Source organism: Bos mutus, chromosome 8 (assembly GCF_027580195.1).
Source record: "Bos mutus isolate GX-2022 chromosome 8, NWIPB_WYAK_1.1, whole genome shotgun sequence".
In the NCBI taxonomy this organism is placed as follows: Eukaryota; Metazoa; Chordata; class Mammalia; order Artiodactyla; family Bovidae; genus Bos; species Bos mutus.
Window position 1 is genome coordinate 36498664 of NC_091624.1, and position 144179 is coordinate 36642842.

The 144179-nt window shown below is 41.7% G+C and overlaps 1 protein-coding gene across 2 annotated transcripts; it reads left to right on the plus strand.

Moving 5' to 3' along the window:
* Positions 1 to 5185: 5185 nt before the first annotated feature.
* Positions 5186 to 93762, plus strand: RASEF (RAS and EF-hand domain containing). Of its 2 annotated transcripts, XM_070375424.1 has the most exons (17): positions 5186 to 5747; positions 39396 to 39542; positions 42531 to 42621; positions 47583 to 47678; positions 52982 to 53059; positions 55152 to 55267; positions 58252 to 58320; positions 61275 to 61359; positions 62454 to 62542; positions 72820 to 73054; positions 73378 to 73515; positions 73632 to 73779; positions 75421 to 75502; positions 76955 to 77069; positions 80662 to 80781; positions 84430 to 84506; positions 90236 to 93759. In XM_070375424.1, exons 1-17 carry the CDS (start codon positions 5317 to 5319, stop codon positions 90339 to 90341), a joined length of 2223 nt encoding a protein of 740 aa, XP_070231525.1. In that variant the 5' UTR covers positions 5186 to 5316; the 3' UTR covers positions 90342 to 93759. The 2 variants fall into 2 exon arrangements, with proteins under 2 accessions (XP_070231525.1, XP_070231526.1); XM_070375425.1 differs by lacking the exon at positions 58252 to 58320 and having other exon boundaries at positions 90236 to 93762.
* The last annotated feature ends 50417 nt before the right edge of the window (positions 93763 to 144179 follow it).

Consider the following 144179-nt stretch of genomic DNA (forward strand, 5'->3'; position numbering starts at 1 on the left):
TGAGAATGATTTCTCAACAAACAGACTATAAAGTCTAGAAATAAACTCCAATATGTACAGGAATTTAGTATATGCTAAAGGTGGTATTTAAATCCATGAATAACAGTGTAGAAATAAACTAGGTAGAAAGTCAGAAAACAATAAAGTTGAACCTACAATTCACATCTGACACAAAATAAATTCCAGATGAACCCATTTTAATATGAAAAATAAAACTGTGAAAAAGACTAAAAAAGTAAGCATTTCTGTGGCCTGAGCTGACGTAATATATGCTCAGCAGTGTCCTTATAAGTGACAGGTCACAATGAAATTGTAGAAACTCTGGTAGGAAAAGCAGGATCCAACCCTTCCCCTCAGGCTGAGATATGGTTTGATTTGGCAGAAGAGAAAAAAACTAAAAGATGTTTGATATTTTCATTTTGTCATGACAATGAGAAGCTATTAAGTTAATCATATGATCAAGTGTGGCATATCTAGGGGACAGTAGGAGCCCTGATGGAGATTAAAGGGAAAGATGTTTGGATATGTAAGGGGCCAGACTGTAGCGGATTTGGGATGCCCAGATGAAGAGATTACTTTGGATTCTCTTTTTATTGGGAGAACCCCTCTAGGGGTTGATGAGCTAGGGTACAGGCTTTCTCAACCTCAGGACTACTGATATTTTCGACCAGATTATTTTTTTGTTAACGGTGGCTGAGCCTGTACACCCTAGGATGTTTAGCAGCATCCCTGGCCCCTACCTACTAGATACTAGCAGGATCTCCCACTTTTTGAAGTGTGACAACCAAAAATATCTCCAAATATTGCCAAATGTTTCCTGGAGAACAAAATGATCACTAATTCAGAACCACTGAGCTCCAGAATGACAGAATAACTGGCATTTTAGAAGGACTGTCCAGCTGTGTTTGTATTGGGTTGGCCAAAAAGGTCATTTGAATTTTTCCATAATATCTTACAAAAACCTGAACAAACTTTTTGGTCAACCCAATAGAATGAAGAGAGAGACCAGCAGGACAGGAGCCTGAGAGAATGTATCAGAGGCTGGGCATGGTATATTGTTACAGTAAGGGCCCCAAATAAAGTATATCTTCCTGTACCCATGACCTTGTATAATTTCCTCCTCTACTGACTTAGGGCTTGGCCATGTGACTAGTTTTGATCGATGGAATATCAACAAACATGATACAAGCTGAGGCTTGAAAAGCGTGCATTGGGACTTAACCCTCTTGAGACACTGCCACCATGTGACAAAGCTGGTGCCAGCCTCCTGAAGACGTATGTCCAGCTAACAGCCAGCACCAACTTCAGACATATGAATGAGGCACTCTAAGACCATGCAGCCATGATAAACCTACCATGATTACATGATTCTAGGCAGGCCAGCAGAAAAACCACCTACACTGGAGCCCTGCTCAAGTTGAGGGCAATGAAATTATGAACAAATAAAATGGCTGATATTTTAAATCACTAGATGTTTGCTGTGCTGTTATGTAGTGAGAGATAATTGTTACAGTAGGTCTGGAATAGATTTGAATCAGTGGAAATGAGATGACATACACAGACATTTGTAATAATCCATGTTTCTTAATGACTTTTCAACGAAGGGGTTAACTGGAAAGACAGAGCAGGACAAACAATACAGGAATTCAGAATTGAGTGCAAAGATCAGAGTGAGTTAAGGAAGGAAGTTGCATGAGCAGTCTTTAAAAAATACTTCTGCCTAAGCAGTAAAAAATATCATTAACTTATTTATTTTGAAAAATACAGATATTTATTCATTGTTAACAAAATAATGATAATATTTCAAACATTCAACTTAGGTATATTTATAAAGCTTTAAAGGCATTACCAAGCTAGCCATTTCTTAATAGGGAAAAAAAATATCAACCTTTAGAATAAGCAAGAAAGCACATAAACTCAAAATCAGTAACAATCTATATTGAACTAATAATAAAACTCATTTCAGTGTACTACCACCTACTTGTATAGAACTATATTCACTTAGTAATTAGATTGCTAAGGCCAGGGCTTCTAATATAATGCCTCTCAGGTGGCACTAGTGGTTAAGAATCTGCCTGCCAATGCAGGAGACTTAAGAGATGTAGGTTCTATCCCTGGGTCAGAAAGATCCCCTGGAGGAGGGCATGGCCACCCACTCCAGTATTCTTGCCTGGAGAATCCCATGGACAGAGGAGCCTGGCAGGCTACATTCTATAGGGTCGCAAAGAGTTGGACATGACTGAAGAAACACATGCACACGTAATTTACCAGTTAAATTTATAGATGGTAATTACAGCTTGACAGATGTTGTGAGTTGACTTTATCTATTGTACTATTCAAGAAGAAACAGTTCCTCAGATGCTTAGCACTTAGCTTTCTGTTTAAGAACATCTGCTTAAGGAAGTGTGTCCGTCAAATCTTCTATTTGTATTATATTGAAAACAATCAACGTGATAGGAATAAAGAGAATCCAGAATGAAAAGAAAAAAATTAAAAGGAAGAGGAACCAGAGATCAAATTGCCAACATCCACTGGATCATCGAGAAAGCAAGAGAATCCAGAAAAACATCTACTTCTGCTTTACTGACTAAGCCAAAGCCTTTGACTGTGTGGATCACAACAAACTGTGGAAAATTCTTCAAAGGATAGGAATACCAGACCACCTGACCTGCCTCCTGAGAAATCTGTATGCAGGTCAAGAAGCAACAGTTAGAACCGGACATGAAATAACACTGGTTCCAAACTGGGAAAGGAGTACATTAAGGCTGTATATTGTCACCCTGCTTATTTAACTTACATGCAGAGTACATCATGAGAAATGCTGGGTTGGATGAAGCACAAGCTGAAATCAAGACTGCCTGGAGAAATATCAATGACCTCAGATATGCAGATGACACCACCCTTATGGCAGAAAGTGAAGAACTAAAGAGCCTCTCGATGAAAGTGAAAGAGGAGAGTGAAAAAGTTGGCTTAAAGCTCAACATTCAGAAAACTAAGATCATGGCATCCGGTCCCATCACTTCATGGCAAATAGATGGGGAAACAGTGGAAATACTGACAGACTTTATTTTTCTGGGCTCCAAAATCACTGCATTTGGTGACTGCAACCATGAAATTGACGCTTACTCCTTGGAAGAAAAGTTATGACCAACCTAGACAGCATATTAAAAAGCAGAGACATTACTTTGCCAACAAAGGTCTGTCTAGTCAAAGCTATGGTGTTTCCAGTAGCTCTCACATCCATGTATGGATGTGAGAGTTGGACTGTGAAGAAAGCTGAGCACCAAAGAATTGATGCTTTTGAACTGTGGTGTTGGAGAAGACTCTTATGTTTTGTTTTGTTTTGTTTTGAGAAGACTCTTGAGAGTCCCTTGGACTGCAAGGAAATCCAACCAGTCCACCCTAAAGGACACCAGTCCTGAATATTCATTGGAAGGACTGATGTTGAAGCTGAAACTCCAATATTTTGGCCACCTGATTCGAAGAACTGACTCATTGAAAAAGGCCCTGATGCTGGGAAAGATTGAAGGCAGGAGGAGAAGGGGACGACAGAGGATGAGATGGCTATGGCATCACTGACTCAATGGACACGAGTTTGAGTAAACTCCAGGAATTAGTGATGGACAGGGAAGCCTGGCATCCTGCAGTCCATGGGGTTACAAAGAGTTGGACATGACTGAGTGACTGAACTGAACTGAGAATGAAAAGAAATGAAATACAGAGTCATAACTAAAAGAAGTGAAAATAAGTAAAAGAACGTCTTAAGAGTGGAGGGACATTATATGAATAAAGTAAAAATTATCCAAATGCATTTTCACAGGCTGTGAGAATCATCAAAGTACACATACACGTAAGTCATATGACAAAGTGAGGGTCTCTCAGAAATAAGACAAGATTTTTTTTTAAGGATAAAAATAGATGAATTTTAAAGATCTGATAACCGGGAAGCATGCATGCATGCATGCTAAGTCGCTTCAGTCGTGTCGGACTCTGTGCGACCCCATAGACGGCAGCCCACCAGGCTCCTCTGTCCCTGGGATTCTCTAGGCAAGAATACTGGAGTGGGTTGCCATTTCCTTCTCCACAACCAGGAAGCAGCCAATATCAAAGACACAATGGCACTGTTGAAATAAATGTTTAAGATCAAAGGATAAAATACAACTGCCTAATTTCCATAAGATTTGTTTAAAGAAAAAAAAAAAGCTATCAATACCTCAGTCCTTGTTTAAATATTGCTGCCTGAAAGATTTTGGTTATTAATTTTCTCTCAGGTTGAGGAGACAAGGACTGAGAAAAATTACTTGGATTTGAGGATCTGGAAGATCTATGTGATTCCTAATGTGCATTAACTAGTTGGACCTCGACGTTGGACCGACATGCATTAAAGAAAGGCCATGGGACTTCCCTGGTGGCCCCGTGGTTGAGAATCTGCCTGCCAAGTCAGGGAACACGGGTTCCATGCCTGGTCCAGGAAGATCCCACATGCCCAGGGCAACTAAGCCCCCATCCTAGAGCCCGTTCTCCGAAGAAGAGAAGCCAGGGCAATGAGAAACCCCCATCTCCTGGCAAGTATAGAAAGCCAGCACACAGCAACGAAGACCCAATGCAGTCAAAAATAAATGTTTTTTAAAAAGAAAGCCCGTAATATCAGAAAACGGGGTCTTCTGGTAAATCTCACACTTTGGTTTGGGATATACAGATGTTTACGGATTTTCCAGAATCAGAAAATAATAAGACACACATAATGTTAACTAATTTGCAACCCTACCCCTAACCTTCCTTTCCTCTTTCTATCCAGTAGTTAGCTCCTCATACCAGCGCTCGATTTACCCGAGCAAACACTGTTTACACCAAGGGCCTGGCAACGCTACTGCCTCCCCACAGTTCCAACCGGGTCCCCCAACTCCAGAAGCCCCAAACCCAGGCTCCAGAGCCCTACACGCGAAAGCGTGGGAACTGGAGCCAGTCGCTCCTCCTCCTGGCGGGGCGGAGCCGGACGCCTCCGGGCCAGAGCGTGCGGCCGCGCAGGGCTGTCAGTCGCGGCAGGCGCTGCTGAGCCGGCCGAGGGTGGCCAGAGGCGCGTTCGCAGGGCTCTGGGACTGCCAGAGCCGGCACAGGTCGGCGCGCGAAGCCGCGTCGGAGCGCACAGTACCGACCCACTCAGGCGCTTCGCCCCGCCCCGACGTCCGCGCCAGTGGCCTAACCTGCCCGACTCGCCGAACTTGCCTCAGCTCCCAGCGGCAGCAGGTGGCCCCGGACTCCCCGCCGTCGCCGCAGTCGTGGTGGGCCACGCGCCCCGGAGCCCTCGCGAGCGGGATGGAGGCGGACGGGGACCTGGAGGAGCTAGCCCGGCTACGCTCCGTCTTCGCCGCCTGCGACGCGAACCGCTCCGGGCGCCTGGAGCGTGAGGAGTTCCGCGCGTTGTGCGCGGAGTTGCGCGTGCGGCCGGCCGACGCCGAGGCCGTGTTCCAGCGGCTTGACGCCGACCGCGACGGCGCCATCACCTTCCAGGAGTTCGCGCGCGGCTTTCGCGGGGCCCGCCGCGGGGGTCCGCGCCGGGGCTGGGGGCCGCGAGAGCCCGCGCCCGCCGCGGCCCAGGTGCGGTCCGACTCCGGGTCTGGCGAGGAGGACGAGGGCGACGAGGACGCGGCAGCGGCTCTGGCCGCTCCCTGGGACCCGGCGAGCTCCGGCCAGGCTTGGCAGGACTTCCAGGCGAGACTCGGGGACGAGGTCAAGTTCATCCCCAGGTACGAGTGTGGTTTGGAGGGCGGGAGGTGGTGGTGTTGTTTCCTGTCCTTCCCGGGACCCTGCCATCTCTCCCCCTTACCTTCGGAGTGTGCAGACCCCGTGGATCCTGTTTCTCCCTTGTCTCCATTTATTGATTCACTTGAACTTTTCCCAGATGAGACCCTTTAAGGAACGAGAATCCTCTCAGCTGCAAAGGGCACTTTGTGAGTTACACAGGCCAGAGTGAAACCCGCAGCGCCCGGAGATTCTTCCAGGACACTGGTTTAGGAGTGCTCCCCAAACCTCGGCGACTTGATTATATCCTCTCCTACTCCTGGCCTCCAGGCTGCACTCGCAGCGGCAGCCCCGAGCGGTGACCCGGGCCGCTAGCCAATTTGGCATTCTCTATAGTAGTTTTTGGTATTTTCTCCTACTACGTAGAAAACAAAACCTTGCTGTGCATTTATTTTGCGGCATACAAATATTCATCACTGCTACGTGCTGAGCATTTTACAAGGTTGTTTAATATTCAGAGCAACTTTGGGGGTGGACTTTCTTATCTTTGATTGATGGAGCAATTTCGACCTAAAGACGTTAAGGGACTTGTCCAGTTGCTGAAAGAGCAGTATTTGATCCCAGATGTTGTGAACTGAAAAACTCTCACTTTTTATACCACAGAATAAAATGATAAAAATCACACAATAAACTACTCTTGTGGCTCTGACAGAAATAGCATAGGATCAAGTTACTTTTCAGGCAAAAGGGGGATGCCTGCAGGTTCAGGACTTGGTGGGAAAGATACTCAGGTTTTATTGAGATTAATTTGCATCTGTCTCTGCTTCTAGTCATTGTATGTCTTGAGCCATTCGCACATCTTCCTCGGGCGCCACAAACATCTTAATGCTATGTTTTTCTGCTCTCTGGAATTGTATGGGTCTCTGGCTGTCGTTGTTGGGAATATCTGAAAGGCATCATTTGGTTGGCAGTTCACATATCTGAGACAGAAGACTGAGAAAAGGAAATAGCTCTGGAAGGCAGCAGTGACCTGGCTCACCCATTCACAGCTTACACCTACAGGGCTAGGAGTTCTCACTTCCTCCACCGCCCAGCTTCTTCTCCCTCCAGTTTGAAAAGTTCAGGGAGTACTGGGCATGGAAAGTGACTCACTGCAGTATAAGAGGAATTGTGTAGAGAAAGTGGGTGTGATACCCATCTTTCCTATTATGTACAAATGAGTGAAAATGCAGTGTCTCCATCAGGGAAGTTTGAAAAAAAAAAAACACTTTGGAAAAAAAAAAAAATATATATATATATATACACTTTGAATCAGCTTCCATCTGTAACTTGGTTTGGGTCCAGCTAGGTAAAAAAGGTAACAATATTAAGAATAAGAAAAGGTACACCCGCACCATATTTTATACACACACGCACACACAAAACTACTTTTCAAAGTTGTCAAGTCTCAGCAGCAGATATTTGACTCAGCCTCTAAATGATCAAAATAATCTTGTTAAGATCAGCGTGCAACCTGGCCTTAATATTATTGATGGCATTATTCTTATCACTGTGCCTTTCCAATTCTTGAGAACCTATTAAATTTAATGGCACCAGTGTCACCTGATAGACTTGTGTCCTAAGCCCCACCCTTGCCTTCTGAGAGATTAACAAATACAATATTTGCCTTCCTGTACTTGTTGAAGAACTAAACTGAGTCGCTTCATCTGATTGTTTCTATGGCAGCCATTAGCTGTTTGGGTAAATTGGGTTCCTTCTATTCCACTTCCTCATATAGCTGTTCACCTTCTCTTTCTCCCATTCAAACTTGATAAAAATCTGTTGTTATTGACAATGCCGTTGTCATTATTTTAATTCTGCAAACATTATTGAGTGCCTCCTTTGTGCCAACCACTGTCCTAGGTACTGTCCTAGGTCCCTGGAGACAAAGAGCAGGAGACCGTGGTTCATGCCCTCAAGAAGTTCATAGTGTGAGTAAAATATTTCTCAAAAATTTCCTTAGAGGGATGTAAAAGCAGAAAAATTATTTGCAGTAAACTCCACGTATTGTGGGCTTCCCTGGTGGCTCAGTGGTTAAGAATCTGTCCACAGTGTAGGAGTTGCACAAGACTGGGGTTGGATCCCTGGGTTGGGAATATCCCCTGGAGGAGGGCATGGCAACCATTCAAATATTATTGCCTAGAGAATCCCATGGACAGAGGAGCCTGGCGGGCTACAGTCCAAAGCGTTACAAAGAGTCAGACATGACTGAAGCGACTTAGCATGCCATGAATTGTGGGCATAGCCCAACAGACTGCCAGCAAGCAGGAACTTTCTTTGAAGTTTTGAATTTTTATCTCAAAAAAATAAGGCATGTATTTGTTCATTTTACTGTATAATATCTTGCGAGTTGGTTTAACATAATATTATTTTAATATTTATATTAAATTTTATATTTAAAATATATTTAATATATATTATATATTAAATATATTTATATTTGATATATATATTATATATATTTATTTTATATATTTTTATATATTATATATTATATATTATATATATTATTATATTTATATATAATATATTTTATATATATTTTAAATATAAAATAAATATAAATATAAATATATTTATATTTAATATAATTTATTTAATATATATATTTATGTTTAATATATATAAATATATAAATATAAATATAAAATTTAATATAAATTTATATATAAAATATATATTATATATATAATAATATATATTTAATAATATATAATATATATTTATATATTTATATTAAATTTTATATTTAAAATATAAAATATTATATTTTCTTCCAGAGAAAAACTGTCTCTCTGGGAAGGTGTGCCATTTCACCTGGTGCCTTAATTTCTCACCTGGTGCCTTAATTTCCCACCTGGCACTCCACCTTCCTGCGGATAGCACCCTGTCCCATGCCTGTCTTTGGGGACTATTCATGTACAATTTGAGGAGAACAGATATCAGATATAGGAATGTTTGGTTCCTATAGAGGCAAAACTGGGAGTGATTGGTTTGGTTCCTATAGAGGCAAAACTGGTGGTGGTGATTTCCATTTCAAAGATCATTCAAGCTCTTAGATGAAAATGTTAAGCAAATTTGGGTTAAACTCCTCAGTCATTGATAATTGTGTTATTAGAGAAAAATAATTTGTACTGTGAAAGAATAAAAATAGTCTCTGAGATATGTGTTAATACCCTCATAAGTTGGTTTTCCCTTAGAAAACTGAGGGAGTCTTTGCCTTCAAGCCTGGGGAGGGAAGCATCCCAAGTAGCCGCATGACCTGCTCACCTGAGGTGGACATGTGTAAATGGTCCAGAGGGTCAGAATGGGCCATTGCCACTTCTTGGTAAGCTGGAACAAGGTCAGCCGGCAGGTGAAACCAGAATGGGCAAGGCAGTATAGTTATGTAAGAGAATTCCAGAAGGAAGGTTGCATCAGGCCAAGAAAAATTCATGAAGTGGGGAGAGAATGTCTGGGGAGAAACAGAGACCAGACTTGTAACCACCTAGTGGAGCCCATTTCTGGGGCCCCAGGCATTACCTTGGTGAAAGAAAGGTTTTTACACAGTGGGTACTCAGTAAATATTTGTTCAGTGTTCTTTGATTCCTTGCTTCATATCCTGAGAATGCAGTTAGTTCGTGCTGTATGCATTCTCTTCATTTCTTTTGTTGGTTCCCTCCCTTTGTTTGCAAGTTCCTGATGAGAGCTCATGTGTCCTGAGATTAGCAAGGAGAGAAGGATACAAGGTGTGTGTGTGTGTATGCATGCATTGACCATTTGACCGAGGAGGGGGCATGGCAGGAATTCATCTCTCTTGTCTAGTCAGAGCCAGAACTTTTCAGAGTGTTCTCAGTCCCATCTGTAGAAATTCTGAGTTTCATTTATGGACTGATTAACTTTAATAATTTAGAACCCCACATTCTCATAAACAGAAGCACAAGGGTCCAGCCGGCACCAAAACCATAATGGACTTGTGAACGGGCATGAGTTTTGCCACGGTATTTAGAGCAGACCCAGAGTGGGTGCCTCTGGTGTAATAAGGGTTCGCACAGCTGATGACCTGCCAGACAGGGTTAGGGTAGGATTTGTTCAGGCACCAAAATTAGACCCACGTGGTCAGTTGTTTCACATGGTCTGTGCCCTTTCTGTGTGCAGTGTTGAAGAAGTCTTTTGTTGAATGGCTTAGAAACAAATTTAATTGAGAAGAACCAGAACTACCCACATGTGAACTGTCATGTGGATCATCAAAACAGTTTGCTTCAGCATGTCTGTATAACTATGAGGATGACAGCTAAAATGGAGTGGAAATACAACGGCTGACACCAATCCCACTTAACTTGTAGGACGAAGCTACAGTAGGCAGAGGCATAGTTTCCTTTACATTTCCCTTTCTTGGGGTCCACTTTGGGCTCTGATCATCTTCATTTGTAACAGTGCAGTTGCTTCCTAAGCCCACTTCACCACTTCAAGATGTGGTGCTTGGAAAGATGGAAAAGGGAGAGGAGAGAGGGATGCACAGAGAGAGGTAAACACAGGGAGAGGGCTGGAGACCCAGCATGAGGAAGGCAGGGTGAGAGGAGGCAGAAGACCAGCAGGCAGATGGAGAGACACTGATGATTGATTAGGTAGTGCCTCAGTTTCCCCTCTCTGCCCACTCAGTGTGGTTCTGGCCCTGAGCCAGCTTGAGGTGCCAGAGTTAAATTAGCTCTTCTCTGCTTGAGCACTAGCTCTTAAAAGTATCTTCCATATGTGAGCATCTGGTGCTTTGGATGGTGTTTGTAGTGTTTAAAGATAAACATATTTGTCACTCATGTGACCAGTCATGTCCGGTGTTCATCCAGAAATAAAGATTTGCTCTAACCTTGAGGTACCAGAGTGGGTTGGACCTCAGTCCTGGAAGACGTTCAGAGATGTGTTTGACTGTGTGTGATACTTACCTTTGGCACTAACTTTGGGGCCTATCAGTGCTAGCCACAAGCTTTCCAGAGATTTTCTGACTTTTCTTAATTCAGACCTGGGAGTTGTGTGTGTGTGTGTGTGTGTGTGTGTGTGTGTGTGTGTATAGTGTTGTTGCTGTTTAGACACTAAGTCATATCTGATTCTTTTGAGACCCCATGGTCTGTAGCCCTGCCAGGCTCCTCTGTCCATGGGGTTTCCCAGATGAGAATACTGGGGTGAGTTTTCGTTTCCTTCTCCAGGGATCTTCCCAACTCAGGGATCAAACTGGCATCTCCTGCATTGACAGGCAGATTCTTTGCCTCTGAGCCACCTGGGAAGCCCACGTGTGTGTATGTGTGTGTGTGTATAATACATACATTTTATATATTTTTATGTGTCTGTATATCTCTATATAGATTATATATGTCTTTATTTCTAACTGTTGCTTGTCTGTTGCTTTTTGTTTTTTCTTTTCACAATTATCTGTGTCATTACCCTACTGCTGAGTGGGAGAAACCTGTCTGTTAAGACTACAGCCCTTTCTTGAACCTTCCAAACCTTCCTCCTGGGCCCGGCAGGCATCTCTGTGTGGCTTACCTTTTATGAGCTCTGCTTGCTGGTGGTGGCCCCTTCTGGTTCTGATATTGGAATTTCATCTCAGGGTAGTTTCTTTTTGGCCTCTTGGCCCCAGAAAGGTATTCTGGCCTTCCCAGCCTTAGAGGACTCCCGGCTTTGGCCATATGGACAGGGGGCTGCTCTGAACCTCAGATCTCACGGACTGTTCAAAACACTGCTGTCAGGTTTTGAGGAGAGATTGTTTGCTCTGCCCTTATGGTGTAGGTACCAAGTAAAATGCCTAAGACAGGATGCCATTGGAAGGCTGCTCTCCAAGAACTACAGACTCTTCTCTAGCCTGTCTTTTAGCCTGAATTTTTCATTTACTCCTCTCCTAAATCATTGTTGAAATTCAGTCGTGCTACTCCTATCACTTTGAGCATGTAAAACCTGTTTCTGGATTTCTTACCAGGTTATATGATTTGATTTTATTTGTAAAACAGAAGTAGCCAAATTTGGCTAATCTTCCTGGAATGGAAGCGTAGAGGCTGATGGCAGAGCCTTTAGAAGATGGTGAGGTTAGGGTGCCAAGGTGATTCAGATGTCTGCATTTTTCTTCTAAGAGAATATACAGAAAATACTTTCTTGCTTCCCATATAGCTTGTTAAAGCTTAGTTGTACCTGACTGCAGTCTATTGTTGGGGGGAAGAAATGGGAAGAGACGATTTATCATGGGTATTCGGGCTGCTCCTATCTAACTGTTAGTCTCGTATCAGGTTATAAAATGGAAAGTAAACACTGTTTCCCAGAGGAAAGTTGTAATGATGGAATGATATGTATGACTTCTTTGATATTAGTTTCTCAAAAAAAAACAGTTTCATTGGTTCAACTGGTAAATATGTGGGGTCTTCCAAATTATAATTGCTTCTGTCAGAGTAATTATAAAAAGAGAAAGGTGAATTTTAACTCTTGAGGCCTTCATCTATATGCCTTATAAAAGCAAGACATATAGATGCAGTAGCTCAGGCATGTTTCTTTCATTCTTTCTCTAGTTCCCCCAGTATTCATATGCCTGCCAGTGTCCCAGGCACTAGAGAGACTCCCTTACAGACCTGACCCTGACCTTCAAGGAGCTTATCACCTTTTTGAATACCTAGGAGTTTCTGACACCCAAAGGAGCTGAGATGCAGTATAATATATGCAGAAAAATGCCTCTGGGCACATCTCCAAAATGTAGAAATTTCATGGCAAGATAGTTCCTCAAATTGGGGGCCCTTTGGGTCTTTACATGTGTGCTTGGGAATCTTAGAAGACTAAACAGTTTTGTTTTCATTTTATGTTATCATTATCTGATAATATAAAACAAATTAATTTGAGCAGATTTGGGATCACCTAGATGACTGTGCCGTGACAGATTTGACTGACTGAGAACCTGCCCGTGTGGTGTTTAAGGTTGTGTGGCGTCCACAGCACGCTGTTCTTGTCATGGGCTGGTGAGGAAGGCACAGCTGTGGGCCTAGTGTAGAGACATGTCCATGTAAATTGAAAGTGACCAGCAACACAGAGTGTTGGGTTGTCTGTGTTCTCAGTTGAAAAGTGATTGGGGAACAGGGTTTTAATCCTGTGAGTGTGGCTGGAGAGTGCAGCACACAGGCTTCCAAGGATCATGGTGCTATTGGCTTTGGGGCTGTAGTTTCAGTAGCGGAGTGTCCCTTGTCGGATTAAATAAATGTTTCTCATTCTCACTCCCTTGATTCTCCAAACATGTGTTGGTCACATAAATGCTTGGGAGCTGTAAGTATAAGGAGTTTATATCTGGTTTATGTTTGTTCATAGTTAAGTAACATGATATAAATAATGTTTATGTCACCTTTTCTTTAGTAAGGACTACATGTTTATCAAGTGGGAGAAATACTGTTTCAAAAGGACTTGAAATCCTTAAGAACTATATAAGATGGAAAACATTAGCTTCCCTGGTTTTCATTGCATATCAATCTTGTCTGTCATTTAAATTGAAGATATAATATGAACCAGCAACCCCACTGCTGGGCATACACACTGAGGAAACCAGAATTGAAAGAGACGTGTGTACCCCAGTGTTCATTGCAGCACTGTTTACACTAGCCAGGACATGGAAGCAACCTAGATGTCCATCAGCAGATGAATGGATAAGAAAGCTGTGGTACCTATACACAACGGAATATTACTCAGCCATTAGACAGAATGCACTTGAATCAGTTCTAATAAGGTGGATGAAACTGGAACCTATTATACAGAGTGAAGTAAGCCAGAAAGAAAAACACCAATACAGTATACTAACACATATATATGGAATTTAGAAAGATGGCAACGATGACACTATATGCGAGACAGCAAAAGAGACACAGATGTGTAGAACAGACTTTTGGACTCTGTGGGAGAAGGTGAGGGTGGGATGATTTGAGAGAATAGCACTGAAATATGTATATTATCATATATGAAACAGATCGCCAGGTCAGGTTCGATGCATGAGACAGCGTGCTCAGGGCTGGTGCACTGGGATGACCCTGAGGGATGGGATGGGGAGGGAGTTGGGAGGGGGGTTCAGGATGGGGAACACATGTACACCCATGGCTGATTCATGTCAATGTATGGCAAAAACCACTACAGTGTTGTAAAGTAATTAGCCTCCAATTAAAATTAATTAATTAATTTAAAAAATAATAAATGGAAGGCATAATATCAATATTGTGGAAGAAGTTCAACTTAAATTGCTCTCAGTCTTAAGGACCATTTTTGTTATTTGCCCAAAGAAGAAACTCTTCTTGCCTTTTTCCTATGTCATTCATTCACTGTTTCATTTAAAATACTTTTGTAATCTATGTGTGCCTGGGACTGCACTAGAAACTGGGTGCTTTAAAATTATATCCAGTCAAAAAATCAAAGTTTCTTGGCCATTTGCTCTCTCTCCAGAGGTGATGGCACCAGGGAAGATAATGAAGAGGGAAAATCACAAAGTCTGGGTCCAGCTCTCAGTGGGAGTCAGGAAACAAGCAGATGAACTAAATTCAGGGAGTGTATTCTTCTCTTTAGTAGAGCAGTTATCTTGCATGTTAGTGTTACAGTTCCAACAAGAGACACTCTAGGCTCTGATCAGATTATCCCCTCAGTCCCGCTGTGGACTGTGACTAATGTAATGGACTGGGAGCTCACAGACACCGAGGCCTCCGGGATTAGGCAGCTAACATTGACCCGGTGGAAGGAGTTGGAGCCCAGTACCCACCTCTGCATCATCTACTAGTATAGACACACGTGCTGCCATGCAGGAGGTAGGCCTGGTGTTATCACTGATGCCAACTTAGAAAGGATGGTAAGGTATCCAGATTTTATGTAGGAATTTCCAGTTTTGTGTTCTCTGTGAAGGACAGAGCACAAAAGTGGGAAAGATACTTTTCCCAGTTTGCAGCCCCTGTTTCCTGCCTGAGAACGTGCAGTGGTAAGTTCAAGTGTCAGATGTGATCTTTGCTTTGAAGGTCGTGTTGATGTGAACATGTGGTTCCATGGCACTGTAGCTTAGAACCTTAACCATGCTGCTTCTGCCCCGTCCAAGTTTGTGGGATAGTATTTTGACCCAAAGGTAGTCTGTCTTGACTCTCTTTTTTGCTCTTGCATGTTCTTGTACTTTCCCAAGTTACCAAGTTCAAGCCCATCAGATGTTACTGTACAGTATTTTCTATCTCCCGGTTACGCTGCTCTGGTAAGTGCGTCCCTGGGGGAGGAGGGCTGAGCTCTGAAAGCACCGAGATGTCCAAAACACCTTTTACCCTGATGTCTTTCCTTCTCATCATTTGAAACTGAACGTATTTGTCACGGATTTAAGACATGGGAAAAAATCAATTGGCATGGAATAAAAATAAGGGAATTTAGTGATAAGAGGTTATATTTTCTGGTAACATAATGGTATATCCTTTCATTATTGGAATATTTTGTCCTGCAGTCAAAAAAGATTTTTGTGAGGATGAAAAGATGCTCATCACTAATCATCAGAGAAATGCAGATCAAAACTGCAATAGATCATGTTGATGTTTGGTATAAACCAACACAGTGCTGTAAAGCAATTACCCATCAATTAAAAATAAATAAGTTTTTTTTAATTGCAATGGAAATTGCCACTTATTGGCTGTTATCAAAAAAACAATTATAAGTGCTACTGAGAATATAGAGAAATCGCAACCCTTGTATATTGTTGGTGGGAATGTAAATTGGTGCAGCCACTATGGAAAATGGTATGAAGGTTACTCAGAAAAGTACAAATGGAACTTCCGTATGATCCAGCAATCTCATTTCTGCGTGTATATCCAAAAAAATTGAAATCAGGATCTTGAAGAGATATCCGCACTCCTGTGATCATTGCAGCATTAGTAACAATAGCCAGCAGGTGCAAACAGCTCACATGCCCATTGACAGATGAATGAATAAAGAAAATGTGCTATATACTTCAATGGACTATTACTCAGCTATACAAAAAGCAGGAATTTCTGCAGTATGTGACAACCCAGATGGACCTGAGCACATTATGCTGAGTGAAGTAAGCCAGTCACAGAAGGACAAATAATGTACAGTTCCACTTATATGAAGTGTCTAAAGTAAACAACTTTTAGAAAGTCGAATGGTGATTGCCAGGGGCCCAGGGATTAGGAAATGAAGAGCTGCTGTTCAGTGGGTTATGGAACTTCAGTCGTTCAACGTGGAAAAGGCTCTGCGTGAAAATAGGCATGTAGGCAACAACACTGTACACCTCAAAGTTTGTGAAGGACGTAGATTTATGTTATATGCTTCTTAACCACAAGAAAAGCAAACATGTAGAGTGTAAAACTTCTTTTTTTTACAGAGGTAAAAGATCTGGATAGCTACAAAGGCTCTATGTCTCATATCTACTTGGATCAGTCCCGAATATAGGCTCCCTCAAGGGTTGTCCCTTAAATGTACTCACACCTGTCATGTTTAGGTAACCGAGCAGAAATATTTGTGATAATGACACATTCTGGGTGCTCCTTCCCACCACACATACTGAAAACAACCACTCTCTTCAGTTTTAGTTTTGGGGGACATTTTATGGGAATGTTCAGCCATGATACCCCCTCGTGAGCATTACAATTATGGAGCATGCTCAAGTGGCCACTTTGTTACAATGGTACCTCTGACCTAGAGTGTGTTTTTTTTTTTTAATGTCTGGTTCGAAAACAAACAAGCACAAATCAGTTCTTTATTCTGAATCCAGATGCAGTGGTGGAAGTCTCACCTGCTGTAAGCCTCCTGTGACTGCCTGGTCCCCACATGGAGGAGTGGTGGGAGGTTGTGGCAGGTGCTGGCCTGTTGCCCATCTTCTTGGGCATGATGGCTGCAGTTTTATCTCCAGGTGCGACCTCATAATTCTTGCTCCTGTAGAACAGAGTGACAGTCTGCCCTGGCTGAGGTGGAAGAATTCTTGAGGAGTCAACCAACATTTGCTTAGAAAATCCATGTTTTTATGATGCAGCAATCCCACTGCTGGGTATACACACCAAGGAAACCAAAATTGAAAGAGACACATGTACCCCAGTGTTCGTCTCAGTACTGTTTACAATAGCTAGGACATGGAAGCAACCTACTGTCCATCAGCAGACAAATAGATAAGAAAGCTGTGGTACATATACACAATGGAATATTACTCAGATATTAAAAAGAATGCATTTGAATCAGTTCTAATGAAGTAGATGAAACTGGATCCTATTATACAGAGTGAAGTAAGTCAGAAAGAAAAACACCAATACAGTATATTAATGAATATATATGGAATTTAGAAAGATGGTAACAACGACCCTATATGCGAGACAGCAAAAGAGACCCAGGTATAAAGAACAGAGTTTTGGACTCTGTGAGGGAAGGGGAGGGTGGGATGATTTGATAGAATTGCATTGAAACATGTATGTTATCATATGTGAAATAGATGACCAGTCCAAATTCGATGCATGAAACAGGGCACTCAAAGCCGGTGCACTGGGATGGCCCAGAAGAATAGGATGGGGAAGGAGGTGGGAGAGGGGTTCAGGATGGGGGACACATGTACATGTGAGGCTGATTCATGTCAATGTATGGCAAAAATCACCACAATATTGTAAAGTAATTAGCCTCCAATTAAAATAAATAAATTAATTTAAAAAAAAAAACTACAGATTCCTGGATATCCTCTCAGACTTGACAATATAAATATCTAAAGACAAAAAAAAAGAAAATCTATGTTTTAAGACATTTGTATGCCATGTTTGTAATGGACTCGCCATAAACTAGTGTTCATGTTTATGATCCAAATATGTTTTCTTTTCCTCCTTGACAATCTGTTGGCATGGCATGTAATTCAGTCTGGCAGATATAGTTAGGTTGGGGATGTTAATGAATGAAGTATGGTCATACGTTTCTGCTCTAACACAGTATCTGTATTTCAGAAGAACCTAATGTTCTGCAAGCACACAAAGGATGTATGAGGGAGAAAACAGGGATGGGGCCAATCTCTCTGTATCTATACAGATTTGCATCCATAAAACTAAAAAAAAATAATAGCAAAATTTTTAAAAAGTCACATTAGATGCCTAATAGAAACATGCAACAGTCCAGAATATCAGTACAGAAAAACTGTTACTGTTATAAACAATGAAAGTATAGCATTTTGCAGCCTATTTTTTAAGGTGAAGGTAGCTTCATGGATGGAGGTATATGAGTTGTGGTTGCTGAGTTACGGGGACAAGACAAAATGCACAAAGACAAAGCATGTGGATAGTTTGTGCCAAGAAGAGCCCAGGGAGTGGGCATTGTGTCTAGCACCATGTCCACTTGCAGCCAGCTGCCTTCAGCTGCAGTAATGGGCTTGCATTGGGTGGCTGTTACCTGGGCGCAGAGCATTGACATGCTGGAAAATGCAACTTCCAGTTCTGCATCAGATCAGATCAGATCAGTCGCTCAGTCGTGTCCGACTCTTTGCAACCCCATGAATTGCAGCATGCCAGGCCTCCCTGTCCATCACCAGCTCCCGGAGTTCACTGAGACTCACGTCCATCGAGTCAGTGATGCCATCCAGCCATCTCATCCTCTGTCGTCCCCTTCTCCTCCTGCCCCCAATCCCTCCCAGCATCAGAGTCTTTTCCAATGAGTCAGCTCTTCTCATGAGGTGGCCAAAGTACTGGAGTTTCAGCTTTAGCATCATTCCTTCCAAAGAAATCCCAGGGCTGATCTCCTTCAGAATGGACTGGTTGGATCTCCTTGCAGTCCAAGGGACTCTCAAGAGTCTTCTCCAACACCACAGTTCAAAAGCATCAATTCTTCGGCGCTCAGCCTTCTTCACAGTCCAACTCTCACATCCATACATGACCACAGGAAAAACCATAGCCTTGACTAGATGAACCTTTGTTGGCAAAGTAATGTCTCTGCTTTTGAATATGCTATCTAGGTTGGTCATAACTTTCCTTCCAAGGAGTAAGCGTCTTTTAATCATTCACCTACTAATGTAGGGGAAAGCTAATTGATGCTGTAGGAACACGCACTGTGTCTGAGCAGTCCTAGTCATGAATACAAATTCATGGGAGACTAAAGCAAGGCACCAAGCCAAAAATGAGGGTTAGATTGATTCTGTGTGCATGAGTCCAGAGGTTTTACATTGGTCTAAAAGGATACAACTGAGCAACTGAACTGAACTAAAAAGGATAATGCATTGCCTGTCTGCTGAAAGATTACAGTGAATAAGCTGTCTTCAGGCGAATAGAAATCCGTCCACAAAAGTCCACAGATCTGTTAGATAGGCTGTTACAATCCTAATGAACCCTGATGAGAATTATTATAATATTATGTTGTAGGTGAGCATTTGGACCATTAAAAAGTGACCTATTCTGTTGAGTAATATTTAAAATTAAGGTTCTTATTCCACAACTGAATAATAATTCAGTTCTTATTGAATCCAATGTTGATTCAACTGTTTTAAGCAGTGCTAACATATATTCACTGTGAAGCTGGTGCATTTGTTTATGTGATTAACCTCAGTGAAAGTACAGTGATATAAGCCACTGTGTTAGTAGGCTTCACCAAAGGAATAGAGCCAATAAGATGTAGTGGCTAGGAAACAGTATGGGGAGTGTGGAAGGAGCAAGAGGGGCAGGGTTGGATTTATTTTGAGGAATTGGCTCATACCATTGTGGAGGCTGGCAGGTCTATAATCTGCAAGGTAGACCAGAAGACTGGAGACCTAGAGAAGATGTGATACAACAGTTTGAGCCCCAAAGCAGTGGGTTGGCAGAATCACCTCATCCTTGGGGGTACTCAGTCTTCATTTAAAGGTCTTCAACTCTTTAGATGAAGCCTGCCCACATTCTGGAGGGTAATCTGCTGTACTCAAAGTCTTAACAGATTGAAATGTTAGTCTCATGTACAAAACACCTTCATGAAGCAATTATCCTTCAATTAAAAATCAATTTAATTTAAAAAGGACCTTCATAGCAACATCCAGACATGTATAACCAGGTATTTAAGCACTGCAGCCTAGCCAAGTTGCCACATAAAATTAACCATCACAGCTGCTAAAAAAAACTTCTCCAGATACTCTGTTTATGGGATTCCCTGTTTTATGGGAATCACCTCTGGAGAGATCAGAGAGCATTTTTTATTGCTTCCAACTTATAAAATGTGCACTAGAAAATTTTCAAATATTTGTTTAAATCTGAAAAAAAATCCCACATACATTATATTCCCCTTGTACTGTTTCCAAATGCCTAAACACTTCCAATTTTCTGGGGCAGCTTTAAAATTTATTAACATTCTTCTATCTGCCAAGGAAAGGCTTTGCCTCCTTGTGTTCATGGCTCTGAGATGACCCCCTGGGAGACGAGGGCTTATTCACCCTGGTGTCTACCCCTCCATGCTCACCCTCCAATCTCACTCATTAAAATGTCCGTAACCACACTGAGCCCCTCATGGAAGACACATCTTGAATTTAAGCAGCCTCAGTCATCTAGCAAGTCACACCAGCACTTACCATTGCTACAATTCCTCAGGCAAATGAACTGCCTGCTCCCCTCCTTTATTCCCTCCCCTCCTCCCTCCCTTCTGCACAAGCTGTGGGAAAAGCACTGTACTCAGAAGTCCAAAGATGATGTTTGAATGAGAAACAGTACAAAACTCCATAGGGTAGGAACAGTTCTTACTTTACTGTCCCCAGCTACCAGTTCTTGACTCTGAGTTGGTAGCTTAATAACAGGGGTGCAAGCCAAGAGGCATAGGGAAGCCCAGAATGTTCCACCGGATCTAGGTCCTAAAATTCAGCCATAAGAAAGCGATGAGCTCCATGCTCAGATTCCCAGGACCAGGCATTCCGCTCCCAGGAGCTCAGCAGACACTGGTTTTTAAATCATGTCTTTTCTCTGCAGCTTGAGGCCTCAGACCAGGGGCACTGGCCACCCCTGGGAGCTTCTCTAGCAATGCAGACACTAGGCCCCACCACAGACTTACTGAAGCATCTGTGCTTTAACAAGGTCCCTGGGTGATTTGTATGTCTTAAACTCTGATAAAGAAATGAGAAGTTAGTGTGTGGGATGTGGTTGAGAATTCCTGTTAAAAAGGTAAAGGGGCTTCCCTGGTGATCCAGTGATTAAGAATCCACTTTCAATACAGGGGACATCAGTTTGATACCTTGTCTGGGAGGATCCCAGATGCCATGGGGCAACTAAGCCCATGTGCCACAACTACTGAGCCTGTGCTTTAGTGTCCGTTAGATGCAACTCCTGAAACCTGCGTGCCCTAGAGCCTGTGCTCCACAACAACAGAAGCCACTACAATGAGAAACCCATGCGTCACAACTAGAGAGTGGCACCCGCTCTCTGCAACTTGAGGAAGCCTGCGTGCAGCAGTGAAAACCCAGCACAACCCCAGAAAAGTAAAAATGATGAAAAACAACAACAACAACAACATAGAAAAGCCCCAGAAAGAGAATGTGGAACTGAGGTAGAAAAGATAAACATCACCTGCTTCAAAATTTTTGCCTTGGGTTGCCTCTGAACTTGAAATCTGAATTGTGACATGTTGGTGATTGAATTCCCCATGAAGGTAAGAAATTTATACTTCCATCAAGTCTGTTGTGTGTTATTTTGGCAATGTGTTCTTCAGAGACAAATAAACCTACAGAAAAGTGCATGGAGCTTGGTGTACAGCTTGCTGACTCCACATGGACAGCATCCAGATCAAGAAACAGCATGTTGTAACAACAGCGTGCATCAGTTTTATGTATACATACATCCCCTCCCTCCAGAAATTGCACCGTTGCAATTGCACAATTGCACCGTTGTAGTGCAATTATACTCCAATTAAAAATTAATAATAATGTTTAAAAAGAACTTAAAAAAGAAACAGCATGTTACCTAGAAGCCTCTGTGCTCCCTTCCAATCACTACAGTCCCTCCCTGACCTCCAGGCCTGATCTCCTATGTCTTTTTCCTTTTACATGGTCTGGCTTCTCACACTCAACATTGTGCTTGTAGCTCCGTCATTCCCACTGCTGTAGAGTATTCATTGTGTGAAGATACAACTTATTTATCCACTTCACAGTGCGTGGCCATTTGAGTCATTTCTACTTTGTGGCTATTACATATCGTGCTGCAATGGGCCATCTGGCACACATCTTTTGGTCAACACATGGGCTCACACAATGCCTTGCTTTCTGTTTTCCTTTTTTAAAAAGATTTATTTTTTAATTTTTGGCTGTGGTGAGTCTTCGCTACGGCATGCGGGCCTTCTCTAGTAGCAGAGAGTGGGGTCTACTCCGCAGTTGTGGTGCGGTGGCTTCTCTTGTGGAGCACAGGCTCTAGGGCACGTGGGCTCTGTGGTTGCGGCTCCTGGGCTCTAGAGCAACAGGCTGAGTAGCTGTGGTGCATGAGTTGAGTTGCTCCGTGGCAAGTGGGATCTTCCCAGACCAGGGATCAAGCTGGTGTCCCTTGAGGATTCTTCACCACTGGATCACCAGGGAAACCCCACCCAATGCCTTGCTTTCAATAACTGTTTACAAAATAATTTCAGCTTTCCTTGCTAACTCAGGGTCATCGTTATGGAGTCGAGTTTCATCCTGGACTTTGGTGTAGTGTGTCCCCAGCGTTTGTGGGGATGGCAGTCCAGCTTGGCTCTTTGAGTTCCTGTGTGCATTTTCTGTGCACTTACTATTGTCAGTCCCTCCTTCCTTCCGTCCTTCCTGGGCACCTTAGTATGCTGAAGATGCAGAAAAGCAAAATGATCAGATATACTAGAATTGTGTTTTAAAACCCCCTTTTGAATGCAGGTTATTCCTGTGCCAAGGCGAAGTGGCTCATAGGCTGCTGTTCACAGTTTCTTGATTTTCAGTCTTCTTTTGAATTCTTTATGGTGCCAGGTACCTGAGTTTCCGATAGCTGGAATGCTGCCCTTGTTTAAAATTATTATTATTTGTAGTGTTGTTCCTCTTCCATTTTTATTTATATTTTAACTCCTTGCCCCCTTGTATTCATTCTGAAAGTTCCCCAAGGTAGACACTGCAATTCTAAATTGTCTTTGTAGAAGTTATACCATCTAGAAAAGTAAGCACAAAACGTGCATTTATATTATTATGAATACATGTGAGAGCTGAGATGAATCCACAGGAGTCTGAAAAGATGTGAGCTTGCTCCTGGATCTTGGGCCCCTAGCCCGAAGGTTTGTTATTCAAATTATTTTTAATGTTTTTTTTTTTTTGAGTGTTGGGGAAATGCTACAAAAACTATACATGGAGGTAAACAGATACTACTGCTGTGTGGGTTCCTCTTGGCCACTTGTGGATTATCGCAATAACCTTTTTACAGCTCCTACTGTTATTTAGTGATACTAAATACAGTATCACTTGTATTTAAAGCAGTCATTCAGCATTTATTTCCATTTTATTTTGTAGCTATTAGGCTATTTGTACTGCTGAGAAGGGATGTTGCCCACCTTGTTGAGAGAGGGTAGCTCATACCTCAGGAACAAGACCTGGAAAACAGGAAAGGATAAAAGTTTGGTGTGAAAAATGTAAACTGAAATAAATGTAAATGCACAGCTGACTGAAATTGCTTTTTCATGATCTAATGAACCAGTGAATTAAGATGATGACTCAGTAAAGACTGGTTTTTCTTTGAATGGCTCTCCTGAGTGGTTGAGGTTAGATTACATCAGGAGATAGGATTTGAGAATCTGCAGATCATTTGCTCTTTTCATGGGTTGTGGCTCTGGGAGCACAAAAGTAGACTCTTTTCTGCACAACCGATCCTGGTATAGTGTAAGAAAGTCACACTTCAACAGGATTTTTGGCTACCATTTTTTTAAATCACATTTCAGAAAATCACCCTATAGTTCTTCAGAAAACCAAAGGAAAAGTAATTAAACTTTCCTGCAGTTTGCTAGGGAAGGAATGAAAGGCAAAGTTCCTCCTCTTATCTCAGGAAACTTCCACCTTGTGGAGAATACACCCCAGGCATTGTTGAATGAGACCAAGAACCTCTCAAAGGGTTTTAACTGTTGGAATGTTGAAATTGAAGATGTCAGCATTTTATGTTAAGGTTTTTAATGTGGACAATTTTTAGAGTCTGTTGAATTTGTTGCATTACTTCTGTTTTATGTTTTGGATTTTTGGCTGCGAGGCATGTGAGATCTTAGCTCCCCAACCAGGGATTGAACCTCTACCCCCTGCATTGAAAGAGGGAGTCTTAACCACTGGACCACCAGGGAAGTCCCAACAACATTTTATTTTAAAGGGGAAGTGTGTTCAAGAAGATTTGTAAGAAAATCTCTACAACTAATTTTGTTTCAGTTTAATATTCCTTGGTCCACCTCTGCACAGAGAGACTGAAAGACCATTATTGGTTTATCTTGCAAGGTAGGTAGGTAAAGGCAATGATTCTAAAAGTTGATTAAAAATTCTTCTGTGTTATTTTTACACAATAACTAAAAAAAATACTTAATGTTTACAAATAGTTTTAAGATAGTTCAAAGATGCCATGTTAATAGAAAAGAAATTCTCATTTAATTACATGATTTTCAGAGCAGATTCTTACAACCTGTGAGAAAAACTTTAAAGAAGTCCAGAGCAAGTCGTGTGTAATCTCCAACAGATCTTCTTGCCAGTATGATGTATGCTCAAGCTTAAGGTCGAGATTTAACTGTTGAAGAAAATGTGACTATAGCTTATGCACCTAACAGTTCTATAATATCAATAATAATTTAGAGTGAAATGCTAGTCATTCAGTAGTTAGTAGTAGGTATTCAATGTATGTTAAAGTACGAATTCAAGAAATAAATTTACTGCTGAGGTAACAGATAGAATACACTTATATCCCAGAATATGCTAATTTTAGGAGAGAAAATGAGTTCTTTCTTGGAACTCATGATTCTGGAGTATAAGAAGTTTGGGAGATTTTAGAAAGACAAGCCAATCCTTATCTTCTATAGAAACGTGATGAGTTATCTATGTCATACAATATTTTAAGTCCATGTTGATCTTCATTAAATCATGTGATTTAATTCATGTTTTTGAAATTCACATATATATGTAATAGTATTTATAAACTTAAGTATAAATATTACTTTGTTTAAGATGCATCCTAGTTTAATTTCTTGAAATGTATTTGGAATTCACAGCATTGTTGTAGCCCACTCAGCTTGGAGTTCTGATTTCAGCATCCTCAACCCACAGAAACGCAAGTCCAAGGTGGAGGGAAATGAAGGGGCCTCTGTGTATCAGAAATACTAGAAATCCTCCCAGGACAGTATCTCCAGTTGGCCATTTCTGACTCTCTTCAGCTTTCTTAGTAAATGTTACATAGCAAATATTGGACACTTCCCCTGCTGGAAACCACGTGAAAAGAAAAAGGTGAAAATCAAATCAAGGCAAAAGGCGGCCAGCAGGTTGAAGAGGAGTGTAGATTTTGAAATCTCTTGCCTGTAGATTTCAGATGCAGTCTGGTGTGTTTTCTAGAATCTCTCCTTTCTCACTGTGTTCAGAAGGGGATTGACCTGTTTCAGCTTGGCAATCAAATTCACCATAGTGTGTCTCCTTCCTGATCCTGTGCCCTGAAGTCCCCTCCGATCCCTCCTCACCACTTGTCTTCTTTGCCCTCCGTAAGACAGAGTCCTTCACCTGCCTCAGATCCAAACAAAGCTCTACCTTCTTCATTTCACCTCCCACTGTGTCCTCCTTCCCCAGGTTCCAGCCTCATTCACTCATTCATGCAGGATCTGTTGCTGGTCAGATCTCTGAGTGCTTCAAGAGATACGGAAAGATATAAGACATCCACAAAAAACTCAGTACATAGAGTTTCAGATAAAATGTGGCAGGGGAAGAATTTTCTTGTGGTTGAATCAGTCAGGGCATGCTTCATGGAAGCGGTGACTTTTGGGAGAGCCTTGACTGATAAGCAGGGTTTGGTTTCTAGGTAGGAAATGCAAAAAGTTTGGGTTTTGGTCATAGAGTAATATTAAAAGATAAAGCTGTTTCCCAACTCTTTTCAGTCTCAAAAATTGAAAAAAAAAATGTTAAGGGATGGGATAATGTGAAATCAACTAAGATAATACATTTGTTGCCTTTGTTGAAAATTTATGTATTGTGTGTTGGGCATGGTGCAAAATACTTGGGAGTGTGAGCACCTAAGAGTGTTTAGAAAATGGGAAAGTTGAAGTAGATGAGATAGGCAAGTAGAGTGGCCATGGAATGAGTTTCCAAACCAGAATTTTCCTATGAATAAAATGAGAAGGACTAATATACTTAAAATTATCTAATATTATCTAAGTATTATATTATTGTCTGACAAATTATTTTTATTATATATGTTGTCCTTTAAAAGATTTCTGTATAAAAAGTTTTTTAATAAATAAAAAGTTATTTCTAAACATAAAAATTTTAGGTGTATTAGCACAAAGAAAATCTTTTGTTAATTCCATGAATATTTTAAAATTACATAAGCAGAATAGTTAGTTTTGGAAAACAGGTAAGTGTTTTAATCAGTTACTTTTTCATGTGTACCTCTAATACTTTTCTGAAGAATATAAATATTTTTCAATGTGACCTTATCATGCTTTTTCCCCCATAAAATTGCTTATAATCTTTTTTAGAGTTATATGTTATGATTATTAAACTTAAAATTGTTGGAATCAGCAATTGACTCTTCTCTGTAGGTCATAATATTTTAATTAAGAAAATTATTCTCTGTACAAGGACTGAAGAGCACTTTAAGAGCAAATTATGTGATAAGCTTAGAGCAAATTCTACAAAATGGAAGATATTCTCAATTCTATTTTTCTTTTGATATTGACATGTATAAATATTGACTTTTGTAAATATTTCAGCCCTTGATTGTCACAAATTCTATGTTTTTGCCTCCCTTCAAAGTACTTTCTTTGACAAATATCTTGACAAGTTTCTTAGCTTTTATGAGACAAGACTTATCAAGTAAGTTGTCTCCATTGAAAACCCTTGAATGTTTTCCCATACGTAGATGCTTCAAAATTATAGGCCTTTTCAAATTCATTTTATTTTGATACAAGGTGTAAATTTAAAAGATGTTGATGTTGATGCTTCTTCAGATTGATTTGTGTCGTCTGGTTCATATGGAAAATAAATGTTGACAGACTTTTTTATAAGCTTATTTTTTTCTATTTTATTTATTTAGTTTTGGTTGTGCTGGGTCTTTGTTATTGCACAGGCTTTTCTCTCGTTGAGGCAAGCGAGGGCTCCCCTCTAGCTGTGTTGTGTAGACTTCTCATTGTGCTGGCTTCTCTTGTAGAGCACAGGCTCTAGGGTGCTCAGGCTTCAGTAGTTGCACTGTGCAGGCTCAGTACTTATGGCCCACGGGCTTAGTTGTCCTGTGGCATGTGGGATCTTCCCAAATCAGGGATGAAAAAACAAACAAACAAAAAAACAAAAAAAAAAAAAAACCAAATCAGGGATGAAACCTGCATCTCTTCCATTGGCAAGTGGATTCTTTACCACTGCGCCATCAGGGAAGCCCCTATAAGCTTATTTTTAAGCTTGCTGCTGCTGCTGCTACTGCTAAGTCGCTTCAGTCATCTCCAACTGTGTGACCCCATAGATGGCAGCCCACCAGGCTCCCCTGTCCCCGGGATTCTCCAGGCAAGAATACTGGAGTGGGTTGCCATTTCCTTCTCCATTTTTTTTAAGCTTATAGAATCTTAAAGATGCTTATAAGAATCTTTTCAGATTTGCAGAAAAATTGTGTAGACAGTACAGAGAGTTCGTATATAACCTGTAGCCACGTTCCCCCATTGTTAACATCTTACATTGGTGTAGTACATCTGTTAAAGTCATTGAAATGATATTGACACATCATTAGCAAATAAAGTCCATACTTTATTCAGATTTCCTCAGTTTTTCCCTGGTGTCCTTTTTTAGTTCCATCATTCCATCCAGCTGCTAAGTCCCTTCAGTCGTGTCCGACTCTGTGTGACCCCATGGACTGCAGCCTACCAAGCTTCTCCATCCATGGGATTCTCCAGGCAAGAACACTGGAGTGGGTTGCCATTTCCTTCTCCAATGCATGAAAGTGGAAAGTGAAAGTGAAGTCGCTCAGTCATGTCTGACTCTTAGCAACCCCATGGACTGCAGCCTACCAGGCTCCTCCATCCATGGGATTTTCCGGGCAACAGTACTGGAGTGGGGTGCCATTGTTTTCTCCCATTCCATCCAGGGCACCACATTATACTTAGTTGTCATAGTTAAATATTTCAAGCGAATTATACATTTATCACCATCTTTATTAAAGACAGGAAATTTGGTGCATTAGGCATGCACTTTTGTTTTGTGAAGACATTGCTTCTAAAAGGATTTATTTCCAAATATAAAAAGCATTACTGATACAATTAAGCCATACTAAAAATGGTTAAATCACAATAGCAAGGACGCTCTAGTTACTGTCTGTTGCTCTGTAGCAGGACTCTCCACCCTCTGTTTTCTCTACCCATTTCACATACACTGTGCCTGTAATTTCCTAATTTCCTGTCAGTTTGGCTGAAAGGCTGCCCTGCAGCCCTGTGCATCTGCAGGTAGCAGCACAACGGGCAGGTTCTCCCGGTGGCCTGCAGGGTAACCCTCTCCATCATTCTCATCAGCATTGAGACCAGTAGGAGTGATCTGTCTCCAGCTTCTCTTGCCTATGCTTAATTTGTTTTATCAGTGAGTATTCCTGTTTCCCCACTCCTGAAAGGAAAATCGTAGTTATCTTGTGTCTGGAGAGAGTCAGGAGAGGAGAGATGAGTTATCACTGATTGTCTTCTGATTTAGCTGCACATTAATGAGAATGTTTCCAACTGCATGGATGTCTCACTACCAGCTGAACGGCAAAGGTGTAAAGCGCACATCCACCAACTCATCTTGGCTTATTTTAACACAGCTGTTAATAACTTTAATGTACGGTATAATAACAGTTACCGCTAATGTAACTTTTTGATTACCGAAAAGGCGAAATGATAAATACTAAAGTGGACTGAATACAGGACAACAGGCTTAAACTGAAATTGTTCCTGGCAAACTTGAGAAGTGATAGATGTCATCTGAAGGGAAAATTTAGCATAGAAACTGACATAACACTCTTTAGTTTTTTCCCAATCCCTCTCTTTCTTGCCAAAATAGACATTTTCAGTGAAAAATAACTATAATACACCTAATTGCACTAACATTACTAGATTATGCCTACATTTTACTTGACTCTAGGTAAATTGATAGAAGAGAAATATTGGGAGAATGGATGTGCATTATAAGTTAAGAATTCTGAAATTAAAAGGTGCATATTCCCACATATGCCTGTTTAAGTGTTAGTCACTCAGTCGTGCCTGACTTTTTGCTATCCCATGGACTGCAGCCCACCAGGCTCCTCTGTCCATGAGATTTTTCCAGGCAAAGATACTGGAGTGGGTCGCCATTTCCTTCTCCAGGGGATCTTCCCAACCCGGGAATCCAACCCGGGTCTCCTGCACTGCAGGCAGATTCTTTACCAACTCAGCTACAAAGGAAGCCCTGTTTACTGTCTGCATATATAAGCACATTGATAATGTGATGTCCATAAATGAAAAAATGTGGTATGGACCGAGGATCAAGATGTGAGCAAAGGCTTATTTTCCTGGGCATTGCCCCATCCCCATTCCTATGCTCAGGGCCTTATGCTAATAGACTATAAAAGGAATCAAAGTAAGGCCCATTTGGCCCTTTGCCTGTTAGTATAAATAAAGTTTTATCAGCACACAACCAAGCTCATTCATTGATTGTTGTTTATGGCTGCTTTCATGCTACAATAGCAGAGTTAAGTAGTAACAGCAAAGATGGTAATATTTTATATCTGTACTGACCCCTGGACTATATACGCTTTGCAGACTGACCTCAAGTGTGACCCAACTCTCATTTGTCAGTTTCCTTTGCACTGGTCCCAGAAGACAACATTTCTGTCCAAGGGGCTTCCACACCACACAACTTTCTTCCTTTCAGCCTTTTTCCAAAACACAATGTATTGATAGAAGCAGACAGGAAATTACCACCTACTTCTGTCTAACTCATTTGAGTAGAAGAGTCAAAAAGTATAACAGATTATAACAATGGCTAACATTTACCAATTACCTACAGCGTGCCTTGTGCTGTTGAGTGTACTTCAGTACAGTTAATCCTCATTTTCGTGGTAGATTCCAGTACTATACCCATATTGTACCTGAGGACACTGGAGCTCAAGAGATTAAGTGTTTTGCCCTGGGTCAAGCCAGGACGTGCTGAGGAAGCATTTGAATTTAGCCAGGCTGTCAGGCATACCCCATGCGATATTCCTTCCTGACTTCAGAAGCCCTCAGCTGTTAGATGTGGGCCATCTCTAAACCTTCAGCACAGTGCCTCTTGCTGGCTCTGTCTTCCTCCCTCCATTGGCAAACTCCCATTGAAACTAAATTTCAGTGATTTTACATAGAAAGCAATTTTCAATTTGAAATATTTCTAGACTTTTAATACATCTCGTTAACAGGCTGTTCTTCCAGAAGTTTCCATTTTAAGCCTTTACGAGGAATTGTTACCCAAATAAGTACTTTTGTGTGCATGCTCAATCGCTTCAGTCGTGTCCAACTCTGTGTGAACCCCATGGACTGTAGCCTGCAAGGCTCCTCTGTCCATGGGATTCTCCAGGTAAGAATACTGGAGTGGGTTGCCGTGCCCTCCTACAGGGACCTTTCACTGCCTGTAAGTACTTAGGCAAGTAAGATATTTTGAGGGTGGCATGAACCCAGGAGGAATTTTACCTACAGGAGGTGTATTCGGGCTGGGGGAACTGAGGGATTCAACAGTGGTTGAATACCTGGACCAGGTCATCCTCTGACTCTGTAGCATCAAAACAACTGGAAAAAGCCCAGGCAACTGCTGGATGTCTTTCCCAGTCTGGGGGGAGCAGCACCAGGTGGAATAGACCATTGTTTGTTTTCTCTAGAAGGGAGAGCCAGTCACAGTTCTGTAACTGAGTTAATGAAGATCCAAACCTATTGTGAGAACAGAGACTCGAATCACTTCCAGTTACAGGCAGCCGGCGCTAGGCTGTTAGCAGGCAGAGGCATATCCTGTCTGGAAAGCAAGCCTTAAATTAATGCCGGGAACTAATGCTGCCCTGTTCTAGCAGCACTGCTGGAGTTTGGCTGCTGGAATTTATTTTCCACTTAGTTGGGCTTATTCTGAAAGTACGTGTACTATGTAATGAAAATGCATTTTGAAATCATTCATTTTCATTTAACTTGTATGTCCCCTCAATTGACATATGACAGTCTGGTTTGTTCAAGGCAACTAAAAACATCTGCTGGTGTTACCTGAATAGGAATATATTTATTATTCTTACTCCCAGAGAAAAATAACTATCAGATTTTTAAAAAGTCTATATTTTAGAGCAGTTTAAGTTCACAGCAAAATTAAGAGGAAGATACAGAGATCTCCCATATACCGCACTGCTCCCACACATACACAGCCCCCTCATTAGCAACAACTCCCACCAGATTGGTACAGTTGTTGTAGTTGATGAACCTATATTTATACATCATCACCCAGTTCCTTATTTTAGATTAGGGTTCAATCTCGCTGTTGTACATTCTGTGTCTTTGGACAAGTGTACAATGATGTGTACCCTTCTTTATGGTATTATACAAAGTATCTTCAATGCCTTAAAAATCCTCTGTGCTTCACCTATTCATCTACCTCCCTGCTTTCCAACCACTGACAACCACTGATACTTTTACTGCCTCGAAATGTTCCCTTTTTGACAACGTCATGTAGTTGAACTTTGGCCACCAGATGCAAAGAGCTGACTCATTGGAAAAGACCCTGATGCTGGGAAAGATTAAGGGTAGGAGGAGAAGGGGGCGACCAAGGGTGAGATGGTTGGATGGCATCACTGACTCAATGGACATGAGTTTGAGCAAGCTCCAGGAGATGGTGAAGGACAGGGAAGCTTGGCATGCTACAGTCTATTGGTTCACAAAGAGTTGGACACAACTTAGCAACTGAACAACAACAATAATTTAGTAATATATATTTAAAGTTCCTCCCTATCTTTTCATGGCTTGATAGCTTATTTATTTTTAATGCTGAAAAATATTCCGTTGTCTGGCTGCTGAATAATATTCCATTGTCTGGACATACCACAGTTTATTAATTCATTCACCTACTAAGGGACATCCTGGTCACTTCCAAATTTTGACAGTTATGAATAAGTCTGCTGTAAGAATAAATCTGTGTGGACTTATGTTTTCATCTCCTTTGGATAAAAACCAAGGAAATCGATTGCTGGATCATATGGTAAAAGAGTATTTAGTTTTATTACAATTTGCAAAATTGTCTTCAAAATGGCTATACCATTTTGCATGCCCAGTAGCAGCAAACCAGAATTCCTGTTGCTGCACATCCTCAGTAACATTTAGTGCTGTCAGTGATCTGGATTTTGGCCATTGTAATATGTATATAGTTATAGTTCATTGTTATCATTTGTATTTCCCTGATGACATATGATGTAGAGTATCTTTTTCATATTCATTAGCCATCTGTATATCTTCTTTGATAACGTATCAATTAAGGTCTTTGACCAATTTTATAATCAGGTCGTTTTTCTTGTTACTGAGTTTAAGAGTTCTTTTTATATATTGGATAACTTTATCAAATGTTTCTTTTACAAATATATTCTCCCAGCTTTTGACTTATCCTCTCATTCTCTTGACATTGTCTTTTGCAGAGCAGTTTATTTTAATGAAGGCTAGGTTATTGATTATGTCTTTCTTGGATCATGCCTTTGGTGTTAATCTAAAATGGCATCGCTATATCCAAGCCTATTTTGATTTTCTCCTAGGCTTCTCTTCTAAGAGTATGATAACTTTGCATTTTACATTCAGATCTGTGATCCACTTTAAGCTAGTTTTTATGAAGATTATAAAATCTGTATTTAGGTTCATGATTTTTCATGTGGCTGTCCAGTTGTGCCAGCATGATTTGTTGAAACTATCTTTGCTTCATTGTGTTGTCCTTGCTCCTTTGTCAAAGTTCAGCTGACTGTACTTACGTGAGTCTACTTCTGGGCTGTCTCTTCTGTTCCATTGATGTGTTTGTCTATACAATCAGATTTTCAGTTCAATTCAGTCGCTCAGTCATGTCCGACTCTTTGCGACCCCATGAACCGCAACATGCCAGGCCTCCCTGTCCATCACCAACTCCCAGAGTCCACCCAAACCCATGTCCATTGAGTCGATGATGCCATCCAACCATCTCATCCTCTGTCGTCCCCTTCTCCTCCTGCCCTCAGTCTTTCCCAGCATCGGTGTCTTTTTCCAATGAGTCCGCTCTTTGCATCAGGTGGCCAAAGTATTGGAGTTTCAGCTTCAACATCAGTCCTTCCAATGAACACCCAGGACTGATCTCCCTTAGGATGGACTGGTTGGATCTCCTTGCAGTCCAAGGTACTCTCAAGAGTCTTCTCCAACAACACAGTTCAAAAGCATCAATTCTTTGGCACTCAGCTTTATTTATAGTCCAACTCTCACATCCGTACATGACCACTGGAAAAACCTTTGTTGGCAAAGTAATGTCTCTGCTTTTGAATATGCTGTCTAGGTTGGTCATAACTTTCCTTCCAAGGAGTAACCATCTTTTAATTTCATGGCTGCAGTCACCATCTGCAGTGATTTTGGAGCCCAGAAAAATAAAGTCAGCCGCTGTTTCCCCACCTATCTGCCATGAAGTGATGGGACCGGATGCCATGATCTTAGTTTTCTGAATGTTGAGCTTTAAGCCAACTTTTTCACTCTCCTCTTTCACTTTCATCAAGAGGCTCTTTAGTTCTTCTTCACTTCTGCCATTTAGTTGTCTATAATTTTACATGTTCTATAATAAAGGAAAATAGAAGCTCATGAAAATTCCTGAAGCCCCACATTGCTGGATTAAATTACAGTAGACTGAGGTTTACCTTTGTATCTGTAAACTTGTTTCACAATCCTTTGCTTAATTCTCTGCTTCAGCCAGAACTCTGTGAAGATGGGAATAGTTAAGATGTATACTTGATCGTGTCATCTCTTCCTTCAAACCTTCCAGTGTCTTACCACCCTCTCAAAATAACTGCTCCCTTGCATGTCTTATCTTTACCATGCTTTCAGTCTCTGTACAGTCCCTTGCTCCTGTTAATACCTCTCCCAATCTAATGCTGCTGGCCCCTCCCCTACTCCAAGCTCCCCAGCCTCTTCCATTTACAGGAACTTCTTCTGGCCCCTCCCTTGCTTCTCCCTCAGCCTATGGTTATTGGTTCCTGGGAGAAGTTACCTATACCCCACTTCTGCCTCATTCACATCTAGTCATGTTTCAGGTCATCATCTCCCAAGGCTTGGTCTCGTTCACCTGCTCTGGGCTGTCAGAGCGTCTTATACTTAATCTTCATTGTGAGCCCCATAAGGGAAGGTACTCAGTCTGTTTCTTAGCATTTTATTTCCAGGATCTAACATAGTGCCCTTTGGATTGTGTGGGTATTTCATTTCCCATGCCCAGATGTTAGGGTCATAGCATCAGTCTTCCAGCCATCCCTAATGTAGAATGATTACAGGGCAGGCCTGATGTGCTGCAGTTCATGGGGTCGCAAAGAGTCGAACACGACTGAGCGACTGAACTGAACTGAATGTAGAATGATGTAGACATTGGCATTGAATACTCTTTGCTTTTGTCTACAGAAAGTCATTTAAAGTTTTAAATATATATAACTTATAGTTTAAATAAGTAGTTTAGCTCTGTATTTCAATGCTTAAAACAGCAAGATGTGGAATCTAAGGGCCAACTTTTCCTACCAACTGGTTCACCATGTTCTTTAGCCTAGAGTGGTGTTGCCTGTACTTGACTATTTCCCAAGGTTGTCCTGAGACTAAAGGGGTCCAGGCATTCTGAATACTGGCCTTACTACCTTGTGTGTTAGTTGCTCAGTCTTGTCCAACTCTGTGGGACCCCATGGACTGTATGTAGCCCACCAGGCTCCTCTGTCCATGGGATTCTCCAGGCAAGAATACTGGACTGGGTTGCCGTGCCCTTCTCCAGGGGATCTTCCCAAGCCAGGAATCAAACCCAGGTGTCCTGCATTGCAAGCAGATTCTCCACCATCTGAGGCCCTACTACATTACCAATATATAAACATAGACAAATATGTGCTATGTTAATATGTAATATTAAATATGTAAAACGTTAATCCTGTGGAAGTGTGTGACCTTTAAATTTTTTTACCCATTTTAATGATAACCAATTTTTTCTCCTAAATTCAGACAATTTCCCTCTCAGCTTTAATGGAAATATTTACAATTTACAATGTCTATTTTCCAGGGATAATTTTACATTTTTAAGTTGTGACTTTTTCATCAGCAGTTTGCCTCTAGATACAAAGTCTTGTAATTTATCGAATAAGAAGATGAAAAGGCTCGGATTTTAGACATCTAAAACCAGTTGGTAATCCAGGGCGTGTTTTTCTCACTTCATTTGATCTCTTTCCTTAACATATAAATTAGGTAATTTTTAGTGAGTAACTCTCTCTGAACAGAAGAAAAAAACCTTTTTTCATCTTGGCTAATTAACACATACAGTGCAACCCTGAATTTTTACCCAGTATTTGTCCAGTACACCTGTAAACAGGTCTGCACGGCGTTTGTGAATCCAAGCCCAGTTGTCTTATATGAGACCCTGGATTTAATGAATTCAAAATGTTCAGAGCCTTGTCACTACTGGGCACCCTTCTTAGCACCCAGAGGTACCACCCTGGGTCAGGGCCAGGAGAAAACAAGAGCTATGTATACACTGTCATGCGGTCTGCTTGTCTAACCTTTGACGTCAGGAGTGAGGACGCTGGGGACTCCTGTCCTCTTGGCAGCAGAACAAAAGACTGTCTTGGCACCAAGTAATGGTGCCCAGCCTGCTGAACTGAAGAATCCGTAGGTGTTTAGCTGCCTGTACAGGATCTTACATAAAGGCACCACGTATCATCTTTTGTTCAGATAAAGTATTTTTTGTTTTTGTTCTGTTTTTTGCATCAGGTATGAAAATCTCCAACTGCACTTCATTCCAGTCTCTTGGCATAATCCCAGTGGTTCTCTAGTTTCACAGATACGGACTAGATGAAGCAAGCGGGCAAAAGGAGCGGGAGTTGGAAGTGTGCCCCCTGTGTACAGTAGTGCTTTCCCCAGATAGCTTTAGGTAAATAAGAATTGGTAAGGTTATCTCATCTTAGTCTTAGTCATGCCTTCATTCTTTAAAGGAGTCCCTTTGTAATATAGATGGTCCTTATAGTGGTAATACCTATCCTCCTCTAAAATAATTTTCAAAACATCTTGGTACATCAATATTTTTTATTGGAAGTATGCCCTTCGGACCCTTGAACAGCACATTAGTGCTTACTCTAGGCCTAGAGATAGTTCTTCCCTGAGAGCTAGACTCTGGAGCCAGGTGGGGTGAATTGGAATCCTGGCTCTGAGACCAGGATGGTACTCACCTCCTTTCCTCTGTGGTGAATAGCATACCAGTGGTAACGTCTTCATAGTGTTGTCATGAACGTTAAGTGACTAGTACATGTAAATGCTGAGATCACCCCAGGACTGCATATACAAGGAGCTTAATAAATGTCTGCTTCACTATATAAATGCTTCAGAATAGTCTTTTATTCCTTTGGAAGAGAGTAGATGGTGGCAGTAAAGATTTACCTTCGTCATAGAAGTTTTATTGTTTAGTTAATATGAAGCTATTAAGGAAGGAAGGAAGAAGGTAATTTAATCTGGAAGATGATGATTAAAAAAACAAAATAGGAAAGTGTAATGCCAACTTTTTAAGTCCAAGTTGACTTTTACAAAGAACTTCCAAGTCTTAAGCTCTACAAAATACTAACTTCTTTCTCTCATGTTGGGAAGATTGATGTAGTCAGGCAGTGTCTTTCAGTGAGGTGATCCAAACACATTTCATCACATATTTGGCCATGCTAGAGATTTTCACTTCAGCTGCGAGGGTGAGGAAAGGAGGAGAGAGACAAAGGAGGAGACAGATAGTGGTGGGGATGGGGAGGAGAGAGGGCAGGGGTGTGAGAGTGCAAACAAAATAGATACAAGAAAGAGATAATGAGAATGAATATCAGCTAGCTTCGAGCTAGCATCTTACAAAGGATTTTAGCAACCAAGCACAGAAGTGGCAAACACATCATTTCTGTTCCCATTCCATGGGCCACAACTAGTCACATGGCTCCCACCTACCTGCCTAAGGTGCTGAAGAATCAGTTCTCCCCTATAAAAAGAAGCAGGGTCATTGTTACCATCTTTCTAAATTCCATATATATGTATTAATATACTGTATTGGTGTTATTCTTTCTGACTTACTTCACTCTGTATAATAGGCTCCAGTTTCATCCACCTCATTAGAACTGAAATAGATTGCCAGTCCAGGTTCTATGCATGAGACAGGGTGCTCAGGGCTGGTGCACTGGGATGACCCTGAGGGATGGGATGGGGAGGGAGGTGGGAGGGGGGTTCAGGATGGGGAACACATGTACACCCATGGCTGATTCATGTCAATGTATGGCAAAAACCACTACAGTATTGTAAAGTAATTAGCTTCCAATTAAAATTAATTAATTAAAACAAAACAAACAAACAAAAAAAAGAAGCAGGGTAGATCTCAGCTAGTCCCTGATACAACAGTTAACCATGTAACATATTTCCTGCTAATGGCAGACATTCCTACAATTAACCTATTTGTACGCTTCACTGTAAACTATTCCTGACATTCTGTATAATACCAGGACCAGCAAAGGACCCAAGAGAATGTACATACATTATGCTTCTTTCTTATTTTAGAAATTTTCAGAAATTCAGGGAATCTTATGAGACATCTACTTCTGAACATTTTATTGCTGTGCAGTTATCCAAGAGATAAGGACTCTTGGTGACTATTTTTTTTATTTTTAATTGGAGAATAATTACAATATTGTGATGGTTTCTACCATACATCAACATGAATCAGCCATAGGTATACATATGTCCCCTCCCTTTTGAACATCCTTCCCCATCCCACCCCTCTAGGTTGTCACAGAGCACCGTCTTAATGGCCATCCTTCACAGGCAGGTTCCTATTAACAAGAAAGTTTTAATGCTTTGTATACCACTGGTAGTCAGTAAAGAAGTTAGTGATCCATTAAAGTACGGGACAATCTAAAAGTAGACTTTTTTTTTTTGCTGCCCTTTAATATAAGGCTCACTACTGTGGGCAGTGTTTGTACTCAGCTCTGATAGGAATGAGTACCTCGTATCACCAAATAAATTGACATATTCCTGCAGATTTATTAATAATACTTCACATGAGCCATTCTTTTGAATCATAATTGGCCTCTACACACATCAAGCAGTTTATTTTTAAGAGCAAACCCTGGGAGAGTTTATAGCTACATGGACACACCTCAGGGCCATGCTTAACTAAGCTTCGGGTTAATATATACCTGACACTTTGCAGTGTTTCATAGTTATTGGAACGAGTTTGAATCCCATTTCTTCTGCCAAGTTTCAGATGTTTGACACCACTAGGAAGCAATATAATGTAATGGTTGGCCATGTGATCTGTAGTATCAAATTGAGTTTGAATCCCAACTCCACCATTCAATCAGTATATGACCTTGGAAACTTTCACTGTTTGCTATGGTTGCCTAGGTATTTCTGATAGCAAATATTTCTGACTGGGTGGCCTAAACAAGAGAGATTTATTTTCTCACAATTCTGAAGGCTAGAAGTTTAAGATCAAGGTATTGGAGGGTTGGAGGTGAGAGCCTCTCCCCTTGGCTTGTCACTGGCCATCTAACCATGTCTTCACATGGTCTTCCCTTGGTATTACTCAGCATGTGAGCTCCCATACTTGGGTCAAGGACACCACTAGCCTCACTGACTCAGTCCTTTGTCCCCTAGCAGGTCAGCTGCCCAGTCTTGCCAGTTTTTCTTTTGAAATGACCCCAAAATATTTGGCTTTTACAAACAATAACAGGTATGAGGATTGTCACATAATAATAAATGAAATAATTTTTAACTGACTATAAAATGATAGGTATATGTACTTTTATGATCATAAAGTCTGAAATACATCTTATAGGGGTTGGTAGAACATGTTATAAGTAATTAACTGGTTGCCTAATTTTTTTCTATAAATCTATGTGTGAAAGAAAGGAAATAGCCAGCAGTGACAAAAAATATCCTTCCCTATCAGACCTGCCCTGTGAAGAAGGCCTCCATCTTCTAATATTAAATCACCACTTTGTACACATTATACACCTTTTATAATCATATTGTACAACCTAAATATATACAATTTTTATTTGTCAATCATAATAAAGCTGGGAAAAAATGAAGTTGCTGTTCACTGTTAAAAAATAATAATAATATGTAGAATAATGTATTAGCATCTCTGACTTCTGTTTTCCCTCTATTCTGGTCATTTTGTTTTTACATTTTTCTTCCTTGGTTCTTATATATCTCTTTCCGAGACATATTCTGAAATTTGAATTTTTGTATTTGGTTTTATTTAATTTTTAATTTAATTTTTTTTTGGACAGAAAAGAGCAAGTCAGTACCTTGTATCAAAACATCAACCTCGTGGAGCCAAGACTCATTCAACCATATGAACATGTTATAAAGAACTTTATCCGTGAGATCAAACTTCAGAGCACAGAAATGGAAAACCTCGCCATTGCAGTGAAGAGGTATTAAAGTCTTTCCTCTCTCCATGGCAGAAGGGGTCCTTTAAGTGGCTCTCTGACTGAGTGGCACAAAGATGAAACATATTATGTTATGATATGGGGGGACTGCCCAAACCTGAGGAATCTGGAGCCTTCTGAACTAAGCCAGCATGAGGGAAGCTGAGTCTGGCAGTACTTTGTAGCATCAGCCAGCAGTCCATCAGCATGTCCCCATGATCCTATCGTATAAACCTTTCAAGGGCTGTGATCCATACAGAACTGTTGAAAGAGTTTCATTATCTTATATCCAGCCACTTGAAACCTACAGGAAACTTTTCATCCAGAGAGAGGCAGGCAGAGCCTGTCTCTCATTTGAAGCCTGACCTTGTCACTAACAGGAGAGTGACTCTGGGTGGGTTACTTACTCTACCTGAGTCTCAGGTTCTGCATCTGCAAAGTGAGGCTATAAATTTTCACATCCTCAGGGTGTGGAGACTTCATGGGTGAGTCATGGGTGATGCCCTTGGCACTGGCCTTACCACATGGCGAGTGCTCAGCAGTGCTCCTTTCCCTCTCTCTAGCCCTCCTCACCAGCTTAAACTGAAAGTCTGAAAACCTCTAGCCCCTGACTCTCATCAGACAGTTTATGAAAGCCACAGCTGGCTCACACAGACTTTGTTAATGGTTTTAACAGCAATGCAGTGCCAAAGAAAAATTTATATTTGCAATATAATTTATATGTTACAGTCCAAACATCAGCGAAAACACACTCACTCCCTGTATATACATGTACCCACACAGATACATGGGACACACATAGATATACACACATTCACACAGGTGGCCTGTAAGGATAGTCCTGTGTAAACCCATCAGGAAGAAAGAATGGCATTCTGTCCCCTCTGTTCTCCTTCCCAGCCAGGCTGCTCTCCGCTGTAGAGGGAGTAGAACTCTTGGGGCATCTCTCCCCTCTACTTCTGTGCGTGGGATCTGGTCTAAGCACAAGGCCTCTTAAAGGCCGCTTCTCTGAGCTGACAGAAACCTCACTGAGGTGTTTAGGTGACTCCTGTAAACATTCTCTTACCTTCTTGACTAAGGACCATCCGTCTTCATGTGTTTTGGGTTGGGGGAGGGCCTCAGTCTTTTCACTCCACCCTTGCGTCTGAAGAAGGGATTCCCAGTGTCCTAGTAGGAGTCCTGGACTAAGGTTAAAGTGGGCATTCCCAACATGCTGGACACATTACTGGGAGTTGAGTCTTTCTGCCATGGGGTCGAAAAGAGTTGGACACAACTGAGCGACTAAACTGACTGACTGACCAAGTCTTATGGGGCAAACAGTGTGTCTTTATAGACTACCCTGATTTAACCCTCCAAAAAAAAAAAATGAAAGAAAAAAAGAGTTGTTCAGAAGTGAAGAAGGCAAAGAGGACACATTCAGGAGCAGTCCTGAGTGCCCAGATGTCTGGCACTGGGTGGCTGAGGAAAATGAACATGTAAAGGGAGAAACAAATGTGTGGCTTAGCTACGTACAGTCCCAGAGCTGACCAATAAAACCTGAAAGTCTCTGTGGAGATACATGGTGCCTGCATTTGAAATAGCAAGTGTTTGTAAACAGACTAAAACTAGATGACAGTCCAGAGTTGGTTAACATAACCTCAGCGGGCTGTAAGGTGAGGAGGAAGTTAACGGGAGCAGAAAACAGTTATAAGTCACCCAGAATTTTACTTTGGGGTCTTCCCTCCACCCATCAATGCTTGTTTGGAACCTTATGTAGAAATTAAACTAACGAGTAAATTGTATGAGAGGGAGTAAATGAATTAGAAGCAGGTAGGATGGTGTGGTGGAGAAGGCAATGGCAAGCCACTCCAGTACTCTTGCCTAGAAAATCCCATGGGTGGAGGAGCCTGGTAAGCTGCAGTCCATGGGGTCGCTACGAGTCAGACTCGACTGAGCGACTTCACTTTCACTTTTCACTTTCATGCAACGGAGAAGGAAATGGCAACCCACTCCAGTGTTCTTGCCTGGAGAATCCCAGGGACGGCAGAGACGGGTGGGCTGCCGTCTATGGGGTCGCACAGAGTCAGACACGACTGAAGTGACTTAGCAGCAGCAGCAGCAGGATGGTGTGGTGGAAGCCATTAGACTGGAAGACGAAGGCCTTCTACTGAATCCTGTTTCTCCTTTTATCAACACCATATCATTGGGGCAAGTAAATTGACTCTAAGTCTCATGGTGGCTGCTTTCAAGTCACAATCTAGTTGAGTAGGCAAGACATATGCATGTGAAAATTTAGATAATTGGACATCGAGCTGAGATTGAACCAAAAATTTTTAGGGCTTAATCTGAAGCCTCAATTATTGTAAAGTGACAGATGTCTTCTTACTAGACAATTATTAAATAAAACTATCTGAACATCATCTCAAAGAAATTGTCCTGTTTCTAACTTTTGGCAATTCAGTATGCTCTGCCCCCATAGAAATATGATTTATTGATTATATTCATAAAAGAAACAGGAATTTTCTAAAGGGCAACAATATCTACATTGCAAAACTTTAGGAAACTGACTAGAAATAATTTTTCAGATCTTTTTTCCTGTTTAACTGTAGCATATAGCATTGTGTGTTTCATGTAATAAAATTTCAGAATTGTGTCTATCCATGGAGGGTTTTTTTTTTTTTAATCCAGTGTTGTACCTCAGCAGCAAAAAAGATTTTCAGTGTTGTAGCTCAGCAGCAAAAAAACTTTTCAGAATTTACTGCGAGCTCTCAGTAATCTGGTATCTTTCTCTGTTCTTTGCTACAGTATAGTTTAATACCACTTAATCTATTCTGTTCCATTTATTTAATATCTAGTTTCAATGTCCCTTTACACCCAGCTGGTCAAATTGCCAATCTCACTTTATTATGTGGAAGGAATCTGTAAAATAGCTTGAAATAGCTGAGGTCAGAATTTTCTCTTCATGCTACAAGGCCAAGAGTATAATGAAAAGGTGTGTACCCTCTTGAATTTCAGAGCCCAGGACAAGGCAGCCATGCAGTTGAGTGAACTGGAAGAGGAAATGGATCAGAGGATTCAGGCTGCAGAACACAAGACACGGAAAGATGTGAGTTTGTGGGACTGGCCTGTTTATGCGATGAATCCTTGGACTACCTTTTGTGTACAGGGCACGGGGCATTCTCTGGGTTATGGCACATCCAGGTTGCCACAGGCACTCTCAACAAGGGCTTTGTTGGTGGTGGTTTTGAGGGGGATAGATTAGGGAAAAAGAGAGAGACAATAAGAAGTCAAATAAAGGGGCTAAGCTGCTTCAGACTTGGAGGTCAGGAGCCTCCTTGAAGAGGGGACAGGAGAGCTGAGGCCTAAAGGAGAAGGCTGAACCCGTCTTCATAGGGGAGGTTGGCTTCACCCTTAATACCACTGTCTCTCAGCCCATGGCCACTACTGCTTTAAATCTAGATTGCAAGGACTTCCCTGGGGTCCAGTGACTAAGGCTACAAGCTTCTAATACAGAGGGCCCAGGTTCGATCCCTGGTCAGGGAACTAGATCCCACATGCCGCAACTAAGATCCGGGGCAGTCAAATAAATAAATAATATAAATTAAATAAATCTAGATTACAATGAAGTTAAAACACTGTCACGGTGGGATATGCTTTTACTTACCAATACAGGAACTCTCATAGTTGGAAGTTAGGTGTTAACCTTTAGTGACTTTCATAGGAGAAATAATTGTCTTTCTTCCTTATAAAATATATTTGAGTGATTAATGTTTACTGCAAACAGAAAAGAGACATATTTCTTTGAGTAGCTAATGTTAGGTTGAACGTTCTCTTTTTTCTGTTCATTTTTCCCCATTAACTCTGAGAAGGAGAAAATTGAGTGAGAAGGGCCTGGGTATTGGCCTCTGATAGACCTGCAATAGAGGAGACCTGGGTTCGATTCCTAAGCTGGGAAGATCCCCTGGAGGAATGCATGGCAACCCACTCCAGTATTCTTGCCTGGAGAATCCCATGGACAGAGGAGCCTGGCAGGCTACAGTCCAGGGGTCACAAGAGTCAGACAGGACTTAGCAACTTAACTGCAGGCCTAAGTTTGCCTCCTGGCTCTGCCCCATCTCAGTTAAGTGGCACTGGAAAAATTACCTAGCCTCTGAGCCTTTGTTGTTTCAACTTTAGATAGGATAAGCCACCAACCTGCTTTAAGGAGGGTGGAGCCTGATGGTCTATATGCATGCCTAGCCTAGTGCTGAGGTGTGGTAGGGGCACCATGGCTGTTACCATTCTCCTCTTTCCCATTGCTCTGTATACCTTATGATCTTTCAGATTCTTCACTTTGCTTTGCTTTACCACATATATGCCTTCAGGTCTCTTTGTTCTCCTATCTCTTAATAACACATTTAATAACTGTTTGGATATCATGTAAATGGCTCAGAGTCCATGATCCAGGGTTAATGTAATGGTTATCTCATTCTTTTGTTAGCCCTTTATCTTTCTAGTCTAAAAACAATAACATCCTAATTTTTCTGCCTTTCCCCTCTCCAGCCATTTAATCTGCATTCATTCATTCATCGCACATATCAAGCACATGTTTTGTTCTGCGATAAATCTCTGCCTCATCCAGCTAAGCATTTCCCAAATTGGTTGTTGGTAATGGATACCCAGGCTTCCCACGTGGCACAGTGGTAAAGAATCCTCCTGCCAGTGCAGGAGACAGAGCGATGCTGGTTTGATCCCTGGGTGGGAAAGCTCCCCTGGAGTAGGAAATGGCAACCTGCTCCAGTATTCCTGTCTGGAAAATTCTATGGACAGAGGAGCTTGGTCGGCTATAGTCCATAGGGTCGCAAACAGTCAGACATGACTAAGCACAGACTAGCACACAGTGGATACCTGACCACAGACCATCTGTTATAACTTCATGTTTTGTTCATTATAACATCTTCCTCTCTTTCCTTGGCTCTGGTACAGGGGTGGTGCATACGTGGCATCCACAGCAGCGTTGCTGTGTTCCACAGAAATGGCATACACAGCCAGTGAGTCACTGCACAGACACAGTCTCTGAAAACCTCAGCACACGCTGCCAACAGAGCTCCTTTGACCGTGGGATGACACCTGTTTGTTAGTCTGTCCCAGTCTCCTAGTCTGTCTGGAATAACACTTCTAGGCTGATTGAAGACTTTCCGTAACTTACCTCTACTAAGCATGTCTCACCTGGCTCTCCACGGCTCATTGCTCTGCTTTCACTCCAGCTGTTTTCTTGGCCTTGATGACTCCTTTCCACTTTCCTAAATTTTGCAAAGCTCAGAGAAAGTCTTCCCTTCTCCCCAGTGCCCTGCCATAGTCCTCCAGCCACATTCACCTCCTCCTGACCTTGACTCCTCTTGCACAGGTAGTGTTTATCCCATTGTGTCAATTAGGGTTTTTTAAAAAAATATGCTTTAACAGCTTTATGGAGGTGTAATGGGCAGGCAATAAACTGTATATACTCAAGGAGTAGAATATGATGAGATTTATGTATATACTGAGGAACCACCATCACAGTCAAGGTAATGGTTACATTCACATACTGCTGGTTTCCATGCCCCTGTGTCATGCCTCCCTCTCGGCCCCTCCTTGTCAGAACCATTTGGTGTCTTCTCCAGTGAAGCATCTGTCAGAGTCTTTTGTTCATTTTTAAAACTCCGTTTGGTTGTCTTCTTTTTTCTTTTTTTATTTTCGCCATGCACAGGGCAAAATGTGTGGGTTCTTAAATCCCCAGCCAGGGATCAAATCTGTGCCCCTCGCAGTGGAAGCATGAAGTGCCAACCACTGGGAACCAGGGAAGTCCCTGGTTGTTTTCTTATTATTGAGTTTTAGGAGTTGTTTATATATTCTTATCTGTAAATATTTCCTCCCAGACTGTGACTTATCTTTACATTCTCCTAACAGTGTCTCTAAAAATGTAGACATTTTTGGGTTTTTTTTTCAGTCCAGTTTGTCAGCTTTTTCTTTCATGTATCCTGCTTTTGATATTTAAGAAATCTTTGCCTACCCCAAGGTTGCAATGATTTTTCTCCCATGTTTCTTCTATGAGTTTTATTGTTTTAGGTTTCACATTTAGGATCCATTTCGCAAGGTATGGATCAAAGTTCATATTTTTTTGCATGTGCATATCTAATTGTTTCAGCCCATTTGTTGAAAATACTATCTGTTCTCAGTTGAACTGCCTTTGCACTTTGTCCAAAATCATTTTTATCTGTGTTTGGTTTATTTCTGGGCTTTCCATTCTGTTCCATGGGGTCGCAAAGAATTGGACACGACTCGTCGACTGAACAGCAATGGCAACAATGCTGGTATTGCATTGTCTTGATGACTGTTGCTTCATAAATAAGTCTTGAAATCAAATAAAATTAATTCTTCAGGTTTGTTCTTTTTCAAAGTTTCTATTTTAGGTCTTCAATTTCCATAGAATCAGGTTGTTGTTTGTTGTTTAGTCACTAAGTTGTGTCCAACTCTTTGCGACCCCACGGACCATAGCCTTCCAGGCTCCTCTGTCAATGGAATTCTCCAAGCAAGAATACTGGAGCAGGTTGACATTTCCTTCTCTAAGACTCAGGTTGTCAGTTTCTTAAAAAAAAAAAAAAAAAAAACTCTGCTGGGGTTCGGCTGGACTTCATTGCATCTATAGATCAATTGGAGGAGAATTGGCATCTTAATAACAATGAATGATCCACAAACTTGATATATTCTTTGTTTATTTAGGTCTTATTACACTCAGTTTTACATTATAAACTTAAAACTTTATTTGAATACAGAACACAGGATATAAAATTCCACAATATGTTAAGAGAAAAAGAAAATTAAGAGCTATTTAGGCTCATGAGAGCTACAGCCCCTGACCTCCAGGGGTGCCCTTTTGCCATTCTCTGCACCAGGAGCAATACATAAGAGAAGTACCAGCCTGTGAGCAGCACTTTGCATGGAAATTTGCAGTTGGTGTGATTTGTATTTAGATAAGGTATAGTAGTAGTGTTAGTCACTCAGCTGTATCCAGCTCTTTGTGACCCCCATGGACTGTAGCCCACCAGGCTCATCTATCCATGGGATTCTCCAGGCAAGAATACTGGAGTGGGTAGCCATGCCCTCCTCCAGAGGATCTTCCCAACCCAGGGATCAAACCCGGGTCTCCTGCATTGCATGTGGATTATTTACCATCTGAGCCACCAGGGAAGCCCAGGGAGACTCTTGGAAAAACAGTGAACACACCAGGTCTTCCTGAGTCCTGATAACATGATGGGACTCGGGCAAGTGATGGGGCCCTTGGCTGAGCCAGAGTTTTTCATTAAACATAGCAGTATTTAATTAGCTACTTAATCAATGTGCTACAGCCCTCTATCACAATCAAGTAGTGGCCTTAGAGGTGTCACCCCAGATAATGTGTGTATATAGGTTATAGGATTCCGCAGTTCCTTCACTCTTGTAGGTTTCCATTCTGGAAGTGCTGGGCATCTTAAGTTTGGTTACTTCCCTTATGCCTTCTCACCATCTCTGTGTAGAAGATTTGGGATCAGCCTTCAGTTCAGTTCAGTTCAGTTGCTCAGTCATGTCTGACTCTTTGCGACCCCATGGACTGCAGCACACCAGGCCTCCCTGTCCATCACCAACTCCCTGAGTTTATTCAAACTCATGTCCATTGAGTCAGTGATGCCATCCAACCATCTCATCCTCTGTTGTCCCCTTCTCCTCCAGCCTTCAATCTTTCCCAGCATCAGGGTCTTTTCCAATGAGTCTGCTCTTTGCATCAGGTAGCCACCATATTGGCGTTTCAGCTTCAACATCAGTCCTTCCAATGAACATTCAGGACTGATTTCCTTTAGGATGGACTGGTTGGATCTCCTTGCTGTCCAAGGGACTCTCAAGAGTCTTCTCCAACACCACAGTTCAAAAGCATCAATTCTTTGGCGCTCAGCTTTCTTTATAGTCCAGCTCTCTTGGTTAGACACAAAATGTTTCTCACCTCTAGTATTTTGAAGAGCCTATTTAAATCAACAAGTTGGTTTTGTTGTGTGTGTGTGTGTTTTTTTTTTCCAGGAAAAACGCAAAGCTGAGGAAGCCCTCAGTGACCTCAGGCGTCAGTATGAAACAGAAGTGGGAGACCTGCAGGTGACGATAAAGAAACTCAAGAAGGTAGATATAGGGCAGCTCGACTGAGGGATAACTTCATTATCTCCGTGTGTCTAAATTTTTAGCAACTAAAAACATAGGGAATCATATTGAAGCTGTGGATGGATCAGATATCAGAATCAAATTGGACTCCTTGGCAAGAATTTTTTTAAAGGCCTCAATTTCTTTTTCTAAGGGCAGCATATCTTTTGCATAGATCTAATGGATATTTCTGATCCCTTGAACAGTTGTCCATCAAACCTCAGTTTTCTTTCCATGTCTTTACCAAGTGCCCTCGAGTCCCACGTATCTGGTGGACTGTCTTCTCATGACAGCAGCAACAGTCTTTCCTGGTCATGTAGTCCTTCACCCAGCTTACTACAGGTTACATGTATTCACTGGATATTTATTAAATGAAATGAATATTTCTCTTCTCTGTAGCAAGTTCCAGATCTAGAGGACCCCTGATCAGAGCACAGGGTGGGAGAGAATCTGTTGAAGTGAAAGCAAAGGTGTGATTGGTTTTGGCCTTTGTTCTATTTGTTTTCTAAAGATTAGGGTCCATTTTACTGTGTGGTTTGCTGGTAGGTGTTTAACAACAGGCTCTGGAGGAGTTCCCCTGTGGTCCAGTGGTTAGGACTCTGAGCTTCCCTTGCAGGGGTCGTGGGTTAAATCCCTGATGGGGGTAAGATCCCACATGCCACACCTGGCACAGCCTAAAAAGAAAAAGCAGGTTCTGGAAAGGGGAGGAAAGAAGGAGGATTTCTGATATTTGCCAATTTCCATAGTATAAATATTTCCACCATTACCAATTTCAAGCTGCCAAGTTGACATCACTGAATGCAGTTTGGGAAGAGATGCTTAAAATAAATAGGCTCTCACCTGCTGATATACATTGTCTCCAGCACAGTATTGGATTCACTTCCTGCATGTGGATTGTCTCTATAACTAATAGAAATATCTTAGCTAAAATGAAAATAGGTACTTAAAAAATAATTGTCCCTGCAAGTGGCACTGTGAATGTGGGCACATCACTTTGCTTCTCTGATCGGTCATACGATAACCTTTAATGCTCCTTTCAGTGCTCATACTGAATGAGATTAAGTGACAACTGTATTTTGTGGGTTATTGTAATTTAAACCTCTGACATATTAAGATTTCTCCCCAGCATTCTTCTTGGAAAAGTATTATCAATGTCAACCTTGTATGTGATTTCCAGAGGTCATTAGACCATAATACAATGCTTGTATTACAGAATTTGAATGGACCAATCCTTTGCTTTATGCTAGAGTCATAGATTCTCCTAGTCCCTGTCCTTACTTATTTCCATGTCATCCCAAATCATTATACTAAGATTATGTTTGCAAGAGGAGACACAGAGGGACTTCACTGGTGGTCCAGTGGTTAAGAATCTGTCTGCCATTGCAGGGGACACACGTTCAGTCCCTGGTCAGGGAACTAAGATCCCACATGCCATGGGGCAACTAAGCATGCAGGCTGCAGCTGCTGAGCCCAAGCACTCTGGAGCCTACCCACCACAACAAAGATACCACATGCACAGCTAAGACCTGACGCAGCCAAAAATAAATAAATAAATATTTTAATAAAAAAAGAGGAGACACAAGAATTTCTTGCCCTCATACAACATAATGATGAAGACCAAAAAGGCACTGAACAGTAAGAGTCAGGAGTGATGAGACCTGAGTCTTTATCGAGGCTGTGCCAATTCCTTCCTGTAACACCTGGGACAATTGGCTTCATGATTCTGATGGTTAGCTTCTCATCTGTAAAATGGGATTAATAATAAACTGTCCTGTCTAACCACAATAACTGACATTTTATTGACTGTGTAGCTTATTAACCCTCTTCTTCATTATTTAAGAAAATCGAATTCTCAAACTTTGTCTGAGGAAAGTATAAGTTTCCCACTTTTACAGCTGAGGACATTGAGTTCCAGGTTTAATAGCTTGTTCAAAGCCTAACCGCAACTGCCAGTGGAGAAGTAGCCCAGACGCCTGCATCTACCACCAGTGAGCAGGGCACTGGGCAGGGAGATGTAGGCTGTATCATCAGTGCTTAAAGTAAGGACTGGGCCTGAATGCCTGAGGGCAATCTGAGGAAGCTAATGTGAGGTAAGCAACCCGAACTGTGGGATCACCAGAGAGAGAAAAAAAAAAAAGAACTTTCCCGCAAAAGCTCTAATGTTCACCTGGCCCATTCACAAAAAAATGGATTGAACGAATACCAAAGGAGAGCTAGGTGGCTGCACACAAGCCCCTTCACCCCATCCTCCCAGAGGCAGGCATGTGACAGCCAGAGCCAGAAGGCAAGGGGCTGCTACAGTCTCGGCCCCAGAGATAGCATCTTCCACCAAACTGTGAGCATGCTTCCAGTAGCTAACCATGTCTTCATGGGATCCTGGATGGTTGACATCTGCCAGGAGGGTTGCAGCCTGAGATCAGCTCCCCAGAGGAGACACATGGCACAGCTGAGATGGTGCTCTCATAAAGCACCCTGAGTGGCTGGGACCAGGGAGGTGATTAAGATGCATGGTCCCCCAGGACAGTGTGCTCGCCAAGCACCTGGTCACCTGAATTGCTCAGAGCTGGGAAGGGTGCAAAATGCACACCAATCCATGTCTATGCCCTTGCAGAGTACACAAGAACCTGACAGACTTAGACCTGGGAAATGTATGAAATGTAGGGCCCACTTCAGACAGTGCCCTTGCAGAGCACCCTGGAGCCTGAGCAGTGTAGACCCGGGAAGCACATGCTGCCTTGAGCTGTGGCAGACCCAGGCAGAACACTCTCTGACATAAATCACAGCAGGGTCCTCTAGTCCATACACTGCAAGCACTCCCCACACACACACCAGCAATATTTGTTTGCAGTGTCCCTCCCTCCCCACAACACAACTGAACAAGTGAGCCTAAATAAGTGACCCCTTTTACCCCCTTGTGTCAGGGCAGAAATTGGACACTGAAGAGACTTGCAAACAGAGGAAGGCAAAATAAACAAACAAGAGGGAACTGCTCCAGAAGTGACAGGTGCAACAGATTAAACCCTGTAGTTAACATTGACTATGCATTGGAGGGGGCCTATAGACCTTGAGAACAAATAAAGGCTGGAACAAGGAACTATCTTAAACTGAACTGACCCCACACTGCCCATAATAGATTAAGGAAACAATTCCATTCACCATTGCAATGAAAAGAATAAAATACTTAGGAATATATCTACCTAAAGAAACAAAAGACCTATATATATAAAACTATAAAACACTGGTGAAATCAAAGAGGACACAAATAGATGGAGAACATACCATGTTCATGGATTGGAAGAATCAATATAGTGAAAATGAGTATATTACCCAAAGCAATCTATATATTCAATGCAATCCCTATCAAGCTACCAATGGTATTTTTCACAGAACTAGAACAAATAATTTCACAATTTGTATTTAAACACAAAAATTTGTGTTTTTTTGAATAGCAAAAGCAATCTTAAAAAGAAGAATGGCACTGGAGGAATCAACCTGCCTGACTTCAAAGTTACTACAAAGCTACAGTCATCAAGATAGTATGGTACTGGCACAAAGACAGAAATACAGATCAATGGAACAAAATAGAAAGCCCAGAGATAAATCCACAAACCTATGGACACCTTTGTTTTTGACAAAAGAGGCAAGAATATACAATGGAGAAAAGACAATCTCTTTAACAAGTGGTGCTGGGAAAACTGGTTAACCACTTGTAAAAGAGTGAAACTAGAACACTTCCTAATACCATACACAAAAATAAACTAAAAATGGATTAAAGATCTAAATGTAAGACCAGAAACTATAAAACTCCTAGAGGAAAACAGGCAGAACACTCTCTGACATAAATCACAGCAGGATCCTCTAGGACCCACCTCCCAGAGTATTGGAAATAAAAGCAAAAATAAACAAATGGGACCTAATTAAACTTAAAAGCTTTTGCACAACAAAGGAAACTATAAGCAAGGTGAAAAGACAGCCTTCAGAATGGGAGAAAATAATAGCAAATGAAACAACTGACAGAGAATTAATCTCAAAAATATACAAGCAGCTCATGCAGCTCAATACAAGAAAAATAAACAACCCAATCAAAAAAATGGGCCAAAGAACTAAACAGACATTTCTCCAAAGAAGACATACAGATGGCTAACAAACACATGAAAAGATGCTCAACATCACTCATTATCATAGAAATGCAAATCAAAACCACAATGAGGTACCATCTCACGCTAATCAGAATGGCTGCTATCAAAAAGTCTACAAGCAATAAATGCTGGAGAGGGTGTGGAGAAAAGGGAACCCTGTTACACTGTTGGTGGGAATGCAAACTAGTACAGCCACTATGGAGAACAGTGTGGAGATTCCTTAAAAAATGAAATAGAACTGCCATATGACCCAGCAATCCCACTGCTGGGCATACACACCAAAGAAACCAGAGTTGAAAGAGACACGTGTACCCCAATGTTCATCACAGCACTGTTTACAATAGCTAGGACATGGAAGCAACCTAGATGTCCATCGGCAGATAAATGGATAAAACAGTTGTGGTACATATACACAATGAAATATTACTCAGCTATTAAAAAACGCGTTTGAGTCATTTCTAATGAGGTGGATGAAACTGGAGCCTCTTATACAGAGTAAAGTAAGTCAGAAAGAAAAACACCAATACAGTATATTATCGCATATATATGGAATTTAGAAAGATGGTAACGATGACCTTATATGCGAGACAGCAAAAAAAGAGACATAGATATAAAGAACAGAGTTTTAGACTCTGGGAGAAGGCGAGTGTGTGATGATTTGAGAAAATAGCATTGAAACACGTATATTACCATATGTGAAATAGATGACCAGTCCAAGTTCGATGCATGAAACAGGGCACTCAAAGCCGGTGCACTGGGACAACCCAGAGGGATGGGATGGGGAGGGAGGTGGGAGGGGGGTTTGTAACAGGGGGACACATGTACACCCATGGCTGATTCATGTCAATGTATGGCAAAAACTACCATAATATTATAAAGTAATTAGCCTCCAATTAAAATAAATAAATTTTTTAAAAGTACGACTTGGAAAAAATAAATAAACCTGCATTTCAAAGATTTTAATTATTTAAAGCAAAATTTCAAATTCTTATGGATTACATCTAATTTAATGATTTATGTGGTTGTATAATGTTCAAAATTGAAGACGTTTAGAATTCCCAGATCTGAATGTGAATATATTCCTAAATTTAGTGGAACCAACTAAAAGTGAATTTGTAAATGTTCAACTTTTACTTGCTCTTTCAGCTAGAAGAACAATCAAAACACATAAGTCAGAAACAAGATGTGGCTGCATTAAAGAAACAAATTTATGATTTATCAATGGTAAGAATTACCTTTTCATTCTCAGTAATGTATTTCCTGTTAGACTACTGTTTCTTAAATAAAATCATGCTATGATTTCAGTGTTCCAGGAATAAAAACTTAAAGAAAAATTAATACTACAGTTAGAGAGTCTTTGAAATACCTCTGACTAAAGGTGTTACATTTTTGGCAGACTTTTCCCTCAGTCTGTTACCTAATACCTATTGTAAATGCTTTTATTTTTCACTCAGAGCAATGATTATGTGACCTTTAAACATTTATTAGTTAACCCCTGCATTCATATAACATCAACTCAGATCTGCTTCCCTAGCTTTGTAAGATGAGGTCTTATTGCCCTATCCTTCCTCTTGCTGTCCCTTTCCATCTTCTGCTGACAATATCTCTAGTATTTCTGTTCCCAGAATTGATAATATCTATATCTGTTTCATCATCATTATTTTCTTTAGTTTCTAGGTTGACTCAAACACTGAAAGCCAATAATGAATATTTCCTTTATTATGAATCTAAATATTCTCCCCTGCAGAGCCAAGAAGTGAGCATGAATGAGCTAGAATTGCATTTATTTCTCTCCACTTATTATCCCTGTGTCACTCAAAAAGAGAAGGTCCCCCAGCTTTGTGGTTAGGATCCATTTATGCACTACCAGTTCCAGATTTTGCTACCTCTTAGTTGGTTTTATGCTTGAATCATGACTTTAAAGAGTTGCTTACTTCTCTTGGATTCTCTTGGTGGGGTTTTTGGTTACTTATAAAAAGAAACTCTGCCATCTTCATATCCCTGATACCTTGCAATTTCTATCTATTCTTTGCAGTACATGGAATTTGTTTTTTCATCTCCTGAAAATATTGGAGAAGTTTTGGAGTCCAGGAGATTTCAATTCTTATTGGATTGATTGCTTTTTAAATTTGCTACTCAAATGTCACCTTGGAATTTCTGACCATTTCAGGTAGCCAATGTATGATTCCTGTGCAGCTAGGAAAATAGATCTGTTTACTTCAGGGCCTCTCTTCTGAAAGACAGTCTGCTTGGAGCTCTCTATGTGAAGCTGGCTGTCAAACGTGGAACCCCAGGTACCATATGCATGAGGCATGGATATGTACAAAGAGAAGGCGTAGCTTTCCTTTGGGGAATCATTCAGTTATTTTTAAATAACTTGTTGCCTTTGGAATCAGCTCTGGCTTTCTGCTCTTCTTTCCTAGAGTAAGAGCAGGTATGGGCTTGAGAGGCAGCATGACTTAATACACAATTTTAATCTCTGTTTTCAGCCCTCTTTCTCACTCTCTGGGCTTCTGCCTGACCAGTTGTCTCTGCTCTGCTCTACAGCAGAACCTTCAACACCTATCATCTGGACCTCATTTTCCCCTTCTGTCTTCCCTTTGTCAGCGCATTGCCATCCAGTTTCCTTTTTCCAGCAATGTTTTTAGATCACTTGGCTGTTGACTGGCCCCTCTTCCATTCTTTTATTAGTTTATTTCCTTTGGTATTTCATGTTAATAGGGTCTCAAAAGGGAAAGAAGACTAGTTCATGTGCCCAGTCTACCATATTTAACCAGAAACTTCCAGTGATTTTTTTTTTGTTCTTTCTTTTTTGTTTTTAAGAAAAATATAGAAATTTCCTAACCACACAGGCTTATTTTTAAGTATAAAAGTTAATAATATTAGGTAATAGGATGTATTATGAAAAGTAGCCCATCTACCTGGTAATAGATACTGTCAATTCCACACACTATCAGTAATTCCACAGCTCTCATTAAGTAAAGCAGATGTTTAAATGTTTGGTCTACATTGTTTTACCAATTACATGTTAAAGAATCATCATGATAAACTCTTACTGTTGTAGTTTGGCACCAAATGGCCAAGTATTTAAAAAAGAAGAACAACAACAACAACTTTGAGGATTTAATTTTGACATTTTAAAACTTTATTAAAATTTAAAATTACCTTGAATTGATAATTAGTTCTTTGAACACCAAGGTTTGAAGACAGTGGAGGGGTGAGAGTGACATGTGGGAAAGTTAAACTGTACTTGACTTCATGGCTCCCTGTGGAAGAAACTCTGAGTCTAATGACCTGCACTGTTCCTTTCCTCTAGGAAAATCAGAAAGTTAAGAAAGATCTTTTAGAAGCACAGACAAACATAGCCTTTCTTCAGAGTGAATTAGATTCTTTGAAAAGTGATTATGCTGATCAGAGTCTGAATTCTGAAAGGTATGAAACTTCACATTTTACTTTGTAGTTTGAATGGAATGTTTATTTAGGTAACATCCATGTGAATGAAGCTTAGCTATATAGTAATAAGGTACTATATAAATAAATAAATAAATAAGGTACTATATAAATAAAATAAATAAAGTTTATTATTAAGTTTATTTATTAAGTTTGCTAATTTATTAAGTTTGCTATTATTTTCTTTGCTTTCTAAAGATTTTATGTTTAGTGTCAGATCTAGTGATTCTTATGTTTTTAATTTTTTAAAAAACAAACTGATTCATTAGTTTAATTATTGACTGCTCAGAACAGTGGAGGGCTTAGAAATGTTTGAATTAAATGGGAGCAGAAGAATATACCTAAAGTATCAAGAGGCAGTGCTAACTGAGGTGCTTTGAAGGTAGAAACTCCAGCCCTGCAACATAGGCAAGTCATTTTATTTTTACTATGCTTTAGTTTTGCAGTATGGTGTTAATAATATAGGATCTAACACACACATAATAATATAGGATCTAGTACACACAAAGGCATGTAATTATACATAGGGAAGATACACATAGATATTTATATATATTTATATAGGAGTATTGTAAATATGAAAATGCATCTATATGCATGACTATATGCATGTATATGCATGTATCCCCTAGTACATGTACACTTGAGAAAAATACCTTGTGTTTTGTTTGTTGTTTCACCAACCTTATTCAGAATTAAGATCCTGTAATGGAAAGCTTCCCCAGGTGGCTCAGTGGTAAAATCCACCCGCCAATGCAGGAGATCTGAGTTCGGTCCCTGAGTCGGGAAGATCCCGAAGTAAGAAATGGCAACCCACTTCAGTATTCTTGCCTGGGAAATTCCATAGATAAGGGGAGCCTGGTGAGCTACAGTCTATGAGGATGCAAGGATCAGACATGACTGAGCATGCCCACGCACAGTGAAAAGCAGTCATACATTTATTAAGTGTTTACTATATACACCCTGAGCTAGATAAGGAGTTATGAGTGTGGAGTACATTTTAAAAAAAGAAAAGATGTGGCCTCTGCTCTTTGAGAACTTCAAATTTAGTTGGGAAACTTAAAACCTAAAAGGTTACGGAGTTAAACAGTATAAGAACTCAACAATGTCAGAAACAATACCACCAGCAGTGTCACACGTTGCGTTTATTGCCGTGAGATGGTAGACAAAGTGTTCTTTTAGTTCAGAAAGGTGGAGACTTTATTAAAGAAGAGACACTTGAGTTAGCTTGTCAACAAGTAACACAGGTCCCACTGACAACTGCCTGACACTGTCTTTAGTACTTCATTAGCATTAACTCAGTCACAGTTTCCTATGCAATAGGACCTTTCCTTATCCTCATTTTACAGATGGAAAAAGAGTCTCAGAGACATTCCATGTGTGGCAAAACCCAAAGCAGAGGCAAGGACATAAGGAGGGACATGACTAGTTTGGGCAACAGTGGTCAGGCCAGTGGACAGAAAAAGATATTTTGAATGGAAAGGCAAAAGTTTAAAAAATTTTAAAAGTTTTAAAACTAGTTTAAGGCTGTAATGAAAGGTCCCAGAATTTTTGGCTAAGGAACTTAAATTCCTAGAGACAATTGGGACACTTGTAGCTTTATCAAGAGTGTAAATGGGCAAGTTAGTTATTAGGGACAAAATTTGACAGCCTGGGGTCTGGGAAAGATAGTGATGGGGGTTGTCTGCTTAGAAATGGGGCTGGGGTGGGATAGGGGCTGGAGGGAAGTGGCTGATGTTCTGAATGGACATTTTAAGGAGAAGGCCAGGACTGCTTCATAATAAAGCAACAGAGGACTTGCTGAGCATGAGTTTATAGTGAACAGAGAAAGCCTAGTTCTGTGGATCCCTCTGTGGCTTAGGGTGGGGAGGGGAGGGCCAGCAGGACTGGGAGCACAGAGATGAGAAAGGAGTATTAATATAGCTGGGATTGGGCCAGCAGGACTGGGAGCACAGAGATGAGAAAGGAGTATTAATATAGCTGGGATTGGGGTTGCGTACGGAGAAGGCGATGGCACCCCACTCCAGTACTCTTGCCTGGAAAATCCTGTGGACGGAGGAGCCCAGTAGGCTGTAGTCCATGGGGTCGCTCAGAGTCGGACAGGACTGAGCTACTTCACTTTCACTTTTCACCTTCATGCATTGGAGAAGGAAATGGCAACCCACTCCAGTGTTCTTGCCTGGAGAATCCCAGGGACAGGGGAGCCTGATGGGCTGCCATCTATGGGGTCGCACAGAGTCGGACACGACTAAAGCGACTTAGCAGCAGCAGCAGCAGGGGTTGTGTAAGGCTTGATGGCACCGCACTCCAGTACTCTTACCTGGAAAATCCCATGGATGGAGGAACCTCGTGGGCTACAGTCCATGGGGTCACGAAGAGTTGGACACGACTAAGAGACTTCACTTTCACTTTTCACTTTCATGCACTGGAGAAGGAAATGGCAACCCACTCCAGTGTTCGCCTGGAGAATCCCAGGGACAGAGGAGCCTGGTAGGCTGCCATCTCTGGGGTCGCACAGAGTTGAACACGACTGAAGCAACTTAGCAGCAATAGCAGTAAGGCTTGGAATGAGCAGAGAAGAGTCAGAGGTGAGAGAGTGAGTTGGGTTGAATGGGTAATGTGAGCGCCTGTGGAGAGCAGGCTTAGTAGAAGACCAGGGTTTCAGTCCCGGTAAGGAACAGAGCCAGGGCAGTGGGCTGGGGTGGAGGAGCTGTGGATGCTGCAAAGGGGAATGGAGGAAGCAGAGCCTTGCAGGAGGAAGCAGAGGTGTGGGTATGCTTGTGGCTCAAAGGGGAGAAGAGGCTGCTAATGGGCTGAGGGAATCTGAGCAGGAGCATGGAGAGATAGAAACCATGGTCAAGGACACAGGACTTTGGAAGAGGTGGAAAGGAGTCTGGGAGAGTAGGTACAGGTAAGGCAGGACTGAACACCTAATGCTCATTCAAACATAAAATGTAATTTTACAGGGATCTGGAAATAATCCGAGAATACACAGAAGATCGAAATAGTCTTGAGAGGCAAATTGAAATACTCCAGTAAGTTCTCATATTTCTCATCACACTTACATTTAACTTACATTTTGTTAGTAAAACATGTGCCACATATAACACGAGTTGCCATATATCAGAGGCTGGGTTCGGAGAGCCACACATGTTCCTTCTTGATATGGTGACTTTAGCACATCAGTTTAGCTTTCTGATGCTGCTCATCCTACATAAACTCCTCCAATCCAGGAACGAGATTAGAATTCTCTAGAAGTCCTCTTAAATCAGGTTGGTATGTCCAGCGCATCTTTATAATAGATTTATTATACTGGAAAGAACAACAGCCCTGACCTCATCAGCTTTCTGTGCAGCTTGGCACACTGAGAGGTCTCAGGCATCCCTCATAGTGCTTGTCACATCACCAGGCATACACGATCATTCTCGCTCAGTCTATTGTGCCTGGTTAGCAGTATGCTTTTCTTCTTTTTTTAAAATCTCTTGGAAATATTGCACCTGCTCTGTCAACTCTGCAACTAAGCTGCAGAATCCATTCTCTGAGGACCTCACTGACAAAACCTCCCTCTTCCCTGACGCCCTTTCTCTCTTTTCTCCCAGGCAATATTTTCTTCTGGTTTTACTTCCCCCAGGTAATGTCAGGTCAGGCTTGATGATTTTTTTCACCATTACAAATGCTTATGAAGCCTCACCTGTGGCACTGATAGAGTTGATATGTTATAAAAATCCTGTTAATTCATCTATTCATTTATTCAGCAGGTTTTCATTTAGCACCTTTTATGGTTCAGGTATACCAGGAGCTGACACTCAGAGAGGCACTCAGCCTCTTTCCTTATGGGCTAGTCTAGAGGAAGAAGATGGAACCTGATCAGTACTTCTAAATATAACGTGCCAAAGGAGAGAGGGGGGCCAAGGGGAGCCATGCATCTCATAAGGGCATTCTCCTATCCAGGAAGGTCCAGAAAGTGTTTCTGGAGGAAGAAACAATTGAATTGAGTTCTGAAGGATGAATAAACCTGAAGCAGGGAAAGAGTAGCTGGTCTCTAAGGCAGAGACTATTTGATTTTAGAGGTTGCTGAGGCTCTGGCTGTTTAAATGGCTTCTGTAAGATATATGGAAAGTAAGTGCCTGAGTTGGGGTTTGAATCCTGAGTCAATATTGGAGCTTTTTTTAAATTAATTTATTTTTTAATTGAAGGATAATTGCTTTACAGAATTTTGTTGTTTTCTGTCTAACCTCAACATAAATCAGCCATAAGGTACACATATGTCCCTTTCCTCTTGAACCTCCCTCCCACCTCCCTTCCTATCCCTCCCCTCTAGGTTGCTACAGAACCCTGTTTGAGTTCCCTGAGACATATAGCAAATTCCCATTGGCTATCTGTTTTACATATGGTAATGTAAGTTTCCATGTTACTCTCTCCATACATCTCACCCTCTCCTGCCCTCCCCCCATGTCCATAAGTCTGTTCTCTATGTCTTTCTCCATTGCTGCCCTGTAGATAAATTATCCAGTACCATCTTTCTAGATTCAACATATATGCGTTAGTATACGATATTAACTTTCTGACTTACTTCACACTGTATAATAGGCTCTAGGTTTATCCACCTCATTAGAACTGTTCAAATGTGTTCTTTTTTATGGCTGAGAAATATTCCATTGTGTATATGTACCAAAATTTCTTTATCCATTCATCTGCTGATGGACATCTAGGTTGCTTCCATGTTCTAGCTATTGTAAATAGTGCTACAGTGAACAATGGGATACATGTGTCTTTTTCAGTTTTGGTTTCCTCAGGGTATATGCCTAGGAGTGGGATTGCTGGGTCTTATGGTGGTTTTATTCCTAGTTTTTTAAAGAAATCACCATACTGTCTTTCATAGTGGCTTTATCAATTTACATTCCCACCAACAGTGCAAGAGGGTTCCCTTTTTTCCACACCCTCTTCAGCATTTGTTGTTTGTAGACTTTTTGATGATGGCCATTCTGACCAGTGTGAGGTGATATCTCATTGTAGTTTTGATTTGCATTTCCCCTAAAATGAGCAGTATTGAGCATCTTTTCACGTGTTTGTTAGCCATCTGTATGTCTTCTTTGGAGAAATGTCTGTTTAGATCTTTTTCCCACTTTTTGATTGGGTTGTTTGTTTTTCTGGTATTGAGTTGTATGAGCTGCTTATATATTTTGGAAATTAACCCTTTGTCAGTTGTTTCCTTTGGGAGAAAATGAGCATTTTCTCTGAGGGTTGTCTTTTCACCTTATTTATAGTTTCCTTTGTTGTGCAAAAGCTTTTAAGTTTAATTAGGTCCCGCTTACTTACTTTTGTTTTATTTCCATTATTCTAGGAAGTGGGTCATAGAGGATCTTGCTTTGATTTATGTCATCAAGTGCTCTACCTATGTTTTCCTCTAAGAGTTTTATAGTTTCTGGTCTTACATTTAGGTCTTTAATCCATTTCAAGTTTCTCTTTGTGTATGGTGTAAGGAGGTGTTCTAATTTCATTTTTTTGCATATAGCTGTAACATTGGAGCTTTTAACTGGTTTACTTGTGGCCTGGCAGTATAGCACCAGGCCACAAGTAGGAGGAACCAGGAGAAAGAAGTGTGACAGAACACACCAGATGTATCCCCCAGCATGGAGGGGAGAGAGAGTAAGTGGGGCAAGCTGGCTTCAGGCCTTTAGGGAACAGAAAGGCCTGCACCAAACCTGTCTTAACAGTGGAGCTCCCTGAAGGAGAAGCAGTTTCCACAGCATGACTGACTCACTCCTAAAATGCCTGGAGACCTTTGAAGAGAGTTAACACATTGTTAAATTGCACTTCTAGTAATGAATTAACATCTCAGTTTAGAAGATTTGAAGGGAAGTGGTAGAAAGTTACAAGAGGTAATAGGTCCATGTTCTGAACATCACAGCCTGAAAAGAAAGTGGTGACATTGATCCCACTAATACTTTTCTTATCTGCTTCTTTATTGTATGTATTTACTCTGCAGAACAGCTAACAGGAAACTGCATGACAGTAACGACGGCCTAAGGAGTGCCCTTGAAAACAGCTGCAGCAAGCTCAGCAGAGCCTTGGTAGGCCACAGAATTTTACAACGCAATTTCTTCTTTCTTGTGGTAGAGTATTTTGATCAAAAAATCGTGTCTTAGAACTTATAAGAATGAGAAAACAATTTCATATAATAAAAGGAGGCAACATTTTCCCAAATTAAAAAATATGCCACTCCTCTGAATAATGTGTAGATGTTTGCCAACTCTTTGTTCAATGTTCCAGAAAACCAGAGAAAGATATAAAAGATGTGGCCTGGATCCTGGAAAAGTTTGTAGTATGGTAAGGACTTAAGGGGGCTTCCCAGGCAGGAGACAAAAGAGACATGGGTTCCATCACTGGGTCAGGAAGATTCCGTGGAGGAGGAAATGGCAACCCACTCCAGTATTCTTGCCTAGAGAATCCCATGGACAGAGAAGCCTGGTGGGCTACAGTCCATGGGGCTGCAAAGAGTCGGACACGACTGAAGCAACTTTGCACGCACGCAAGGAATTAAGATGTGCACAGATACCACTAATATAAAAAGTAAGATGTCTCATGGAGGTACAAATAACTATTTCCCTGTAGAGAGAAGAGGGAGAGTGCTTCTGGCCAAGGAGTTTATTTAGACTCTTTGGTTGTTCTCTGTGGTTATGAGATCACCAGAGTGGAAACCTTGGGCTTTTAAACCCTCCTACAGAAACAGGCTAAGGCCCATTTAGAATTTTGAGGACCTTTTCCCAACCAGAAAGCCAGAAAGCCTCTTCCCTGACTTTTGGAGGTCAGCTTCAAGGTTGGGGTTCCAGTGCCACAGCTTTGGGTGTGGATGAGTCAGTCACTAAGTCAAATGATGATTTGAGAAGAGACTAATCCAAAGCTGGTACTGCAAGGTCCTGGCAAATCTGGGAGCCAGGATGCCCCTTGAGGGCTTATATGGCATGGTTTGGACTTCAGATGAAGAGAGAGAGTCCTTTGGGCATTTGTTGCACTTTTTCCCTTGATATCTGTGCTTACATTTTCTCATATAGGATACCAAACTCTCAATTACATTAGTAGATTAGTGTACTACAGGTTTTTAAAATGTATAGAAAATGTTTAAATGGAATGACAAAATATTACTTCTGTATTTTATGTATTACAGCGCATAAATAATATCTCACCAGGGAATACAGTTTCTAGAAGCAGTCCTAAATTTAATCTTCATTCTCCTCAACCTCTGGGCTATGACAGGTATGTTAACACCTTTTTAACTTTTTGTTTGAATTCTGGATCAAAGTTAAAAGGAAAGTACATTTCCTTAGAGGTAAATTAAAAGCGTACGTTTGGGGCACTAATTTTTATTTTCTACTCTCTGTGAATTTCTGAAACATGAAACACGTAAAGATTAAAGTGTTTTAGAATGTTTCAGAGAGGCCAAAGTGATTTCTTTAAGATGTTATCATGACTTGGTTTTATGTATGCTCACCCTTACATCATCCCTATTATGTCTTATTTCTTAGAAGTGCCCTTTGTAAGAGGTGTTTCAGGAAAGCCAGTGGAACTACCATATGGGATGTTGTGGTGTATGATGTTAAGATTCTTGGAACAATCTGTAAATGTTTAGCGGCTCAGTATATATTATGCAAGCTATGTTCAAGGAAAGGGAAACTTTCAAAACAAATAGAAATGTAGAGAGTAGATGTTTATGAGTTAATGTACAAAAGGAGTCACAGAGGCTTTCCAGAAGTGAGAATTTAGCTCTGTTTTTAATCAAATGAAGTGAAATATTGGCCCTGCTATTACTTGAGATCTAGCAATGAAAACTAAAAGGTTGTATTTGTGTATACATGTGTGTACATATATAATAAATATCCTACATACAAATGAGTTCCATTCCAAGAGCACATTCACAAGTCTAGTTTGTTCATAAGTCTAACAATGTTTGCCTAGGTACCCAACTAATACAACCTGCTCTATAATACTGTATTGTAATAGGTTTATAATATTTTCACATAAATAATACATAAAAAGTAAACTCAAAAAATAAAGAGAACATTTTTAATCTTACAGTCCAGTACCTTGGAAAGTACAGTAGTAAGTACAGCAGCTGGCATACAGGGGCTGGCAGTGAGTGAACAGGTAAGAAGAGTTACTGAATGGAGATAGGAGAGGAGGTGGGAGATGGTAGAGCTGAAGGATTGTCAGCAATAGGAGATGGAGGGCAATTTCACTCACGCCTGACGTTGATGAAATGCATGTTCACATCTTTGAAAGTTCACAACTTGAAGGTTCCTATGTAGGAGATTTACCACACGTGTCCAGTGTTGCTACTTAGAAGGCTCATTTTGTAGTGTATCAAGTTTGATGGTAGAAGTGAGTGCATAAACTGTCGATCTCTGGCCCTCCACTTCTGATGCCACTTTCATATTTTATGTTCCTTCCCTTTTCATTTGAGAACTTTTGGGCTAAAGAATAATGCATCTAATATCTTGGCAACAGCAAAATGGCCAGATAGCTTTTCCAGAAGGTCTATTTTCAAAGGTTATTGGTGATCACTTTTAATAAAATTTTATCCAAATATCAGAATTTTTTCACTGATTTGTGAAGTAAAACAATTTAATGGTATCTCTAGGCATCTGGCTTTTCTGTTTTTGAGAAGTAGATACTACTTTTTAAAATATATGGGTGTGATGCTATTTTTCTTTACTGACGCTTAAGGTCAGTTCTAAGCAAATAAGGGAAAAGCTAGATTACTGAAAATTATTTCAGAAATTTCACCATGATTCATTTTTGAAAATAGTGGGCACCATGAATAAGGCTGGTAGTACTAAACAAAGAGCTCCTTAGCAATATGACTAAGGGACAAAGTCATCATATCCCATTGCCTCCAAGTGACAGGAATATAGCACTTCTGTGCTCATAACCTGGAACAGTCACTAGAGGGCCACCATGATCCAGACTGATGTTCCTTTAGGGGGGAGTTACAGTTTGATATAGGAAGTTAATATTTTATTTTCTTTTTGATGCTAATGTAAAACTTATTAGTCATCAGATCACAAGAGAAAAGAAAAGAAGAAGAAAGGGAAAAAATACCTACAAAACAAGACCAAATTAATGTTTAAATGACAATAAGATTGTTTTTGTTTGTTTGTTTAGTTAGTCCCAGCTCTTTTGCAACCCCATGCTCTGTAGCCTGCCAGGCTCCATCATCCATGGGATTTCTGAGGCAAGAATACTGGAATGGCATGCCATTTCCTTCTCCAGGGGATCTTTCTGACTCAGGAATAGAACCCGTGTCTCCTGCTTGGCAGGAGGATTCTTCACATTGATAATTACTTTATTGACCAGAGACATATTTATATGTCTTTTGTTACCCAAACATTACTGACAAGAGACATTTCGACGTTCACTTACATAACAAATCCCCAGCCATAGACATTAGTTTCTGCTAAAATCACCCCATCAACAATGTAAATGGACTAAATACTTCAACCAAAAGACATAGAGTGACTGGATATAAAAACAAGACCCATATATGTGTAGCCTACAAGAGACTCCCTTCAGATCTAGAGACACACACAGATTGAATGTGAAGGGATGGGAAAAGGATTTCCATACATATGAAAATCCAAAGAAAGCTGGAATAGCAATACTTATATGAGACAAAATAGACTTTAAAATAAAGACTGTTATAAGATGAAACGGAGAAGGCAATGGCACCCCACTCCAGTACTCTTGCCTGGAAAATCCCACGGACAGAGGAGCCTGGTGGGCTGCAGTCCATGGGGTCGCTAAGAGTTGGACACGACTGAGCGACTTCACTTTCACTTTCCACTTTCATGCACTGGAGAAGGAAATGGCAACCTACTCCAGTGTTCTTGCCTGGAGAATCCCAGGGATGGGGGAGCCTGGTGGGCTGCTGTCTATGGGGTCACACAGAGTCGGACACGACTGAAGTGACTTAGCATAGCATAAGATGAAAAAGGATACTACATAATGATCAAGGGATGAATCCAAGAAGATATAACAATTGTAAGTATATCTAAACCCAACATCAGTTCAGTTCAGTTCAGTCGCTCAGTCGTGTCCGACTCTTTGCAACCCCATGAATCGCAGCACGCCAGGCCTCCCTGTCCATCACCAATTCCCGGAGTTCACCCAGACTCATGTCCATCGAGTCAGTGATGCCATCCAGCCATCTCATCCTCTGTCGTCCCCTTCTCCTCCTGCCCCCAATCCCTCCCAGCATCAGAGTCTTTTCCAATGAGTCAATTCTTCGCATGAGGTGGCCAACGTACTGGAGTTTCAGCTTTAGCATCCTTGCTTCCAAAGAAATCCCAGGTCTGATCTCCTTCAGAATGGACTGGTTGGATCTCCTTGCAGTCCAAGGGACTCTCAAGAGTCTTCTCCATAACCACAGTTCAAAAGCATCAATTCTTCAGCGCTCAACCTTCTTCACACTCCAACTCTCACATCTGTACATGACCACTGGAAAAACCATAGCCTTGACTAGACGGACCTTTGTTGGCAAAGTAACGTCTCTGCTTTTCAATATGCTATCTAGGTTGGTCATAACTTTCCTTCTAAGGAGTAAGCGTCTTTTAATTTCATGGCTGCAGTCACCATCTGCAGTGATTTTGGAGCCCAAAAAAATAAAGTCTGACACTGTTTCCACTGTTTCCCCATCTATTTCCCATGAAGTGATGGGACTGGATGCCATGATTTTCGTTTTCTGAATGTTGAGCTTTAAGCCAACTTTTTCACTCTCCACTTTCACTTTCATCAAGAGGCTTTTTAGTTCCTCTTCACTTTCTGCCATAACCCAACATAGAAGCACCTAAGTATATAAGCAAATATTAATGGACAAAAAAGGAAAAATCAACAGTAACCCAATAGTAGTGGGGGAGACTTTAACTCGCATCAATGAACAGATCATTCAGATAGAAAATCAATAGGGAAACATAGGCCTTAAATGACACATTAGACCAGATGGACTTAATTGATATAGAGAGAACATTCCATCCAAAAGTAGCAGAATACACATTCTTTCAAGTGTACATGGCACATTTGCCAGGATAGACTACATGAAGGGCCACAAAAACAAGCCTCAGTAAATTTAAGAAAACTGAAATCATATCAAACATCTTTCTAACCACAACACAATGAGATGAAATCAACTACAAGAAAAAACTGTAAAGAAACACAAACACATGGGAGACTAAGCAATATGCTATGAAAGAACCAGTGGATCACTGAGAAAGTCAAAGAGGACATTAAAAAATACCAAGAGGTCAATGAAAACTAAAAAATAATGATCCAAACCTATGGGACACAGCTAAAGCAGTTCTACGAGTTCTACGAGCAGTTCTACAATATAAGCTTACCTCAGGAAACAAAAATCACAAATAAACAACCTACCCTTACGCCTAAAGCAATGAGAAAGAACAGACAAAACCCAAAGTTAGTAGAAGGAAAGAAATCATAAAGATCAGAAATAAATAAAATAGAAACTAAAAGATATAGAAAAGATCAATGATACTAAAAGCTGATTCTTTGAAAAGATAAAATTGATAAACCTTTAGCCAGATTCATCAAAAAAAAAAAGAGAGAGAGGGTCCAAATCAATAAAGTCAGAAATGAAAAAAGAAAAGTTACAGCCAACACCACAGAAATACAAAGGGTTATAAGAGACTACTACAAACAACTATATGCCAATAATGTGAACAACCTAAAAGAAATGGACAAATTCTTAGAAAGGTACAGTCTCCCAAGAATGAACTAGGGAAAAATAGAAAATATGAACAGAACAATTACCAGTAATGAAATTGAATTAGTAATCTTAAAACTCCCAACAAACAAAAGTCCAGGACCAGATAGCTTCAGAGGTGAATTCTGCCAAACATTTAGAGAAGAGTTAGCAATTATCTTTCTAAAATTAGTCCAAAAAATTGCAGAGGAGGGAATACTTCCAAACTGATCCTCTGAGACCCCCATCACCCTGATACCAAGACCAGACAAAAGTATCACTAAAAAAGAAAATTATAGGCCAATATCACTGATACATGTAGATGCAAAAAAATCTTCAACAAAATATTAGCAAACCAGATCCAACAATACATCATGATCATACATGATTATACATCATGATCAAGTAGAATTTGTCCTAGGGATGCAAGGATTTTTCTGTTTCAATGTGATATACCACATTAACAAGTTGAAGAATGAAAACGATATGATCATCTCAATAGATGAAGAAAAAGCCTTTGACAAAATTCAGCATCCATTTATGATTTGAAAAACTTTCCAAAAAGTGGACATAGAGGAAACATACCTCAAAATAATAAAGGCCATATATGATGGACCCACAGCTAATACTATACTCAACATGAAACTGAAAGCATTCCTCTAAAATCGGGAACAAAGCAAGGATGCCCACTCTTGCCACTTTTATTCAGCATGATTTTGGGAGTCCTATCCACAACACTCAGAGAATAGAAAGAAACAAACGGAATTCAAATTGAAAAGGAAGAAGTGAAATTCACTGTTTGCAGATGACATGAAACTATACATAGAAAATCCTGAAGATGCTACCGGAAAACTGTTAGGTTCATCAATGAATTTGGTAAAGTTCCAGGATACAAAATTAATTTGTATATTAATTTAATTAATGTAATTTTTATATTGCAAATTTATAATATATACAAATTTGTATATTTGTAATTTATATATTAATTTTATATCAATTTAACAGAAACCTGTTGCATTTTTATACACTAACACCAAACTATCAGAAATTGAGATATTTTCATTACCATCTCATCAAAAAGAATAAGAATACCTAGAAATAAACCTACATAAGGAAGTAAAAGACTTGTCTAGGAAAACTATAATACAGGGATCCCCAACCCCAGTCTCTAGCCTGTTAGAAACCAGGCTGCACAAAAGGAGGTGAGTGGCAGGGGAGCAAGTGAAGCTTCATCTGTATTTATAGCCACTCCCATCGCTCACATTACTGCCTGAGCTCTGCCTCCTGTCAGGTCAGCAGCGGCATTAGATTCTCATAGGAGTGTGAACCCTAACCCTAAAGTCAAGGCAAAAATATCCTGGGGTTGCCACAAAATAGAAATAAAGTGCACAATAAATGTAATGTGCTTGAATCATCCTTAAACCATATCTCCCACCCTGGTCCATGGGAAAATTGCCTTCCAATGAAACCAGTCCCTGGTACCAAAAGACTGGGGACTACTGCTATAAGACACCAATGAAGGAAATTGAGGATGAGACAAATAGGTGGAAACATATACTGTGTTCCTGGATTAGAAGAATTAATTTTGTTAAAATGACCAGTGCAATCTACAGTCAATGCAATCCCTAACAGTGTAATCCTTAACAAAATACCAAAGGCACTTTTCACAGAACTAGAAAAAAAAATTTTTTAATTTGTGTGGAAACACAGGGCACCCTGAATAGCCAACATCATCTTGAAAACAAATATCAGAGCTGGAGGAATCATACTCACAGACTTCAGACTATGCTACAAAGCTACAGTCATCAAAACAGACACATATATAGATCAGTGGAATAAGATAGAGAATCCAAAAATAAATCCATGCACTTACAGTCAATAAATATATTACAAGGAGGCAAGAATATCCAATGAAGAAAACACAGTATCTTCAGTAGCTGTCCTGGGAAAACCAGATAGCTTTTATGTAAAAGAATGAAATTAGAACATTCTCTAACACTATATACAAAAATAAACTCAAAATGGATTAAAGACCTACGTGTAAGATCAGGTCCATAAAACTCATAGAGGAAAATGTAAGCAGAACACTCTGATATAAATCATAGAATAGTTTTTGTATCTGTCTCCTAAAACAAAGGAAATAAAAGCAAAAACAAACAAATGGGACCTAATTAAACTTACAAGCTATTACACAGCAAAGGAAACTATCAGAAAATCAAAGACAACCCACTCAATGCCAGAAAATATTTGGAAATGATATAATCGATAAGGAGTTAATATCTAATATACATAAACAACTCATACAACTTAATCAAAAAAGCAAACAACTGAATTAAAAAATTGGCAGAAGAACTGAATAGACATTTTTCTAAAGAGGATGCCAGTGGCCAATAGGCATATGAGAAGATGCTCAACATCACTAATTATCAGGTAAATTCAAATCAAAACCACAATAAGATATTACCTCACACCTGTCAGAATGGGTATCATCAAAAAGAACACAAATAATAAATGATATGACCCAGCAATTCCACGTCTGGGTATGTATCTGAAAAAAAAAAAATTCTAAAAGATACATACAGCCCAGTGTTCATAGTAGCATTACAATAGCCACAATATGTAAGCAACCTAAGTGTCCATCAGCAGATGAATGGATTAAAAGGGTGTAGTGTGTATATCGGAGAAGGCAATGGCACCCCACTCCAGTATTCTTGCCTGGAATATCCCATGGACGGAGGAGCCTGGTAGGCTGCAGTCCATGGGGTCGCTAAGAGTTGGACATGACTGAGTGACTTCACTTTCACTTTTCTCTTTCATGCATTGGAAAAGGAAACGGCAACCCACTCCAGTGTTCTTGCCTGGAGAATCCCAGGGACGGGGGAGCCTGGTAGGCTGCAGTCCATGGGGTCGCTAAGAGTTGGACACGACTGAGTGACTTCACTTTCACTTTTCACTTTCATGCATTGGAGAAGGAAATGGCAACCCACTCCAGTGTTCTTGCCTGGAGAATCCCAGGGACGGGGGAGCCTGGTAGGCTGCCGTCTCTGGGGTCGTACAGAGTCGGACACGACTGAAGTGACTTAGCAGTAGCAGTAGTGTGTATATATACAGTGAAATACAACTCATCCATTTAAAAAAAGGATTGAAATTTTTTGCCATTTGCAGCAACATGGATAGACTTGGAGGACGTTATGCTAAGTGAAATAAATCAGACAGAGAAAGACAAATACTGTATGATTTCTCTTATATGTGGAATCTAAAAAAAAATGCAACAAACTAGTGAATATAACTGGAGAAGGCACTGGCGACCCACTCCAGTACTCTTGCCTGGAAAATCCCGTGGAGGAGCCTGGTAGGCTGCAGTCCATGGGGTCGCTAAGAGTCGGACACGACTAAGCAACTTCCTTTCACTTTCCACTTTCATGCATTGGAGAAGGAAACGGCAGCCCACTCCAGTGTTCTTGCCTGGAGAATCCCAGGGACAAGGGAGCCTGGTGGGCTGCCGTCTATGGGGTCGCACAGACTCGGACACGACTGACGTGACTTGGCAGCAGCAGCAGTGAATATAACAAAAAAGTAGGCTTACAGATATAGAGAACCAACCAATAGCTACTAGAGGGGAGAGGAGGAAGGAGCAATATAGGGATAAGGTAGTAAAAGGTACAAAGTATTAGACATAAAAAAAGCTATAAGGATATATTATACAACAGGGAATATAACCAATATATTATAATAACTATAAATGGAGTATATAACCTTGAGAAATTGTGAATCACTATATTCTGTGCCTATAATTTATATAATAGTGTACATCAACTATACTTCAATTAAAATTTTTTAATCAAAAGCATCTTGTAAATTTAATTTTATTTATTGCTTTTGCATCCTTATTGGATTTTAAGTTGTATACTTGTTTTAGTTTTGTGTTTTTTCTAAGAACTCAAATATATAATAACGTGTTATTTTTTTTATATTTAATTGTAGTGAAAATATTCTTCAGGCAGAAAGATTAGTTTACTTTTGAAAGGGTATGTATATAAGTTGAGTTTGAGAAAGTCTGCTGCTGCTGCTGCTGCTAAGTCGCTTCAGTCGTGTCTAAGTCTGTGCGACCCCATAGACGGCAGCCCACCAGGCTCCCCCGTCCCTGGGATTCTCAAGGCAAGAACACTGGAGTGGGTTGCCGTTTCCTTCTCCAGTGCATGAAAGTGAAAAGTGAAAGTGAAGTCGCTCACTCGTGACTGACTCGTAGCAACCCATGGACTGCAGCCTACCAGGCTCCTCTGTCCATGGGATTTTCCAGGCAAGAGTACTGGAGTGGGGTGCCATTGCCTTCTCTGGAGAAAGTCTGATCTATACCTATATTTTTAATTTAGATTCTGTATGAAGGTGTCTTTTCAATCATGATTTTTTTCTCGGTCATTCCTAATCAGAAATACAAATAGGTTAAAAAAAATGTTCTGACTAATCATAACATGGAGCTGATTTTTATATATATTTTATATCTTTCATTATATTATAATGAAATGGTTTCTTTAGGTTCCTTACAGCTTGACCTAAAATCAGTGTCAGAAGGAGAGTTTCATAAAAGATGAGACAAATTAAAAAAATGTACACACATTTAGCTAAGCAGATTGAGATATTGTGTGAAATTCCTGTCCCAGGAGAAAGACTTTATTATTGAGCAACATATTTACAGAAAGTTAGGTGGTTAAATTACCTTTTTAGTTAATTTTAAACATTTGCTATGATACCAAAATATTTTTGACTTCTCAGGTTTATATGGCATATATTTCTGTAAAGATTACCCTTTCTTGTCTAAGAATATTCATTTGAGAATATTTCTCATATCTGGAGATCTATGTTTCCTTCCCATTTCCTCTTTATGATGATATCATATCAAATGGCTAGTATGGTTCCCAATGTGTAGTAGGGACTAAATAAGTTGTTTTCTTTCAATATAAACTTAGATACTTATGGGAATCAAATGGAAAAGCAAAATAAACTGAGAAAATATACATTTATAAAATATTGGCATTTCCCAAGTGGAAAGACCCATCGAAGTCAGGATTTCTAGTTTTTCTCTGGGGCACCTTCTTAGGAAACGCCCCCCCCGCCCCCCATCAGAGTCTTTGCAGACACGTCAACACTTCGTGGCAGAAACCTTGTCTCATATGCCAAACCAGTCCAGGTCATACACGTCTAACTGCCTGTCAGTTTTCACCATGTCGATTAGAGATGTGACTCCCGGAAAAGTTTATCACTTGGCCCTTAGGGTCAACTCTTCCAAGTATTTGAGGAGAGAAGAAACAATTACAACTTCAGCCAAGTGCACTGAATCATTTCTCAGACCGTTGGGTTTTAAGTCTCAAGTCACAATAGAGATATTATCCAGAAATGAACACACTGTTCAGAATATGGTCCGATCATATTAGAATAAAAATGTTCCCATGTTCTGTATACGTTTTTGTTAACACAACTTGAGATTGCATTTACATTCTGGACATTCTGATTCTTTTTGTATAAGGAAGGTGATTTTTTTTAAATGACTTCCTTAATTAAATGTTTGACTTGACTTAAATGTCTTTATCTTAATCGATTGTTGCATAGAATGAACTGTTTCTTTGAGTTTTTTATTTCCCCTGATGCTTAATCCTGGACTACATTACAGCTCTTGGTAAGAACAAAAATATTGGTCTTGATTGCATTGCTCTCTGATTCCATTGCTGTGTCATCTTGAGAATCACTAGCCCTCAGGTATAGCAGTCCTCTCCTTTATTACCAGATCATCCCGCTCTTCCTACATGGATGAGGACTGTGACTCGCTGGCCCTCTGTGATCCCATGCAGAGGATGAACTGTGATGTTGACAGCCTGCCTGAGAGCTGCTTCGATAGTGGCTTGTCTACCCTTCGGGATTCCAATGAATATGACTCGGAGGTGGAGTACAAGCACCAGAGAGGATTCCAGAGGTCGCACGGCATGCAAGAGAGCTTTGGAGGTGATGCTTCGGACACGGACGTAAGCCCTGAAGTCACTGCTTCAAGTCCTAGGCCTGCTCTCCTTTCTTCCACAGAAATACATATCCCACCCTGTTTGAGCTTTATCTGTCACAGGCATTGTTTTAAAGGTTATACATGTGAAACATAGTTGGGAGAACATTTTTCTCTACCAAGTTAGGGAAAAAGGAAAATAGATTTCCTTTTGTGGCCACTCTGTTCCCTAACAGCACTGACTGTTGATTCAGCAGCATATTTTTCTTCTTTTTATTTCACAATGTACATGTGTAATGAAAGACTTTCTTTGTTTTTTAATGACTGACTTAAAAAAAAAAAAAAATACAGGTTCCTGATATAAGGGATGAAGAGACATATGGCTCAGAAGGTGTGGCTTCCATCCTGGACTGGAAGCCCCCGGGATCTGCTAGTGAAGGCAGTATCATTAGTTCCTCAAGAAAGCCCATCTCTGCACTTTCACCACAGGTATGTGGTTTCAGAGACACTTCTCTTCATGAACACTCTTCATTTTCATGTCATATAACTTACTAGGAAGAAAGCGGGCACTGCCTTTGTCATCCACTGTGGCTTCCTTCCCCTAGACAGACATGGTGGATGAAAGCCATAAATCTTCCAGCTCACAGAAGGCTTACAAGATTGTGCTGGCCGGGGACGCTGCAGTGGGGAAGTCGAGTTTCCTCATGAGACTTTGCAAGAATGAATTTCGAGGAAACACAAGTGCTACCCTGGGTACGGTTCTTTTTCAGAGGATAACGGGAAAATGACCTTCTTTAGGTTGATTCTATTTTCTTTAGGTATTATATTCACAGACCCATAGGTCTCTCTCTTTTCCCTCTGTATAATACATATGTACATGTGTATGTCAATGCTCACGTGTCCTTTGCTATAGAATAATCCTCTGCTTTGGCCAAGGCCTAAATTTCGGAAAGGAAGACTAACAAGGGACTGAGGTATCTGCTAACAAGGGACTAAGGTATCTGCTTACCCAGTGAGATCAACCAAACCGAGTTTAATGCCAGAGATGACGGATTCATTTATTCAGCAAGCATTTCTGGAGTCCTACTGTGAGCCACGTACTGTTACAGGCACTGCTTAGTCACTCAATTGTATCCGATTCTTTGAGACTCCATGAACTGCAGCTGCCAGGCTCCTCTATTCATGGGGACTCTCCAGGAAAGAGAATCCTGGAGTGGGTTGCCATGCCCTCCTCCAAGGGATCTTCCCAACCCAGGTCTCCTGCATTGCAGCCAGATTCTTCACCGACTGAGCCACCAGTGAAGCCCTACAGGCACCACAGATACACAGTAAAGAAAGTTAGCTAGATCCCAGCCCACAAAGAGGGAAATGGATGAGAAACACATTTTAAAAAACAAGGTTTGGGAGAAGTGCCTTTTGGCACAGGATGCCCAGGGAAAGCCTTTCTGATCAGGAGTCACTTGATGTTGATAAAGTGATCTTACCAATGGCCAGTTTGTCATCATGGTCAGAATTATAGACAAGTGTATGTTCCCCCCTCCCTCACAATGGAACACATGAATAATACCTCTCAGAACAAGGAAAAGTAGTTTCCTCATTTCCACATTTGCATAATAATCAGTAAAAGAAGATATGCAAATTATCATATATTATTATTCTTTATCTGGGCTTCCCTGGTGACTCAGACGGTAAAGCGTCTGTCTGCAATGCAGGAGACCCAGGTTTGATCCTTGGGTTGGGAAGATCCCCTGGAGAAGGAAATGGCAGCCCACTCCAGTATTCTTGCCTGGAAAATCCCATGGACGGTGGAGCCTGGTAGGCTACTGTCCATGGGGTCGCAAAGAACTCTTATTTTGATAACCAGAAACCCTAAAACAGATTGGTTACCCTCTTCACAATGGATGTCTTTGTAAATTTATGGTACTGTTACAACCCTTCAAGATAACAAAGCTGAAAGTTCACTTCAGGTCATAAAAAGCCTAAAATATTTGGTTCAGTTGCTAGAGCACCTGGCATATATACACACCATATACATGTACTTATATACATATGCATACACACATGGATATACCTGCATATATACATAGGCATATTTGTGTGCATGCACACACATAAAACTGAGTCCATCTAATTACGTAAACACAGAACATAGATTTTCCTTTTGTCCACAGATTAAATCCTTCCCCAAGCCAGCCGATCTCCAAGCCAGATTACAAGTGTGATCTGGCTTATAATTACTATGTGAAGGTCACTCTCATTGATGGCCAGGTTCTTTCCTCTGTCTCGCTGAACTTCACCTTATTGGCTTTGTCTCATCTAAAGAGGGCTTGAAAAGTAAAATCCAAGGGAATTATTTACATTGTGTTCTCCATGTTCTCTTATATTCTTTTTCAGGAGTTGATTTTCAAATGAAAATGCTGATCGTAGATGGAGAACGGACAGTACTGCAGCTGTGGGATACAGCGGGCCAGGAGAGGCAAGTGCTTTCCCAGTGCTTTGAATTCTGCTGGGGTTTGCATGGACAGGCCTTGTAGGACGTTTGGTATCTTTTGTGCTCATGATAATATAGTTCTGATATAGTGTTAGAATTTTAAGAATGCTCACTTTTTTCCACATCCTTTCCTTCTTCACTCTTCCATCATCAGTCATGTGAGTCCTTCTAAGCTCCCTTTGAACTGGTGACCCATTGGGAAAAGAGAGTGCCCTTTCCTAGTGAGAGAATGTTGGTGAGGCAGCACTCCTGAAAGTGGCAACAGTGTGAGCAGCTGGGGAGCTGGGGCTCCAGAGAAGATGGAGAAGACGACCTGTTAGCTCTTCTGTTCAAGGGCAGAGAGACAAACTAAACAGCAGAGCTGCATATGGCGACAGACAGTTCCCTCCCTTTCTGTCATTGCTGATGGACAGAAGTGTGAAGCATAGGTCTTAATCTTATCTAACTCTTTGGGAACAGACTGAATCTGGTTGTGCAGCAAAAATTTTGGGGGTACCTGCCAGCCTCTGTAACAGGGCGCCACTTAGGGTTTTCAGATTCAACAGTGAATAGACACACACAAATACCTGCTCACACAGAGCTCATATTTTCCAGCAGCATTTTAAAAATGTGTGGTTGACAGGGCCCTATTTAAGATCTTGCAGAATATTATACTTGGTTGAGTTAGGACATATAGATTGAGGTGTGCTCGTCCCCTGGGAAGCCCCCCACACCCCATGTGTGTACCTGTGGTGTTCCACATGGTTGGGTCTTCTTCCAACCACCCACAGTACTCCCTCCCCACCACCCAAAAAATAATTTTGCTTGGATGTGCCTCTCCTTCCATATTTCTCTGTGTCCCACACCTGGGTTCCAGTAGCTTGTTGCTGAGACTGACAATTTTAGAAGTTATGCTCTCAACCTTGTCCTGACTATGCCCTGGGCTTTGTAGACTTCCTTGAGATTGTTTGGTGGAAAAAATGATTGACTTTTTTAAATCACTAGCGCAGATTCTTCTGTTACCTTTCACTAGGTCATTCTAGTCCTCTGGGATGACTCTTTCACAGAAATACGTTGCCATTAGATTCTTCTCAATTGGGCTTGGTTTTTCTTTTTAATATTTTTATTTATTTATTTATTTGCTGCATTGGGTTTTAGTTGTGTCATGCAGGATCTTTCGTTGCAGCACACAGACACTCTAGTTGTGGCACAAGGGGTTAGCAGTTTTGCTTAGGCTTAGTTACGCTGAGGCATGTGGGATCTTAGTTCCCTGACTAGGGACCGAACCTGCGCCCCCTACATTGCAAAGCAGATTCTTAACCACTGGACCACCAGGGAAGTCCCAAGGCTTGCTTTAAAGATGAGGGGGTGGGGGAAGTGAGCATAAAAGAGATGAAGAATGAGGCAACACCAAACTGACTGACTGATTAGAACTGTTACCTTCATGCTTTTTTCCAGATTCAGAAGCATTGCCAAGTCTTACTTCAGAAGAGCAGATGGTGTTTTGCTGCTGTATGATGTTACGTGTGAGAAAAGCTTTCTTAATGTACGAGAATGGGTAGATATGATTGAGGTAAGAAATCAAAACAGACAACAAAAAAATTACATGGGAGAGTTATAGGCTGGATCTCAGGAAATGCTGTTTCTCCTTTGTAAAAATGAACTCAGAAACCATTGATCTAGGATCTCAGAAAGAACCTAGATCCACTGATCTAGGCTCTCAGAAAGAACCTGTGGGAGGCAGGGTTCCTAATGGTACTTAGCAGCACTGGTCTCCTCCTCAGTAGCAGGCCAGTTCCCACAGAACCAAGGACACTAACAAAGTGAGCTTCTGAGTGGTGGTGGGAGAGGGGGAAGTTCTGGGTTTTAATATGATCAGAACCCGATTGGCAGCAAGTAAAAATCCAGACAACCCAAGGAAAATCAGTTCTCACAAACAAGAGGGTGATGGAGCTGGGTGTGTAGTGTGACTGGAGGTGTAATAGGGGCTTCCACGTGTGCTAGATGTATAGGTGAAAGCACACCAACACGTGTGCTAGAAGTATAGGTGAAATACCATCACCACCTGGCACCACCTGGTCCAAATTCCATAGGAACTGTGTTCTCTGCCTTCTTCTGATAGAGATTTGGGTCTTTACATACCCAAAGTACTACTAACATACTAATTGGTATTTTAAACATGTATGCTTACTATCTATGCTTTCTTTTGCTCAAATGAGATGGTGTCTTTCATTTGAGGAGCTTTCATATCCTTTGTTTCATGGTCAATAATTTTTTAAAGTAGGAAACTATTTTGACCACAGTTAATGTGCTGCCAACATTATTAATCACCGTAAAACTACAGTTCAAGCCATGATTCAGCATAGTCTCTTGGGGGAAGAGAAAAAAACCTAGTGGCTAATACAATTTTTCAAGTATGTCTATGATCTATCATTTTTAACAGGCATTAAGTGCAGTGGTGGCTGAACAGAGAACTGATTGCTGTCTGATCTCAAGTCAGCCTCTAGATTCTTTAGTTGGGCCTGTTTCATACCCTGTAAAATACCAAAATGTTCTCTTTCTAACTAAAGATGTAAGAAATGACTGACTGAAAAATGGCAATAAGACTCAATGATAAATATGCATTTTGCTCAACTGAAAAATCATGACTGAAAATTATATATACATCAAAAGCATGTTGACATTTATGTAGTATTTTTATTTCACAAAATTTTCTCCATGTTATATTCACCTCTGTAACATATCTGAGAAAGGAAGTAAATGTAATGTTGCTCTCACTTTTTATGAGAAACCTGAGTCATAGAAAGTACATGACACTGGCTTTTAGTCATTTAGAGGTTGGAGTGGAAGGGAGAATTAGACCTCCTGGTTCAACACAGGTTGTTCTTTTGATGAAGCTCCAGAATAAGCAGCAGGTTAAGAGAAACTCCTGCAATATCAAGAAAGGATCTCCAAGGTAGGTAGTGCCTAGAGGAGAGGCATCTACTCAAGGGAACAGAGGAAGCTCTGGGGAGACCAACGAGAGAAGAATGGATAATCCCAACTAACTCACACACAGATATTTAGGATCTATAGCAAAACTGTTTATTGTTGAAACTTTTGGACTTGATCTCTCTTTCAAGACTTTGGATTATACTCAAGACAAGGAGGCACAAAAGGCAGGGTCAGCCATAGGGTTGGAAAAAGCCCTGTGTGACGTTACGGCCTATACCAGGTGCCCTACTGCCATAATTTGCTAGATAAGTAAGCACGTACTTGTGGCAAGTGATTCATTTAGCTATTGGTGTTATCTTTCATAGGGTCGGAAAAGGGAGAAAACTGTATTCAAGATGAAATATTGAATTTGTTACTGGAGAAAAAATGAGACGTTGCTTGGCATTTGACTTTGACTTATCTCAGTGAGTCTTCACCATGGCTCACCTTGTCTCATTTGGGGAAATTCTGTTGGGACAGTTTATATGGCCACTATAATATGGGTCAAAACTAACAGTGAGATAGCTCAGATGCATAAAAGGATTGGGAAGCAGTGGAGTGTCAGTGCTGAATGGACCCTCTGAATTAATAATTAATATATTTCACTTGAAAACCACTGGGTTATAAAATCTTAAAATTATGGCCATATACCTGTCATGAATAATTTGTTGATTGGATATGTGGGTAAAAGTTGAATGGAGACACTTGAGACATGAGATCTCTTTTCGACTTTTACACATTCAAAAATATTTTGGGCATCCCAGTTTTGTGCAGGTATTGGCAGTATATCCATTTAAAAAAACAAAAACAAAAGGCCCTACCCTTTGGAGCTTGTATTCTAGTTAGGGAGATTTAAAAGGCAACCAACATAAGTAAATAAAATGAATGACAGGAAGTGCTAGATGTAGAAACAAAACAAGGCCAGGATAAACGGCCTTATGGGGAGGCAGAGTGCTGCAGGTAGTGCAGTCAGGCGGTCGGACCAGGAGGTCATATTTGAGTCAAGACTTGAATGTGCCATTACTTACCCATGTGGCTTTGAGAAGTCTTGGCTGGCTTAAGTGAATATTTGATTAATGGCTTCCATATGATCCTGAGCAGTTCCCCACAGAATGCAATTACTTAACACATTAATGGGTGGGGTCTAGTCTGGGGGAGGGCTTTTCATTTCCTTCTCCCCTTTGCTTTTACTTCATGCTGATGCATTCCGTTGGAGGAGAATGGTGAAGTATAATTTTAGTTTCAAGGCTCATTTTTGATGCTGTATCAGGTGTGGCACCAAAGTGGGTGAGCACCCGGCTGTGTTTAGGCACCACAAAGGGTCGTTTCCCCACGTGTCAGTCACCACTGCTGCTTCGCTTGTTTAGGAGCCAAAAGGCTGTTTTTCTAGTCACGTAGTCTTCTATTCTCATCATAGCCTGCTGAGGGGGGCTTACTGACCCCTTCATTTCACAGACAGGGAAATGGAGTCAGAAACAGGAAGAGATTTGCTGGATTTCACTCAGTCACAGCCGGTGAGCAGCCAGGTGGTGGGAGAGGTGGAGTCTCAAACTCACTTCTGCCTCTCACATCTTCCAGTCAGTCAGCCAGCTCCTCTGTGAAGTCCACGACAGTGTGCACATGCTAATTGGGGAGCATTATCCTGAGAAACTGGTACTTTGAATGATTGCTCATCGACTCCTCACAAGAAATATGTTGATCTTTAGGGCCTTTGTATTTTGCTTCTGTTGTGAGCCAGATAGCGGTGAGTGTGGAACTTTCAGACTCCTTTTTTGTCCCCTCATAGCTGAGGGAATATTTGTGTGTTTTGTACCTGGGATAATGAAGCCGGCTTGTTATCACCTCTGTTTGGAGTGAAAATTATAGCAAATTATGTGAGCACTACAGCTAAATGTAACTCTAGGTCATGCATCTTGAGTTTGTATCGATTTCTGTAATGGCAAGGATGATGGAGTCATTTGGACCTTGGCCCTCACCCTTACAACATCTTATTTAACCTCTCTGAATTTCAGTGTTCTGGTCTGGAAATGGGGAAAAGTTTGTGTCCTTTTAGAGATACTTTGAAGTTTAAAGATATTGTCTGTACACCATGTGGTATACAAGGGGCATTCAGAAATGGCAGCTGTTGTCATCATCCTCATAACTTGTCCAGTGTTTCATGTATGCACCATTTTTTCTTTTCTTCGTGGTAGGATGCAGCCCATGAGAGCATTCCTATCATGTTGGTAGGAAACAAGGCTGATCTTCGTGATGCTGCTGAAGCAGAGGGACAAAAATGTGTCCCAGGGTACTTTGGAGAAAAACTGGCCATGGTAAGAGTAAGAGTGGGTCCAAACTAGAAGGGGTCTTTCACTTTTCTCTATGTGTGCTACCTCCACTCTGTGTGATGGGTTTTCTGTCCTTACACAGACAGAATTCCCAGTGCCCCCTATCCACCCCATAAATGTAAATAATTAACAACAAGAATTAAATCCCTTGTGGGGGTAAAACAATCATGTGATCATTTTCCCCACTGAGTATCAGTGAAAAAGAGGAGGCAAAATTCTCCTGTCTTCTTCCTCACTCTTCCCCAGTTCCTGGAACCCTCCTCTAGTCCTGGGATCCAGGTAAAGGAATAAGAATGGGTGTCCTGTTTTGAAAAGTTGACTTTGGTTCCAGAGGGTCACTGTGCCAAGGAGCAGCGGATGATGCAGGGTGTTAACTGGGTGACAGGGTGAAGAGAATTGGTAGACATGTTCTTTTTTCTAAGATTTGTACTCAGTTGGAATAGTATAAAATTATTCTTGGTTACGCACTTGTATAAGGAATGGGCCTCATTTTTGTTCAGATTACTATTGTGGGCAGTGCTTATTCTCTCATCATTGTCATTGTGTCAGAATCTTCGTGGCCTTCTTATGATTTGTTTTACCCGAACAAGGAATCAGATGGCCCTTGGGTCAAATAAGTTCTTACCGTAACAGTCTCATTTGACATAGCTACATTGTTGTCTATCGTCATCAATGAAAAGACTGCTCTATAATACAAACAAGTGAACTTTAAAAAGAAGTTTCAATTTCCCTATTTTAAGTTGGAATTGTTTCTTATTTTAAATGTTATAACTGTGAGCCAAATATGATAAACATTAAAACTAGGCAATGAAATACAGACAAGATCCATTCAACACATATTTAATTGTATTTACCATGTGAAAAGTACTTTATTGTGAGCTGAGCAAAGGGTAGAGAACAAAAGAGACCATCCTTGCCCTCACATAGTTTACTGTCTAGGGGAGACAGACATTAAACCTATGTAATCCACTTGTCCCCCCTAGAGAGCCATCATTCCTGGCCGCATGCCAACTTTATTCCTTCTCCAAAATTTCTTATTGGTTCCCCAAGGTTTGCTTACTTATTATGCATCTCATGTCCACCACCCTCCTGCATCCTCTAAGGCCATCTCTATTTCACCCGGTAACATCCTGACTATGAAATTCAGCAGCAGAACTATCCATTTCTACTAGAAGTAAGATTCATTTGGGGAATTATTCTAGCATTGCTGTGGATTGAGGGGGTCATGAGTAAAAGCTTCACAGTAATCTTTCCCCATTGTTTGGTTGTTCCTTTCTCCCTGCTCCAGAGTATCCATCATATCCTCTCCCAGTCCCACACAGGAACCAGGTAAACCATACCTAGCCCCACCCCACACACAGTCCTCCTTTCCTAAAGGAGTTGTTTCCAGCTTGTTAGACAAAGACACACTTCATCAATTACAATTGTGGCAAGTGCCGTGCTGGAAAAATACATGTCAAGAGGTTTTATAATAGGAATTCCTAGTGCTGACTTCTTCATCCTTCTCAACTTCAAGGAAGGATTACTGAAAAATTGAAAAGGCAGGTAAAAGTCAGCCTGGTGAAGTGGGTTACTAAGGATATAGGATAACCTAGGTAGTGGTAACAACAGGTGCAAAGGTCCTGAAAGTGAAAGTCGCTCAGTTGTGTCTGACTCTTTGCGACCCCATGGACTGTACTGCTGCTGCTGCTGTTGCTAAGTCACTTCAGTCGTGTCCGACTCTGTGTGACCCCACAGATGGCAGCCCACCAGGCTCCCCCGTCCCTGGGATTCTCCAGGCAAGAACACTGGAGTGGGTTGCCATTTCCTTCTCCAATGTAGGAAAGTGAAAAGTGAAAGTGAAGTTGCTCAGTCGTGTCTGACTCTTAGCGACCCCATGGACTGCAGCCCACCAGGCTCCTCCGTCCATGGGATTTTCCAGGCAAGAGTACTGGAGCGGGGTGCTGTTGCCTTCTCCGATGGACTGTACAGTCCATGGTATTCTCCAGGCCAGAATACTGGAGTGGATAGCCTTCCCTTCTCCAGGGGATCTTCCCAACCCAGGTATCAAACCCAGGTGTCCCACATTGCAGTCAGATTCTTTACCCACTGAGCCACAAGGGAAGCCCAGAAAGGTCCTGAGGTGGGAGAAAATTTGGAGCATTGGAGAAATAGAGGGATGGCCAGGGTAACTTGAGCGTTGTGAGGGAGAGTGGCCACTAGTAGAACTGAGAGGTTGGCTGGGGCCCCATACAAGCATACCTAGGCCTTGTCAGCCAGGTAAGCGTTTCAATATTGCTTGTGAGGGATGGGAAACATCAGAAGGTCTGAAGCAGAAGAGTGATAACAATCAGTGACTGTATGTATAACCACTGGGAGGTTAAATAATAGAGGACTAGAAAATGTCCATTGGTTTTAGCAACACAAAGGCTGCTGAATCTCATTAGAAAAGGATGATATGGTGAAGAGGGGTGTGTTAGCTGCTGGCCTAAAGGAGACATACTTCTGATGGACATTTAATTCCTGTGTGGTTACCTTAAGCTATCATTTTTATCTGTCTCAAATTATTTGATAGAGAACATTTGGTGGCATGTGTGACTTTTGGATATAAGAATGTTAAACTATGAAATTTTGTATAGTGGGATGGGTTTTGGAGGGGGTGCAAAATAAAAATTCTCTGGGTGGAATATTATTCAGCCATTAAAAAGAATGAAATAATACCATTTGCAGCAACATGGATGGACCTAGAGAGCATCATACGGAATGAAGTAAGTCAGACAGAGGAGAAAAATTATAAGATATCCCTTATATATGGAATCTAAAAAGAAATTATACAAATGAACTTACTTAAAAAACAAAAACAGATTCACAAACTTTGAGAAGGAACTTATGGTTGCCAGGGGGAAGGTTGGGGGAAAGGGATAGTTAGGGAGTTTGGGATGGACATGTACACACTGCTATATTTAAAATGGATAACCAGCAAGAACCTACTGTATAGCACATGAAACTCTGCTCAGTGTTATGTGGCAGCCTGGATGAGACAGGGATTTGAGGGAGAGTGGATACATGTATATGTATGCCTGAGTCCCTTTGCTATTCACTTGAAACTATCACAACATTATTTGTTAACTGGATGCTGCTGCTGCTGCTAAGTCACTTCAGTCGTGTCCGACCCTGTGTGACCCCATAGTCAGCAGCCCACCAGGCTCCCCTGTCCCTGGGATTCTCCAGGCAAGAACACTGGAGTGGCTTGCCATTTCCTTCTCCAATGCAGGAAAATGAAAAGTGAAAGTGAAGTCGCTCAGTCGTGTCCGACCCTCAGCGACCCCATGGACTGCAGCCTTCCAGGCTCCTCTGTCCATGGGATTTTCCAGGCAAGAGTACTGGAGTGGGGTGCCACTGGATATACCCTAATAAAAAATAAAAAGTTGTTTTTTTTAATTCTTTGACTAGGAAATGTTACTGGAATAACTAGGCTCAAATGTGTTTTTTTTTTAAAGTCTTGAAACTTTGAATCCAATTACTTAACTATTATTTTTAGCATACTCAACAGGAGAATATTTTTATTTTATTGATATTAAAAGTGAACATTCCAGGAAACCTAATCAAAACCTTCATTTAATTGTATATACATATATATATGTTTTTTTACAGACCTATGGGGCATTATTTTGTGAAACAAGCGCCAAAGATGGTTCAAATATAGTGGAAGCTGTTCTCCATCTTGCTCGGTAAAGTTTTGCCTTATATTTGAAAAACTGAATGTAGGATTGAATTTTCACTTAGCTGCTGTATGTGTCAAATATATTGACTATAAAGTGAATCTATATTGGGGAACACTGTCTTGTCTTTCAGTAGTGGTTGGAGAAACAGTTTTTGAAAAAACTGGTAATGCTGCTTGTTCCCTGTGAACATTGGGAAAATACCTCTACTGCCAAACAAAAGCAGGTGCATCTGAGGTGTCGTTGACATTTCTGCAAAATGTCACCACAAAGCTAACAGCTGACGTGTATGAATCATTTCCAGGAACCAGATTTTAAACACAAGAGACCATTATGAATATAACTATGTATTATGACATTTTCCAAGGTAAAGGAAAAAAATTTCACAAAGCAAATTGTATATCATGCCAGTTGGAAGCACTTTGTTTACATTATTATCCAGGTAATTTTTAAGCTTAGACAATGGTGTTAATAATAAATAACATTTTGGGATGTGGATTAGAATGAAAACTGCAGCATTGAGGAACTTGGATTTAACTGTATTTCAATCTTTGCAGTATTCTTAGGAAATAAGTGTTTTCTGTTAGACTTATTTCTTCTGCTAGTTTTCTGCCACAAGTGAAAAGATGATTCTTTACTGATCCAACAGTTTAAATATAAAAAAAAAGAAAGAAAAAGTATAAAAACGTGTGTTATCAAAATCCAGCCAATGAATTTTAATTGCTGACAAAGCAAAACCACTTTAGGCATGTAGTTCTGTGTCTGACCATTTGTGAGATTCTGGTTTTTATAAGAATCTTAACTTTAGTAGAATAAAGGGCTCAGCACTACCTTCACCTCAGGTAGGAGGTGCTATATTGCTGCCCCAGCTGAGCAGGAAAGGAAGCTCCAGCTAAGGCGCTCTGCGTGGCTGAGGGCTTCTGCCCAGCACGCTGGAGGAGTGTAGTGTCAGGAGGCTCAAAGTCCAATCTTAAATCTTCCCCGAACACCTGTGGAGTCGTGACTAAGTCCGGCATTTCTAATCTGTAAAATGAGGGAAGGGGCTAAAGAAAATGATCCGTAAGGCTTTCTAGTCCTGACAGCCTATGAGTCCATAGATAAGTGTGTTGAGTCAGCCTAGCAGCCCCCGTTTACAATGTAGCTTTACTTAAAACAGCTATGTGCAGAAGCATTTTGATAACAAGGTCACTTGTGAATCACTCATCAGAGAGCTCTTTAAATTGTTGTTGAGACCTCTAGGTTACTTATGTTAACAATATGTTAAATAGGAAAATTATAAATAAAGCAAATCTGGAGAGCCTTTAATTTGCTTTATACCATGTCATCTGATTGTTTGTCAGAGTACCAAGTCTTAAAATGGTTTCGTTTCCACCAGTAAGATAACTTTAAAAAGTTTTACAGCCTTCAAAACGTTGTGTATAATGCAAAACATTAAATTCTTGACTTGATCTCATAAGATAGTTCCCATAATTCCATTTCATACCATGTCATGTCTTAAAACCTGATCTAGAAAAGTTTATGGATTTTCACTGTCTGAAACAGTGTTTGTTTTTAAAGGGAGGCCATAAGTGTTTGGTTAACAACCTGAATTCCTTTGCCTTTTCTTGAAAAACATCTCAATTCCAAGAAAAGTCGTTCCTAGAAATTTAGTTTCCCTGTAGGGCTGACAGGACGTTCATTCCAACTACTGTCCATCAGTAAGTCAGTCTGCCGCCACTAGAGCCACAGGCTTTAAACATTTTGCAATAGATTCAAGTACAACAAGCATCAAATTGGTCAGTGGCCTGAAATTTGAGAAAAACATAAAAAGCTCAGGCTGAAAAATCAGTTCAGCACCATTGCTGAACTCACTGGGTGTAAATCTGTCCATAAGACTGATTCATTTAAAATGCAGTTAAGCATATGGCAGTTTGGGGTGAGGTAATTTAGTTTTCCCAACCTTAAACCTGGTTTAGATGTTTGGAATTGTATTTTCCTGAGTCCCTTAAAGTGGGAGTGCCTGCATTTTGAGTAGATTTAAGGAAACGGAAGGCCAAGTGAAAAATACAGCCTGTTTTTCTCCCTTAATATTTGCTTTCAAGGTTCAGTAATGTCTGCATTATTATGAGTGCTCAGCATGAAGGCCTTGTAGGGATATCAGGGTATGTAAGATAGGCTGTTCAATTTAAAATTAGAGGAAAAAAAGAAAACTATGACCAGGCAGCCATATGATGCATAGCTGATAGGGGCCTGTTGGACCTCCCAGGAGAGAGAGATGTATGTTGTCTTGTGAAGATGCTGTGTTTACTGTGCCCACTGTACAGATAAGAAAACTGAGGTTTAGAATGCTTTATCAGCTTGCTCAAAGTGACACAGCTGCTAAGTGGCAAAATTAGGACTTTGCACTACTCTGAATCTCTGATTTGCCTTTTAAATGCTGGCAATTTCAGGATTCTATTCTTGCTCTTACTTTCTCTGCCTAATGTCTTCCATCCCCATGGTTCCTAAAACTGTGTCTAGAAGGTGACTTCCAATTTCTATACTTTTAACTCCCATTTTTTTTAACTCCCATCTTTTTTAAAATTCCATGTTCCCACCCACCAACAAATGGAAATTCTATAGATCTGAGTGACCCAACATAGCTAAATCCTAATGTGTTTTCTATAAAATTGTTCTTCACTCTATACTCCCCTTTTCAGGAAACTATTAACATTATAATAAAAAAAATAGTAACCTAGAGTCAGTCTTGACTTCTTCCTTTTTCTTCATCATCTGCCTCTAGTGGGTTCTGAGGCCCTAATGATTCGGTGACCTCTCTGCACTTTTTATTCAATCTGTCCATATTCTTTCTCTAATCAGGGTGATCTTTGTAAATAAAAATCCAATTAATACTTTCCTGCCTGCACCCCACATTGGTGTCCGACCTACAGCAAAGAACCCTGTCTCTTTTAGCAAGTGGCTAACAGTCCCCCAGAGCCAGATCTCACCTGCCTTTCTGTTTGCATCTCTTCTTGCTTCCCAAATGAAGGATAATCTCTAGATACAGCAAGGTTGCCTCCAGTCATGGCCAGGTTCTTTTATTCCTCTTTGTCTCTATGCAAGCTGTGACCTCCCTTCCTCTTTAAATGAATCCCTATCCTGCCAGTAGGTCGGCTCCACTGTGCTTGTGTGTTAGCAGCTTTCAGGACCTGGTAACGATTTATTTAGATTATCTGGCTCTCAGAGCTCACTAGTTGAGGATCCCAGAGCCTGGCATAAGTCGGACACTTGTTGAATGACCCGGTAGTCAAGATTTTGCATTTGGAAGCTGTATTAGTTTTCTGTTGTCACTGTAACAAATTCCTACTAACCTAGTGGTTTAAGCAATACAAATATAGTTCAGGAGGTCATAAATCTGAACCAGGTCTTATAGGGTGTTATGGGTTGAACTGTATATCCTCCTCCTTTTCCTGAGTCTTTGTTTCCTCATCTGTGAAGACAGTGATGCTCACCTGTCACGTGACAGTGTGTGTGTTGTGTGTAATAAGGACTACGTGAAAACGTGTACCGTAGCATTTATTAACTGGTCTTCAGCAAGAACTAGTTTCCCTTTTCTTTCCTACTCAGGTGCAGCGGTTTTCCAAGTTTAGCACATCAGCTCCTTTGGCCACATCAGTGGCCAAAGTACTGGAGTTTCAGCTTTAGCATCATTCCTTCAGAGAAATCCCAGGGCTGATCTCCTTCAGAATGGACTAGGTAGATCTCTTTGCAGTTCAAGGGACTCTCAAGAGTCTTCTCCAACACCACAGTTCAAAAGCATCAATTCTTCAGTGCTCAGCTTTCTTCACAGTCCAATTCTCACATCCATACATGACCACTGGAAAAACCATAGCCTTGACTAGACGGACCTTGGTTGGCAAAGTAATGTCTCTGCTTTTGAATATGCTATCTAGGTTAGTCATAACTTTCCTTCCAAGGAATAAGCGTCTTTTAATTTCATGGCTGCAGTCACCATCTGCAGTGATTTTGGAGCCCCAAAAAATAAAGTCTGACACTCTTTCCACTGTTTCCCCATCTATTTCCCCTGTTTCCCCATCTATTTCCCATGAAGTGATGGGACCAGATGCCATGATCTTCATTTTCTGAATGTTGAGTTTTAAGCCAACTTTTTCACTCTCCTCTTTCACTTTCATCAAGAGGCTTTTTAGTTCCTCTTCACTTTCTGCCATAAGGGTGGTGTCATCTGCATATCTGAGGTTATTGATATTTCTCCTGGCAATCTTGATTCCAGCTTGTGCTTCATCCAGCCCAGCGTTTCTCATGATGTACTCTGCATATAAGTTAAATAAGCAGGGTAGCAATATACAGCCTTGATGTACTCCTTTTCCTATTTGGAACCAGTCTGTTGTTCCATGTCCAGTTCTAACTGTTTCTTCCTGACCTGCATATAGGTTTCTCAAGAGGCAGGTCAGGTGGTCTGGTATTCCCATCTCTTTCAGAATGTTCCACAGTTGATTGTGATCCACACAGTCAAAGGCTTTGGCATAGTCAATAAAGCAGAAATAGATGTTTTTCTGGAACTCTCTTGCTTTTTCCATGATCCAGCGGATGTTGGCAATTTGGTCTCTGGTTCCTCTGCCTTTTCTAAAATCAGCTTGAACATCTGGAAATTCACAGTTCACATATTGCTGAAGCCTGGCTTGGAAAATTTTAAGCATTACTTTACTAGCATGTGAGATGAGTGCAATTGTGTGGTAGTTTGAGCATTCTTTGGCATTGCCTTTCTTTGGGATTGGAATGAAAACTGACCTTTTCCAGTCCTGTGGCCACTGCTGAGTTTTCCAAATTTGCTGGCATATTGAGTGCAGCACTTTCACAGCATCATCTTTCAGGATTTGGAATAGCTCAACTGGAATTCCATCACCTACACTAGCTTTGTTCATAGTGATGCTTTCTAAGGCCCACTTGACTTCACATTCCAGGATGTCTGGCTCTAGCTGAGTGATCACACCATCGTGATTATCTGGGTTGTGAAGATCTTTTTTGTACAGTTCTTCTGTGTATTCTTGCCACCTCTTCTTAATATCTTCTGCTTCTGTTGGGTCCATACCATTTCTGTCCTTTATTGAGCCCATCTTTGCATGAAATGTTCCTCTGTTAATTCTAAAAGTGCCTCTGTTAATTCTAAAAGAAATTTAGGAAGAGACAAAAAGATTTTTTGGATTTTAACCATCTGCTGTTATCTCCATGATCAAGTATTATTACAAAATGGTTATAAAGCCATCATTGCTTTTGTTAATGTTAAGCATTAGCTGGGGGTGGAAGCTAGGTTCCAGAGTCCTAAGGAATGAGCTGTGCGTGTGGCAGACTATACACCAGGCATGACCACAGGAGAGCAACAGTAGCCTGTGTGCATGTGTGTATGCACCTGGGTATGTGTTTCTGTGTACATGCATAAGTGTGTAGCCTACTGTTCAGAATGCAGATGGCTGGAGCTCACCTGCATGGTTGCAATCCAAGTTCTGCCACTTCTTCAGCTATGTGACCTAAGGGAAATTTCTTAACATTGTTTGCCTTCATTTTCTCACATATAAAATGGGACACAGTAAAATCCTACCTGTGAGGATTAAATGTCAATACCTACAAAGCATTTAGCACCCTGTCTGGATGGCACACAGCAAGTGCTTAGCAGTGCAGTTTTATTTCTACAGAATTGTTTATGGTTCTATTTTATACCTCAGTAATCTTCTCTGTCTGTATGTCTCTCTTTCTGTCTCCAGGGAAGTGAAAAAAAGAACTGATGAGGATGACAGCAAATCCATTACCAATCTGAGTGGCACTAGTTCCAAAAAGTCAACCCAGATGAAGAACTGCTGCAATGGTTAACTCCAAAACATCCTTAGCCCACGAAGCCATCATTCCCAGAGTACTGAATGTATATGACTTATTTGCTTCTTACGTGAAGTGGTACATCCTACAGACACTTGCGTGGAGAGTTACAGTGCGAGGAATCTGAACTGTGTTCTTGGGTCCCTCCAGAACCTCAGCTCTTTTTTGCTGTTTCAATGAGTGATTTGGGCCCCCTGGTTAAATATGCCTGCCTTATCTTTAGACAGTATTTTTATGCTCAGATCAAAGCTGTAAAAGAAATTCACTGATATAATTAGATTCATGTGGTAGATGACATTTACTTCCAATATTCAGTACTATTGGGTTGGCCACAAAGTTCATTCAGGTTTTTCTCCATTTTACAGGAAACCCCAAACAAACTTTTTGGTCAACCCAATAGAAAACTAGTAAAAGGGGGTTACCTTCCTACCTTTGCTGTAAACTAGCCTTCTGGTCTTGAACCTGTCACCAACCCACATTAGATCCATTTCCTCATCTGTAAACAAGCAGCTTGGCCTTTGAGGCCTCGGCTCTCTCAGCTCTGAAGCTCTTTAAGGACTGAGAAGGAGAGTGTGATGGCCCACAGTTTATAAGGACTCTGGTTGTTCATCTTTTTAAATATTTAAGTATCAATTTTTCTCACTTCTTGTACAAGAACAGAATTTAATTGAGGGAAAAATGGTAATGTTTTATGCTCCCGTGGAGATAGAAAAATCTATTGTCTTATATATAAAGAAAACATTTGGGGGACAAAAATAGTTTGTATATTAAAGAGGGTGTTTTATAATCTCAGAATACTTATAAAGACCATGGTTTGAATTCACTGCTAAAAATTCTAACGAAAAATATAAAGCCACATACTACTGAAAATACAATGCCCAGGAAAGTTGTCCCACTTCACTTAAAAAACAAAAACAAAAAAAACAGCAAGAGACTGCAGGTGCTGGTGAAAGGGAGTAACTGAGAGTGACTACTAATGGATCGGAGAAGGCAATGGCACCCCACTCCAGTACTCTTGCCTGGAAAATCCCATGGATGGAGGAGCCTGAAAGGCTGCAGTCCATGGGGTCGCTGAGGGTCGGACACGACTGAGCAACTTGCCTTTCACTTTTCACTTTCATGCATTGGAGAAGGAAATGGCAAGCCACTCCAGTGTTCTTGCCTGGAGAATCCCAGGGACGGGGGACCCTGGTGGGCTGCCGTCTATGGGGTCACACAGAGTCGGACACGACTGAAATGACTTAGTAGTAGCAGTACTAATGGGTATATAGTTTCTTTGGGGATGATGAGAATGTTCTGGAATTATATTGTACTAATGTTGCACAACTTTGTGAATATACTAAAATCCACTAAATTATATACTAAATTATATACTTTAATGGTGAATCTTATGGTATGTGAGCTATATATGTGTATATATATAGTTTTTAAAATATACTAGTTTATCATTTTGCCAGATGAAAATATGCAAATTCAAACCTCCCCATGGCTTAAGAGCATAATGTCTTTTCTATAACAGATACCCTAACACCTTGGCTGCCAGCATTCACATCTTAAATAATGAACAGTGAAAGAAATGTTATGTGTAGTTTTGAAAAATCATCTCTTTTGAAGAGGAATTGTGGTTAGGGTACAGGTGAGTCAGTCCTTCGTCTGAGGTGACTCGGGACTCACCCTCACCAACAGCCTCAGGGGTCTTGCTCTCCTAAGAAGCTGTGCTGCCTCCCAGACTTCCCCACTGAAATGTCTCCAAGAGCCAAAGGAGTCAATATCTGACCCTAGGGTGGGTCAGCCAGGCGTGGTCTTTGGTTTCAATTTTCAGTGGCCAGAACCAACTAAGTTATTCCCAACCAGAAAGACTTGAACTTAACGTGATTCATAGGTCCAGGCCCCAAGTAGCCTGCTGAAAAAAATAATAGCTCTTATTTATTGTACTATGTAAGCTAAAAACATCCCTCTTATGGAATTAAAACAACTCTACTTACAGTTTTTATGATCAGACCTTAAATTCTCCAAGGTTTTTTTTTTTTTTTTTTAATGAAAATTGGGTAGTATGTTAACACAGCTTATAAATAGCCACAACATCCATTTAGCTTTTCAAAGTGTGCCTTCTCTCTACTGGTGAGATCTAGTTTGGTTTTGTTCTTTTTCACTGGGAAGTTGGTTCTGTCTTCAACAACTCTACCATGGATTCCTGTTTCCTGTTTTTTGGTCCCAGAGAGGGGAAAAAAGTTTACATTTTTTACTAAAAAGAAATACCTTGCTGGTGGGGAACTGTCAAACTGATTCAGGGAGGGATGGTTATTTTTGTGCCATGGTGCGATGAAAGTTTTACCACTGCTGTTTGCCTCGGCATCTGTGGAGCCCAGGTTAGAACAGACCTAACAGACCTGTGTGTTGATATATGGTATTCAAGTTTAGGAGTTTGGTGCAGTTGCACAAAATTGTGTTAGTATACATGTTATTGTGTTGTCTTTATTTATTTTCCCCCAGTGTCTATATTGTCTTACAATATGTATATAATAGTATATACCTTTGATACAGAAGTATTATCTTGGTCTTTGCTTCTGGACTATATGGGCAGTAACCCAAACCGATTAGATTACATAGGTGCCTATGATAAATGAAGCACACATCTTTAACTATCTTAATGTGGATAAATATTTTTGCAACAAAATTCAAATTAGACTTACAACTTTCAAATTAGACTTACAGCTCTGGTTAGCGATCCTATTTAAAGAAAAGCTACTGCTAGCTCTTTCACTGCCCTGCTAGGAAACTAAGTTTATTACCAACATTTGATTTTATGAAGCTGTTCCCAAATTTAGAGTTTATTTTTGGTAATAACAAAAACAGCTAGTGTTTTTAACTTGAACTTAATTTGCTACTCTATTCATCTTGTCTCAATTACTCCTTGTAGAAATTTTAAAATCACAATCACACTACACTCTTTTTTATGTATCCTGACACACTGGATGTTATTTTAGTTTCGACATGAAAAGAACACTGGCCATAGAGACATTTTTCCCTGTTAACTTTTAGCCTCGTGCATTTTTATAATTTATTTTTTCCACTTGCTGCTTTATATAACATATGTGACATCTGATTATTTAATACTAAATGTGATTTACATAAGGCCCAAACCACACAACCCTCTTGCTGAAGATAAAATTGAGCTTAAAGATAAAGATTTATTTTCATATTTGTAGTGATCAGCTTCAGAGTCATGGTTTTTGTGGGCTTTTATTATATGTATGTGTAAGAAATTTCATACATATATATTAAGAAGACCTCTAAGTAATGAAATAATTATTTTATGATTTTGATTTACATGGTTTACATTTTCATAATATTGGCTGTATTTCATTTATACTGTTTCTCTTCAAACCATTAATAATTATCCCATAATGTGTAATTTATGGTAGTACAAATGTCTAAAGAATACATTATATTTTCTGCATCATAAATTCAGTTTAAAAAAAAACACTTGCTTTGGTCTTCTGGTATTTCCTCCAGCTTTGCTGCAGGCATTGCTGAAGTAATTTTAGTTCTAGGATGTGCCTACATGAAACTGCGCCTCTAAAACCCTGGCCGGGGCAGCTAGCTGGGGAAGAAAAGGGTGGTGTGTGGTATTGTGGCACATCTCGTCCTCTCGACCAGCGGGGCTACCGGTCGACCAGCTTTGGGGTGTGATATATAGGAGTAGTGAGGCTTTAGTAGAAAACTGGCAGGACAAACTTTGGCCATTCTCATGACCTTGGGCTAGGCCCCTTCTCTGACACCCCTCTGTACGCCCCCCGCAACACACCCTGCCTAGCTAACTCCTGCTTCTCCTTCTGCTTTAGCTTAAACGTCACTTCCTTCAGGAAGTTTCCCTGCTCATCCTGGTTTGGATGCGGCTACCTGCTCACTTGTTTAGTACTCTTTCTAACTGGTCAGCATCCTTACTGACCCCATATTTGTTTAACTAGACATATTCTTTGAGCTTTATCCCTGTTGTTTGCTGCTGCCTCCCCTCTGCTATACACAGTGCTTGAATGGGTGATCAAAGAAAACTGTTTAAATAAGGCAGGCTTTGCAGAGTTTCTGCAGACACACATACCCAGAGACATACACACACAACAGAATAACAGGCAGTATATTGTAGTGGCCACAGGTCTGAGCTCTGTAGCCAGCCTGCTTGGGTTTGAACCTTGCCTCATGAACCTTCTAGTCAGTAACTGTGAATAAGGAGCTTATTTAACCTTTGTGTACCCCAGCTTCTTCATTGGTAAAACAGAGATGATAACAGTACCTTAAGTGTATGTAAGGAAAGTGCTGAGAACAGTACCTGGCACCTTGATCAGTTTAGTTCAGTCACTCAGTCATGTCCAACTCTTTGCAACCCCATGGACTGCAGCACCTCAGGCTTCCCTGTCCTTCACAGTCTCCCAGAGCTTGCTAAAACTCATGTCCATTGAGTCAGTGATGTCGTCCAACCATCTCATTCTCTGTCGTCCCCTTCTCCTCCTGCCTTCAATCTTTACCAGCATCAGGGTCTTTTCCAGTGAGTCGGCTCTTCGCATCAGATGGCCAAAGTATTGGAGCTTCAGCTTCAGCATCAGTCCTTCCAATAAATATTCAGGGTTGGTTTCCTTTAGAATTGACTGGTTTGACCTCCTTGCAGTCCAAAGAACTCTCAGGAGTCTTCTCCAACACCACAGTTCAAAAGCATCAATTCTTAGGCACTCAGCCTTTTTTATGGTCCAACTCTCACATCCATACATGACTACTGGAAAAACTATAGCTTTAACTAGATGGACCTCTGTTGGCAAAGTGATGTCTCTGTTTTTTAATATGCTATCTAGGTTTGTCATAGCTTTTCTTCCAAGGAGCAAGCATCTTTTAATTTCATGGCTGCAGTGATTTTGGAGCCCAAGAAAATTAAGTCTGTCACTGTTTCCATTGTTTCCCCGTCTGTTGCCATGAAGTGATGGGACCAGATGCCATGATCTTAGTTTTTTGAATGTTGAGTTTTAAGCCAGCTTTTTCACTCACCTCTTTCACCTCATCAGGAGGCTCTTTCATTCCTCTTAGCTTTCTGCCATAAAGGTGGTGTAGATTAATTTTTGTGCTTTTGATTACCGTGTATCTCAGCATGTTCCTCTTAGGGTTTAACCTGCCTGGGACTCTCTGTGCTTGGAGAGAGCAACATGGACTTGGTTGACTATTTCCTTTCCCTTATTAGGATTTTCAGCTATTATTTCTTCAAATATTTTCCCAGGTCCTTTTTTCTCCTTCTGGACCCTCTATAATGCTAACGTTGGTGAGTTTAATGTTGTCCCAGAGGGGTCTTACACAGTCTTCATTTTATTTCATTCTTTTTTTCTATGGTCTCCTCTGTAGCAGTGATTTCCACCATTTTGTCCTCCAGGTCATTTATCCATTCTTCTGCCTCAGTTATTCTGCTATTGATTACTTCTAGTATAATCATCTCATCTCTCCTTGTTCTTTAGTTCTTCTAGGTCTTTGGTAGACATTTCTTGCATCTTCTCCATTCTGTTTCCAAGATCCTGGATCAACTTCACTATCATCATTCTGAATTCTTTTTCTGGAAGCTTGCCTATCTCCACTTCATTTAGTTGTTTTTCTTGTCACTTCATCTGGGACATAACCTTCTGCTTTTTCATCCTGATTAACTTTCTTTAATGTGGTTTTGGTTCTGTCTGCCCTTTAGTGGATGAGGCTAAGAAGCTTGTGTAAGCTTCCTGATGGGGGAGGGACTGGAGGTGAGTACTGGGTCTTGCTCTAGTAGGCAGGGACATGCTCAGTAAAGCTTTAACCCAATTATCTGCTGATGGGCTGGGTTGCACTCTCTCCTTGTTAGTTGTTTAGCCTGAGGCGACCCAGCCCTAGCATATGTGGGCTCTATGATAGGGTTATTGATGACCTCATGCCAAGGGGCACCTTCCAGGACTGCTGCTACCAGTGCCCCTGTCCCCAAGGTGAGCCACTGCTGACCCACACCTCCACAGGAGACCCTCCAACTCTAGCAGGCAGGTCTGGTTCAGTCTCCTGTGGGGTCACTGCTTCTTTCCCCGGGGTCTTGGTGTGGACAAGATTTTGTTTGTACCCTCCAAGACTGGAGTCTCTGTGTTACCCAGTCCTGTGGAAGTCCTATAATCAAATCCCACTGGCCCTCAAGGTTAGACTCCCTAGGGATTCCCAGTCTCTCTGCCAGATTCCCAAGCTGGGAAGCCTGACACGGGGCTCAGAACCTTCACAACAGTGGGAGAACTTCTTTGCTATTATTGCTGTCCAGTTTGTGGGTTGCCCACCCGCCAGGTATGGGATTTGATTTTATTTGGTTGCACCCCTCCATCATCTTATTGCCGCTTCTTTGTCTTTAGACGTGGTGTTTTTTTTGTTTGTTTTTTGTGTTTTTTTTTTGGTGGATTCCAGTGTCTTCCTATTGATAGTTGTTCAACAGCTAGTTGCAATTTTGGTTGCTCTCACAGAAGATGAGTGTATGTCTTTCTACTCCATCATCTTGAACCAGAACCATAAAAGAGAAGTAAATCTTTTGAGAGAAAAATGAGGGCCTGAAAACTAGAATGGAATCCTTGTAAATGCAGACCCTCCATTTATTAAGGGGTGACTGGATGAAGCAGTTAAAAGGAAGAAGAGCTCCAACTGGGATTTCAAATCTACCTGACAATAAAAATGATGGTGGGTACTGGGGTTATTTAAGTGGAAACCAACCTTTATGTTTATATACTATGATGCCTCTTGACAAGGATTTCCAGCATATATATCCAAAAGTCCACAGGATAGGAATGAATCACCAACAAAGCATATTTTGCAAGCCTTAAAATAATATCTTTTCTTTCCAGATCTAGACGGTAAGACGTTTTCATAGCTGAAAATAGGAAATAGGCACAAATCCTTGCTTCAACTTGAAAATATGGAGTAAGATAAATTTTCAAGTGCAAAACTTAAGAATAACTATCCAGTTCTAATTTTTCATCTGCATTTGTTTATCAGGTTTATTTGAGAATTTATATTTCTTAAATTTCCAGAGAGTGGGAATTTAGTTCTAAGGACCTTTGACTTGTGACCTCTCAGGCTGACAGTTCAGGAACCACATTTCATGGCCTTTGGCATACATTTTTATAGAGTCCTTCACTGTCTTTAGGATTTTGACTTTCTGAAAATTTTTCAATTTCAGTTTACTGGTACATCTTCCCATTGCTGTAAAGCAAGGTAGAACTCAAGAGCTGGATAAACATCTCTTCAAAGGGAGTTTTATGAGTTCCAGTGTAATTTTAGGAGTAAAATTAATGCTCTTTAATTCATCACAAATCTGTTCTTGATCAGTCATTTCAGAAACAGATATATTTACTCTTAGATGAAATCCAAAAATTTCTTAACACGACCTCTCAGGCCCTCTGTGATCTCACTCCTAGTTGTTCTCTCACTAATCAGTTGTTTTTATTGAGCCTGTGTCATGGGTGCAATTCTAGACCCAGGGGAAGCAGAGAAAGACAGATCTTAAGCAGACTATATTCTGGTAGGGGTTGACAACAAACTTAATAAACAAAGAAGATCCACATTCTGCCTCCTCCCCACCTTTCTCCACCCCAAAGCCCCCAATCGGGCACAGGAAAGCTTTGTTCCTGTCAAGCCTTGTTCTCTCTCCTCCAGCCCTTTACTCAGCTCCACTTTCTGCATGGAACACCACTCTGTCTGTTCTCGGCATCAGCCTGCCCAACTCCTCTCTGTCCTGTACATCTCAATTCAGAGACTCCCAGCAGCTATGCCCAACCCTGGGATCTGAGCTAGGGCCTCTCCCCCTGTGATTTCTATCCCAATGCCCATCACAGCGCCTGGTCAGACTGCATGTGATAAGCAGGTTACCTGTGTACCTGACATGCTGGATGACTTTTGTTTCCTGCAGCCCTTTAGAATTTACTGAGTAGGGGTAAAGATTTCCCCACCCTCAGTGCACACTTCAGCAGCCTCATGACTTCATATTCCTCTGGATCAAGGTCTCAAGGGTTTTTTATGTCATAGACTTCTCTGAAGCTCAGGATCCCCTTGGAATAATGTTTTTAAATGAATAAAATAAAATAGATAAGATTATTAAGGAAGCCAATGATATTGAAAGATTATTCCCAAGATATTTAAAATGTTGTGGGGAATCCCCTGGCTGTCCAGTGGTTAGAACTCTGTTCTAGGGCCTGGGTTCAATCCCTGGTCAGGGAACTAAAATCCTACAAGCCTCATGACATGGCCAAAAAAAAACAAATGAAAAGAATGAAACAAGTTCAAAGAAATAAATTTTTTTAAATAAAAATGTTGTGATATTTTACATTATCAAAGTGAAAGTCTCTCAGTTGTGCCCAACTCTTTGTGACCCCATAGACTATACAGTAGATGGAATTCTCCAGGCCAGAATACTGGAGTAGGCCTTTCCCTTCTCTAGGGGATCTTCCCAACCTAGGGATTGAACCCAGGTCTTCCACATTGCAGGCAGATTCTTTACCAGCTGAGCCGCCACAGAAGCCCAAGAATACTGGAGCGGGTAGCCCATCCCTTCCAACAGATCTTCCCAACCCAGGAATCGAAGCAGGGTCTCTTGCGTTGCAGGCAGATTCTTTACTAACTGAGCTATCAGGTATTGATGCTGCTTTACTGGCACATTAAATTACAAGAACTGATGGCGCATGTATTAACAACCATTATTTTGACATCATGATGAAGGTAAATTGTATTCTGAGACATCTGCAAAGAACCTAATATAAATTATAAATATCTGTGATTTCTATTGGTGACACAGTCACAGATACCAATAATCCTCCTGGGGTTTGGTGCTAGCATTTTATACTAAATGAAATGCTAAATTCCAGTTAGTTTAGTAAGTAAATAAACATTATTTTTTCCCATTCAGTGTAGAAATACAGATTTTTTTACCCATTGACCCAGTAGGTTCATGGCCCCAAGTAAAAACCCCTGCCCTGGGTGAGAAGTTGCAACCATAGACTATTTAGAAGAGAATTCTCACATAGAAATCAAAACTCAAAGCTGGACAGAGCAGTATCAATCCTCTCCCTGATCCAGTTCAGGTCTGCTTCAGCCTGGAAGCTTGCTGTGGGAAGGGGGCCTTGGTCCCCCTGCTCTGTCCTGCACCCCTGAATACCACTTATTGCTGATATACTCCCCTCCAGGCTCCAAGCAGAGGAGCATGATACCAACATTATAAATGCCATTTATATGTGAGCAGGCCAGATCTCACAGAAGAAAAAGAATGTATGTAGCCAATTGTTCTTGACCATCCAGTGTGCTGAAGTTTAAGGATAAAATGTTGTCCTTGCAGGAATGTGTTGTAGTCTACCTCTTGCTTTTATAGCTGCAGCTCTGTGGAGGAAGGAGAGAGTGAGATGAATTGAGAAAGCAGCAATGATATATATATATATATACTACCATGTATAAAATAGATAACTAGTGGGAAGCTACTATATAACACAGGAGCCCAGCCTGGTGCTCTGTGACAACCTAGAGGGGTGAGATGGGATGGAAGGGAGGCTCACGAGGGAGGGGATATACATATAATTATGACTGATTCACGTTGTTGTACGGCAAAAACCAACACAATATTGTAAAGCAGTTACCCTCTAATTAAAAAATTAAATATTACAAATAGAGTACAACTAAAAAAGAACTGCAGCTCTGAAGCAAATCTGATTTAATCTATCTTATAGTCATGAACATGGGCTGAGGAAGTTAAGAAAGGTATAAAGATTGGGGATAACTGAGTTGAGAAGCAGAAATATTGAATGTTTTCCAGGGTGTGATGGCAATCATTTTTCTCCTCTAAAACTCCACTGAAACTAGAGTCAAATGCATTTTTCTTTTAAAGAATCAGAGCCAGAAAGGCAGAACAGGGACAAAATTATGAAGCTGGAAAGTAGATGGAAAACTTGGAACTGAGTTAACCTAAGAAGGCTGAATCTTAAGCTAGTAGTGTGGGGAAACTGAGCAATCTAGGTTTACACTGCAGATTTCCCAACAGACTCAGGAACTGGCAGAAGCAGGTACCTCTGGAACTAGGGGTTGGGGTATAAGGGAAGGTGGGGTGAAAGCAATTTAAGAAGCAGTTTTATCCTTAAGCATAAGTTTTATCCCTAAGTATATCCTCTCATGCTATGCCATTACTACTCTGAGCTAAGTATGGATATCTATTTTCTGCAGTAAAACAAGGATGCTAGATTGGGGGCTATACAAGGCATGGTTGAGTGTGCTGGTACTATTCAAAAAGCAGGGGAGTTAAATGACATGTCATCTGAGTGCTCAGCGCTAAAAGCTAATACTACCCACTCAGCTTTCAGGACATTGATGCCTTTATCTTTCAGAGACTGAAAGACTTTCCCCTGGAATACTGACCAGATAAGAGGAAAGACCTTTACAAGAAATGACCCTGCCCCCATCACCCTACTGTAAAGTTCAAAATTGGTAAATAGCTCCCATCACTTGAGCTTTCAATTAGGATGTTAGCTCCTCTGAACAATCGAAGGACCACTGGATTTTTATGGAAAGGTTCTAACATGGAAAATGGAGACCAAATAAAACAGGGAAATATCAAGTTGGGGAAATAGAGCTTATGCAGAGGAAAAAAAATCTTTCATTAATGTATCTCGAGAGACAGACAAAACTGCTGTAGCCATGAAACAAGAACAAGATAGTATCAATAAGGAACATTCATAGAGCAAAAAATAAGATCTTAGAAATGAAAAACATGACAGTGGAATTTTTAAAAAAGTAAACAATATAGAGTTTTGAAGACAGATTTGAGGAGTCTTCCAGAAAGAAAAGCACAAGGAAAGAGAAACCAGGAGAGAAGGAAGGAAGTATAATAGCCAAAACTAGCTGTTCCAGAAGGAAACAACAGGGAAAGCAGGATAACATAATCAATCAGTAGTCATGTACGGATGTGAGAGTTGGACCATAAAGAAGGCTGAGCACCAAAGAACTGATGCTTTCGAACTGTGGTGCTGAAGAGGACTCTTGAGAGTCCCGTGGACTGCAAGGAGATCAAACCAGTCAATCCTAAAGGAAATAAACCCTGAATATTCATTGGAAGGACTGATGCTGAAGTTGATGCTAAGAGCCAACTCCTTGGGAAAGACCCTGCTTCTGGGAAGGAATAAGAGCAAGAAGAGAAGGGGGCAACAAGAGGATGAGATGGTTGGATGGCACCATCGATTCAATGGACATGAGTTTGAGAAAACTCTGGGAGACTGTGAAGGACAGGAAAGCCTGGTGTGCTGCAGTCCAGGGGGTCTCCTGGTTTCTCTTTCTTTGAACTTTTCTTTATGGAAGACTCCTCAAATCTATCTACAAAACTCTATATTGTTTACTTTTTAAAAAATTTCTGCTGTCATGTCTTTCAATTCTAAGAGTCAGACATGACTGAGGGACTGAACGACAGTATAATCAAATGTCAAAGGCAAATGGTAGAATCTCTCGTCTCTGCCCCTGTTGGTTATTGGTTCCATATTTCTGGGCTTCCCAGATAGTGCAGTGGTAAAGAACCTGTCTGCCAATGCAGGAGATACAGGAGACACAGTTTCAATCCCTGGGTCAGGAAGATCCTATGGAGGAGAGCATGGCAATCCACTCCAGGATCCTTGCCTGGAGAACCCCATGGACAGAGAAGCCTGGCAGGCTACAGTCCATGGGATCACAAACAGTTGGACTTGACTGAAGCAACTTAGCATGCATGCACACACCTGGGAGGCTGCTGTAGCTCTCTTGCCTGTATCCCACTCCCACTGCCTATCAGCTGCATGGAGTGAATGGCACCTGGAGTGAAGATCAGGGACATGGAAAGTAGTCCACGGAAGCAGGACATGGGAAGGGGCTGGACCCTTCCCTTAAGGGTAGGCAGGAAGAGAAACAGAAAGAAAGATCGTGTAGATGGGGGTCTGAGTACCTGGGATAGAAACTGACATGTTCCTGAAGAGGGCATGATAAGACAAAAAGATGGTTTGCTATCTAAAACCAGCGAAAGAACCTTGGTTCAAAAGAACCTTGAGCCAGGAAGCCACCTCAAGGTCCTCCTTTTGGAAGAAGAAGGCAAGTAAATCTCAGCTTCAGTGTTTGCCCACAGTGTAATAAAGAGCAGTGAGTTTAGCACTGAAGCTTCTGGGAGAGTACCACAAACACAAGGTTTTCTAAACAGATCCTTGTGGTTGAGTTAACTGCCAGCAGCCTATACTCAGCCCTACTGCTGTGTCTCATTTCTACACCACCTACTCCTGGGATCCTTCTCCACTTTCCTCCTTCCCACCAGCCTTGCCTCCCTGCATATTCATGTATATATTTATATATGTATATTATATGGTGCTAAACTCAAGTCAGCTGTGGGCCCTGCCAGGATTTGCCTGGTGCTTTCCTCTCAGAGGGTGCCTCCTGTCCTTTCCCCAAAGATTCATCATATAACCTTGCTAGCTCCAGCCCTTCACTCCTGTCATCATTCCCCATTTCTTGATTATGTCTTACTGCATTGCAGAAAGCACCAGATGATTCACCTTGACTGTCAAAAGAAAACTTTTAAGGCTTTGGAAAGTGTCTGGTTCCATTAAACAGACATGGAAAGTGGCCAGGAATCTAGAATTTAATGCCACACATGAATCTTCAAAAATCAGATAAAATGCTCAGAACAGAAGAGGGTCTATGGCCCCTTTACTTCTCTCTGACGATGCCCAATAATTGGATACTTCAGAGAAATATCTGTTTATCATTAATGTAATTACATGAAATTCTCTGAAACCCTTAGATTGAATGGAGTTCCTCCTACATACTGTTATAGGAAGCCTCTTGAATAACTTGCCATACTGAGATATTCCTAGAGCTCTTTCCTGCTTCCTGTGCAGTCAGCCTGCATCCCACCCCCACATCCAGCACCACCACCCAATGCATGAATGGATCTCTTTTTAGGGGCTGAACCCTGGTCTCTAGCATTGCAGGCAGATTCTTTACCACTTCAGCCACCAGGGAAGCCTATATATATATTGTTTGGGGCTGCACTGGGTCTTCTTTGCTGCATACAGTATTTTTCCAGCTGTGAGTGGGGGCTACCCTCTAGTTGCAGTGTGCAGGCTTCTTGTTGCAGTGGCTTCTCCTGTTGCAGAGCACAGGCTCTATGATGTGCAGGCTTCAGTAGTTGCAGCACTTAGGCTCAGTAGTTGTGGTGCACTGGCTTAATTGCTCTGCAGTATGTGGGAATCTTTCCTGACCAGAGATTGAACCAGTGTTCCCTGCATTGCAAGGCAGATTCTTAACCACTGGACCACCAAGGAAGCGCCAGAATGGACCTCTTAATGGTGGCCATCATACTCATATTCCCTTGACCTCCTGAGGAGGCATAAGTGGACCCTGTCCTAGCTTCTCCTGTTAACTAGGTTGGAGCAGGAACTGGTCTCCCTGGAAGGAAGACTGGAACCACAGACCATTAAGAAGTTCATGGCAGAACAGCATAGCTCAAGGCTGTACTTGTTCTACTCAATTTAAGGTTAAGTATAAGTAAAAGATTTGGATCACCCCTTTCCCTCTGGAAGGAAACTTCTGGCTAAAGTGGCCAGAGAATCATTTCAGACAATGATGATAAACATGAATAAAGGGCAGCAAAATCACAACACAAGGAAAACATTACAAAATCCCTGGGCATGTGTTTTTGCAATTTTCAGGCCAAATGTGTGACCCTTGGAGAGGACGCAGACTTTAAGGTCAATTTCACAAGAATGGAATGTGGAAAAAATCATCAGAGTCAGAATCTGACATTTGACAAGTTACTTAATATTTCTGAGCCCATTTCTTCATCTGAGAAACAGAGAATAACAGTATATTCAAACCCAAAACATCATTCACTGTTAATGTGCTGGTAATTCCCAAAGCCACTTCTCTGCACTAGCCATTCCTCTGGGCTCTAGTTGTACAGTCAATAGCCAGGGGAAGCTCTGTCTTGCTCCAAAGACAGTGCAAACTAAGCCAAATTTTCCAAACATCCTCCACACCACCAAATTGTTTTCTAATGTCAGGGAATGGATGCCACTATACATCTACTCAGACCATACCCCAAGTCAGTCACTGGGTTCTAATTTTGATATGAAGTTGCCCCCCTTTCCTCTATTTTTTACTGTCTCTGCTTATAGTTCAGTTTCTCACCCTTTCTTTCCTGAACAACTACAGTATCCCCGGGGCTTAGAATAGTGGCTGGCACATGCATAGCAATACCTTAATAGTACTTGATGCAAAGTCTGGACTGAGGGAGCACAGCAATTAATACATCAGTGTGATGAGTGCTATGGTATGTCTTGTCCTGCCACAGAAGGAAGTACTCAGCTGATGAGGATGACTGTTCAGTTCAGTTCAGTCACTCAGTCATGTTCGACTCTTTGCGACCCCATGAATCACAGCACACCAGGCCCCCCTGTCCATCACTATCTCCCGGAGTTCACTCAAACTCACATCCATCGAGTCAGTGATACCATCCAGCCGTCTCATCCTCTGTCGACCCTTTCTCCTCCTGCCCCCAATCCCTCCCAGCATCAGAGTCTTTTCCAATGAGTCAACTCTTCGCATGAGGTGGCCAAAGTACTGGAGTTTCAGCTTTAGCATCATTCCTTCCAAAGAAATCCCAGGGCTGATCTCCTTCAGAATGGACTGGGTGGATCTCCTTGCAGTCCAAGGGACTCTCAAGAGTCTTCTCCAACACTACAGTTCAAAAGCATCAGTTCTTCGGTGCTCAGCCTTCTTCACAGTCCAACTCTCACATCCATACATGACCACTGGAAAAACCATAGCCTTGACTAGATGGACCTTTGTTGGCAAAGTAATGTCTCTGCTTTTCAATATGCTATCTAGGTTGGTCGTAACTTTCCTTCCAAGGAGTAAGCGTCTTCTAATTTCATGGCTGCAGTCACCATCTGCAGTGATTTCGGAGCCCAAAAAATAAAGTAGGGTGGCATAAAGGGGTCACAATAAAAATGACCTTGAGAGGCATCTTGCGCTTAACAATTAAAATATCTGAGTACTTACCATGTGCCAGGAACTGTGTCAGACATAACAGTCACCAAGACACATGCCTTGACCAAGGTCATTATCTTATGGGGTAGAAAGTCTCATACGCACAAACCGTCTAATCAAAATATACTTGGATGTCCAATGTTTATCTCAAAACTGTTTATCCCTGTCCCACCACCCCCACCACCCAATCATACATACTAAACCTGCTCCAATCACTGTATTTGCCACATTAGTTAATGGCATCTGTCTTTTGCCAGTTGTTCAGGCCAAAGATAATGGTGTCATCCCTGACTTACGTTTCTAACAATCAGCTTCCAATACATCAGTAAATCCTATTGTCCCTGCCTTCAAAATGAAACCAGAATCAGAAACAAAATGAAACCCCTTCTTGCTTCCTCTGCTACGATGATTGCAGCAGTAGTTTCATAACTAATCACCCTGCTTCTTCCTGAGACCATACAGTCTATTCTCAACACAGAAGCCCTATGTGCTCAGGGAGGGTACTGGCTACAGATGATGGGTGGACAGATAGAGGAATATAAAACCATGAGGCCAGATAAGGTCACCAAAGGAAAGAGTGTAAATGGACAGATCTGAGGACTGGACTCTGGGACATTTTGACATTAAGAAATTGGAAGGGAAAAGAAGAACCAGGAAGCAGAGGAGACTGAGAAGCAGTAACCAGGGAGGAAGAAGGAAATCCAGAAGAGTGTGGCATACTGGAGGTCAAGAGCGGGGAATATAGCAAGGACAAAGTTGGTCAACTGCATGAAAAGTTGCAAATTGGCCAAGTAAGATGAGGATGCAGAGTTGACCACTAGATTTAACAACACAGAGATCACTCGCAGCTTTGAGAACAGACTCACACATGATGGAGGTGACGGCATGACTGGAGTGGATTCAAAAGAGAATGAAAGGAGGGCAGTTGGTGATAGCAAGTGTAATTAATTCCTTCAAGGAGGTTTGTTCCACAGAGGTGCAGAAAAACAAGGATATAGCTATAAGAGAAAATGCAACCCAGGGAGGTTGCGAGGGGTTTTTTAAAAGAGGGAGCAACCCCCCTAGGTGGCTCAGATGGTAAAGAATCTGCCTGCAGTGTGGGAGACCTGGGTTTGATCCCTGGATTGGGAAGATCCCCAGGAAGAGAGCATGGCAACCCACCCCAGTATTCTTGCCTGGAGAATCCCCACGGACAGAGGAGCCTGGAGGGCTACAGTCCACAGGTTCAGAAACAGTCGGACACAACTGAGAGACTAAGCACCCTGAGACTTAATGTGCTGGATGCTAGCATCAATGATGCAGTTGAGGTGTGATAAACTGATACTGCAGGAGAGGAAGGAGAGAAGGCTGGAGTCCTGTGGTGGTGTAGAGATGAGGAGATAGGAGCAAATATCCAAGTCCTGGAGCTGGTCTTGGAAAAAGCACAGACAGTTGGCTGGTGGTTAGTAGAGAGAAGAAGCCATTAATGAGATAGACTTTGAACATTAGAAGAAAGGTTGCTCCCACATGTAAGACAGCCTGGGCAAAGACTTAAAGAGTAAATGAGGGACTCCCCTGGTGGTCCAGTGGTTAAGAATCCACCTGCCAACACAGGAGACAAGAGTTTGACTCATAGGCTGAAGGGATTCCACGTGCCACAGAACAACTAAGCCCATGTGCTGCACCTACTAGGCCCACATGCAGCATATACCGAAGTTCACAGTCTAAAGCCCATGCTCTGCAATAACAGAAGCCACTGCGACTAGAAGCCCGCACACTGCAAAGATAGAGTAGGCCCCCGCTCACCAAAAACGGAGAAAGCCGAGTATAGCAATGAAGACCCAGCACAGCCAAATAAATAAATAAACTTTTTTTTTAAGTTTTTTTTACAATCTTAAAAGAGGAACTGGGAAGGGACCATGGCTGAGGGTAGAGGATGGGAGTATGAAGAACCAAAGCTGAATGTCAAAGGTGGAGATGGATTCTGGAAGTTACCATGAGAAATTACTATTTCAGCGTAAGCACTAGGTGTCCAAGGTGGTTGAGTTGCTGATCATATGTGTGAAGAAGATGCTCCTGGAAGCAGGAGCAGCAGGAAAGACTGCAGAGATCTTCTAGATGCATGCAGCCTCGGGCATGAGGCTAGAGACACAGAAGTATTGCAGGCGTGGCATCCTAGTGTCCAGCCAGAAACCAGGGATGTCTGCAGGTGGGAAGAGAGAACTGGGAAACAGAAAGACAGAGAGGCTGCCCTGAGTGGATGGGAGGGACCTCTGCTTTGCACACCTCGTTTCTCTCACAAGGTGACACTTCTGCATTCTCACCTTCTGACCTACCACAGAGGAGCCAAAAGCTGCAGTAAGGACAGGAAGTGCTGCAGCTTCCTTGCCATATGGTGTGGGGCTCTGTGGGGTGCCCCTGCCTCACTGATTCCTAAGGAAATCCAGGATGGCTCAACATACATCAGACCAGGAGGTGGAGGCAGGACTCTTCCTCTGTGAGGACCCAGCTTGTAGCACAATGTGTCCTGCAAGCAGGATGCAGAAAAGCCAGGATGGGAAGAAGCAAGAGTGTCCCTCTGGATGGTGATACTGTGCCCTCAAGAGGAGGAGGCACAAGGCTCAGCCCTGCTGAGCCACACCCTCCATTGTTTCCCTAAAGCATCCCCAAAGATCAGAGGAGGTCTTGTGGCAGGCACATCCTGCCAACCTACTGGGAGTTGAAAAGAGAGCCACAGAGGAGAGGAGAGGGAGGCCCAAATGAAGGGAACTGACTAAGCATCAACTGGGAAGCTGAGGTTAGTGTGCAAACATCCTGGCTTAGGTGGAGCAGGTCCTTCCGATGTATCCTACTTGCTGGATGCCAGCCCTGGCATCTGCTGCTGACCAAGTCCTGCAATAAAGGGCTGGGGGCAGAGAGATGACCTTCAGGATTCTCAATTTCTCAGCAAAATCAAGAGCTGAGAGAAGACAGGCTCAGAGCCTAGGATTTATGCAGGATGGTGTAGTGGGATGAAGTCTCACTCATCCCATCCTATAACCCTAGCACAAGCCCCACCATCCAGCTCCCCCTTGGCTCAAGAGCTAAAATCAGAATGAAAACCCTCATGGCAGAGCACAAACTCCAGAACTGCTGGCAGATGCTAGGAATACAGTGGTGCTTGCTTGGGAACTTTGGAGTTTGCCTCTCTGCTCTGAGGTACCACCCCGTCCTGACATGGAGCCCTTATCCTGATCTCTGCAGAGAGCCTTTCAGAATTCTAGAGAGGATTTCAGGCAACCAACTTCCTGCAATGGGGGGATGGCTTCTCCACAGAATCACTTCTCCTGTAAAACACTGAGTCTCAGCAAACAGGGACTGTGGCTGCTTCGTTTCTGTACCACCTCAACAAACACGGGGTGGGCACAGGAATAAACACCACTGGAGATGCTGCTTCCTGTGCCATGTGACAGGAGCTGAGTCTCTGTTCTTCCCCAGTCAGCCAAGCCTGTTGCTGCACCTGCTTCAGGGCAGAGGCCTGGGCTGTCGGAGAAGGAAGCACAGAGTCCACTGCAGGGAGAGGAAAGAAGGGAGGACAGCCCCAAGTGCAGGCGGGGACATGAGGAGTGAGAACAGTGCAGGCACGCAAGGTGCTGGGGGAGGCCGAGGACCCATCCCTAACGGGGCTTGGATAAGACTGTCCCTTCCCAGGCACAGACACAGTGAGGCCAGGACCCTGTGTACTTGCTCTGATGGGAGCACGGGAGGAGAGAGGGGGCCTGAGAAGGGGCCAGAAGGCGATCTGTTTCCAGAAGGAGGGATGCCTGCTGCCAGCTGCCCCCCTTTCCCACCCTGTCCCCCTCCTCCACTGGAACGTCTCTGGGTCCACAGCCAGGCAGAGAGCATATTGGGGGCTTTCCAGAGTGTATCATTCCCAAGGTCAGGCCCCACACTGAGGCCCCAGGGGCAGGGCCCCGGGCAGGCAGCCGGACACATGGGAATCCAGACAGCGGGAAGGGAAAGGAAACCATCTCTTGCGGTAAACAGCGCTGGCAGCTGGGGTGCATTAGAGAGGGGCAGGGGAAAGTGAGAGGCCAGAGCAGAGCCTCACTGCAGTTAAAGACACACGGTTACAGACACAAGAGGACATAATTTCAGTGACGCCACTCAGAGACTAACTCGGAGTAGCCAGAGACACATTCAGAAAACACACCTCCAGAGACTCATAAACACCCAGCCTCAGACATGCTCCACAGACCCTGGCACCACACACATGGAACAGACACAGCCCCCATCCTGCAGGCCACAAACACAAATGCATTCCAAATCCAGCCTGTAAAGTCTTTCTCCTCCATAAATCCTCTTAGGCCACCTCAGCCCAGGCCTGTTCATCCACCTCTAAACTCCAATTTGGAATTTCTGTCCCATTGCCTGTCCTTTAATAAGGACAGTCTTGGATCCACGTGCATACCTCTGCCTTCAACAACTTGGCTGTGTGCTTTGAAGAAATGTCACAGTCAGCAAGTGAGTCCCTAGTCCTCTTCAGCAGCCCCATCCTTCACTTACACACCCATTCCCACCCCCAGGAGCGTCCCCAGTTTGCTGCAGGGCCCTGACTCTAAGTCAGTCTCTCCGATGCAGCAGAAAAACAATTTAAAGGAAGAGTCAACCAAACAGACCTACTCCATCAAGGTAATACTAGTAGGTTTTACCAAAACAATCTTTACATTACCTTATGCTTACCACTCTTTACTTGCAATCTGTGATGATATGTCAGTGCGATTCCATGCATAGTCCTAACGCTAACCCTGACCCTAGGCAGCCACACATGGGGTAATGTCTGCAACTACACTGAGCACACAAACCTCACACACTGAGGAAGGAAAGGGTCATCTGCAGTCCAGGGACCCTACAGTTCCCTCAATAACATCTGCACAGTCATCAGGGCACCCAATCCCTAGAGGCCTCAGTACTCAGCTGGGAGCTCAGGAGCACCAATGCACCCAGGTCCTTTGACCCTTGTTAGATGTATGAGCCCTCAGGGGCCCAGCTCACCCCCAGCCCTGTTCTGGGACTAGCTCAGCTTCTGGGCTAAAATTCCTGCCATACCCCTCCTGGCTCCTGCCTGCCAAGCTGGGAGCATCTGTTGTCCTGGAACCCCCATCAAGCAGGAATGAATGGGCCTGGGGTTGAAGGGAATGCGGGCTCTTCCCAATGTGGGGGTTTCCAGACTGGTGAACCCTTGTACAACTAGGACCGCTACCCCAGAGCCTGGCCCATGTGCCTGTCCTAAAGAGGTGGCTGCCAACACTGGGGAGTAGGGGTGGACAGCACATCCCCCACCTCTCCTCTAGGTCTCGATCTGGTCACAGAGTGTGTTCACTCTGTGCTCATCAGCAAGTAAAGCTAAAGGGAGTCACATGCACCTCCCTCACCCTCACCCTCAGCACAGGACGTCTGGTGTAACACACCTCTGTACCTCAGCCACTGCAGAGACTGTCCAATACCACCTAGGCTCCATCAAGAGCTCATCAAACCCAAATCTTACCCAACAGACTAGAACACTTAAGTGGCTACTCACATGTCATATGTGCAGCCATTCGAGTCTCTGTGTCACCTTCCTTAATGTCTACACCCAGGTTGGTTGCAGGACCAAGAGAGGGGTTGGTTCAGGGCTGCAAGCTCCATGATATGCACATGAGGTGCTTGAGAAATTAACAAAATCAGCTTACCATCTAGATAAACATGATTGCCAAGTACTGCACAAAGAGTGAGATTTTACTCTATTTGTAAGTTAATTGGCTATCATGTTACTGTTCCATGAATGCTGGTAGAAGACGCAAGACTCCTGGGTCTGATGTAAAGGATTTTATTACTCATAGCACAGGCATAGCAAGAGCTTTAGCATAGGTTTGTGCATCAGTTTCCCATGCCTACCAAGTACCAAGGGGTTGGCACAGGATATATGGTAGATGCCTGCACACACAGTGGGCTATGTTACAAGAGGAATATCTGTAAGGCAGTAAGGCAAATGTGTGTGGCAATGAAGTTTGGTGATTCACTGCTTTTATAGTAAGAAGAATCAGGCCTAATCTTTGTCCAGGGGAGATGTTGCTTTATCTGTCAAGGCAGCTTGTTGCAAATTCAATTGTGAGAAATGGTCTGGGAAACAGGGTTTTGCAGTCTTGGCCTACCTAGTAAGAACATTCAGGAATCCTAAAGGCCTAAGGTGGTTTGCCTCTCAACAGTGATTAGCAATGGGTAAAAATAAATGGCTGGTGAAGGAGAAAAAAAAAAAACGAAACAAAACCAACCAGCTTTATCTATACCAGAAGTCCCAGGGGAGATACTCCAGTTAAAAAGGAAATCAATTAACAAAGCCTCAACAAAGAATGCTTATTCGTTACTTATTTAACTGACAGGTGCAACTGAGGCTGTCTTGGTCCTTATCAAGGGAGAGAGAAGATACTATCATAGGGACAATGTGAATACTGAAAAAACTGGTAACTTGAGAATAGTTCAGAAAAATCTTCAAGGGGCAGGGGAAGGTGGTGGCAAATAACAGTAGAACCTGAAAGCTGAATAGGTCCATTTGGCAGAATGAAATGGAAAAAATGAGAGCCAATGACAACCTAAACCTTTCCATGTTAGAAGCAAAAGTCTCTGAAGTGGCTTCTCCTCATGATTCCTACCTGGTGTTCATGCTTTGTGTAATCTCATCCTCCTGAGTATGGGTGGACATGTGATTTGATTCTAATCCACAGAACACAGCAAAGGTGATAGGATGCCACTGCATGATTATATTACATAAGACAGTCTTCTAGCATACTCACTCTACAGACTACCTCCTGCCTTGATGAAGTGGCCATGCTGGGAAAGCCCATGTGGCAAAGAACTGTAGGTGGCCTCTAGGAACTGTGTGTGGCCTTTAGTTGTTGTTGAGAGTGGTCTTCAGTTGAGAGCAAGCAAGAAGCTAGGCTCTCAGTACCACAACTGCAAAGAAATGAATTCTGCTAACAAGCTGAGTGAGCCTGGAAGATTCTTCCCCAGTCAAGCCTCCAGATGAGAACACAGCCCAGACAACACTGCACCAACTGCAGCCTTGTAAGACCCTAAGCAGAGGACCAAGCTGGTCTCTTGACCCACAGAAATTGTTGTTGTTGAGTCACTAAATCATGTCCGACTCTTTGCAATCCCATGGACTGCAGCATGTCAGGCTCCTCTGTCCTCTACTACCTCCTGGAGTTGGCTCAGATTCATATCCATTGAGTCAATGATGATATCTAACCATCTTATCCTCTGAGGCCACAGAGACTATGAGACAATAAATTGTACGCTGTTTTAAACTACATCTACAGTAATTTGTTACCCAGTAATAGAAAATACACTGCTGTAACCACGAAAGAGAAGCATCTGTAAGGCAGTAAGGCATATGTCTGAAGTATGGAATTTGTGCATAAGCAAGGCACACCCTAATTCCACAGTATGAGCCAGGGAAGAAATAGAGGAGAAGGCATCTAGGGAACTCCTCTCCCTCAGCTTATTCTATAAAGACGTGTAGCTAGGGAGAGCCTGCAGCCCTCCTTATAGGGCTGGAAACATCTCATCCTGCATATTAAATGTAAGTTATCCTTTTGTGCCTTCATGCACACATTCCTAAAAGGCTCAAAATTATAATTAACAGTGATCTTTAGAACATGTGGAAGGGTATTCCCCAGGGCTTCCCAGGTGGTGCTACTGGTAAAGAACCTGCCTGCCAATGCAGGAGATATAATAGACTTGGGTTCAATCCTAGGTTGGGAAGATCCCCTGGAGGAGGGCATGGCAACCCACTCCAATATTCTTGCCTGGAGAATCCCATGGACAGAGGAGCCTGGCAGGCTACAGCCCATAGGGTTGCACAGAGTCGGACATGAATGAAGTGACTTAGCACACCCACACAGGGGTGTTCTCCAAGAAATGAAAACACAAAAGAAACTTTTGAAAAGTAGGGAAGCAACCCAAAACAAAGGGTTTTACAGAGAGAAAAATGAGCCCCGGATTTTTCAGTTCAGGAAGGAGGAACAATCGAGATAGTTCCCACAGCTTTACATAGAGTAGGTATTCAATAAATTTTTCTTGAAGAAATGTTGAAAAGATGAGTAAGGAAAACTAAAAGTTTTTTTTTCTTTATATCAATGTCAGACCCTCTCTCTAGTTCAATGTGGGCTAAAGGGGGATGAGAAGACCGATTCTTCAGAACTCATTTCTAGAAACTATGCAATCACAAGCTCATCATATCCATTGTGTTTCCTCAGAGGTGGAGGCTAAATGGTGAGCTAAGTTTAGCACAACCTAGATAGCATATTCAAAAGCAGAGACATTACTTTGCCAACAAAGGTCTGTCTAGTCAAGGCTACGGTTTTTCCTGTGGTCATGTATGGATGTGAGAGTTGGACCTTGAAGAAGGCTGAGCACCGAAGAATTGATGCTTTTGAACTGTGGTGTTGGAGAAGACTCTTGAGAGTCCCTTGGACTGCAAGGAGATCCACCCAGTCCATTCTGAAGGAGATCAGCCCTGGGATTTCTTTGGAAGGAATGATGCTGAAGCTGAAACTCCAATACTTTGGCCACCTCATGTGAAGAGTTGACTCATTGGAAAAGACTCATGCTGGGAGGGATTGGGGGCAGGAGGAGAAGGGGACAACAGAGGATGAGATGGCTGGATGGCATCACTGACTCAATGGACGTGAGTCTGAGTGAACTCCGGGAGTTGGTGATGGACAGGGAGGCCTGGCGTGCTGCAATTCATGGGGTCGCAAAGAGTCGGACACGACTGAGCGACTGATCTGATCTGATCTGAAGGTTAGCAGGGATGATGTTAGGTAACCAGTACAACAGATATGATTTCTCTGCTCATGGGAGAAAGCTACTAAATTTTGGAATTTAGTCAGTTTCCATAACCCATCACATTTCTTTTGCATATTTATCCTAGAGTAGAATTTCTAGGTCATATGGAAGTTCTTTTTAATATTTTGAAGAACCATGAAACATTTTCCACAGTAGCTGCATCATTTCACACTTCCACCAGCAATGCAACAGGATTCGAATTTTTCCAAAGCCTTGCAGACACATTATATTCCTTTTTTCTCTCAAGAACAGCCTTCTGTGGATGTGACTATCTCATTACAGTTTGACTTTTTTTAATATCTCATTGCATTTCCCTACTGACTAATGATGTTGAGCATCTTTTCATGTGCTAGTTGACCATTTGTATATCTTCTGTTTGAAGAAATGTTTATTCATGTCCTGTCCTCTCCTCATTCTTGAATTAGGTTGGATTTTTTGCTCTTGTTGAGATGTAAAAGTTCTGTTTTTAACTGGATATTAACCCCTTGTCAGCTGTAGATCTGCAAATATTTTCTCCCATTCCATGGTTGTCTTTTCACTTTCACAACAGCGTCCTTTGATAAACAAAAGTTTTAAATTTTGATAAAGCCCAATTTTTCTATTTTTTCTTTTTTTGTCTGTGCTTTTGATGTCATACTTAAGAAACCATTCCCAAATCCAAGACCATGAAGATTTTCTCCTTCTTTCGCTTAAGAGTTTTATAGTTCTAGATCTTAGACAAACATACATTCTCGTTGCAGTCTCTGATATTTCTTTCCAAATAAAATCTGAAAACCATATTTCATGATTCTAATCCTTATAACCTTTCTCAAATTGCTTAATCTGTCTCAGTTTAATTATCCCTCAAGAGATAATTTCACAAGGTTGTTTTAAGAGTTATAGGTTTAAACATTGCTAGTGTAGTGCCTAGCACACCGGTGCTCAATAAACCTTTATTTCCTTTCTTTTTTCCTTCAAAGTACTTTCTTTACAGGACCTGCCAGAGTCAGTTATTCTACCTGATTTTACCGTTTTATTCCTGAGGGTCAAGTCTAGGGTCTCAAATCTCCTTTCTTTGTTTCAGAGGACTCGCTGGTCCTCCCCAACTCCCCTAACCTTGTTCTCTTATCGAAGTTAATGCCTCCACACTAATATCCGGCTTGGAGCCAACTGAGCTACCACAGAGCATACTCATTCTAACAGGGTTTGGGGGAGGAATGGACAAAAATCCAGCCCCACAGGGCTCCTGCCTCTCGACCATGTTGGAGGGACACAACCTAGGGCACATTAAACCCTGAAGGAGATCAAGGCCAGAGATCTTTGGGCATAAGGGAAGATACTCCTGAATCCCTCCCACCACTTAGATTCCTTCCAGGCAGTTCTGGGGCAGAACTCAGGTCCTCCCGTATACCAGTCCTCTGCGGGGTCCATCCCCACGGTGCAGGGTCCTGAGGCTCCCTTCTGTTCCCGAATCGTCTTCCACTGAAACAACACCAGAGACCACCCCTGCCCTCTCACAGGTCTCCATCTAGCGTCCTCCGCACAGGGCCTCCCCATGGCAGCAAATGCAGAGAGCACCCCGGAGTCTCCATTCACACGAGGTCTTCCCCGTGTGGCAGCTCCGCTTCTGGCACGCTCCCAGAGGGTAGAAGCAGGGACCCCTGAGGTTCACTTGAGGTTCATCCACTCACAAAGGGACCGCTCCGGGGCGGCCGCAATACCACACCTCAGAGTCCACGGAGGGCTGTCCGCTGCCCGCAGACCAGCCCCTCATGGTGCTTGCCCGTTCCCCGCCGCCCCCGTCCCCGCTTACCGGACGGTCAGGCTGCGGGACGCTAGCCCGGGGCTGCAGGTCTCCCGCCTGCCGGGGCTGGCCAAGTGCCGCGAGCAGGCGGAACACGCAGAGAAGCACGCTGAGGCAGAGCAGCCGATGGAGGGGGCCTCAGGGTGCCCGCGCGGCCCGAGCACACCACCCTCTGGCCGCGCGCCTGCGGCGCGTGCGCACGCGAGCAACGGCCTCCGCGGGCAGGGAGGTGCGCGCCCTGCCCTGCCTCCTGAGCCTCGACGCTCAGCCCTCGCGCGGCAGCTAGCCACGGCGCGTGCGAATGAGGCGCCGAGGGACCACTGGAGGGTGGTGGCTCGGCCCGGGCTTGATGGCCCGCTCCTATGAGCTGCGGGTTCGGGTCCCTGTGGGCGCTCCCCATCAGCTCCGCAGCAAGGTTAGTGCCTGCCTGGAGGAGACAGTCTGAGAGGGGCCTCCTCGGGGGTTGCGGCCGCTCCCAGTTCCGCCACCTTCCTGGGGAGGTCGGAATGATTCACCCAGCGGCCTGGGCCGGGGTCTGCCTCTCCTGTCAAGGCCAGCTGCCCACTCGGGCCTCAGGTCATATGGTAGTTCTGTGTTTAGTTTTTTAAGGAACCTCCATCACTGACTCGATGGACGTGAGTCTGAGTGAACTCCGGGAGTTGGTGATGGACAGGGAGGCCTGGCGTGCTGCAATTCATGGGGTCGCAAAGAGTCGGACACGACTGAGCGACTGAACTGAACTGAACTGATAATGTTCTTCACAGTGGCTGTATCAATTTACATTTCCACCAACAGTTTGAGAGGGTTCCCTCTTGTGCACATCCTCTCCAGCACTTACTGTTTGTAGGTTTTTTGATAATTGCCTTTCTGGCAGTGTGAGGTGATACCTCATTGTTTTGTTTTGCATTTAGATAATAATTAGTGATGTGGCACATCTTTTCACATATCTCTTGGCCATCTGTATGTTCTGTGTGACTTCTTTGGAGAGATGTCTATTTAGGTCTTCCACCCATTTTTGATTGGATTTTTTTTTTATATTGAGCTCTATGAGCTGTTTATTTTGGACCTTTTGTCTGTTGCTTCTTTTTTGTCTGTTGCTGCTTTTTGTGTTTGTCTGTTGCTTCTTTTTTGACCCACCTCCTAGAATAATGAAAAGGAAAGCAAAAATAAACCACTGGGACCCAATTAAACTTAAAGGATTTTTCACAAGAAAGGAAACCATAAACAAGGCAAAAAGACACCTCTCAGAATGGGAGAAAATATTTGGAATAGTTCTTGATTGGCAACCTGAACATACTCCAGGTTCCCCAGGGGCCACTTTTGTAACCTGGTTTATATTTGAAAAATAGGTTATATTTTCAGATGGCTCACTGCTAAGGCATGGGATATGCATGTCCCCTGAGATGCAGTGTGAAGCATACTGAGAGAATGTGATGAGTGGATGAGAAAACAAAGGTTTGTTCATGTTGAATCAGAGACCTATTAGAATTCTGATGGCAGGAAGTCTGCAGATAGGTCATTTGAGGAGGATTTTTGGATGAAGTCAGTAAAGGTCAAAGTGAAACAGAAAAGCTATCTCACTCTCAGGACTATAAGTTTATTTTTTGAGGCAAGTTTTGCAATTTTATAGTGGGCAGCCAGATCAAACACAGGAGCTAAAGAATCAGCTTTCTTACCATCTAAGATACTGTTACACAGTCCATTCACATTTACTGTTATTATTGATATGGTTAGATTTATCTCTGCCATTCTGAGTTTGTTTTCTCTGTTTCATATCTTTTTTGCTCTTTCCTCCTTACTGCCTTCTTTTGCATTAAGTGAATATATTCTGAAATTGTTTACCTTAGACTGGGACTTGAACACACGTGTATGGGAATGAAACCCAGCCAAAACCCTGCTTGGGACTCTAATCCACATGGCTGGGACTCAAACCCAGCCAAAACCCATAGTACCTGGTTTCAGGACCTAATGAAGCTCAGGTTCTTGTCTTGAAAAACAGACAACAAGATGCCTTGATGTTTCACTGCAGAAAGAATTCAGTGAGAGACAAAGTGATAGGTAAGAAGTGGATTTAGAGAGAAACACACTCCACAGACAAGAGTGTGGGCCATCACAGCTAAGTGTAGTGGCAAACAGTGGCATGGTTAGTTTTTATGGGCTGGGTAATTTCATATGCTAATGAGTGGGAGGATTATTCCAACTATTTTGGGGAAAGGATGGGGATTTCCAGGAATTGGGCCACTGCCCACTGCTTGGTCTTTTGACAGTGCCTTGGAACTGTCATGGCACCTCTGAGTGTGTCAATTAGCTTGCTGATTGAGGATCAAGGTCTAGTTGAAGTCAACTTGTCTTCCATCTTGGACCCATTTGATTCTAATAAGTTTATGTTTTATCTATGTCATGCTTTCAAAAGTTGTGCCTTGTCCATTTCCCTCCTGTTAGTATTCTAGTGTAAAATTTAATGATTTATTTTGATGATCATACTAGGTAATAAGGTTTTCTGTGTGCATGTGTGCTAAATCACTTCAGTCCTGTGGGACTGTTTGCGACCCTATGGACTGTAGCCCACCAGGCTCCTCTGTCCATGGGATTTTTATATACACTTAATTATTTCCTTAAGATAAATTCCTAGAAGTGGTATTATTGAGTCCAAAAATTGGCACATTTATAAGCCTTTGATATCCATAGCCACTTCCCCTTCTTAAGGAGTTGTCTCAGTTTACACTCCTACCAGCAAAGCTTTATGTGTTGTTGACTGATCCTAGGTATCAGTCTCGTAGACTTTAGCTTCCTTTACATAGCTGGCTCTTATATAAATACTGGAATGTGAGCTGAAATCTAGCAAGTTAATGCTGATTTAATGTTTAGAATTGAGGATCACCTATGAAAAGAGCTCCTTGGTATTTAGCTCCTGTTGTTATTTAATGGAAATTTTCTTGATAAGTTTTTATAATAAAGTATAGCTTTTTATCTCAGATCCTACCATGTCTTAGCCAATCTCAGAATGAGAATGAGGACATGGACATATTATTGATCTACTTGACTAGCACCTCAGCCAACCTTAACGTTGGAGAGATATAATAGTTGCTTTCTTTAAAGCAAGACATTTTTCAGGTCTTCTGCCCATTTTATAATCAGGTGGTTTGTTTGTTTTGATATTGAGTTGTATGCACTATTTGTATATTTTAGATATTAACCCCTTATCAGTTATATCATTTGGAAATATTTTCTCTCACTCAGTAGATTTTTCTTTTCATTTCATTGATGGTTTCCTTTGCAAAATAGATGACATTTTAAAGTTCCTGTCACTGAGTCCCAAGGACTCATTGATTGGGCAGATGCTTCCCTCTAGTGCTTGTGTGCTCAGTCATGTATGACTCTTTGCAACCCTGGGCTCCTCTATCCATGGGATTTTTTCCGGCGAGAATACTGGAGTAGGTTTCCATGCCCTCCTCTAGGGAGGGGATCTTCCCAACCCAGGGACTGAACCTGCATCTCCTGTGTCTCCTGCATCACCGATGGATTCTTTACCCGCTGAGCCATCAGGGAACATCTCTGGCTGTCATTTACTGGTAGCTGCTGCACTGCTGCGTAGTGTAGCAACCTGCTGTGTGTGTTCTGGTAGTCTTGCTGCCTGACACTACTCTGAGGATTCCTGTCCAACTCCCTAGAAATCTTAGCTCTTTGTCACTAATAAAAATGCTTTTGTATAAAAACATTGCTTCTGAGTGGCAGCAACTATGCCTCTCTGTCCCCAGAACCTGGGACAAAACACAGTGTAACTCCTTTGTAAGGCTCATGTTGAGGGACAAAAATCATAGCAGTGGCCTCTCTGTGAGGATTTTTCTTATGAGGCTATGATATGACCCACGGTACGTGTTAATCAGTAACCTTGAAGTTTCCTAAAGAAATTCTATTATAGCAATAATTGAGGTGCTGTAGCATTATTGGAGAAGGCAATGGTACCCCACTCCAGTACTCTTGCCTGGAAAATCCCATGGACGGGGGAGCCTGGTGGGCTGCAGTCCATGGGGTCGCTAAGAGTCGGACATGACTGAGTGACTTCACTTTCACTTTTCACTTTCATGCACTGGAGAAGGAACTGACAACCCACTACAGTGTTCTTGCCTTGAGAATCCCAGGGACAGGGGAGCCTGGTGGACTGCCGTCTATGGAGTCACACAGAGTCGGACACGACTGAAGTGACTTAGCAGCAGCAGCAGCAGCATTATCATGGAAGAAGGAAATGGCAACCCACTCCAGTATTCTTGTCTGGAAAATCCCATGGACAGAGGAGCCTGATGGACTACAGTCCATGGGGTCGCAAAAGAATCAGACATGACTGAGCAACTAACACAAAGCATTATCATGGAAGCAGAATCTGACTTTAGCAAGTTTTCTAGAAACAGATGAGTCTGAATCCTTTACAGCTTGTAGCCCTCCAGAGTTCTCTATTAACCATGAAACAGGAAGGGTAAATGTGAAGGCCCATGCCCACATCATTTTAATGAACACACTCATGTGTTCATTACATGAATGTGACCCTGTTTAGGAAGGCACTGGTCCCATTGCCCTGTCCACACAAGCACCCTCTGTCAGTGCGTACAGAATCAATAAATAAACCTGTACTAAAGACCTACTCTGTAAAAGGCGTAAGACTGTCTTTGGCTCTGACTCCTCAGCTCTGAGACAGAGGAGCAAGGACTGTGTAAGGTGCTGTAGAGGAGTTTGCAGCACAGGTTTTAATGGCTTAATGGGATGATAGTGACTGTGGGTTATCTGTAAGGTAAACAGTATACGGGTTGGAGCTAGTGCCAGGTTTGCTGAATTTGATGGGTTTTTCCTGGGGCAAGAGGTCAGGCTAATGGGAGAGTGAGAAATGCTGCAGCAACAAAACGATGGCAGCAGCTTCAGGAAGCAGGAACCGATTGGGTAGGAAATAAAGTATCCTGTTCACCTTCTCTTCATCCCATTGGGAGAGACCCGCCCTAGGATTCTGGGAATAGCCAAACACACATCTGACACTGGATCTCTGCGATTGACAGCAATTTTTTAATCACACATATTCACATCCCAGGGGAGGAGGACACAAAACACCATGTAGTGCCATACAGGGCTGCTCTCAGAAGTATGAACAAACGGGGGCTGCAGAAGGCAGGCTTTGTAGTAACAAGAGGGTGAGGTGACCCTTGGTTCCCACAAAAGATCTGATTTGTTTGTTTGAATAATTCCACAGGCTGTGGGGAGCTGAAGCCCATTAGGTTGAGGATGGGTCGTGTGCAGCTGGTGCAGCCAATAGGGAAACTAGCGAGTAGGAGACCTTTCCCGCTGGGTGAGGGGCAAAGCTGCGAGGGTAGAACTCACGGTTAGTCCTTTGAGACCCTTAATATACGGCTTAGAATGTCAAGGCAGCACATGAAATTTTAGGCTTTATAATACATGTAGGGAAGTAATAAAAACTACTTTGTATATTCCTAAATTATCTTAAATGTAAGGATCTATTTTGGTTTTGCATAGATGATAAGGATTTTTTTTAATTACATGAAGTAATAGTTTCTTTGTCTTAAATCATTTTCTAAATATTCTTACTTAGGCCTGGGCCGGGGAACAAAACCCTCATGCTAATAGTTGAGAGTCAGTTCCTAGGCAGGTTGATAGGGAGTCTAGGGGTCCCCAAGGAGAGAGGGCTCTGGAATTCTCAAGGAAGAAGAAAGGACAAACTTTTTTTCTTTCTCCACATTCCTTAGGATTATATACCAATAATGTATCCTGCCTAAGGACAGTCTTTGGATTCAACCTTCTGTTATCTTAAAATGTTAATTATGGGAGTAGACCTGGTCTTTACAAGGATGTATCTTGCCTGAGGACAGTGTTATCTTAAAATGTAAATTAGGGGAGTAGGTTTGATGAGGTCTTTACAACCTCCAGATATTCTTTGGATTATATAACTTCATTGTTAACACTAGCAAGCGGGTACTCTTTCTACCCCCTTCTGATGCCTATGTCAGAAGCTTTCTCTATCTCCTTTATACTTTAATAAAACGTTATTACACAAAAGCTCTGAGCGATCAAGCCTCGTCTCTGGCCCTGGATTGAATTCTTCTCCTTCGGGGGCCAAGAATCCCGGTGTATTCGCGTGATTCAATAGCAACCTTTCATCTTGGGGGCTCATCCGGGATCCTTCAGGACAAGGTAAGGATGCTTGTAGCTTTAGTTCTTTGTTCTCTTAGTGAACACGTTTTCTGCTGTGCTTTACTAACTCTACCATGTGCTTGTGTGAATGAATGGCATGCCCTGCATGAAGCAAGTAAGGAGCCCTGCTCTGCGGTTCCATGGTGATCTCATAGGGCTTATGGCAGAAACCTGTCGGGGGTTATACCGACCTGCCAATGCCAAGAGGCACCCAATGTCTCCTTCGGGAACCGACCAGAAATGGGCAAAGCATGTGGACCAAACTCTCCTTTCTCGGTCAAACTTTTCGGTCTCTTTGACCATTTCATAACTCCTTGGGAATTAGAAGTACTAACCTAATCTATCGGATCATAGACTTTCAAAGGACTTGTGATCTATACTGTTATTGTGTACTGTGGCTTAGGTCCCAAACTTGGATTGGTAGCCAATAACGTGCCTAGCCTTGCTAGGAATCGAAAGTTCGGAAACTAGATGGAGCTCTAGCTCCCAGAACATCTCTGAGGTTAAAGGTTACCCAGATTGGGACTGCGATGGGTTTTTTTTCTTTGGTAACGCCGGCTCTTAGTGGATCAGAGGAGGCTGTTATACTGGTGTGGTGATGCTTGGAAAGAACATCTCAGTTTTATGTTCGTGTCGGTCTTATTGTAGTCAGGAATCAGGGTCGTGCACAGGCACTCAGGTGACGAAAGTTTCCCACAGCGGTCTTAGCTTGGGAGGCATTCCGGAAGGTTACTCTGATTCACCCCGGGTGACATCAGAGGCAAGCAAGGTTAAGGGTGAAGAGCTGGACGTCAAGTAGGGATGCTATCAAGTCTACCCCTGGTACATCCCCACCCCATCTCGGTGGTAGAACCGGGAGGGACGAGTACGGTGCCTGCGTCGGTAAGGGACAGACTAAGTCCGACCAGGAAGGAAAAGCTTTTGGTGTAACGTCTGTCTACACCCCTATCTAGAGCAGGGAGGGACGCCTCCGGTAGAAAAATGGCGCTGGTCGCTTTTTTTCTCTCTTACAGATGGGAGCTAACAATTCCAGCCTCACTCCTTTGAACTGTATCCTGAAAAACTGGGATAGATTTGATCCCCAGGGCTTAAAGAAGACATACTTGGTCTTCCTATGTGATACTGCATGGCCACGGTATCCATTGGAGGACGGCGAACGGTGGCCAGTTGGAGGGTCTCTTAAGTATAATACTGTTCTACAATTAGACCGGTTCTGTAAGGAACAAGGGAAATGGGTAGAAGTAGCATATGTGTTGCCCTTTTTCTCTCTGCAAAATATTCCAGACTTATGTCCTAAGGGTATAGATTTGGGCGTGAAATCTTCAGCTCCCTCCTGTCCTCTTACTTTGCCCCCGTACCTGAGACTCCAAACTGGGATTCAAACTGCCCACATGGAGGTCCAAACAACTCCTGTCTCAGTACGACCTCAGACTACTCTGGTTTCAGTAGAAACTCAGACCATCGAAGTAAGAGATGAGATGGAGGACAGGAGACAAAGAGAAGAGAAAAAACAGGTTTCTCCAGTCTATCCCTGGGATCATATGTGCAGAGTAGCCAGAGAGACTGAGGAACAGCCACACAAGCTGTTGCCTCTTTATGAAACACCCACTGGGAGAAATAATCAGTCTGTGAGAGTTAATAAGCCTTTTTCTTATCAAGAAATACAAAGAATCAAGGAGGATCTGGGAGACTATTTAGAGGACCCAGAAAAATATATTAGAGCTTTTAAAGGTGTTACTCTGCTTTATGGCCTCACTTGGAAGGATGTGATGTATATCTTGGGACAAACGCTGACTCCCAAGTCAAAGACTCGAGTTTTGGGAAAAGCAGTTGCTTATAGAGATGAATGGTTTGGTAATAAATCAGTAGGAAAGAGAGAAAACGAGATAGCGGCCCTCCCCACTGGGAATCAGGTGGTCCCAACTATAGAACCAGACTGGGACTACAACACAGCTAAAGGAAGATGGGATCAGAGTCATTTTGTTAGATGTATTCTTGAAGGACTTAGGCAGGCGCGTTCTAAGCCTTTAAACTATGGCAAATTCACAGATATAGAACAGGAAGAGAACGAAGCTCCTGGTAAATTCCTATATAGACTGAGAGAAGGCCTTCTCAGATTCACTGAGATTGATCCCGAAAGTGAAGAGGGAAAAGTGATCTTAAAGGATAGATTTCTCACTCAGTCGGCTCCAGATATCGCCGTAAGCTATTAAAACAGGCGTATGGACCAAATCAGTCTTTAGACACTCTGTTACAACTGGCCCAGACAGTCTATTATGGTAGGGAATATGAGGAAAAGAAAAAAAGGCAAAAAAAGACAAAGGAAAAGGCGGAAGCCTTCGCCATGGCTATAAAAAACGTTCTTAAACAGCCTGAGAAAAATGCCCAGAGGGGCCCAGGTGAAAAGGGATGGGCTTGCTACTGCTGTGGAAAGGAGGGGCACCTCAAGCGGGATTGCCCTCAGGCATCTAAGCCGCCCCCGGCTCCATGTCCGGTCTGCAAAAGACCACACTGGAAGAGAGACTGCCCCCAGAGGCGCAGGTCTCCGGGGTCGGACTCAAGACAATCAGGACTAAAGGTGCCCGGGGGTCCCCACACAAGCTCCCATCCTAATTACACCTGAGGAACCCCGGGTATTAATAGTTGTGGGGGGCCAATCCGTCAATTTCCTTTTAGATACTGGGGCAACTTATTCTGTGCTTACTGAAGCCCCTGGCCCACTTTCTTCCCGATCCGCTTCCGTAATGGGACTGTCTGGAAGAGCCAAAAGGTATTATTTCAGTTATTCTTTATCTTGCAACTGGGATTCTGTGCTGTTTTCACACGAGTTTCTGATCATGCCAGAATCTCCCTCACCCCTTTTGGGAAGGGATATACTGAGCAAGGTCCATGCCTCTGTTTTCATAAATATGGAGCCCTCCCTTTCTCTCCCTTTAATTGAACAAGATGTAAATCCTAGAGAATGGGCTGATGGAAAATCTGTGGGTCGAGGACAAAATGCTATTCCTGTAGTTGTTAAGCTCAAAGACCCACATGTATTTCCACATAAGAAGCAGTATCCACTGAAACCTGAAGTTAAGGAAGGGTTAAAACCCATCTTTGAAAATTTAAAGGAGCAGGGACTATTAATTCCCTGTAACAGTCCTTGCAACACTCCTATTTTGGGTATAAAAAAATCAAATGGTAAATGGAGACTAGTTCAAGATTTACAAATAATAAATGAGGATGTAGTTCCTTTACACTCTGTGGTGCCTAATCCTTATACTCTATTGTCTAAAATTCCTGAACGGGCCAAATATTTCTCAGTAATCGATTTAAAAGATGTCTTCTATTTAGTGCATTTGGCGGAAGAAAGTCAATTCCTATTTGCCTTTGAACAATATATAGGACAGTTAACCTGGACAGTTTTGCCCCAGGGATTTCGTGACAGTCCTCACTTATTCGGACAAAGTTTGTCACGGGATCTACAAAACTTTAATAGCTCTGAAACAGTGGTGTTACAATATGTAGATGATATTTTGCTCTGTGCTGAGACAGAGGAAGCTTGTTCGCGAGCCTCAGAAGATTTCTTGAACTTTCTGACAGACTGTGGTTACAAGACATCAAGAGAAAAGGCTCAGCTTTGTCAACAATCGGTTAGATATCTGGGCCTAATCAAATCAGAAGGGACTAGGGCCATAGGCCCTGAGAAAATTAAACCTATACTAAATCATCCCCTACCTATGACTTTAAGACAATTGAGAGGATTTTTGGGAATCACAGGTTACTGTCGCATTTGGATTCCGGGTTACGGGGAACTTGCCTGGCCTTTATATAAACTTATAGCTGAAACTCAGCAGGCCCAAACCGACAAACTGGTTTGGTCTCCAGAAACTCAAAAAGGCTTTTAAGGTTCTTCAGACTGCTCTCCTGCAAGCTCCAGCTCTGAGCTTGCCCACAGGGTCAAAATTTAATTTGTTTGTCACTGAAAGAAAAGGTGTGGCATTGGGAGTTTTGACACAACCCCGAGGGCCTCACCAACAACCTATTGCTTATCTGAGCAGAAAATTAGATGTAGTTTCACGTGGGTGGCCCCACTGCCTAAGAGTAATTGGGACAGCGGCTTTATTAGCACCTGAAGCTTTAAAAATAATTAATGGACGAAACCTTACTGTACTGACTTCTCATGATGTGAGTGGAATCTTAAATTCTAAGGTTAACATTTGGATGACAGACAGTAGGCTTCTTAAGTATCAGTCATTGTTAGAAGGACCAGTAACTAAGCTTAAAGTTTGTGGAAATTTAAATCCTGCCGCTTTCCTTCCTGAGAAGGAAAATGAAACACCTGATCACAATTGTTCTCAATTCCTAACTTTAAACTATGCAGCTCGGGAGGATCTAAAGGATATCCCATTACACAATCCTGACGTGGAAATATTTACAGATGGCAGTTCTTTTGTTCGGGATAGAAAGCGTAAAGCAGGTTATGCAGTGGTGACTGCTGAACAGGTTTTGGAAGCAAAATCTCTCCCCCAGGAAACCAGTGCTCAGTTAGCGGAGCTTGTGGCCCTGACCCGAGCTCTAGAGTTAAACAAAGGGCAGTGGGTAAATATCTACACAGATTCTAAGTATGCTTATTTGACTTTACATGCTCATGCTACAATATGAAAAGAGAGACACTTTAAAACAGCAACAGGAGAACCTATTAAACATTTCAGAGAGATCGAGAGACTTTTAACTGCTATATATTGTCCTAAAGAAGCAGCTGTTATACACTGCAAAGGGCACAGCAGGGATGGGAGTAAAATAGCCAAAGGTAATCATCTGGCTGACTGTCAAGCCAGAAAAGCGGCACTTTACGAAACCCCTTCACTACAGACGCCTTTGATCTGGACAGGTCCTGTGGAACAAAAAAGACCACAGTATACTGAGGAAAAATTAGAAAGATATGAGAAACGAAGAGCAAAGATTACTGATAAAGGATGGTTACAGTCTGAGGATGGACGATTAATAATTCCTGAAAATGCTCAGTGGAAAATTCTTAAGGGTTTACATCAGAGTTTTCATTTGGGTGCCAAGAGTACTTACCAAATGGTTTCTCATTTGTTTAAAGGTAAAAATGTAATGAAAACTTTAAAGAATATTATCAAAAGGTGTGAGATTTGTCGGAAAAATAACCCAAAGACTGAAAAGCTAGCAAAATCTGGATTACAACGAAGTGGAAAGTATCCTGGAGAAGATTAGGAAATTGATTTTACTCATATGCCAAAAGCTAATGGATATTCTTGCTTACAAGTTTGGGTAGATACCTTTACTAGATAGATTGAGGCTTTTCCTGTCATAGTGAACAGGCTAAGGAGGTTATAAAGATTTTAATCCATGAAATTATCCCCAGGTTTGGGCTGCCACGGAGCCTTCAGAGTGACAATGGCTCCGCCTTTAAAGCTGCTGTAACTCAGGGGGTATCTAAAGCTCTAGAAATAGAATATCACTTACACTGTTCCTGGAGACCCCAATCCTCAGGAAAAGTTGAAAAAGCTAATGACATTATCAAAAGACATCTGCACAAATTAACTCAAGAGACGCAGGACAAATGGATTAAAGTCCTACCCATAGCTTTAATGAGGGCTCGAACTATCCCCAAAAAGGAGGGACTGTCCCCCTTTGAATGTATTTATGGAAGGCCTTTCTTATGCACAGACATTGTTATAGACCCTGAAGCCTGGAATTAACTAATTATGTAACTCAGCTCTCAGCTTTTCAACAGGCATTAACAGAACTCAGGGAGACGACTCCTGACCCAGCCTCTGAGACAAGCAAGCCTCTATTTGAGCCAGGAACCGAGGTCCTCATAAAAACATTGGGATCTGGGGGCCCATCCCTCGAGCCTCTCTGAGAAGGTCCTTACCAGGTTATTTTTTCTTCTCCCACAGCTGTCAAAGTGCCAAAAATTGATTCGTGGGTACATCATATTCGAGTTAAGAGGTGGCACCCTGACCAAAATTAAGTGACTTCATTTTATGTCTTTACTTTCTATGCTCTGACTTTGTACCTTTTAGATGGACCTGATAACCTATGTGAGCTTACTTCTGCTGACTCCAAATATCCTGAGTCTGCCGTTGGATCCTCAAGACAATGTCTTCCTGTCCTGGGCTCACTCCTATGCTGCATTCCACAATCGATCTAACTGCTGGGTCTGTGGAGCGCTCCCCTCTTCATCAGTGGAAGGCTTCCCGTGGTGGACATCCCCACTTCAAGGAAAAGACTTTCTCCAAGTCTGTGAATACCTTCGACAACAATCACATGCCATGCCTCTTCCTCATCTGATGACATCTACCAACCCTAAAATGGACTGGTGCAACACTTTGTACTCTAATTATGGACATAATGTTTTAAAAACTTGTAATTTTGATTATACATTGTCTCGGTTCAATGACTATTTTGCTACATATAACGTAAATAGGTCTAGATCTAATGGTTTTTTACCTGATGTTTATCAAATATGAGATGAGGTTACATGGCTAACTCCTGAAAAAGGACGTTTAATATCTACTGCCTCTATATGCTGGGAACAAACAGAGCTGTCCCCAAAAGTTAGCCAACAACTTACTTACAATGATTGGAAACAATTGGGATATTTGTCTCAGGAAACATACAATGTAATCATTCCCGTGTTTTCCAATTCCAGTTCAGGTTCTCCCTTTGTCTGGCCAGGCATGAATTGGGACTGGATATCTCAGTCGCGCTGGCTTGCTCCAAACGGGACTTATTGGCTATGTGGCTCTTACCTATGGGCATGGCTTCCCCCTGGTTGGATAGGGAGATGTACCCTGGGTCTAGCCTTTACTCATGGCTTTATATTTTCAGAGCTTCCAGAAAAGCCTGCTAATTTACCCCACCTTAAAACTCGGTGGGCAAGGTCTGTATTTCATTGGTATGATTATTTGGTTACAGCGTTTGTTCCCTCTTTGAGAACTACAGATGTTATGTTACGAGTGGATGCTTTGACTAATTTTACTCAGCAGACATTACAAGATTCTCAAAAGGCTATTTCAGCTCTTAATGCTGAACAAGCACAAATTAGAAAGGTGGTTTTACAAAACAGATTTGCTCTAGATATTCTGACAGCTACACAAGGAGGAACTTGTGCCATTGTTCATACCCAATGCTGTACATATATACCTGATATGAGCACGAATGTTACTCATTTTACCAGCCACATGAACAAGATGATTAGGGCCATGGATACTCCTGAAGCCTCAATTGCCTCAGTTTGAGAAATGTTAACTAGTTCCCCATGGTGGACAACTATCTTAATTACAATAATTCTGGTTGTTTTGTTCTTGCTGTTTGCTCCCTGCATCTGTAATTGTATAACTGGATTTGTTTCTAGCCGCATGAAAGCTTTTAAGTTACAAATGGTTGCTCAAACTCCTGCTACTGCTGTAGCTTCCTACAGCTACTATTTGGGGCCCCTGGATCAGATATCCTCAATATGAGGATTAGGAAAATATGTTGCCTCACCAATTTAGGGACAACGCCCCTTGTCAGCTCGAAAGTAGTTATAAAATGAGAACGACGCCCCTTTTCCCTAGACAACATAATTCTCCTAAAAAAAGGGGGGAGAATGAGTCAGTTCCTAGACAGGTTGATAGGGAGTCTAGGGGTCCCCAAGGGGAGAGGGGTCTGAAATTCTCAAGGAAAAAGAAAGGAAAAACTTTTTTTCTTTCTCCACATTCCTTAGGCTTATATACCAATAATGTATCCTGCCTAAGGACAGTCTTTAGATTCAACCTTCTGTTATCTTAAAATGTTAATTATGAGAGTAGACCTGGTCTTTACAAGGATGTATCTTGCCTGAGGACAGTGTTATCTTAAAATGTAAATTATGAGAGTAGGTCTGATGAGGTCTTTACAACCTCCAGATATTCTTTGGATTATATAACTTCATTGTTAACACTAGCAAGCGGGTACTCTTTCTACCCCCTTCTGATGCCTATGTCAGAAGCTTTCTCTATCTCCTTTATACTTTAATAAAACTTTATTACACAAAAGCTCTGAGCGATCAAGCCTCGTCTCTGGCCCTGGATTGAATTCTTCTCCTCTGGGGGCCAAAAATCCCGGTGTATTCGCGTGATTCAACAACAACCTTTCATAGTGTTTTTGGGAATGGTTTTAATTGAAATATAATTCACGTACCATATAATTCACCCAATTAAAGATTAAAATCAGTGATTCTTGGTATATTCACAGAGTTAGGCAAACATCACCCCTTCAATTTAAGAACGTTTCATCACCTTAAAAGAAACCCCATATCCTTTAATCATCACCTCTCAACCTTCCCATTCCCCAACCCTAGAAATTCACTTAATCTACTTTCTTTATATATAGATTTGCCTGTTTTGGACATTTAATGTAAGTAGAATCATATAGTTTGGTCTTTTGAGATGGACTTCTTTCACTAAACAGAATGTTTGAAAGTTTCACCCATGTTGTAGCACATATCAGTATTTCATTTTTTTATGACTGAGTAATATCCCATATATGGATATATACCACATTCGTTTATCCAATTATCAGTTGATGGGCATTTGGGTAGTTTCTGCCTTTTGGTTATTATTAGAAATACTGCTGTGAACACTCGTGGACAAGTTTTTGCATGAACATGTTTTCATTTCTCTGGGTATATGCCTAGAGTAAAATATGGGTTGGTAGAAAGTGAAGAGGAACTAAAGAGCTTCTTGATGAAAGTGAAAGTGGAGAGTGAAAAAGTTGGCTTAAAGCTCAACATTCAGAAAACGAAGATCATGGCATCCGGTCCCACCACTTCATGGGAAATAGATGGGGAAACAGTGTCAGACTTTATTTTTCTGGGCTCCAAAATCACTACAGATGGTGACTTCAGCCATGAAATTAAAAGACGCTTACTCCTTGGAAGGAAAGTTATGACCAACCTAGATAGCATATTGAAAAGCAGAGACATTACTTTGTCAACAAAGGTCCGTCTAGTCAAGGCTATGGTTTTTCCTGTGGTCATGTATGGATGTGAGGGTTGGACTGTGAAGAAGGCTGAGCACCAAAGAATTGATGCTTTTGAACTGTGGTGTTGGAGAAGACTCTTGAGAGTCCCTTGGACTGCAAGGAGATCCACCCAGTCCATTCTGAAGGAGATCAGCCCTGGGATTTCTTTGGAAGGAATGATGCTAAGGCTGAAACTCCAGTACTTTGGCCACGTCATGTGAAGAGTTGACTCATTGGAAAAGACTCTGATGCTGGGAGGGATTGGGGGCAGGAGGAGAAGGGGACGACAGAGGATGAGATGGCTAGATGGCATCACTGACTCGATGGACATGAGTCTGAGTGAACTTTGGGGGTTGGTGATGGACAGGAAGGCCTGGCGTGCTGCGATTCATGGGGTCACAAAGTGTCAGACATGACTGAGCAACTAATCTGATCTGATCTGATCTGACCAAACAGTTTACCATAGTGATGTACCAGTTTACACTCCTGCCAGGTCTGTATGGACATTTCAGTTGCTCCAGAACTTTGTCATCTTTTGGCATTGTCGGGCTTCTTAATTGAATACTTTATGGTAGGCCTATGATAGTATCTCATTGTGGTTTTAATTATTTATAGTGACTTCTAATGAAATTGTGAACCTTTTCATTTGTTTACTGGTCAGATAGATATCTTTTTCTGTGAAGTGCCTGTTCAAGTCTCTTGCCCATTCATCTACTGGGTTGTCTGCCTTTTTCTATTGATTTAGATATTTTTTTCTTTAGAACTCTGGATGCAACCTAATTTATAGACTAAATGTCATATATATGTATACACTATCATTGACTATACACATACACACATACACACACACATAATCTTTTACCCTTCTGTGGCTTTCTTTCTACTCTCTTAATGGTATCTTTTGATAAACAAAAGATCTTGATTATAATGTAGTCTGATACATCAACCTTTCTTTATGGTTAGTGCTTTATGTGTCCCTTTAAAGAAAAATGTCCTATCCTTAAGGTCATGAAGATATTCCTCTGTATTATATTCTAGAAGCTTTCTGATATGTTGTGACTACCCTAAAGCAACAAGATAGGCTTCCACCCACAATTTGACTCAAATGTCAAGACTGATTATGTCAGAGGCACATGTCAAGAAGTTATGAGAAGTTTTATTGCTTACATAGTTGAGATCTCTGGGGAGAGCAGGACAGACCCTCAAAAGCAGATCCTGAGCAAGCAGAGAGACTGGCTTGGACTTTTTATTGTAAATTTGGTGTTGGGGGTGGGGTAAGTGTTCCCATTTATGAGGAAGGGCCTTATGTGAATCTTCCACCAGTACCAAAGGACAGAAACCAGGCTTTCTTACCAGTTTCACCCAATAGAGGGCACAAGGGGAAGAGAGAGGGCTGAAGCTATAAAAAGCTATTGGCAATCAAACATAAAAAATGAGTCAGACTCTTTATTATGTGGTTTTACTTTCACATTTAGATACACTGTACATCTGGAGTTGAATCTTATGCATAGTTTGAGGTAGAGGTTGCTTAATTTATTTTAACTTAAGAAAGAAAAGAAAGAAAGTGAAGTCGCTCAGTTGTGTCCAACTCTTTGTGACACCTTTGTGGGGTGTAGCCTAATATGCTTCTCCATCCATCGGATTCTCCAGGCAAGAATACTGGAGTGGGTTACTATTTCCTTCTCCAGGGGATCTTCCCAACTCAGGGATCAAACCCGGTTCTCCCGCATTGGAAGCAGACGCTTTAAATTCTGAGCCACCAGGGAAGCCGGATATCCAAATGACCTAGCTGCATTTACTTAAAAGAGTCTTCCTTTCTCCACTTTTCTGCAGTGCCACATTGTCATAAATGAAACATCTGTATATTTATAGACCTATTTCTGTATTCTCTCTTTTGTTGTGTGACTTTGTCTATTCTTGCACCAGTATCACATTTTCTAATTCACTTCAGTTCAGTCACTCAGTTGTGTCCAACTCTTTGTGACCCCATGAACCACAGCACACCAGGCCTCCCTGTCCATCACCTATTCCCAGAGTTCATCCAAACCCATGTCCATTGAGTCAGTGATGTCATCCAACGATCTCATCCTCTGTCATCCCCTTCTCCTCCTGCCCTCAATCTTTCCCAGCATCAGGGTCTTTTCAAATGAGTCAGCTCTTCACATCAGGTGGCCAAAGTATTGGAGTTTCAGCTTCAACAGCAGTTCTACCAATGAACACCCAGGGCTGATCTCCTTCAGAATGGACTGGTTGGATCTCCTTGCAGTCCAAGGGACTCTCAAAAGTCTTCTCCAACACCACAGTTCAAAGCATCAATTCTTTGGCGCTCAGCTTTCTTCACAGTCCAACTCTCACATCCATACATGACCACTGGAAAAACCATAGCCTTGACTACATGGACCTTTGTTGACAAAGTAATGTCTCTGCTTTTCAATATACTGTCTAAGTTGGTCATAACTTTCCTTCCAAGGAGTAAGCGTCTTTTAATTTCATGACTGCAGTCACCATCTGCATTGATTTTGTAGCCCCCAAAAATAAAGTCAGGCACTGTTTCCATTGTTTACCCATCTATTTGCCATGAAGAGATGGGACCAGATGCCATGATCTTAGTTTTCTGAACGTTAAGCTTTAAGCCAACTTTTTCACTCTCCTCTTTCACTTTCATCAAGAGGCTCTTTAGTTCTTCTTCACTTTCTGCCATAAGGGTGGTATCATCTGCATATCTGAGGTTATTGATATTTCTCCCAGCAATCTTGATTCCAGCTTGTGCTTCATCCAGCCCAGTGTTTCTCATGATGTACTCTGCATATAAGTTAAATAAGCAGGGTGACAATATACAGCCTTGACTAGTCTGTTCCATGTCCAGCTCTAACTGTTGCTTCCTGACCTGCATACAGGTTTCTCAAGAGGCAGGTCAGGTACTCTGGTATTCCCATTTCTTTCAGAATTTTCCACAGTTTATTGTGATCCACACAGTCAAAGGCTTTGGCATAGTCAATAAAGCAGAAATAGATGTTTTTCTGGAACTCTCTTGCTTTTTCCACAATGCAGCGGATGTTGGCAATTTGATCTCTGGTTCCTCTGCCTTTTCTGAAACCAGCTTGAACATCTTGAAGTTCACAGTTCACGTATTGCTGAAGACTGGCTTGGAGAATTTTGAGCATTACTTTACTAGTGTGTGAGATGAGTGCAATTGTGCAGTAGTTTGAGCATTCTTTGGCATTGCCTTTCTTTGGGATTGGAATGAAAACTGACCTTTACCAGTCCTGTGGCCACTGTTGAGTTTTCCAAATTTGCTGGAGTATTGAATGCAGCACTTTCACAGCATCATCTTTTAGGATTTGAAATAGCTCAATTGGAATTCCATCACCTCCACTAGCTTTGTTCATAGTGATGCTTCCTAAGGCCCACTTGACTTCACATTCCAGGATGTCTGGCTCTAGGTCAATGATCACACCATCGTGATTATCTGGGTCATGAAGATCTTTTTTGTACAGTTCTTCTGTGTATTCTTGCCACCTCTTCTTAATAAATTCTGTTTCTGTTAGGTCCATACCATTTCTGTCCTTTATTGAGCCCATGTTTGCATGAAATGTTCCCTTGGTATCTCTTAATTTTCTTGAAGAGATCTCTAGTCTTTCCCATTCTATTGTTTTCCTCTATTTCTTTGCATTGATCGCTGAGGAAGGCTTTCTTATCTCTCCTTGCTATTCTTTGGAATTCTGCATTCAAATGGGTATATCTTTCCTTTTCTCCTTTGCTTTTCGCTACCCTTCTTTTCACAGCTATTTGTAAGGCCTCCTCAGACAGCCATTTTGCTTTTTTGCATGTCTTTTTCTTGGGGATGGTCTTGATTCCTGTCTCCTATACAATGTCACGAACCTCCATCCATAGTTCATCAAGCATTCTATCAGATCTAGTCTCTTAAATCTATTTCTCACTTCCACTGTATAATCATAAGGGATTTGATTCAGGTCATACCTGAATGGTCTAGTGGTTTTCCCTCCATTCTTCAATTTCAGTCTGAATTTGGCAATAAGGAGTTCATGATCTGAGCCACAGTCAGCTCCCGGTCTTGTTTTTGCTGACTGTATAGAGCTTCTCCATCTTTGGCTGCAAAGAATATAATCAATCTGATTTCGGTATCGACCATCTGCTGATGTCCAGATTTTCTAATTACTGTATCTTTATAATAAGTCAAGTTTTGATACCTGGTAAATGATCTTTGTTCTTCATGATTGTCTCCACAGTTCTTGGTTCTTTACATTTCTATATACATTTTAGACCCAGGTTGTCACACACGAAAGATTATCACTGATATTTAGATTGATATTTTCTTGAAATCATAGATCAAGTCAGGAGAAAAATGACATCTTTATAATATTGATAATACATTAAAATGGTATATTCCTCATTTATTTGTTTTCTCTTAATTTCTCTGAATAACATTTTATAAATTATGCATGAAGCTCTTGCACACCTTTTGTTAGATTTATTCCTGGCTGTTTGATTATTTTTGATGATTTTTTAAATTGTATTATTTTTATTTTCATTAGGAAATAAAATGGAATTTGTTGCTAATGTATAAAATTCTATTGATTTTTATATATACTATATATCTATATGCCCACTCCAGTGTTCTTGCCTGGAGAATCCCAGGGATGGGGGAGCCTGTTGGGCTGCTGTCTATGGGGTCGCACAGAGTCGGACACGACTGAAGTGACTTAGCATAGAATAGCATATATCTATATATGGATGCATCTATATATATATGATAGATAGGTATACTTCTATCTAGTAACCTTGCTAAATTCACTTATTTTCAACATATAAATCATCTTTGAATTATAGCTACTTTATTTCCACCTATCCAGTCCTTACCTTCTTCCTTCTTTTTTGTGCCTTATTACACGGACAATATTGAATATAAAGAATGATAGCAAGCATACCTGTCTCACTGCTTATCTCAGGGAAAAGCTTTCAACATTTCTTCTTTATATAGGTTTACTTAGCAGTAGTCTGTATCAGATTTCTTTTATTCCTTGTTTAGGAAAACTTTTTATCTCTTGAATGGATGTTTAATTTTACCAAATTCTTTGACATTTGTTACTTTTATTTTATTAATTATTTTTATTAATTAATATAATTAATAATAATTGTATAATTCTTCTCTTTTATTCTACTAGAAAGAATAAGAAAGAAATTGTAGTGATTGCTTTTTCAATCCTAAACTTCCCTTGAATTCCTGAAATAAAGCCAACTCAGTCATCGTGTGTTATTGTTTTTATTATTTATGGATTTGGTTTGATAATATTTTGTTTAGGCTTGTAAAATCTATGTTCACAAATGAGATTAGCCGGTAATTTCTCTTTCTCACACTATCCTTATCAGGCTTTGTTTGGGTTCTTATAGCTGGAAGCTAAGCTAGAGGCACTGGCAATTCCAGATTCAGTTCAGTTCAGTTCAGTCGCTCAGTCGTGTCCATCTGTTTGCAACCCCATGGACTACAGCACACCAGGCCTCCCTGTCCATCACCAACTCCCAGAGTTCACTCAAACTCATGTCCATTGAGTCGGTGATGCCATCCAACCATCAATTCCAGATTACTGTAGTTCAGTCAGGGACATAGAGGATTCAGTCCCTGTAAAGGCTTGTCTGATTCCAGTTATTGCCATGGGCCTTTCAGGGTCCCAAACAAAAGTCTATGGTGTTTACTGGAGCCCTTCCTATCAGGCCCACACAGATGCACACAGACATTTATAGTAACTTTATTCATAATTCTAATTCTTCTTTCCTCTATTCTATGAATCCATTAAAGTTTCTGCTCAGCTTTTTAGCCTCTTTGCTTTTGTCATTGACAGTAGCCTTTCTGCTGCTGCTGCTGCTGCTGCTTAGTTGCTCGGGCATGTCTGACTTTCTGTGGCCCCATGGACTGTAGCCCACCAGGCTCATCTGCCCATGGAATATTCCATGCAAGAATACTGGCGTGAGTTGCCATTTCCTCCTCCAGTGGGCCACATTATGTCAGAACTCTTTAACCTGTCCATCTTGGATGGCCCTGCACAGCATAGCGCATAGCTTCAGTGAGTTATGCAAGCCCCTTCACCATGACAAGGCTGTGATCACGAAAGCAAGAATTACTATATGACCCAACAATTCTGTTCATAGCAGCATTACTCATAATAGCCAAAAGGCAGAAACAATCCAGATATCCATCAGCTAAGGAATGGATAGACAAAATGTGGTATATCCGTAAAATAGAATGTCTTCAGCTATAAAAATGAAGTACTGATACATTCTACAACAGGAGCAAGCCTTGAAAACACTATGCTAAGTGAAAGAGGCCAGACACAAAAGGCCACATGTTGTTTGACTCCATTAGATGTTCAGAATAGGAAATTCCATAGATATAGAAAGCAGATGAGTGTTTGACAGGGACTGGGAAGGTGAATGAATGGGGATCGACTGCTTAATGAGTATAGAGCTTATTTTTGAAATGATTAAATTTATCTCAATTTTTTAAAATTGGGGTTCTGTTAGATAAGAATTGGGAGAATCACTGGCTGGCAGCCAATTTCCTATTTTTATAAAGAGGAGAAAGCTTATTGGTCTGAAAAAGGCTTTCTCTTTAATTTTTGAAACTTTTTTTTGCTTAATATAGAATTTTAGGTTAACCTTATTTTTCCCTTCCAGCACTTTGAAAATGTCACTCCACTGTCTTCCTTCTTACATAGTTTTTTATGAAAAGTCTGCTATATTTCTAATTTCCTCTTCTTTATGTAATGTTTCTTTTTTTCTCAAGCTGCCTTCAAGATCTTCCCTTTTTCTTTAGTTTTCAGCAGTTCAAGTATGATATGTCTAGCTGTATTTTAGTTGTTTATCCTGTTTGATATTCTCTAATCTTTTTGTATTTATGGTTTTATATCTGTCATTAATTTGAAAATCATTTCTTGGCCATTATTTCTTCAAATATTTCTTCTGTCCCATTTCTTCTGTCTCCTTCTCCCCTTCTCCCCTCCTCACTTTGTCTCTTTTGCTTTCTCTTTCTCTCACTTCTTCTCTCTCTCTTCTCCTCCCTCCCTTCCTCTCTCTCCTGTGATGCCAGTTGCACATATATCAGACTCTTTGATATTGTCCCACAGCTCTAGGATGCTCTGTTCTGTTGGGGGTTTCTTTTTCCACTTTTTTCTTTGCATTTTAATTTGGATAGTTCTACTGAATTATCTTCAGGTTCACCGATCCTTTCCTTCTCTGTGTCAAAACTACTGAAGCCAGACAAAAGAAATCTTTGTGTTACCATGTTTTCTGTTTCTAGTATTTCCAGTTGATTCTTTAGTCCTAGAGTTCTCATCTCTCTGCTGAAATTGACCCACCTAATTTTAAAGGCTTTCCACTTTTTCTACTAGGTCCTTTAACTTTATTAATCATAGTTCCTTTAATTTCCTTGTCTGATAAATCCAGTATCTGTATCATATCTGCTGCTGCTGCTGCTGCTGCTGCTAAGTCGCTTCAGTCGTATCCGACTCTGTGCGAACCCATAGACAGAAGCCCACCAGGCTCCCCCGTCCCTGGGATTCTCCAGGCAAGAACACTGGAGTGGGTCGCCATTTCCTTCTCCAATGCATGAAAGTGAAAAGTGAAAGTGAAGTCTCTCAGTCGTGTCCGACTCTTAGCGACCCCATGGACTGTAGCCCACCAGGCTCCTCCATCCATGGGATTTTCCAGGCAAGAGTACTGGAGTGGGGTGCCATTGCCTTCTCCGTATCATATCTAGTCTGGTTCTATTAATTGCTTTGTCTCTTAATAGTGTGTGATTTTTTTTCTTCCTTCTTTGTATGCCTTGTAATAATTTTTGTTGAAAGCTGGACATCTATTGCAAGGCAATAAAGACTGAGGTAAATAGTTTTTATTCCTGGAAATGGACACACCTTTCCTTCTACTAGGACTTTAGTGTAAGAGATTGAGTCAGTGTACTCAAGAGCTGACTTGCTTTTGGGTTTTGTTTGTGCTATAGATACTGTCAGTGTATTGCAAGCTTCAAATTTATCTAACATTACCTGTGTTTGTTGTTGAGGCTGCTCGTCCACAGATTTTATCAGTGTCTGCCCCACCCTCAAGCTTCACATCTTCCTGATGCTATTTTAGCAGTAGATTGCTTTTACCTATTACTTGATGCTTACAAGTCTCCTTGACAGGGCAAGGGAGGTGTTCTCTCTTTTTCTGATTCAGTGTCAGTTTTAGATAAACACTGTACCCACCCCACACCCCACCAGGTCTTAGTGTTAAGGCCTTCCTTATGATCCTACCCCACCTTCTGCTGGAAAATCTCTAATGATCTGGGTTCCCTATAGCGCAGGGATTTTCTTCTTCTTTCTCCAGCTACAGCTGGTCTTTACCAACACAAGATTTTCTGCCTGATGACAGGATTTACTGCCCTTCACCAGCAGCTTACGGCTTTTGTTCTATAGGGAAGACAAGGGAGAAGGATCTGGGTAGGGCTTGATGCCTTTCCCTGAAGTGGCTGTTCTTCCTTTCCTACAGGCCTGTACCACAAGAGAAACTTTCTCAGGATTTGCGTGTTGTCCCAGTCTTTCATAAGAACACATGGTAAGGTCCTTGGAGAAGAGCCTGCAAGTGAGTGTGCATTTCCCATGTACTTGTGACTCCCAGAAGTATTTTGAATTCTCACACTGGCCTACATTTGGCCTTGAGCAATTCCTTAAAACCTAGAACTGAATTCTTACCAGATTGATGGTGTCCAGGTATGGAGTCAGTCTCAAATAAGCAAATGCACCTGTGCTATATCTCCTTGGAGGCACCTGGCTTTCCTAAGATTAAGATTAATTAGATTGCTCTGAAACATCAGCTCTCCAACAAATTCCAAAAAGTTGTGGATTTACAGATTGTCTTGTGATTTTTTTTGGTTGTTGTTGTAATAGTGGAAGCAGTGCTATCTCCAGCGTCCCTCTGTCATAAGCAGAATCCAAAGGCCCCTGAGAAACTGTTTTGTAGTTAAGTCTGTTACATGTATTAGAATGCAATTTGTAACTAATACAAGTACCAACTAGCAACATTACTCAAATATAAATTCCAAATGGAGCAAAGGTGTAAGCATCAAGAAATAAAACTGAGTACCTGAAGAATTGGGGAGAACTTAAACCCTTCTAAGTTTTCTTTTTTTTAATTAAATTTATTTATTTTAATTGGAGGATAATTACTTTACAGTACTGTGATGGTTTCTGCCATACATCAGTATGAATCAGTCACAGGTATATATGTGTCCCATCCCTCCTGAACCCCCCACCACCTCCCTTCCCATCATATCCCTCCAGGTTGTCACAGAGCACTGGCTTTGGGTGCCTTGCTTCTAAGTTTTCTTAAAACACAGAAGCCATAAAACAAAATATTAATAATAAGGCTAATAAATTTTACTACATACAATGCAGATTTTCTGCATGGCAAAAAAAAAAGACTATCATTAATATCAAATAACAAAAATATTTGCAGAGGGCTTCCCGGTAACTCAGTGGTAAAGAATCCACTTGGTAATCCAGGAGACATGGGTTTAATCCCTGATCCAGAAAGATCTCACATGCCACGGAGCAGCTAAGTCCATGTGCCATAACTACTGAGCCTGGGCTCTAGAGTCTGGGAGCCACAGCTGTTGAGCCCACGTACCACAGCTAAGAAGCCCGCATGCCCTAGAGGCCATGCTCTGCAACGAGAAGCCACCACAATGAGAAGCCTGCACACTGCAACTAGAGAGTAGCCCCTGCTTACCATAATTAGACAAAACCCATGCAGCAACAAAGACCCAGCACAGCCAAAAATACATAACTAAATAAAATTCTAAAAATACGTGTTTGTAGAGGGCAGAGATCAAAATGGCAGAAGAAAAGGAAATGGAGCTCACCTCCTCCCACAAATACATCAAAAATACAACTACATTTGGAACAAGTCTCACAGAATACCTACTGGACACTGGCTGAAGATCTCATACAACCAAAGCTACAAGAAAGATCACTACATTACCAGGTAGGACAAGATGGAAAAAAAGGAATTGGTACGAGACCTGAACCCCTGGGAGGGAGCTAAAAAAGGGGGAAGGTTCCCTCACTCTGGGAACCCCTGTCACTGGCTGGGGGATCAGTCAGGACAAATAGGGAACTTCAAAGACTCAGGGGAGAGAGCAGCAGCTGACCTTCTGCAGGTGGAACACAGAGAAAACCGCAAAGACAGTCCCAGCCACCTTGTTTCCCACTCTCCAGTTGGAAACATGCCTTGGTGGTATGCATGGGGCCTAAGTGCTGAAACATGGGCTTCAGCAGACAGACCTGGGGAGAGGACTGGGATTGGCTGTGCAGAAACAGCCCAAAGGGGCTAGAGCGTGGTCTGGGCCACAACCAGGGATTTGTACAGAATGGAGCCAGATCCTCCATAGCAGCCTTATTGTTAACACACATGCAAAGAGAGAGGGAAAGCCCCACCACAGAAGCCTCCTTCTCCACGTGTTCACACTGGGTAAGGGCCCGCCTCTAGAAGCTATGGGAGCACACAAGCACCAGCAGGTTTCTCATACATGAAGTTGGGGCTGAAATCTGAGCCAGTTCCCTGTGACTGTGTGATTTGGGCAGATTTGTACCACTGGTGGCTTTCTAAGTGCAGGGGCTGCAAGACATCCAAGCAGATTACTGGTGCTCCCAAGGCTGGAGGGGGTCCAGCATTAGCAGCGGCAGGCTTTGTGGGTACACACACACAGAACTGGGGCTGCAGTCTAGGCTGATTCCTATAGCTCATAGGATGGGTACAGGTGTACAACTACAGTGGATCCAGCAGCTGGATGTAAGTGTATCAGCAGCTTTGTGGGCACAGTACCTGAGGGACATCCAGGCAGATTCCCACAGCTGAGACGAGGCCAAGGACAGTGTACTTTGTGAGCTCACACAACAAGTGACAGGCAACACCACAAAGTGCACTTTCTAGTGGACAGCTCCTGCAAGGGAATACTTAGTAGCTCCTCTCCCATCCGGAGCACTCCAGTCCCACCTACCTCATACTGCAGCTTAGAACCAAGTCTGGGGGCTTCTACCCCAAAAACTGGGAAACAGACTCTGCCCCTGACAGGGATGTGACAACCACAGAGCAAAGAGGAGGCCCTATTCAACATACAGTGCAGCTGTAGTCACTGCAATATTAATCACACCCCCTGTCAAGAGAATAACAGCCAGCACACACTGAGAAAAGCTGTGGAGGGTATCCATACTATAAACAGCCCTCACGTCAAAAACATTAGACTCATGCAGGCTACCAGGGAGGGTCCACATAAAAACAGCTCTTTAAGACCACAGTAGATAACTTTCTCCTAAATTCCTAGATGGCAAAGAATCTGCCCACAATGCCAGAGACCTGGGTTTGATCCCTGGGTCAGGAAGATCCCCCAGAGAAGGGAGTGGCAACCCACTCCAGTATTCTTGCCTGGAGAATCCTATGGACAGAGACACCTGGCAGACTACAGTCCATGAAGTCGCAAAGAGTTGGACATGACTGAGCAACTAAGCACACACAGAGAGAAATAGAAGTAAAATGAAGAAGTGGAGGAACTGCTCCCAATAAAAGGATAATTCCCAGGAAAGAACAATGTAACAATCCTTTCCAGTCTATTAGACTGCAAATTCAAAAAGGAGGTAATAAAGATACTGGAGGAATTAAGAAAGGCTATCAATTAAAAAAGCAGATGACTATAACAAGGAATTAGAATTATAAAGAGGAGCAGATCAAAATTAGACTCACCTGCCAAGATGAAAACTGAGCTAATGGCAATAAACAGCAAACCAAATAGTGCAGAAGAATGAATAAGTGATCTGGAACATACAGTAATAGAAATTACCCAATTAGAACAGCAAATAGACAAAAAATTTTCAATGAAAGCAATTATGAGACCTAAGGGATAATATAAAAGCAAGCCAATCTACACATTATAGGGATCCCAGAAAGGGAAAAAAAGAGAAAAAGAGATTGAAAATATATCTGAAGAAATTATGGCTGAACGTTTTCCAAACCTAAAGAAGAAAATGGATGTCCAGGTACAGGAAGCACTGCTGCTGCTGCTGCTGCTGCTAAGTCGATTCAGTCGTGTCCGATTCTGTGCAACCCCATAGACGGAAGCCCACCAGGCTCCCCCGTCCCTGGGATTCTCCAGGCAAGAACACTGGAGTGGGTTGCCATTTCCTTCTCCAATGCATGAAAGTGGGAAGTGAAAGTGAAGTCGCTCAGTCATGTCTGACTCTTAGCGACCCCATGGACTGCAGCCCACCAGGCTCCTCCATCCATGGGATTTTCCAGGCAAGAGTACTGGAGTAGGGTGCCATTGCCTTCTCTGACAGGAAGCACAGAGGAACCCAAAGAAGATGAGCCCAAACAGACCTACACCAAGATGTATTATAATAAAAATGGCAAAAGTTAAAGAGAGGATTCTAAAGGCAGCAAGAGAAAAGCATATTAAAAGCAAAACATTAATCACAAGGGAACTTACGAGTCTATCAGCTGATTTCTTTACAGAAATGTTGCAGGCCAAAGGGAGTGACAAGATATATTCAAAGTCCTGAAAGGTAAAAGCCTACAACCTAGGGTATTCTACCCAGCAAGGTTATAATTTAGAACAGGAGAGATAAAGAATTTCTCAGACAAAAACTAAAAGAATACAGCAATACTACACATATCCTAAAAGAAATATTAAAAGATCTTCCCTAAATAGAAAAGAAAAATGTACAGGAAAAAGAAAATCACAATAAGAAAATGAATCACTTAAAAGAAGATGTGGTACATATATACACTGAAATACTATTTAGCCTTTAAAAAGAACAAAATAATACTATTGGTAGCAACATGGATAGAGCTAGAGATTATCATATTAAGTGAGATAAGAGAGAAAGACAAATACAATATGA

Bases quoted from the DNA above. Each gene is read 5' to 3' on its own strand.
- RASEF (XM_070375424.1), top strand. From the start codon at position 5,317: ATGGAGGCGGACGGGGACCTGGAGGAGCTAGCCCGGCTACGCTCCGTC. The intron at 39,543-42,530 runs GTATTAAAGTCT...CTTGAATTTCAG, and splicing joins CTCGCCATTGCAGTGAAGAG to AGCCCAGGACAAGGCAGCCA. The intron at 42,622-47,582 runs GTGAGTTTGTGG...TTTTTTTTCCAG, and splicing joins AACACAAGACACGGAAAGAT to GAAAAACGCAAAGCTGAGGA.